The sequence below is a fragment of the Dermacentor andersoni genome, chromosome 5 (assembly GCF_023375885.2).
Source record: "Dermacentor andersoni chromosome 5, qqDerAnde1_hic_scaffold, whole genome shotgun sequence".
Taxonomy (NCBI): domain Eukaryota; kingdom Metazoa; phylum Arthropoda; class Arachnida; order Ixodida; family Ixodidae; genus Dermacentor; species Dermacentor andersoni.
In genome coordinates this window covers 79,562,247-79,706,425 of record NC_092818.1, presented here as the reverse complement: position 1 = coordinate 79,706,425, position 144,179 = coordinate 79,562,247, and the positions used below count along the sequence as shown (strand labels likewise).

The window sequence follows — 144,179 nt, the reverse complement described above, 5'->3', positions numbered from 1 at the left end:
GCGGAAATAAATTGAAATTCTTGACGTGATTGTTCAAACCTGCAGTCAGTACGCTGAGCATATTTGTTCGGCACGGGCATGTTACATTAACACCTGAAAAATGTGCACAGTCCAGCCGGGTATCTTTGTTTCAGCAATTATTACTATAGGAATCGTTTGGGATTCTCGCATTTCTTTTGTTTTTATAAGTACACTGTGTGTCACATGAACCTGTCTTGAAACGTATCGTTGCTGGCACCGGCGATTATTAAGCTTGTCTAACTGCTCATCATACTGTAACGTAAGAAAAAATCATAATGGTACAGATTCATATTGCCATGTAGTCTTTAGTCAGAGGTAAACAAAGTTAACCAAATGCATAAGTGATGAGAGCAAATTGTATAGAAAACTACTATTGAACCGTAAAAATAACTCATTGAATAGTTTTCCCTCACATTGTTGCATTTGCTTTACGTGTGTGTATTTGTGTGCTTGTCTTCCGTGCTGTACTTGTGTGGACATCAATTACGAACTTGCTCAATTCCTTGTCAGGTTTATTAAACAAGGGATTCAATTCAGTTGAATCGAATGCTGCATGTCAAGTGACTGACGTGTTCTTCGTTTTATCTAAATATTATGGACTGGCAGTACTTGGCAAGCATTAAACCACAATATTATTTTGTTGCACTTAAGGTGCGGATGTAATAGACTGCCAGAAAATTTTCATGAAAACAGCAAAAGATCGGGGAATTTTAAGATGACTACATAGGTATGCTGCCTTGTTATATGCCATACAACGTTTCCGGAGAATATCTATGTTAAATATATTTTGAAGACGTCTCACCTCATAAAAAGTTGAGGGAAATTGGTCCCATTTATTGAAACAAAGAATGAAAGTCAAGCGTACTGACATGGCGTTTCTTACTCAATTAGTTTTTTTTTTTTTTTTTTTTGCGGTAACTAAAAGTCCTGAACCTCGAAACCCTACAAAAATTTTTCATCTTTGAGAGCACCTTAAATAATTTACTGGGATAGAATTCTTTGAAACTATACTGTCAGTTCTGTTTCCTAGGAGGTGCATATCTGTCGTGCCATGACACAAAGTGCTCGCGTGGTATTTCGGGTGCTCATGTGGTATACCTAACCAGGAAACCTGTTAGCATGCGCAAGAGGCCTCATTACCTGTAAGAAACTAAGTGACCATATCAATACAATCAATATATCTGTCTTCTGTTGAAGTTATGGCCAATGACCCATTCATTTAAGAGTATGAGAAAGACATTTAAATGTGTATTAAGCAAAATAGATTACAATCTTTCGCATGATAGTGTGAATACTCCAGTCACGTCTTCTGAGCATATCCCTTTGCACGGACATATTTAACTACCAGCCCAATAAATGTACAGACAGTCCAACTGGGTAACGCTTCAGCAACAAATGTGGAGATAATAGGCGATAAGTACATTAATGCATCATATATGAATTTGTCATAAAAGGGAACACACTGTTGCTGTCACGAGCAGCAGTTGTGACTATTTAATTGTTCACCATACCATAAAATAAAACATTGTTTAATGGTACTGATTTGTGTTGACAAGCAGCCAGTAGTCATAGCTTAACCACACTAGTGTTGACTTAAATGGCTTGAGCAAATATATTAAGCTGCTTAATGAACATACACAGAATACACACTTGTTATTTTTGCCTCATATTGCTGCGTCTACTTATTTGCAGCTTACACCTTCAGCACCTTTGGGACTAATGACAAAAACGTCAAGGCCAGCCTGGCGACCATGCTTGCCAAGGAGAAGTAGTGTAAATACTTAGCCTTTCCATAATAGCATAAGACATGTATATTAAGAAATTCATCCAACATATCGTGCAATAAAAATAGTTAATTTGCCTCAGCCTCTTTGTAGACCTCAGTCTACAAAAGTAGAACTGTATATATAGTTCTACTTTTGTAGACTGAAGTCTATAAAATGTCTATAGACAAATGTCTATAGATAGTCTATAGACATTTGTCTATAGACATGCTGTAGACATTCGCCTACAAATATAGAACTGTATAACCTCTATACACTTTTGTCTATAAACATTCTGCGGACTTGTCTACAAACGTGAATTTTCATTATTCTATAGACAGTCTATAGACTCAGACTTTTTATAGGCTAGTCTATAAAAAGTGTATGGCCATTAGTCTATAGACTGTCTGTAGACTGGTCTATAGGAATAATCTATAGATAATCTATAGATATTCTATAGACTTCAGTCTACAAATCTAGAACTATAAGCCTTGTCTACAAATGTAGAACTACACTTGTCCATAGACATTCCGCAGGCAATTGTCTACAAACATAAATTTTCATTATTCTATAGACAGTCTATAGACAGTATATAGACAGTCTATAGAGTCAGACTATTTATATACTACTCTATAAAAAGTGTATGGCCATAAGTCTATAGACGGTCTATAGACTGGTCTAAAGAAATGTCTATAGCAGTCTGTAGACTTCATAGCCAAGTGTCTATAGACTGTCTATAGACTTCCTATAAAAAACATTGCAAGGGTACTGCGCGTCGTTGTCTCCGTTTACTCCAGTTCCCAGCATATGGTCAGTTGTCAGATCTTTTAGTGGTCCAGTTACCCAGAGCCATCCCTTCCGAGCCCTTGCGTTAGCTCGAAGCACTCCGGAAACATCTGTTGCTGACGAATTCTGTCAACTTATATCCACACCAGGAATTCCGTTTACTTGCCTACAAGTTACAAGTTCGACAGCACTAGCAGAACAGAAGGTTCGTGCGTGCTTTATGTCTCAACATCCTCAACTTGACTGTGAATTTAGATTAAATGAATTGAAATGTGCTCTTTCGTCATACTGTACAACGACAACCACAGGCCCAGATGGTGTTACGCATGTTATGTTAAAGAACCTAGGTCCAGTAGGAAGAATGGCTCTTTTGGAGATATTTAATGATATCTGAATTAAGAGAGAGACTTCCAGATTCATGAAAATTAGCTCGGGTAATTCCAGTACTAAACCAGGAAAGACTAGACTTTGTCTTGACTCCTACCGACCCGTCAGTCTCACAAGCTGTTTTTCCAAACTAATAGAGAAGATGATAGACAATCGACTGCAATGGTCGTGTGAACACAGAAATGTGTTTTCCGACTACATTACCGGTTTTCGACAAAATCGGTGTACAATGGATGCAATATTAGACATTGCAACATGCGTAGAACATAATGAATTTGTGGAAATATGACAGTAGCAGTATTCTTAGACATTCAAAGAGCATTCGACACTGTAAGCCACATGCACGTCCTTGCTGGTATGTTAGAGCTTGGCCTACACGGTCGAACACTGCGATGGGTATCAAATTTCTTGAAAGATAGAAAAATATTTATGGAAACAATCGAAGGAGAGGGTAATTATCACAGCATCACGCAGGGCATTCCGCAGGGCATTCCGCAGGGCAGTGTTCTTAGTCCATTTTTATTCAACTGTGTCATGACAGCCTTGCCACAAACACTACCGTCTGGTCTGCAATATTCGCTGTAAGCAGATGAAATCTGCATATGGGCCTCTGGATCTCATATACAAGACATTCAAACAATGCTTCAAGAGGGTTTGATAGTATCGACACGTTTTTTTAAAAGAAAGAGGCATGAGTATTTCATACGCAAAGACAGCCGTACTTCCTTTCACTAGACGACAGCTGAATAATTTCCAACTTACGCTTAATGGGCATACTTTGATGTTTGTGAAAGAGCATAAATTTCTTGAAGTTATTCTTGACCGCCAGCTAACATGGGCATCACACATTCGCGCAATTGAAAAGCAGTGATAAACGTACTTTGGCGACTCGCTGGCACAACGTGGGGGGATCAGTCTCTTCACTACTACAAGTTCATAACGCACTCATAAAACGATAAACTGCTTACTTGGTGCCTATTCGCCATGGTTTATCGCAAACTTCTGAGGGACGTCTTCAACGTTTACAAGCAAGGGGGCTATGAGTGTGTCTTGTAATTCCACAGGCTACCTCGAGTTCTTTAGTAATTGCTGAAGCTCGTCACCCATCATTTCCAGTCATACGAACGGTTGAAACATGCCGACATATTTATCGCATCTTAACCCAACACGAGAAGCATCCATTAAACCTCGCGCTTACCGAAAGAAACAAAAGCAAAATTCACGATGTTGTTCGAGAACATAAAGCATTATTACCAAGATTTGAATTATGCGAAGGGGATGTTAGTTACCCTCCCTGAATGTTAACGTGTCCTAAAATAGAATTAATGGTTGACCGGATTATATCTAAGAGAGACATGTTCTTAGTAGCCGCACAACAACTGGCACTCTTCCAAATTTACTCCTTATATCCCCAGTACATCCACGTTTATACAGATGGTTCGTGTCATAAAAATTCCTCGACTTCAGCATTCGTCATTCCACATTTAGCGCAAGAGCGAACATTTAAATTATCCCGAGAGACATCTTCCACCGTGGCAGAACTGTTTGCAATCCTGTGTGCTTTTCTTTCCATAGCATCAAGAGAACATTCGCAAAAATAGGGTTATCTTTAGCGATTCGCAAGCCGCTCTCACATTACTACAGAGCAATAAGAAAAATTCTTTGAACATTTCGCTGTTGCATGAGACACTCAAAGAACTTACAAAAGCAAGCGCAATGAACCACGTAATTGCATTTCAGTGGTTACCTGGGCACTGCAATATTCCTGGTAATACTGCAGCGGACGCAGCTGCGACTCGGGCGCACAATAACGCCGAGACAACCAATTTTTCCCTATTGCGTAGTGAAGTCCGTCTGATCCTGAGAGAGATTTCTTGTCTCCTCAGCAAAACTACCTGGTTTTACCAGCAAAGTAACAACTCGGAGTTATACTTTATATACCCATTTATAAACTTATCAATGCCGGAAAATCTAAGAGAGAACAGAAAATTTGAAGCACAAGGTACACCACCTGCGTCTAGGTACTTTCTTGGTACTTGGTCTGCATTTACGAAACACTTCTTGTATAGGATAAAACGTGTCTCTAGTCCGCAGTGTCCTTGCGGCCACCCAGACGAGGATGTGCATCATCTCCTCCTCGAGTGCACGAAATACGATCCACAAAGAAGGGTACTTCAAGCAAACTTGTTGATATTAGACAGAAGACCATTCACTCTAAAAAAGATACTTGGCCCATGGCCAACTGCGGCCCTTCAGAAAAGAGCACTTCTTACTCTGAAAAAGTTTTTAGAGGACACCAACATTTTGGCAAAATTTTAAGTTTCAGATGATCCGAATACGCTAAACGAGTAACATAAATGTTGTTCGTGGTTCATAACTGGTTGATGAGGTGATCTCATCTCTTACGCAATATGTATAATTCTGTTCTGTACTCGCAGTGTATTACATGTGTTGTGTGTTTTTGCTGTTCAATATATCTGACTCTATATATGCGTACGAGTTATGAACTCATGCACAAAACTTTGAGATTCATGTACTGTTGGACTGTATATTTTTTATTCATCCAGTGTTCTACTGAGTGTCATATTTTGTGTCGATGTTCTCCCTTTTTACGCAAATTTCTTTCCTTTGCCAAGTGACAAGGAATAGCCAGTGCCACCATAAAGGCGCCAACCTCTCCTAATATTCATTTTAATAAAAAATGGGGGGAGGGGTGTGAGGTACTTTTACTAGTGCAAATGTAATGCCCACCATTCGCAATATACACGGGTAAACCCACAAAAGAGAAATGAAATAAGGTGTACCTCAAAGGTACGCCTGTGAGGTACACCTCTCCTTTACTTGGCAAACAAGGAACCACATAAAATATACTCGCGCATGATAGAAGCGCAGGAAGAACACTGCGAAGAAGTAAACAAGCGAAAATCTAAAATACAGATTTCTAGTGTGTGTGTGTGTGTGTGCGTGCGTGCGTGCGTGTGTGTGTGTGTGTGTGTGTGTGTGTGTGTGTGTGTGTGTGTGTGTGTGTGTGTGTGTGTGTGTGTGGGCGTGTGTGTGTGTGTGTGTGTGTGTGTGTGTGTGTGTGTGTGTGTGTGTGTGTGTGTGTGTGCGCGCGCGTGTGTGTGTGTGTGTGTGTGTGTGTGTGTGTGTGTGTGTGTGTGTGTGTGTGTGTGTGTGTGTGTGTGTGTGTGTGTGTGTGTGTGTGTGTGTGTGTGTGTGGGCGTGTGTGTGTGTGATTGTTCCGCGCGCGCGCGGAACAATCACGGTTCTGCTGGATCTCGGCCTCGTTTACAGCTCTACCAATTTAAGTGCCAAAACCGACTCGTCTTGTTATTCTGGAAGCTGTGCAACGATGCGTGGTCACCAATCCCGCACACGCACGTAGAGCACAGCACGCTGTGGCTCTAGACATACTGCGCCCACCGCGGAAGATTAGAAAAACACCCACATTAGCACAGCAGAGAAGTGGCTACGTCAGGCGGCTCCACAACTGATCAATGCAGAAGCGTCGTTCAAAACACACGGCGTCTTTCTCCACTTCCGGCTGCGTTTCTTCTACTTCCTATATTTTAAAAAAGGGATGTTCATCCATAAATATTTTCACAAACACCGGTTAAGATAATTCTCGATGTTTCTTCCTATTTGACTGTTGCCCTGGCTCTCTCCCTTAGAAGATATCATAATTTCTCAACTCCTTGCGACTCTTGTTTCCAGTTTCCAATTCTTCACGAAAAGTGCTGTACAATTAGGGGAAAGCCAGACGAGGTAACGGGTGCCAGTCATATTGCTGATGGGTTTAACGGTTATTCCAGAGTCTGATTATGGACTCTGTTTCGCATTGTTTTATTTCCTACCTTATCTAACCCATATCAAATCAAATCAAATCAGCTTATTATTATTATTACATCGTATGTTAATTACAGTATATATGTATACAGACGAAGGCATATGGTTCCCAGGATCTGCCGGCGTCCCGGCGAACTGTCACTCAAGGAAATAATGAAGCAAAAGGAAAAGTTAACACAACTGGCGTTTTCTCCGGCCACAGCTCGTTCCACGAGCATACAGACCAGCTGAGTACGAACAGAATCCCTCTCTTGGTTCCTGCATCAGTCTAAACAAATAAGGTTGAACTAACGAAGCAATAGCTATGCGCGTGACCATTGAAATAGATGGTGACAATTCAACGCATCTCGAGTTAATCGCGCGGGCACCGAATCCATGGCAAAATTGGCCTTCACACCCCAGGAGATGCCGATAACTACCGACATTAAAAAAGAGTGAAAAAATTGACAACCATACCACTCCGTGAAGACGGAATGGCAGCGAGAGCTGACGACAGTCAAAGCTCCCAAATCAAAAGCAAAGTGCTTCACCTCCGCCGCGGGTCTGCAAGAAAGTAGTGCAATGCCGGGCCGACACGTGGCAAAGGTGAAGTAGGCATTAAGCACTCCCCACATGTGGGCCGATCCCGAAGGTAGTGCAATACCGGGCCCACCCGCAGCGGAGGTGAAGCAGGCGTTGAGCGCTCCGCTACGTGGGTCCATCCCGACGGTAGTGCAATGCCTGGTCGACCCCCGGCAGAGGTGAAGCAGGCGTTAAGCACTCCCCACACGTGGGCCGGTCTCGAAGGTAGTGCAATACCGGGCCCACCCGCGGCGGGGGTGAAGCAGGCGTTGAGCGCTCCGCTACGTGGTTCCATCCCGACGGTAGTGCAATGCCAGGCCGACCCGCGGCAAAGGTGAAGCAGGCGTTAAGCACCCCCCATACGTAGGCCGATCCCGAAGGTAGTGAAATGCCGAGCCAAAACTACGCCGAAAAAACCACAGAAGGTTAGTCATATATTCAGCTTTCGCTGTAAACGGCAGCAAAATGTTGACCTCCGAATAGATTTATTTGTCGGCGCTTTAGGAATGTGTGTGAGGATTGGTGGCGTGGGCGGGGAGGGGGATGGTGTGCTGCTTAATTTCGGGGGGGGGGGGGGGCGGAGCTGAGCCCCCCCCCCCCTTGGATACGTGCCTGTGCTGCACCAAGGTCGAGCTTCTTTTTTTCTTTTATTGTGCCCTGAATCACGGCTGCAGCTTAGCGCGTTAAGCAAGGCAACGCTGGAGATACCTGACATGATGCAAATGTCGCTCGTACGTGAGAATGATTTGTAACTCTTGGCGTGGGCCAAATATTATATAGAAAGAGATTCTAGAGCGGAGACCTTGATGCAACAGGCACTTTCTTTTGAGAAGATTCTCTTCTGGCTTCCTTAAATAACTGCTTTAATCAAGTTTTTTCACGCGAAGCATCCTCTGCCTACTTGAGACACTTTGAATCTGTCTGTCTGTCTGTCTGTCTGTCTGTCTGTCTGTCTGTCTGTCTGTCTGTCTGTCTGTCTGTCTGTCTGTCTGTCTGTCTGTCTGTCTGTCTGTCTGTCTGTCTGTCTGTCTGTCTGTCTGTCTGTCTGTCTGTCTGTGTCTGTCTGTCTGTCTGTCGGTCGGTCTGTACCTCTTATGCCGTTCAAGTGACGCAAGTTGTCTGCTAGCTTGGGCAAGTAGGTGTGCGGTCGCGGTCACAACACCGTCGTGGTTGATCGTTTCACTAATTTATATCAGGATATGCATGACATGACTGCATGCATAGAAGTATTGAAACTATTAGACTGGGAAAGCTTAAGAATGAGTATCAACGGCCAATATCTCAACAACATTCGGTTCGCAGATGACATTGTCCTGTTCAGCAACACTGGGGATGAATTGCAACAAATGATATAGGACCTCAGCAAGTGTAAGAGTATGGTTGAGGAGTAATATGCAGAAGAATGATTGAGGACCTTAGCAAGTGTAAGAGGATGGTAGAAGAGCAATACGCAGAAGACAAAGATAACGCTCTCAGCCTCTTTGTAGCCACTCGCCTCCATTCATTTGGACGAACTGTCGTGCTGAAGTATCAGCACCTGCAACACGGAGACCGATAGAGTTTCATGGGATTGTAAAATATGCAGAAGAATGATTGAGGACCTTAGCAAGTGTAAGAGTATGGTTGAAGAGCAATACGCAGAAGACAGAGATAACGCTCTCAGCCTCTTCGTAGCCATTTGCCTCCATTCATTTGGACGAACTGTCGTGCTGAAGTATCAGCACCTACAACACGGAGAACCATATGGATACATGAGAGACGGATAGAGTTTCATGGGATTGTAAAATATGCAAAAGAATGATTGAGGACCTTAGCAAGTAAGACAGACATAACGCTCTCAGCCTCTTCCTAGCCATTGGCCTCGATGCACTTGGACGAACTGTCGTGCTGAAGTACCAGCACCTACAACACAGAATTGTGTCAATACGCCGAACTGCTAAGGGAGCCGGCTCTTTAGCCAAGTGATTCAGATAAGCTTACTTGTAAAGCCTCCGTTCTTGCTCAAGGTAGTTTCTAAGTATTACATGTATATCTATTAAAGAGCTCTGAAAAACTTATTCTTGCTGATATATTTGTGAATTACTTTGAAATTGCCGCATATTCTTTAGTATAACATCTAAAATCAACGATCATAAGAGTTATTTGCCTCCATTCATCTGGACGAACTGATAATGGATCGTGCATAAGTATCAGCACCTACAACACAGAGACATAATCGCCAAAGTTCGATCACTAATGTGTTCTTTAGGCTAACATATATAAAATCAACGATGAGAATACTTCAGGTTTCTGATATGGTTCGATCGAACCCCTGACGCCACAGGCACAGCAGCGCGACAATTCAAACCGCGCAAGTGCTTCTCTCATGCCGACGCCAACTACAGTCCAGCATGTCTACGACGAAGGCCACCAGAACGGACCGACCTGTATAACGAACGAATAACTCTGTCCCTGTTCTTTTGTGAGCTGTGCGCTGCGCGACCTTTACAGTGAACTGACCTGTATAACGAAGGATTTCAGCGGCCCAATGCCTGAATACATCGAGACGTGAAAACTTATATAGAATTGTGCTCGAATTTCGCATTTGGTGACATGTTTTGGCGTCTTTGAGCCGTCGGCCATTCTCCTTATCACGGCGGATTTTCAGCCTCATGGGGCATATAATGCTTCCACATTAAAATTCGCTCCAACTGCCCGTATAGTTGTTATAGAAAATTCAGTGTACACGTAAATATTGCAATGCCTGAATACGTCGTCAGGTGAAAACACGTATAGAGCTGTGCTCAAATTTCGCATTTGGCGAAACATTTGACGTGTTTGAGCCGTATTTATTTATAAATAAATAAATAAATAAATAAATAAATAAATAAGTAAATAAATAAATAAATAAATAAATAATCTTTCAGTGGTGCTAGTAGAAAGAATGCGTCACTTGGCGGTAATCTCGATGGCCAATGCATGCCAAAACGTAAGTCGATGTTGGTAATATCGTTAGGTAAACGATATAACGGTGTTATGTACAGTGCAAGAAAGGTTGGATTTAAATGTTTTGTCTGCGTTAATTGTAAGAGAGTGGATAACACGCTTTTTTTTCAGCTGCCGTAACGCTATCACTGCGGCGGCAATTGGAAAAACGGAATCTGGATGCCGTACATTTGGCACCTCCGATAATCCGGAAAGGAACCTCTCCCGTCTAGGTATCCTTAACAGAGAGGCTGCGTATTCAAGCTTGAATTCGTGATCCCTTTAACGTCACGAGTGCCTCGCCATTTCTTTTTTCCTTGGGAATCCTGACATGCGATAACCATTGGCCTGTTAAGGCTCAATATGACGCTTTCAGGACCAGGACACCTTAAAATGTGTAAGCACGAACGCACATACCTTCCATGTATTTTTGTAGATGGCTTCCAGCGGAGTAATCATGATATTATAAATATGAAAGTGAACGTGTCGTCAAAGAAAGACATACTGAGCATAGTCGATGAATACGCTAAGGCCCTACAATACAACGGATCTCCTCGTATGGCCTATATGCTGGGTGACAAGCTGAGAACAAAGTACAAGCTTCACCCACGAAACTGCGCACTGCATTTACCCTTTGCGCTTCCACGCATCAATATATTTTCCTATAGACGCCGATATTGAAAGTAGTTCGTCTCGGCCATGACCACGGAATTGAACAAACGCGGTTGGATGGCGCATTTGTTCAAATTATTTTGGAGTTGGATGCCGGTGTATAGACGCTGCACTGACAAAGAATCTTTTCTTATATTGAAGTAAGGCATGTTGTTGGGCTAGTCGGTACATAGATTAAGCAAAATATTAAACTGCGCGAGGAAGACAGGATATGAACCGAAACATAGACGCACGCACAGCGCACAGACTTCCGATTGGCTTTATTTCGTGAAGGCAGGGAATTTAAAAGGTTCTACGAAATAGAAAAACAAGGAACAATCGCGATGAAAATGTGCACGAGGCAGTGACGAAAAATAGCAAGGCTACGTGTGCATTAAGAGTGAGGGAGAGTCCTAATGTACCTGTGGGTGAAGAAAAACCAGACAAACGTTGATTCCCGGTGTCCACAAATTATATTTTAGCCGAGCCCGCGCAATCAGGCGGGAGCCTGATTGCGCGGGCTCGTAGACGGTTGGCACTGCGTAGACGGTTGGCGTAGTCGGAAACGTCGGCACGTACGGTGGGCGATTCGTCGAAGAATTCGCCAGGGACTCATAGAGTGGTGCCAGACGTAAGCTCGGCAGTGCTGGTGGAAGACTCACTGCGAAGAGCGTTGAGGAGGCCAAGCATAACGAAAGAAAGGCGCTCGATCGATGATGAAGGAAAAGTCGTAGCCATGAGTGAAGCCTTCAGTTGGCGGTGAAAAGTTTGATGATCCCGTTGCATATCGGGTGATAAGAGGTAGTCTTGATGTGATTTACGCGGAGTAGCCGAGATAGATTGGCGAACAATGTTTAGTCGAATTGGTGACCATGGTCAGTCGTAATGGCGGAAGGGACACCGTAACGGCTAATTCTGAGTGCTATGAGTGCTCGAGCTATCAATTCCGCCGTTATTTCCAGGAGGGGCATCGCTTCAGGCCATCTGGTGAACCTGTCACTGCAAGTTAACAGGTAGCAATGGCTCTCGCGGGGAGGAAGGGGGCCAACAATGTCGGCGTACAGATGGCTGAAGCGGACATTCGGGGACGGTAATGTGTCAAGAAGAGTCGTCTTAAGGTCATAGAGGCGGTCGACGGGCGGGGAGCGTAGAAAATCGCGAACAATCGCAGCAGTGATAGGCGGAAGCGCTCCAACGACGTGGTTTAACGTGGTCAACTGCGAACTGAGGCGGTGGCAACGGAACAAGGATCCGATGGTAAGGAACCAAAGTTTCGAGTTCGCCGACCAGAACTCCGGGAGCTTGAGAGCGGAGATCGCGGGGTAGTGGCGCTGACGGCAGTACTTGATCGGGAGAATCCGAGGCCATGACTGACTGGATAGAAGGCCGACTGCGTAGACAGCGGGGCTCGAGCTCCTTGCAGCGATAGGCCCAGAGAAGCACCCAGCGGTAGGCACTCGGAGCGAAGTCCGGAGTCACCAATTTGTGGGTGAAGAAATACCAGACGGACGTTGGTGCCTGGTATGGTATGGTAAATCTCTATTGAGGTCCAGCAGATCGTGAGTCATCACGAAGCGGGCCGCTCACGCGTGGGAATGGGAAAGCCAAGCCTCTCAGCCGCATCGTCGGCCTGCTGGACAGCCCAGAGTTGGTCAGCCAGAAGAGGGCGTCGGAGAACCGCCTCCCATCTGGCCGAGCTGTTATCGATGATAGAGCATGACTGAGCACACTGCCAGAGTGTGTGTTCTAACGTGGCTATTTCTCCACAATCGCCGCAAGTCCGCTGCGATGCGGCAAGCCCGCTCAATCAGGCGGGAGCCCGATTCTGCCGATTCCAGTGCTGGCGCACAGTCAGTGTACTGGGCATGTCGCTGTTGTTTTTTGTGACCAGACTATTGTGACGCGCAGAAGTGCGCTACATGGCCATCTAAAAATTCTATTTCCTTCCTTGACAGCGATAAATAAAATGAGCTAACACAATAGTTGTCACCCCTTTTTGCGATGTGGAATGCCTCGATAACTTCTCTTTCTGTTTTGGATTTTCACTTTGAAAGGAATTTAGTCTGTTCCAGATACGGCAAACAGATTTGGCTGTCGCATCTCTCGCAGTGCAAAGGAAGATTACTGCCCTGCCGGTGCAGGGATTACTGCCCATGATCGCTCGTGTTCCCGTGCACCCTCAATGAAACAGCGGGCAGTTTGACCTATGTAGGACCTGCCGCACGACAGATGTATCTCGCAGGTAACATTAGAGATGCATTTAGTGAACTTGTTCTGATGGTTCTTCTTGCACGAGCTATACTTTTTTTGTGTGTGTGTAAATAGCCAGTAGTGAGCATACTTCCTCGAGTTTGCAAGGGGCTAAAAAACCGACCTGAATCCCATACGTCTCTGCAACCTTCTTAACGTTACCGGATAGAAAATGCAAATATGGCATGAAAAAAGGTGGTTTTTGGTCCAAGCGTTGCTCTTCTTCTTTTGCCTACCGCAAGGACGAATTATGGCAAGTGCACAACTCTCTACACCGGCACAGCAATATGGAATGCATTACCTTTCGAAACAAAATCATCACATAACGTTCATACATTTTCCACGCGCAGCAACAAATACACTTCGTTCAGGAATTAACCGAATCATGTGAATTTTCTATTTAACTCTTAATATTTTTTGTTTCATTTTCCTGAATACCTTTTCTTTTTGTATAAAGTATTGATTTTATTGATAACGAAACGACTTTCATCTCTCATGTCGGGTTGATTATTCTTATTATTTGTTGTTATTCTGATTGTTCAGACGCTTCTGATTCTTCTTCCTGTTTTTTTTTCAATATTTATCATTACCATTAAGTTATGTATGCACTTTCTTGTTATAGATAATGAATCAACTTACCTGATTATTCTAATTGTTCACATGTCCGTAGATTTTGCTGTTTTTGCTAATAACCCTATTTGTGTAATCACAGGAGGTCCCCCTGAAAGTTTTATCGGTACTCTGGGACCTTTTGCTGTAATACTCTTATCATGTAACTCCAACATGACTCTTGCAGTTGCAATAAGCTTGACTTGACATCATGCATGTTAGCAAGGCTTCGTTTTAAATGAAGCAGGTACAGGAAATCGCTATGTGTCGATGTTACGCGGGGTATGCCTAATAACAATGTCTAAGCACAAGAAAACGTGACGTAAGAGGGCAAGAAAACACTGCCACTAGACACGACAGCGGTTGCGGGGAAACGGGGTAAATGTATGTTCAAGCTACGGTACGGTTCGTTTATGCTATTTCTGAAAAATAAACACCATGCAATTATGTCAAGCAGACAACTTATGCAGGGCGTGCAGAAGCAGAGCCGCATTACTTAAAGCGCACCGCACGGCCTAGGCGACACAACGGAAGCGGTCGCACGTCAAATGAACGCTTCTGTGCCCGCCGCGATAGCTTTGCGGCTACGGCGTTGCTCGAGGTCGCGAACTTGAGCGCGACAGCCGCATTTCGACGGAGGCGAAATAAAACTTGCGCGCGCTATTTGATTTAGGGACACGTTAAAGAACACTACGATGCCAAAATTAATCCCAAGTGCACCACTTCGGCGTGCCTCATAATCCGATCGTGGTTTTGACACCTACAGCCCCATAATTCAAATAAAGTTTATTATTCTGCCACGATGCGACGTGCCATGTTAGGCTGTGACAATGCTCAACCCTCTCAGAGGTTATGAAATATGGCGCACAACAATGCCTCAAGCAAACACACCTCCCTAGGTGCACTACGCAGACAAACAGCAGTGTTGCAGTTGAGGTAACGTTTAATATCAACTTACCACTTTCGTGTTGGACTGACCGCTGAAGAAATTAAGCATTCGCCGTCAACATCACCGCTAATTATCGCAAATCAAACAGGACCGAAAGCTTCGCTTACATCGATTCCCCCAGTGCGTGGGATGCGCATAAATTTTTCAAGCATGAAATGCTTTTAGCTCCCGTTGTCAGCAACCACTCAAGCGAGAACGTTCGGGAACGTTCGGGTGAGTTGCGAGAACAAAACTAGGTCCGCCCACCCTTTGCACAGGACCGCATTACATGCTCTAGTTGCTCCCAAACAACTTACAAAAAATATTGCTTCCGAGTTCTTCCTAATGTTTGTTCACGGTATCACTCAAGCTGTAACTTCTAGTACGCTGAAGTTTTATGTGACATTTCCATGACATTTCCAATACCGGCGTTTTTCTTTTTCTTTTTTTGGCACTGAGACGGAGTCGCCTGTGCTCCTTTCAACGCCAGCGGTCCGTGAGGTAGCGCCGGTAGCGTCCGGCGCACCGCGGATGGCTATTCGACCGAGGCGAAACTTGCAATGAGGTTCTGTCTATTGCGCCCATATAGACCAGTGCACAGTATGGCGTGGTACGGCGTGGTGTGGTGGGGTATGCCGTTGCGATCATGCACTACACCCATTTTAAGATTGTGCTTACTATCATCTCCAGCCAATCTGATTTGCCGGTTGCCATTTCATTCTTACATCTACTCTCGATTTCGGGAGAGCCAGCAATTGTTTTTCCTACCCAGTGGCACTTTGTGATGACACACCGACCAATCGACCGACCGATTGACCAGAGGAGCGCACTACGTGAACAATCCGTTCGTGATCCGTGGAATACCTATCGCCATTAAAAAAAAACATAAAAGAAGAATAACTCAGAGTTTTCTACCTATTGTTCGGTAGTTCTGATGATTGTGCCGAGCTCTGGTAAGACCATTTATTGGGCGAGCATACCAATACTAAAATGTTGTACACGTGTATTTGCGCATGCACGCACACACGTAACTCACACGCAACACAAGCTGACTCGTGCTTTTTTAAGATGTTTAACGTTCATTTACCATGTCGGCTGGCGAGTTTTTTCTAGAGTCAAGTGCGTTGGTGCAATTAGACGATTAGCGTCCGCCAACCATGATAGCGAGCTAGCTAGGCGATATCGTCCGAGTTCTCCGTCAAACGAGAAACAAAAAAAAAAAAGCGGAGCTATCAGCTTTGCTGTAAATCCGTCGCCAGGTCGTGTAAAAGCACACTTCTCGGCCTTATTTTGTCGAATGGAAATGTGAGAGAAAGGGAGCGGAGGGGTGGCCGAAAAGAGGGCGTCCGTATAACAAGCAAAACCGGGAGGAGCGAGCCACGATAGTGAAAGCATAAGCGCGGGACTACCTGTGCCTTGCAAGGCAGTCGACCCGACGCCTTATCTCAATGTAATATGCGTCTTGCGCAATACTCAGTCCGCATCGACAAGAGGACACAGTCAAGTACGACTGTCCGCGAACCTCTCGCATCGCCTGTGGTGCGAGGCGATACGATATTATCGCAGCCGCAGGCATAACAGTGTTATACACAAGATTCCTTCAAACGTGAGTACTTCCTCTTTTGGCTGCTATCGCGCACCAGTCGCTTTCACGTGATGGACAAGCAGCGACACTGAAGTGGACTCAGACGGTGAGTGCAGTATGCTTATTATTATTTAATAATAGAGGGAAACTAAACGACAAACATTGTTAATCTTTGTTGCTAGTATATAAAGCTTTTGCGATAGCAAAATAGCCACTGATGCCATGTGAGGATGTCTTGTAAGCCAGAAAAGACGTGAAACAAGATAACTAGTGGCGGTACCGCTCTCTAGTTTGTGCAGTGGCTCGCCGTGAGGTCATGGATTTTGACAGCGCCTTTTCTCGGTTATAGCTAACCGTTTAAAAGGATTAAATTGCATTTCAAATGAACCCAAAGGTTCAGATTTGCAAGCTTTGAGAACATTTCCTTCGCCAAAACGGCCCAAATAAAAAAAAAATTGTTGCAGGACCTTATGAAATCCGTGACGGGACTTATGACGCATACAAGCGCTTAGCTATTGGTGCAAAATTCGAAACGAGAAAGTTCGGGCCTCCATTTTCTCCGGTAATACTCAAAATTTTCCTGTCAAATAACTAAGGAGAGGCATTTCAATGGATATTTAAATAACAATAACCAATCAATCAATCAAAAAATTTTATTCCATTCACAAATCTGTTCTTTTGTGGAAGACGAGGGCTCGAAAAAAGGTGGATCTATCCACTTGAAAAGCTTCGAGCCCCCAATTACACGGCATACAGGGAGAGCGTGGAAATACAAAAAAGTGTGTACACGTTGAACAATGATAATTCCCTAAGGCATTCATGTCAATAAATTCATCGATGTTTTATACAATTGTAACACTGCAAAAAAAATAACTTGGAAATCTGGAATAAAATTATACATAATGTGTAGCTTTCACACAAAAGAAATGTATCAATCTTTCGCAACAAAAAATGCCTCTATTGCACGGTTCCCACTTTCTAATTTCCTTTCGTATGGATGAAGTTCGTTTAACAGCTTTGGAAGCGTGCGACGAAGCATTTGTTTTTTTTAACATAAGGCGTGTAAAGGGTATTTTTCAGATATCATCAGTGCGAGAATTATAAGACCTTGTGAGGAGTCTCAACTCTGAAAGTGTACGTAGAAGTCCGTCTGAATCGTATTTATAATTTTCTGGCTAGATTTAAAGGGTACAATTTATGCGCAGTTACAAGATTGTATTTTATAAATAGAGGTTTTGTGTGCGCAGTTTTTTCAATGCATGCAACGTGACGAAGTGCTTTCTTTTGTCATATAAGCAGCTGCTTCAGGTTCGGTAACCGGGTTGTGCCCCATACTAGACAGCAACAATTTAAATGTGAAAAAAAATAGTGCGTTATAAATATGAAGCTGCTGGTAAGTGGAACTTCAATTTCGCCAGAATTCTTACTGCATCTGTCTGGCTCATCTGTCTAGCTCACCTGTCTGGCAAAAACTACCATTTAAATCACCATGGTTCCGTAAAACCACATGTATTCAGTAAAAGAAATGTAATTACTCTAATTGATGTAACCCACTGTTCTTTATTTTTTTCATTTCTGAAAGTGTTCTTTGCTACCGGTCTGCCAATATCTAAAGGGGGTCAGGGACCACTCAAGCTGCCAATAAGCAGCTTTTACCTTGGCCCACTCCATTTGCTTGTAAATGGGCCCAAATAAAATGAAATGAAATGAAATAAAATGCATTTGCAATCTGCGTAGCAACGTGGTTAACGTGGATGTCCCAAGACATATGCTTTTGGAAAACTACACTAAGTGACTTTACCGAGTCAAAAATTCCTATACGATAATTCCCTGAAATTAGATTCAAAGTGGGTGCTGCACGGGACTGCCGAGGTGTGAAGATAATAGCTTTTGTTTTATCTATGGTAATTTCAAGATAATTTATTATGCTCCACTTGTGTAGATCGCGTTGAGCTTCATTAATATTACATTGAAGAGTTTCATAACGATGACTGCGGAAAAATATTGTATCATCTGCATAAGTTACATACTCTTCACCATGGTTACCTTGTGTAATGTCATTTATATAGAAATTAAATAGAAGCGGTCCAACTATGCTCCCTTGGGGGACACCTGAGGTAACTGCTTTGCACGGAGATAAATTTCCCTGAACGCAAACACATTGCATTCTATGTTGCAGGTAGGATGTTATAAGCGCGAGCGGTGTGCCTCTAATTCCATATAATTCAAGTTTTTTAGTTAGTGTTGAGTGGTTTAGACAGTTGTACACCTTCTACAAGTCGATATATATACCAGCTATCAGGCGTTTTTCATGGAAGGCTTTTAGAAGCATTTCTTTTTGCATGACAAGGGCAAGTTCTCTAGACCTGCCTTTTCTGAATCCGAATTGGGTGGGGCTAATCAAGTTGTATTTGTTGGCAAACCCAATTATTCTAGCGTACATTATTTTTTCTAAACCTTTAGAGAACACGGGCAGTATGGATATCGGCCTGTAATTTGATAAGTTTTTTTTTTTTCTGCCCTTGAATATCGTAATAACTTTTGCTATTTGCATTTTCTTTGGAAAAACACCTGTCGAGAGAGCTAGATTATAAATATGCATGGTCTGTGTCAGTATGATATCAAGAACGTACTTTACTGGCCTGATTTAAATATTGTCAATATCACACGTTAAGCTGTTCTTAAGATATTTGTACACGTCATTTATTTCACTCTAAGTTCTGAGATTCATATATATGCTCCTAGAATTTCTCGGGACCCCATTTACTCCCTCCGGAGAATGAGAGCTATAGATCTATGAAGTAGTGATTAAATTCTTTCGCTAATTCAGCTCTTTGTTTAAGTTGATTGTTCAAGTTATTTCACAAACCTCTGCATTTTTTGGTACCAGATTTAGTAGCTCATTAATTTCCCTTCACATTAAGTCTAATTTCTGCTTTCTCCCGAAAACGAAGAAACTGTAGAGATAGTTTCGCTTTGTATTGCGTAATAAGGCATTAGTTTTGCTTCTGTGACTCCGAAATATGTCCCAGTCATCAGGGTTACACGTTTGGAGGAACCTGTTAAAAAGCTTATCTTTCTTTTTAATCATTTTAAGGCATTCCTTATTTATCCAAGGCTTGCACGCTTTTTTTTTACATTTTGTGTATGATATATGGAAATGACTTCCAGTATGCATCAAGAAATAGGCGCAAGGATTCGTCATATGCATCATCAGAGGTGTGAGACATGTATACGGCTTCCCATATTATTTTTATAAGGTGATTGCGAAAGTTCTGCAATGTATTTTTGCAAATATCTTGAATTTTCTTGGTTTGTGGAAGTGTCGCACGGTCTCGAGTAAGCACTTTTGCCAACAAAAAAATAGGTAAGTGATCACTAATGCTTGATGCCAATACACCACCAATAACTTCGTGCTCTGGTAGGTTTGTTATAAATAGGTCAATTGATGTATTCGCCGTCTTTGTCACTCGCGTAAAATCTCTAATCACATTAGTCGAGCAGTATGAAGATAGCATTGTCTGTAACTTGTGTTGAGCATTTGAGTAATTCAGCATGTCGATATTAAAATCACCCCAAGTATTAGTACCAGGTCGTTTTCACTTGCATAGTTCAATAAACCTTCAAAATACACAATGAATGTATCCACAATTCCATCTGAAGGGCGGTACATTACAGCTAAAATATATTTATGTGATTAACGCACTCTGCATCATGTGTTATAAATGAAAATTCAGGAAGTAGGTCGCAAGTAATGCGCTTTTTGATATTCAGGAACACTCCTCCACCACGTTTATCTTGGCGGTTTAGACGAAAAGTCTGGTAATTATCAAACACTATGGCATCGCAGTCCGAATTAGACCACGTTTCGGTCAGTATAATTATGTCGAATTTAAAGCAAAATTTAAGTTACTAATAGTGCGCTTTAGTGCCCCTTTATGTTGGTTGACATGTGAGGCTAACTTAACATTCACCCGCGTTCTCGGTGTCATGAGGAACCTACATTATAATGGCGTATTATCCGTGCAGACTGCTGCCGCTCATCCATCCATCCATCCGTACATCCATCCAGCCACACAGCCCCATACAGTAAAAAAAAAAAATGAAGATGCATAAGTGACCTATCACGTGACCCTCAGCCAGTGTAGGCGCATCTTGGTATTTTTATTACTATTGAAAAGCAGTACACATCTTTTCATTATAAGGTATTTCTAACTTACAATGCTCAGATAGGCCTTCGTTTGTAGTGTGTAGAAAAGGGACACTGCCCTCGCCTTCTTTTTCGATCAGTTGGCTTGGCTCGTCTATGGGCAGAGTAACGACGCCGGGATCCAGCCGGCCATAACGTAGGCGTGTACCTGGCAAAAATATAAGAATAGCCGGTGCCAAAACGCCAAATTATTCTACCAGCTTTTTATTTTCAAAAGTGGCTGAAAAGATTAAAATATAGGTGATTCACAACAGTTGCACTCACTCCTCTGAAAGCAGAACGATGGGTGGCTTTTACCATTTGCGGGGCGGGCTATCGGCATCGCCCTCGCTTCTCGGCGTTGCTTGGAACCGAGACTCTTTCTTTTTTTAGAGGCTGATCAGACGGAAAAACTCTGCTTATAAAATGTCCACGCGCTTTTGAAAGTAACCGATGCTTGTATGAACCCTACCGAGGTTGAACTTTTCATTGCACCATGAAAAAACTGGCGAGCACAGTCCGCGATCGTCGGAAATCTTATCTACGGGTAGATCAGATTTATGAATAGTGTCGGCTATCCGTACATGACCCAGCGCAGGTTACAGCGTAATCGCTGGTGCTGGCGTGCATTATAGGCTGTATAACATTATTTACGTCGCGCGTGCTAGCTAATTACACTAGGTTCGGCGGCGACATAGACAACAGATATAACCAGTGATGACGTTCCCGATAAAGGCGCGTCTTGCGTCAGGCGATAACATTGCAACATCGGTCAGCCAGTAAAAAACGGTCACTGGGAAAAACACGCAACGTACACGTGTCAATACGACACCTTCTGCGCATTTGGCATAGGAACTTCTATGATAATTATGGCAGGCACGTGGTACTATGCCTTCCTGGTCTTTTGTTTGGCATAAACCCACCGAATTTTAAATTATGGGGTTTTACGTGCCAAAACCGCTTTCTGATTATGAGGCACGCCGTAGTGGGGGACTCCGGAAATTTCGACCACCTGGGGTTCTTTAACGTGCACCTAAATCTAAGTACACGGGTGTTTTCGCATTTCGCCCCCATCGAAATGCGGCCGCCGTGGCCGGGATTCGATCCCGTGACCTCGTGCTCAGCACCACCGAATTTTAGGAGGACCTCCCAAATAGCCCACACATTTACCTTGCTAAGTTTTTTTTCTTGTTTCCTTTTCCATTATAAGCATACGCATATGCATGTGCCGAATGCATGTCACTTTGTTCTTTAGTGAAATACCACATTTTGATATGAGACAAGCGCACTTTTGGTTGGGCAGGTTAGGGGAGGAGACTGAGGCAGGAAAAGACGTGGGCGAGATCAACCAGCGAGTCGATACAGGGTCTCACCTAACGGCCGGCCCAGCGTCGTCGCACCCTGGTTGGCATTTCTGTGTGTCGAGAAGGAGCAAATAATGGCGGACGCTTGTTCCGTGAACTGAGGGACCTTGCTCTACATAGCGCTCTTTACGAGGACAGAAGCGTCTTACATGCCAGGTGTGTGCCTGCATGGACCCGCCCAGGTCTACAACAGCATGATAAAATTATTAGGCCAATAAGTTGGCGGTATACGGTGTAATCATGTTTAAGTTTTTCGCAATTTTTAAAACTCGGCTGTGGCAGATAGCGTAATTCACGCTCTTCAGCTGGATTATTGGAAGAGGCAAACTACTAGCTCGAGAAATTGAAATACATATTCAAATATAATTACCAAAAATTCAATAATGAACTTCTTAATTACTTCATGGCACAATTTGCAATTTACGAATTCTAGCCGGTGCTTCGTCTCATGCCGATTCCAGCAAGTACATTGGGTCTGCGTCATACTTTTGCCGATGCTGCTGCCTACCTTAGCCATTACTGGGTGGCCACATGTTGTACATTTCAACACAAAGTGGAATAAATGACTGTGGTGCAATATATAATATAAACGCTCATTGCTACAAGTACAACAATCAGAGCACGTTACAAACACATGCGCGTAATGAGATGCACATGGAGGCTAAATACATATAGAGACGGAGAGAGAGAGAGTCACCTTTTATTATTGCCAGCAATCACGGGGGCGGACGCAACCTCCCTTCGCCTAGCAGACGGCCGATATCCCTTGGGTCTCAGCGGCTGCTTCGGCTAGCTGGACGGCCCAGACCTGGTCTCGCTGGTCGGAGCTGAGCAGCAGGGTCTCCCACTGCTGCCGGTTTTGAATTTTGAGGCCCTCGAAAGGAGCTGCCTTGGAGCATGCCCATAGAATACGTGGCAGATTTGCCCTACTCATACATATTTTGCATTGCTCATTTTATTGCCATGGATAGAATCTGCTGCAGGACACCGGACTTCTGACGAATTGGCCGCCATCTATTGCAAAAAAAAAAAAAAGCACAAGCCAACATTGCATAGAGAACGCGCATGATCACGCCGCTTGCCGGGTCCATAGGCTATAGGGGAAGCATAAGTGGAGCCTAGCAGTTACCTAGGGGTGGCAGTTACGGACGTTGTTTCATTCCGCAGCCGGCCACTCAAGTGTAGGCGTCTGCTGAATTGGGTTGGTTGGTTCATGATGAAGGGGGTAAAAACAGCGGAAAGGACAGGACGAAAACATAGATGACGTACACAGCACTGGTACATCGTCTTTGCTTTCGTCCTGTCCTTCGTACAGTTTTTATCCCCTGCGTCACTCAAGTGTGTTCATTCTGCACTTGTGCTTAGGCACACTTTTTATTCACTTTATCTTAAAATTTTAATGTCATCTCAAAAATCGCGCAGTGCTTGTATACTGAAACTTGCAAAGGTAAACAGTTTTATTCAGTTGTTCATCAAGAAAGCTCATATAATAGCTTAGAGATACTGCTGCATTGGGCAGTTTTCCGAAGAGGGACGGCGAGGGTTTGGCGACGACGAGTGACGGGCAATCGGTGAGCGAGGACGCCGCTTCTGTGGTGACGGCGAGCGGCGGTCGTAGCGTGGAGTTAGATCAGCAACAAAAAAAAGTACAGCGGGTCATTGAGGGCATGAAATGGCGAGGACCGGCTCTCTTCCGGGCGGTATGTGCAGGCAGGACGAGGAGACGAAAGCCGATCATAGCGACAATGGCTGGAAATATGACCTATCCCATCGCAGTTAAAGCATATTGGCTTGTCATGCGTGAGCCACTGGTTTGGGTCGCGGTATCCGAGATAGGTCGACTGTGGACGGCGAGATCGAAAATAATTGCTGACGGTATGGCTACACACAGTCCGGATGGCACGGATGTCTGCCTTCGCCAACTCTTCGCGTGCGACAGCTTGGAACAAATATACTGCCGGGTGGGACTCGTCGTGATAACAAGCCGGAAGAACCGACGGAGACACAGCCTCAATCTTGCGCCGGACAAGACGCAGCAAGCTTTCGGCACCAGGTGGCTGGACGTTTTCGCACGATGAGGTAGCGGTGGTATTAGGGAGCCGAACGAATTGTTGTGAGACACGACTGCTCTCAGCTTCTTCAAAGCGTCGGCACTCTCTATATCGTCGTCGACGGTCGAGCGGTCCTTGTAGACGAGGGAATTAAAGGTGTCATCGTCGATGCCTTTAAGAATGTGGCTTACTTTTTCAGCTTGGGGAAGTTTGTCATCGACCCGCCGACAGAGTTCTGATACATCTTGAATGTACGCACCATACGGTTCCGTAGATGTTTGGGCCCGGCACGAAAGTTCCTTCTTGGCGGCTCGCTGGCGCCCAACTGCCTTACCAAAGAGTTCCTGTTGTTTTTTGCTTGCAGGTGTCCCAACTGGTCAATTCCTCCTCGTGTGTTTGGAAGTAAACACGGGCCCTTCCCTTGATGTAATAGATGGTGTTAGCCAGGATTCTAGTCGGGTGCCACCGGTTGTTCTTGCTGGTTCGTTCGTATTTGGTTAGCCGGTCTTCGACCTTCATGGTGTCAGTGCCGGAGAAGGACCCAGGGTCTCGAAGTTGGGTCAATACAATCGGTGTTGTGTTAGCCAAAGAAGCGGGCCTCTAAGTCGACATGGTCGAATGGCTCACAAGATGTCCGCTGCGAAGTTCCGTGATGGGCTCGTGAGGTACCCGCAACTTGTTACGGTTGGCATCTAGCACGCCGTGCAAAAAGGATTTTCGCCCACCATGCCTCGTCAAAACGATATGTGACTTCCTAATTCGCCATGGTCATCTCGAGTGTCTGCCGGTCTGGCGGAAACCCCGCAGTGTGCGACTTTAGAGGGACCCTTTCCTCGAACTGTCAAACTCTACAGAACTTCCACGAACCAGCAACGCGCAAAAGAGAAGGACAAGCGTCTACAGTTCCCGGAGGCTTGGTATAACCAGAGGCTTGGTATAACCGGAGGCTTGGTATAACCGGAGGCGGGGCCCTCTTTCAGCAAATCAGACTCTGTGCCTGTCACGTGACGCCGACGGAAGCAAGATCCCTCCCACGATTGTAGAGAGCCTATTTAAGGGGCTCCGAAATGTACCTTTTTTTAACACTTCATTCTCTTCTCATCATCTTTCACCAACCTTTGAATAAACCGTGCAAGTTTCGCACTAGAAATCGTCTTGTCGTTGCTTGGTCGCCATGGTCTACCGGATGCCTGCAGCCCGCCGACAACGCCACGCTACCCAATAGTAACGTCGGTTGAGCTTCGATAGGCAGGCGTCGCTACAACTCGGCAGCAGTACGATACGCTACCATGAAGTACGCAACAAACTCCACCAAGATGTCACGGAGAGTTGTACAGAAAAGCGGGTTTATTTACACTACGTGGATGGAGACTAAAAGCGGGGCAGCAACAACAAATATTGTTGTTGTTGTCGCTGTTCTTGCCTCAAAACATGGCTCGTACCCACAGGGGAGATTGGCCACACTGGGTTGATTGAAAAAAATGCATCTAATAAAATACCAAAAGGGGGTAACGGCATACATTCAAAACGAAGCATCAGGCAACTAAATGCCAATAAAAATTTCTTGATGGCCTATACATAAATTTAGTATAAAATGAAAATACAGCGACCCACAGTATGTACCCTAGCAGCGAAACCTTCTTGAGGCTGCAATGAACTTGTGTATATCAGTAATCATTGACCCATGGCTTGTGCCTGAGCGACACGTGCCAAAGGGCAATTTGTTTGGCGTAGGAAGCGATAAACCCAGTTTCCTAGTTGGAAATAAGAGGAACATTCTGCGGAGGGAGGAGAAGCGGCGGCAAGAAAGGAAAAGGTCCATAGTTTCTAGTTCACTGCAAAAAGAGCAGAGGTTAGTTATGGATAAACAAGATCTGTGAAAGTAAAAAAAATTAGGTGGGGAACTCTACAACGGAAGCTTTTTAAGGTCACCTCGCATTGTCGTGAAAGGCGATTGCTCGTGTTGCACAGGAAATTTAGATATTGGAAATCGTCTGCGGAAAGTAGGGAGGAATCATTACAATTTAAAAAATAGAAGACGTCTAAATCTAGCTGCTGTTATAAAAACGAAATCAGGAAGAATATTTAAGACTGGGCCATTTAGTGACGAGAATGCGAGCGAGTCAGCTGATTCCTTTAAAAAGATTCTACTATGACCGGGGACGCAGACAAAGCGGACTTCAGACAAATTGTTCGGGGCAAGCGTCAAAAATATACTTAGAAAGAGTGACCGATTATTAGGAGTTAAATGCGTGTAAACCGAAAGCGCATCGATAACAACTATTACATTAGAATTCTGTGGACCCAATTTTCTCATGGCTGGAATAATTGCCAGAAATTCTGCAAAAAATATCCGGGTATATTTAGCGAGACGTAGAGCAAGCAACTAGTTAAGCTGATTTGAAAAGATGCCAACGTCGGCCTTCTCTAAATCTTGTGTTGAATCCGTAGAAGTATCTATGTGAGATGGAAAGTGACTAAGATAATCTTGAAGGAGACTTTCAAGTGTGCGCACGGGAAGAGATCTTGCGTGTTTTGAAAAAATGTAATCAAAAATCAGTTTCACCTTTAGCGAATTGGTTTTTGGAGAAATCAGGCACGGTAGCTGAACATTAAGTTTTGATAACAGCGTCTGAACAAAAACAACTTGTGGTTGTCGATAACGCAGCCAATGTGTTCTGAAAAATGAATCGGGAGAATTGATGAAGATGTGTTGCGCACGAGAGAGGGGTGCATCGTATAACTTCAGAAAAGTGAGGACAGTAATCTGCTTACATCTGGACTCCGACGGAAGAATTCCAGACTCCAGATAAAGCACGTCGCTAGCCACAAAACGTGGCAGCCCAAGACGCAGACGCAGCGCTTGCCTTTCTATTAGTAATAAAGGTCTTAGCTTGTAAGCTGCTCATCCTCAATAAAGAACACAGCCGAATTCGAGAATGGGGCGGACGTAAAGCTTATAAATCATCAGCAGCGCAGCTTTACGTATACCCCCCCCCCTTTTTTTTTTTTACTGAAATGGTGCAACAATCCGATTGCACTTTCTTCTTTACTAGAATTTCTGTTGATTAGCTGTTGCTAGTTTAGCGTACCATCATATGTTGTTCCCCAGTACTTCAAAGCTGCAACTTGCGCTACCGGCTCATTTCGGTAATGAAGAGAATTGAAAGCGGGATTTGACAATGGAAATACAAGTAACAAGCATTTCTTGACATTAAGGAAAAATACAGTCCGTCCAGCCAGGACTCGAGTGCAAACAAATAAGATTGCAAAATTTGGTGCAACGTATTGATATCCCGTGATGTGGAGAAAAATGTAATAGCGTACAGATAAAAATTGCACATCCTCATGAACTGGGATAGACAATAACAAAATAATAAAATCGAAGAAAGAACAGATCCCTGTGGTATGCCTCTTGTTTATATGTACCCGCTGTAACTCCGTCCTTGAAACAAAAGAATTATCTATCGGAAATGAACGCTTTTATGCAGGCCACTAGATAGTCTGGGACAGCACGGCTCGCTAATCTATAAATAAAAAGTGAATGTTCGACAATCTCATATGCTTTCGCAATATCTAAAGTTACCAAAGCTGAAACATCTCCTGATAGTCCTGTGAGTCGAATGCGGCTTTCTAAATAAACGGGAGCTGACCATGTGGAACATTAAGGCCTAAATCCTATTTGACTCAAGCACAGAATACCCTGGGAAGAAGTGAATTCACTGACCCGGACAGCAATGAATTTTTCTATTATTTTGACTAGATTTGATGTAAGTGCAATTGGCCGAATGTTGTCCAAGACATATCCGAGTTTTTTTTATTTTTAAGTAAAAGCACAATTTTCGCAATTCTCCAAAGGTCCGGGATCTATGTACGTTGAAGTGAACAGTTGACTATATTTAAAAGCTCATTAGGGAAAGAGTTAAATAACAGTTTAATCATAGATGTTGTGATACGGTCTGGTACAGGAGCCGATTCATGTGCAGTTAAAATGACATCGGATAATTCCCTCATGGTTACTTCTACAGATTCCTATATCGAACTATTACACCTCCTAGGTCTAGGACACTGCGAAGGAAAGCGTGCTTCAAGCCATTTGCGATACCATCTAGTGAATCAACCGCCTCTTTGGGGTGTAGAACAGCGGAATGCGACCGTACGGACGGTTGGATAAATTTTTACCTCCGTAAAAACCTACGAAGTGCCGATCTTCTGTCTGGTTCTGACAAAAATGAATGCAACCCGTTTTTTTTTTTTCATCTTTAGCTATTGCCACAGCTCTTTTAAACAGAGCTGCATAGAACTTATAGTCAATGCAATTTTTTTCGTGAATGATTATGTTGAAGACTTTTCCATGCCGCTTTTCTTCGCCTGTAAGCCTGTGTCCATCCTTCATTCTGCCAAGGTAAGTTTGACGGCGAGCTGCCAGACATGACCGCCAACTCATCGGGCTGAATCGCAGAATTTCAAGGTAATACCAGCGAGTCAGCCTTCCGCTGATCATCACAAGTGGTCAACGATGATACCTCTGAATTTAACGCTGACTTATATATCTTATAATCAATGAGCTGTCTTTGCCGTACAGTAGGAGCCTGGCGTGAAAGCAATAATTTCAAATGTAATGGGTAAATGATCGTTACTTGTTTCATTGTCAAAGGTACCCCCAATGAAATAGACACCTTAGCAGACGAGCAAGTCAGGTCTAATGCAGATGAGAATCCCCCACGTAGAATAGTAATTTGACTTGAATTGTGACATTGAAAATTGTTATCATTCACCCACTTCCACAACCTTTTTCCGCAAACGTCCGTTTTCATTCCCCGAGAAGTGTGGTGAGAATTAAAACGCTCTGGTAAGAGCATTACATTTGAACAAGTTCGGTACAATGAATCCGAATTCAGTGCCCTTGACTCTGTTCGGCAAGTACGCATTAACCACTGTAAACCAGGCAGTCAAAAATCTAACCCTACAAGTTTGCAGTCTGAACATACATGTTCAAAAGAAACAGTTACCTTAGAATAATTTTTTGACGAAACTAATGCTAACAGCCCTCCGCTTCTACCAGGATGATCTAAACAATATCTTCGAAAATTATTAAGAATAAACCGCTATATTGATGAAAGCAATAATTCTTGAAGTAAAATAAGATCTGGAATTAGCTTATGAACCAGATAAAGTAGGTCAACGTAAGCGGAGGATATAGAGCAGCAATTTCATTTAAGAACTTTTACAGATGCAATGGTGATCCTAGTATGGATGATTCCACGGCAAAACGCAATGCATCCTGCTCATGGAGTTCACTGTTTTTCCCCTTTTTTTCGCTATAGATTTAGGAGAATCAGTGGGAGAGAGTGGGGAACTCTTACGCCTATTGTTAATGGTTAAAAGCCTCATGTGTCCAAATGAGTGGCTGGGTCCTGCAGCCGAAAATAACGGAGAACACGCGGAAGTATCATATTCAATGTCTGCCTGACTGTCAAAGTTCGTTTCTTTTGAATGTTCAGGAGAAATACTAGTTGAAGTGGGGGCAACAGCAGAAGAGTGCGATTGTAGGAGGCCGTTGAATTTGGCAGTTAGCATCTCGGTAATACCTTCAGCAAACGCGTTGAAGAGACGCTCCGTAACTATTGGCATTGCCTTGTCAATAGCTGCGACTAATGCTGCCGACGCTGTGGTTTCTAATAGAGATGTGCACTGACGGGATGCAGCGGCTGCGTAACCGACATCACGCTCTTTAATCTCTGCTATTGCATCCGCACGAGAACAATGGCGTTTCTCCGCAATCTCAACTACCTGAATCTCGCGGCTTCGTGCAAGGCAGTTATTATCCGTAGCACTATGTGTTGCTTTGCACAAGCAACACCTCGGGGCATCTACGTCGCAGGCTGATGCGGAGTGAAAGCCGCCACAGTTGCAGCATCTCACTGAAGATCTGCAGGCATTCGTACTGTGTCCATATCTCCAGCAGTTTCGGCACTGCAGTGATCTAGGTGTCAACGTCTCCGCACGGGATAAATACGGCCATGCCTTCACCTCAGACAAGGGCGTTAAACCGGCGAACGATACAATAACACTCTCAGTTGTAACTCGGTTATCGTGCACTGACCTATTGCATCTGTAGACAGAAACGACACCAGCCGGAGAGAGCATGTTCAAGAAAGCCTCAGGAGGGATATTGGTGTGTACCCCACGAACAATGCCCTTCACGAATGCGGGGTGAGGAGGCACGAAACACGAACCACGATGCTAGCGAATCTCGTGCAGTTAAGCAAATTATTGAGGCACTGAACATTAGACAACTAAATGCCAGTCTTGCCGAAACACCTCACCTCTGAGATGTCAACGAAATGTTCCATTACACCACGCCGCTCCTTCTGGAAACTTTCCGATTGAGTCAACCGAATGGATCCACCATCGGCGGGAACGAGCGCCACGGGCAAAGTACTCGCTCCGTTCCTAAGGAAACACTCCAGAGGCACCGAATCAGTCGGACGACTCGTCGACCAGGGCGAGCCCTGGCCGGGACCGGAGACCGGCATTCACGGCCGCTGGAAAGGAAAGAAAAAAAAACAACCTATGGAAGGAACAAAGTACAACAATAAGTTAAAATGTGACCAATCTCCTCTCGCACACGAGACGAGAGGAATCGAGGCAGACAAGCTTGCCCAAGCACGCGAACACGTCAGCAGGTCTTCTTGGTTCACGCTCCAGCAAAAATATTGCTGTTGTTGCCTCAAAACAAGGTTTGTACGCCCGAGGGGGATTTGCCACACTGAATAGATTGAAACGTACACCTAACAACATACCAAAGGGGTTAAAGGCGAACATTTAGACCGAATCATTTGGCAATTAACTGATAACACAGATTTTGAGACTACCTATACATCATCAAATAAATAAAAATAAAATTCAACTGAAATGCTAAAGAAAAATATTAATAATAAAATAAGATATCCCATGGTCGGTACCCTAGCAGCGTAACCTTCCGGATGCAAGCACAAATCATCGAACCACGGCTTGTGCCTAATTGACAGGCACCAACAGAAAATGTTTTTTGCTGTAAGTGCTAAACCTAGTTCACTAGTTGGAAATACCAGGAACATACTGCGGATGGAGGAGAACCGGTGGCAAGAAAGAAAGAAATAGTCAATAGTTTCTGGTCCATTACAAAAAGAGCTGAGGTTAGTTATGGATAAACCAGATCTATGAAGGTAAAAATTTAGGCGAGGAAATCTACAGCGGTAACTTGCTAACGTCACCTCGCATTGGCTGAAAGGCATTTGCTCATGTTCCACTGAAAAGTTAGATGTCGAAAATCATCTGCTGAAAGTAAGATGGTTCAATACAAGCCAACAATAAAAAGCGTTAGAATCTATTTCCTGTTATAAAAGAGAAATCAGGGAGGACATTGCCGGACGACAGAATTCACTTCGTCCTCCACTTGTCTGCTTTACTCTTAGGCATCTTCTTCTTTATCGGCAGAACAGCTGGCTGATAACAATATTCTCAAAGTTTAACACTTTCCCTTAGAACAATATGTAGTATGCTTTTGACATTCAAGCAGCTTTTCAACAGCAAGAAATGGAATCAGTGCCCCCTGTTTTGAGCATTGCATTAATGCAGGCAATTCACCCAGGCTTAAAATTTTGCTAATACAATCTCTTTGGGAATACCAGATGAGATTGTACTTTAAAGCTTTCCTTGCGCTTTCTCATCTTGGTCTAAAAATCTAGTTTGAAATGGCTGCTATTAGCATGCTCTAAGATTGGTCTAATGTAGGTTAAATACATAACTTACTTAAGAGATGCTTGCTTTAATTTCCAGTGAAGGAACCATAACATCTGCTCCAGTTGCATAAGTTTTTGGTAATCTGAGGTTTTCAGCCCCACTTTAAGATAATGTGCTGAAGAAAGTAGAACTACACGCCTGTCAACGAGATTGGCGAATAGTTACGACAGCTTCCTACATTACGCTTGCTACTACGAATACAAAATTCTAGAACTCTGTTTTGTTATAACACAAAACGACGCGGTCCTAACAACTCATCCGATGTTTACCGTGGGGTTACGCCGCCGCGCTACGTACTGCAACATATTGATTTAAGCTTCTTCATACATATTCACAGTATACCAACAGTGCTAGACACAGGACGAGGTAGCAGACGATACCCATGTCTGCTAGCATGCCGTGGTGCTGCGCCCACAAGTGACTGCAGCTGATAAAAAAATTGCGTTGCCGGCTGTTACGCCTTCCGCAATATTCAGAGAGAACTTCTATGCGCAATTACAGCACCTGCGCAGCGCCAGAAAAACCAGGCTAGCGCTAAGATTGAAGTTCTCAACACAAATTCCATTACACTTCCAGTAATCACAGATCATTTGCGGCTTCCTTCAGGCACAGACGTGAGCTTTCGGGTTGGTGCTTGCAGCTAAGTATGGTGAAAGAATATGACTAGGAGCAGGAACCGCTTATGAGCAGTTACGAGCAATATACACACACCATTTTTTACGAGTAACGCGAGGGTTGCTCTGAGCTGACATGACGGCTTCGTTACAGCCGAATTTCGAATACTACATGTGCGGTGAGGGTAGGTATATGGGCTTGTTGATAGGTCCTCTTGTAATTTTTTGTAGCGCGGGCAGAACGACACGGACACAGAAAGCACACGAGACAGCCCACAGCGCTGAACGACCAGCTGCGTATAGCTTTTTTACGTGCGTCATGTCTGCTCACACTGAATTTCAAGAATCGCTGTTGCGCACTGCAAAACAAATTTAAACGTCCAAGTGCTTTTAAATTAGAAAACACACGTGTTATTTGCTCCTTTTAAAGACTAGTCGATAATGTCGTAATGCGCAGGGTTTTTTTTTTATTACACTTTAAAAATTATGCGGCGTATGCCACAAAATTTGGCAGCAAGCAACCCTGGGCGCGTCGTACCAGCTTCATTGTTGAAATCTAAGTTGTGGGAAATGAGCCCATTGAAAATCGCATTGCGACGCGTGAGACGCTTGACGCGTTTCTCAGCGTTTGCACGCACGGGCGCGCGTCATGCAATTTCGGATGCCATGCGCAGCCTTCGCGGCCGCTCCGCTAGATGGCGCTGACTGTTCTTAGGGAAGGGACGCCTAGGTCAGGATGCCTTAGAACACGCGCCTATAAAGCGAGATATAAGAAGGAAGAAGAAGCATGTGCTTGGCTGCAGTAAAGCAGGGAAACGATGGAGCATGTTTTATTAGAATGTGAAGACGTCTGCCCAGCAGTCGATTTAGGCACCACTGACCTCCTTGAAGCTCTTGGGTTCAGCGAGAGCAGTGGAAAAGTAAACATGTCCACAATAGAGATTACTAAGAGGCGATTGGAAGATTGGTGGAAGAAAAATAGGGAAACGACAAAAAAACGGAGACGTACAAAATCGAAGTTCGCAATAGAGAATCGGAAAATTTGGTTGTGGGAGTTCATCGTGTTTTCTTTTTCTTTTTTTTAAATCTAGGTAGAACATTAGGCAGTATAATAGCAAGAGCTTGGTGGCGCAACCCACAGCCCCGTTCCAAAGGGGACGCTCATAACATCCATCCATCCATCGAAGCGCGAAAGAGTTCCGCCTGTGGCACACGCCTCATACATAACTCGTTTCAACGGTGGCAGTACGTTGTGCGGCTATATTGATTTAATGCTAGTGCATTACCGTTGACCGTCCTTCTGAGGTGAGTCTGCCGCAATTTTTTGTGATTGAATAGCGATACATGCAGTGACATACACAGTGGCACATATCCACTGACCCAAGGTGGCGTCAAAGGGGGTAATTGAAGAGTGCACATTCCCAGTGGAAGACACCCTGAGACCCAAGTTGGTGTGACAGAGGTTATATACAGGCAAAACAAATTACGGCAAAATTCATCTCTTGATAACTGTCGACTGTAATGTGAGTAGCGTTCGAGCGATGTGGCCACATACGGTATTCTTGAAGTTGCCTTTGTTGAGCACGTGCAGTGGTAATTCTGAGACTCATTCGGCTATGTGCCACGTACTCCGATAGCGTTCAACTTCGCAACGGCACTCTTTTGCCAAGGTCACCTATGAACATGACGGCATGATGACGACTGTACGACGCCGACGCTGTGACGGTGGAATGATAGAGGAATGATATGAAGGGACGCCAAAGTAAGGTATAACGACGACTTCATAACGAAAATGAGATGTCGATTCTTAATATATGACAATGGTGTGACGACAACAGCTATACAGTGGCGACATGAGTACAATGAGATGACGACGACTGTATGACGACGATGACGTGACGACAACGGTATGACGACCACCGGATGGAGGAGCTAGAATGAGGGCGATGTAACCACCACGGCGGCATGACGACAACGGTATGACGACAGCGATATGACGACGGATGTGTGATAGCGTCTGTCTGACGACGACGCAAGTATGACCATGGCATGATAACGGCGCCATAATCACGGTTAAATGAAGAGAGCATTATTATGACAGAATGACGAACAACGAATTACGCCGATGAATCGACGAAGCCGGTATGACGACAACGGTATGACGTTACTGAAGTGATGACCATCGTGACATCATCGTGACACGAAGATGGCATGATGGCAACGGCATCACGACGACTCTGGTTCACCACAACGGCATGAGGAGAGTCGGATGTCCAAGTTATAATAACGACGAAATAAAACCACGATGGCATCACAACGATGGTGTGACAACGAATGCATGGCGACGACCCAAGCTATCTGTCTATCCACCCATTTATGTATGCCCTTTTTCGTTTACTATATTTAATGCGTTTAGCATTCTTTGGGAAGGTTCATCCAATTAAACATGGTAAATTAGAAAGGGCATAGATAGATAGATAGATAGATAGATAGATAGATAGATAGATAGATAGATAGATAGATAGATAGATAGATAGATAGATAGATAGATAGATAGATAGATAGATAGATAGATAGATAGATAGATAGATAGATAGATAGATAGATAGATAGATAGATAGATAGATAGATAGATAGATAGATAGATAGATAGATAGATAGATAGATAGATAGATAGATATTATTCGGATTAATACCGCAGACTGGATGAACCTTCCCAAAGAACGTTAAACGCATTAAACATCTGAAATGAGAAAGTGCATTACTATCAGTGCCACACAACCTAGGAGGAAGCGTGTTAAGGGAAAAATGGGGAGAGTAAGCACTAAACTTTATATCGGCGCTGTTATTACGCCATCTTGTTAAAAACATTATTACTAGTTCATAATGTGAATTATTAGAACCTTTTCAAAACTTTCTTAGGGAATACATTTATCGAAAGGCACCATACGCTCTCTAATATCTTCTCTTGTTCGAAGGAAAGGAGTTGCAAGGCTAACGGCTGCGAGGACACCCACTTCCTCGCCCAGATCACGCCCGCGAACTTCGACATCGATGCCGCCGAATCTACTTCTCTAAAGAGAAATGGACTTGGCGTAGAGGTCGCCTTCCCAACTATAAAGAGTCGCTGGTTCACGTAGGGGCCTCCCCGAGCTCGGCACGATGGTCAAAGGCAACGAAATTGCACCCGCGCGATCTCCTTGCGCTGGGTATGACGCTGCAGTCCGCGCGCTGGTGGAATGCGGTACCTGGTGGTAGTGGGGGTGAAAACATTTATTGGTTATTGAGCCTTATGATTACAGCCTACTGATGGATCAGCTCGATATCGAGCCTCTCGCTGTCCGGTACCTGAGATCGCTGACTGGAGTTCTGCGACGGTCGAGGCAGCTCCTTGTCTCTTCCTATGCGATACTTTAGAATAATGTGCAGGATGCAGCTCATGTCTCCCTGCACAGTTCAAGGGGTGAATCATTCTCGGGGAGACCAGTATTTAGGAGCTGTGAAAATTGAAGAGGTGCCGATCTTGATATAGTCTATTTCTGGGCTTGGCTGACACGAAGTGTTTGGCAGGTTTGGCATTGCATCTGATTAGCATTATCAATAAATGGCTGCTCTAACGAATCACGAGCAGCTGTAGTTGTAGATGAACTATTAAAATGACTCGTACGTCAGACGCCTTCAAAACCCGCTACTAGTGACAGGATATTGGACCAGGTTGGCATCGCAGGGGTTCTGCCATGCGCCTGCAAGAAAACTACATAGGAATATCGGCCAACAGCCACGGACGCCTCCACGATTCAGGACTACATAGCGCAGGAGCACCTCACAGGTAACGACATTACCTCGAGGTGTCGGTGACTGGCGACACCGCGCACTCCGAGCCAACAGCCACGCACGCCACAGCGAGAGATTCGATTCGGGGCGGCAGAGCGCAGGAGCACCTCACGGGTAACGACATTACCCCGAGGTGTCGGTGACTGGCGACACCGCGCACTCCGAGCCAACAGCCACGCACGCCACAGCGAGAGATTCGATTCGGGGCGGCAGAGCGCAGGGGCACCTCACGGGTAACGACATTACCCCGAGGTGTCGGTGACTGGCGACACCGCGCACTCCGAGCCAACAGCCACGCACGCCACAGCGAGAGATTCGATTCGGGGCGGCAGAGCGCAGGGGCACCTCACGGGTAACGACATTACCCCGAGGTGTCGGTGACTGGCGACACCGCGCACTCCGAGCCAACAGCCACGCACGCCACAGCGAGAGATTCGATTCGGGGCGGCAGAGCGCAGGGGCACCTCACGGGTAACGACATTACCCCGAGGTGTCGGTGACTGGCGACACCGCGCACTCCGAGCCAACAGCCACGCACGCCACAGCGAGAGATTCTTTTTTTCTAACATACGGGATGGCAAAGGTGTATTAAATTATACTTTAGGTGTCGGTGAATCGCGGCATTCCGCACGCACGCCTTGTATGTCATGCATACAGGGTGGCACAGCGCAGGGGTACCTCAGGTGTAGCGGAACCGCTCCAGGTGCCGTTGGCTGGCGTCGCTGCGCACTCAGAGCCTGCACGCACGCCTCTACCATAGATTTGGGAGGACTGAAAGTAAGAGGACCTCAGGGTAGTGAAATTATCCTCAGATGTAGGTGACTGGGGACGTCGCGCACGGACGCCTGCTCGCAAAATCCGTGGTGGTTGAGGGCGGGAGAACTTTAACTGCAGCTAAGGAACCCGCAAGTCTCTGGTACTGACCATCCTCTATTTCATGCCTGCGACAACCTTGCATCCATGTAATTTGATCTTCGGGAAGTGTGCTTTGCTACCTTTATCTTTTTCTGTCGTTGCTATTCGTCCTCCGTAGTTTACACAGTCCTTTAGTTGTATTATTAAATATTCTTTTTTAAAGTGAGTAGCTTTCTTTGGGAGCCTGTTTCTTTGCGAGCCTGTTTGGGAGCCTGTGTGGGAGCCTGTGTGAATTCCTGTTCGTGAGTGGCGGGCTGATCGCGTAGCTTCATGAGGGGACGAGGAGCTGCGAGGAGGGCTTGCTTGCTTGCTACCCTATTGGCGCACGTGCGTCGGATGGCCCGTCGCCGGGTCGCTGTAGAAGCACACATGGTCGTACCTTATGCTAACCTGTGGATGCAGGCTAGAATGGAATGTCACATTAAATTACGCTTGCTATGCATAGAAGTGGCGCTGATACTACCAAGCGTGAGGACAAAATATTACCAATTGCAGGCAAATGTAACAAACGCCAAAGTACAATCGCAATCCCTGTGGTGATCGGAGGCGTACATAGAGCACGTCCGTGTGTGTGCAGTTGGGGCGCTCAGTAAGTCCGTTTGTCTGTGGATGGTAAGTTGTGGTGAATTTGTGAGACATAGAGCAAGAGCGGAGAAGGTCGTCGGCCATTTTTGAAAGAAAGCAAGAGCTCCGATCAGTGAGTAGCTGACGAGAAGCGCCATGGTGCAGGATCACTTTGTGAAGAAGGAAATCGGCGACATCAGTTGCACAGTTGGTAGCGCTCGTGTGACGGCGACTGACTTGTTACCCAAGGATGGCGTTGGAAAAGGGCCAAGGAGGTCCAAGCTGACGCGGAAAGAAGGTTCACTTGGGATGTCTATCGGCTGAAGGTACCAAGGTAACGGTGGGTGCGAGAACAGTAGAGCGCAGATGCTGAAGAACAACAAGCAGCAGTTCAGCACCATCGGGTTGCATGTTATGCCGGTCTAAGGTGTCATTTTGCAGCCGGAACAGGCAGAGGAAACGGTCGTGCTTTTCCGAGGTCAGGAGCTCGATAAGGGCTCGTAAGGACGGGTCGCGACGCTGTTCAATGGTGTCGTTGAGGACGTTGAGTAATCGACAAAACGCAAGCATCGGATTAAAGTTCTATGGCGCCGGGTGGATCCACCGGATAGCGGGAGAGGCAGTCGGCATCCTCATGCAGCCGCCCAGATTTATAGAATACAGAGAAGTTACAGTGCTGTAAACGTAAAGCCCAGCGTCCAAGACGGCCTGTGGGGTATTTGAGTGAGAACAGCCAACATAAGGCGTGGTGATCTGTGATGCCAGAAAAAGGTATACCGAACAGGTAAGCGAGGCAGTTAGCAATGGCCCAAATGAAAGCAAGGCACTCACGTTTGATTATTGAATAATTCCGCTCTGAGGCTCAGAGAAGGCGGCTAGCGTAAACGATTACGCGATTTGCATCCCGTTGATGTTGCGACAAGGTAGCGCCAATGCCGTGGCCACTTGCAACAGTGCGAACTTCAGTGTAGGCAGATGGATCAAAATGGCCCAAAATGAGTGGATTTATGAGACGAGTAGTAAGCGCTAAAAATGCCTCAGCTTGCTCACGTCCCAACAGAAACTGATGTCCTTTTTGAGGAGATCGGTGAGAGGACGGGCGATGTCGGCAAAGTTCTGAATGAAGAGCCGTAAGTATGAACACAGCCCAAGGAAACTTCGGACATCAGCAGACGAACAAGGAGATGAAAATTTGCTGACAGCACGTATTTTTTCAGGGTCAGGCTGTATATACCGGTAGCGCCGGACAAGTTTCCGAGTACTTGTATTTGACGACAGCCGAAATAGCATTTGGCAGAATTGACCTGTCGGAAGACGTCAATAATGGCCTCTCTCTTTTCCGTCGGGGGAAAAAACAATTACGTCGTCATGGTAACAGAGGCATGTGGCTTTTAACTTCGATGCTGTTTCATGACGTTACCTTTTCACCTCCCGAAGGTCATGACTCGTCACCGGAGGAATAATTTAAAGCTCTAGTTTGAAAATAATAAGGAAGCTTTGTCTAGGAAAAATAAAGACAAGTAAAACATATAAAATATAAAACTCCGAGCAGGTCATCATCTTAATCATAATCATCGTCGCTAAGTGACTTGGGCCCTCTATTCTGTACAGGCATTAATGGAGTATATTGAGCCGCGACCTGGTTAATTTGTTCAAGAAAAAGTTACCGACACTGCCTGGCGAGAACCATATAACCATGCTAATTTAGCATAATCGGCTGTCAGATGTATTGGTAGAAATGATGGATTACCACAGTCATCTTTGCACATATTTTGAATTAACACTCGCATTGTTATGCTAACTTTTCCTGCATGCGAGGCTGACCGACAGCTTTTACTGCTGCTAGAAAATGTATCCTGTATACATACGATGTATGACAGTATGAGGCGTTTTTGCAAAATCAAGTTGAAACTCTCAGTGGTACTGCGTTACCAAAATAAAACACCCTGGTTTCGCAAATCATTGCGAGTCATAACATGATAAAATATGCCCTTCATGCATCCTCTAAATATATAAAGGTGTGTCATGGTTGTTTTTCTCATACACTCTTAAAACAGTTGCACCCTTCGGGGTGTATAATTGTCCCACAACGATGATCGTCATCTGCCTCGCTTACGTTTCTTTTTCTTTTTTTTTTAACGTTGCGCTCGCTACTTTCCTGTCGAGGATGCTGCGTCACGCTGATAACACGCAAGCCGTTCGTGACTTGGAAGTAGCGAGCTCGCCGCGTTAAAGAAAGGAAGTGCGAGCAAGACAGATGACGATTATTGCTGTGGGACAAGATGCGCCCCAAAGGGTGCAAAATTTTTTACTAATGTAGTTGCACTCTGCATTGAGGGCGTTTTGTGTCTCGGTATACACTCTTCTCCATGCAGTGTATTACAGGCACCCTTTAATTGGAAGGCGCCAGCTTTCTCGATTGCGGAAGGAAAAACTTGCTAACGGGCGACGAGGAAAGGCTCGTGCGTAATATGGCGCATTTGCTTCGACTTCAAGGTTAATGTTAAAAGCATCCTCTCCCCCTTTTTTTTCCTTGTCATAAGAGACGCGCTTGAGCTGCTGTGACGTCGGAAGACAACAGCAGTTAACCTTTAGCTGAAGCAGCCGCACAAATATCCTTCCACTGAGGCCAACTGCACCTATGTCGCAATGGCGTAGCCAAAGGGTGGCACACCAGGCACGCGCCCCCTGAAAAAAAAATTCTGGCTGAACCAATGGTAATTCGGCATCGACGTTTTTTAAGCTCTTGCGTGATGTTTAAAAACTTGAGCCACGACGCGGTTATGGGAGTCTAGTCGACAAATCGTTGTCTGAAATAACCAAGCCATTCGAAAAAGCTTTAAATTACGTGGGTAAGCAACAAAATCATGTTACAGCTTAGTAGCATAACCTGTATTTTCGAGAATGCGCCTGCTCTCCCACTCTATATACGTGCTTATTCTGACTTTAAAGGGGCCCTAAAACACTTTTTCAACAGTAAGAAAACGTTACCGATCTGTCGTAGAAGCTGATAGGACGGTGCGTGTGAACCAAATGTTACTGCACGGCGTGCAGCAGGGCATTTACAATCTACTGTCAAACGCAGCAAAACAACTCGCCTGCTCTCGGGTCTGTAATTTCGTAATGCAGCGTCATCGAAAGTATCTGGCCCACCAACGCTATTAGCCGATTTCGTGATCGCAAGAGCATTCTGAATAATACATCATTGGTGATCTTGAGTCAAAGAAATGAAAAGTAAATATGTTTGTGATCTCAAAAAAGACAGGGAAATCATTTCATCCTTGCAGTGCGCGTAGCTGCGTCTGCTGCTTCGCGTCGCCTTCGAAATGGCAACTGAAATTTTAGAGGGACCTTAGGCAACTGCACGCTGCGTAGCGTAGTCTACCGTGGCCGCCACGGGGTGTCGCGACGAGCCCTTTCGCCGTATGGCGAAATAAAGTGTCTTAATGTTTTGAAAGAATCGCCACTATTCGAACTTTGCCGCCGCCGCACGACCTCCTCGCCCATTGCACGTCCCCTCGGCGGGAACCGGCCTTGCGCCCGTTTTTCTGCACGACGATTGGTCTCTCTGCCGTTGCCCTTGGAAATACGCTGATCTGGTGTTTTGATAGCGTTTTTCTTTTTCGTTGGCGCCATTTTTCTCCTTACCTTCTGGCTCGGCGCAGCGGACGTTTCACGCTGTGTTCCATTCGGTGTTGTGCTGGCGCTATGACATGTTTTACCACGTATAAGTGCAGAAAGAAGCCTGAAGATGACTATGCCCTTTTTATACCACAAGGAAAGCGTAACAGCTTGCGGAAGAAGCACTGGGTGCACAACATTGGCCGAAATAACTTTGTTCCGACAAAGAACAATTTTGTTTGCGAGGTAAGGCACCTCTCTTATAGCTCGTATCAAAGCATCCCCTAATGCTGCATTTTTTTTTTATTCTTCCGACCTGCTCCTCAGCGTTCTTGCTGCGACAATTTGTACGTTGCATAAAAACGGGGTTGTCCTCAGTATGCTGAATATTCTGCTGGGACTCCATCACCTCACACGTCGTCAACTGTTATTCAGTCCGAAATGCAGCACTATAGGTTCTGCTTTCCGTTGTAAACAATCCTGTGCGAAGATATGGCCTCGCGATCGCACTTTTGGTGATTGTTAAGATCCGCTTACAACTTCGACGTGTGCGTCAGTAACTTGGATACTATGAGTGCAAACCCTGAAAAAAAATTAATGGCTAGTATGCCCACGGTAATGCGGGTGATGAGCACTAGCAAGTCCACATTGCGTTTTTCTTTAAGTTTTTGGATTGCTTTGAATTGGGCTGCCACGCACGCATGAGTGGTTGACGATTATTCAATGATTTTTCTCACAGATACAGGCGACGTGCAGGGATACAGACGACGCGCACGCTTACTCGTACTGAGATTGCGCAACCATCCTATTCAATTTAGAGACCGCATTGCAATATCTACTTTCACATTGAGAAGACATACATGGACGGACGGTGTACTCGCGGCTATTTCATTATAAGAAGACACGCTCAATATAATCCCTGCGGTTCACGTGCGCGCACAGGCAAGAAAAAAAAATTCGGCAGCGTGTTACACTCGTGTAACACGTGAAGGCGAAAGCCTGCTGCACGCTTGGTAATGCGCTGTCTCGCATCGTCGCGCTGCTGCTTTCACAGTTCGACCCATTCGGTTTCTTCGCTCGCAACTTCGGCTTCGCACGCTCTTATAGCGTGGTCCGATTCGCGCCAACGACGTTTCTCTTCGACATTACGTTGTATCCTCTCAGCAGGGGGTTGCAACGTATGCTGTTCTGTGTGTTGTATGGGTGATTTCAATGAATGTATGCACCGTTCGCTTCACTTTGCTGAGCGTTTGCAGCCTCAGCCTTACGGGGTATGAGCCGTTGCAGTTTTTGCTCGCTTGCGGGGGTAAGAGCCGTCGATTAGGGGGGTATGAGCCATTGAGAATGTCACGCCTTTTTTTGTACAACTTGACTAAACGCTGCGTTTCTGTACGTTGTATGCGGGATTCCAGCGAATCTATGCACTGTGCGCTACACTTTGCTGAGTGCTTGTAACCTCTGAATTACGAGAGAGCTGAACCATTGCATTTTTTGCTTGCTTAGGGGGGTATCAGCCATTGCTGATGGTGATAGCTTTTACGACGTGTTTTTTTTTTCAAGGCCATCCGGGTTATGAGCCCCTTAAAACTTTCGCCTTAAAGGCCATGGACAGAAGGATGTGCCACAAGCAATATTAGCTCAGAAGCACAAAGTAAAGCATATTATCATGTGTCAGAAAAAATGTCTGGAGTATAGAACTCGCCTCAAAGCTCCTTTTACATCCATTATGCCCCATTCCTACGGCTTTAAGCAGAAACCAACGTCCTCATAAATTTTACCTTCAGCATTCTCGACGCTGTTATCACCATTTTTTTTAATTTTCTACACCACTAGGGCGCGCAACTGGCCCAAAATCGTGCGCCTCCGTCAAATTATGTGGCCCGTCCGCGGAAGCCAAGGAGAAAAAGCGTGCCGTGTGCAACACGCGCAGCCGGCGCGCGAGGAGAATCGAGGAGGAAAGCGCTGCGGGGAGGAGAGGGTGGCTACTTTCCAATTATCAATGGGGTTTTATTTCGCCGAAGGGAGCCTCCCTATTTCATTTCCGCAGCCCTCAACTTTTGGCCAAGGCTTTGTCTCCTTGGCTTCTCCACTGTGTATCTGCCACGCCAGCGGCGACGAAAGGAGAGAGAAAGCCGGGTATCGGTGCGAAAACTCCAGGTATAGTTGAAGGATTCGAAAAACATTTGCGGCATGAGATTTGTGAGACGACGTCCTTTAAGAGTGCGGCCGTTCTGCATATGATTAGTTATAGAAGCGTTTCGAAACCCCTCTAAGAAGATATGGAACAGAGAAAAATGTTAATGCGTTAATGTAAGCATTGCCGTTCTTTTTCAATATAAGCTGTTTGCGTTCCAGCTGATGTGGCTTAGTGTAATCCTGCGATAGAGCAGTATAGTTTTAATAATGGTGGTGCGAATAAATCCATATCTAGTGAAACGCATGGGAACTTGTGAAAGAGCATTGGTTATATTTTTTTTTCTTGCATTCGACATTATCCAAAGTTTTGTTAATGTTACGTTGAGACAAGATGGTGGCTTTTAAACGTAGTTTTGTTCGCCTAATTTTTCCCCCTTTTATCTATCGGGCACCCAAAGGGAAAGATAATAAAAAAAGTAGGAGAGGGTGGAGCTATTGAGTGGGCGCATATGTTCAAATAGTTAATAAACATATGAACTTTTGAAACACCTAGCTGTTGCAGCATATTGGATAAGACAGCCTAGTCAAGTACAAATGATCGGGCGCACACAAAAACACAAACAAGGAGTCGATTAATTCAGCTGGCTTGCCTGGCTCGCCTTCCCCTAAGATTGTATACTAGTTTGGCACGAGTCTCCAACTCCACCCCTTCTCTCCATCTCGGAATAAAGTAACTAACTTAATCTTACTTACAGCGCGAACAGAAAATAATTCACCAGAGTAAACGTTCCGCGTATAATTACCTGGAACTGCAACGCTTAATTACCCTAAAGTCGGTTTATAAGTATGGTGCAGTCCGAAACAAATATCAGCAGCAGTAGCAGCCTGGCTACACCCACTGCAGGGCAAAGGCCTCTCCCATACTTATTCAACTACCCCGGTCATGTAATAATTGTGGCCATGTTGTCCCTGCAAACTTCTTAATCTCATTCGCCCGCCTAACGTTCTGCCGCCCCCTGCTACGCTTCCCTTCCCTTGGAATCCAGTCCGTAGCCCTTAATGACCATCGGTTATGCGCCCTCCTCATTACATGTCCTGCCCATGCCAGTTTATTTTTCTTGATTTCAACTAAGATGTCATTAACTCGCGTTTGTTCCCTCACCCAATCTGCTCTTTTCTTATCCCTTAACGTTACACCCATCATTCTTCTTTCCATAGCTCGTTGCGTCGTCCTCAATTTAAGCAGGACCCTTTTCGTAAGCCTTCTGGTTCTTGCCCCGTACGTGAGTACTGTTAAGACACAGCTGTTATACACTTTTCTCTTGAGGGATAATGGCAACCTGCTGTTCATGATCTGAGAATGCCTGCCAAGCACACCCCCGCCCATTCTTATTCTTCTGATTATTTCAGCCTCATGATCCTGATCTGCAGTGACTACCTGTCCTAAGTATATGTATTCCCTTACCACTTCCAGTGCCTCGCTACCTATCGTAAACCGCTGTTCTCTTCCGAGACTGTTAAACATTATTTTAGTTCTCTGCAGATTAATTTTTAGACCACCTTTCTGCTTTGCCTCTCCAGGTCAGTGAGCATGCATTGCAATTGGTCCCCTGAGTTACTAAGCAAGGCAATATCATCATATAATCGCAAGTTACTAAGGTATTCTCCATCAACTCTTATCCCGAATTCTTCCCAATCCAGGTCTCTGAATACCTCCCGTAAACACGCTATGAATAGCATTGGAGAGATCGTATCTCCCTGCCTGACACCTTTCTTTATTGGGATTTTGTTGCTTTCTTTATGGAGGACTACGGTGGCTGTGGAGCCGCTATAGATATCTTTCAGTATTTTTACGTATCGCTAGTCTACACTCTGATTCCGTGATGCCTCCATGACTGCTGAGGTTTCGACTGAATCAAACGCTTTCTCGTAATCAATGAAAGCTATATAGAAGGGTTGGTCATATTCCGCACATTTCTCTATCACCTGATTGATAATGTGAATATGGTCTATTGTTGAGTAGTCCTTACGGAATCCTGCCTGGTCCTTTGGTGGACAGAAGTCTAAGGTGTTCCTGATTCTGTTTGCGATTAACTTAGTAAATATTTTGTAGGCAACGGAGAGTAAGCTGATCAGTCTATAATTTTTCAAGTCTTTGGCGTCCCCTTTCTTATGGATTAAGATTATGTTAGCGTTCTTCCAAGGATCCGGTACGCTCGAAGTCATAAAGCATTGCGTGTACAGGGTGGCCAGTTTTTCTAGAACAATCTACCCACCATCCTTCAACAAATCTGTTGTTACCTGATCCTCCCCAGCGGCCTTCCTCCTTTGCATAGCTCCCAAGGCTTTCTTTACTTCTTCCGGCGTTACTTGTGGTATTTAAAATTCCTGTAGATTATTCTCTCTTCCATTATCGTCGTGGGTGCCACTGGTACTGTATCTTACAAATATAGTGCTTGCTAAAGATATGTGAAGGATCTCAAGTGTGACGAAATTTAAAAAACAAATAATAGTGTGACCTGCTTCGAACTGAAATCAACAGCAGCGCAAGTGAAATGAAAGCTTCCGCTACGGTTACTCTGCAAGCAAAGCTTTCATTGAAGTTGTCTGTGGCGCCGCCTCTTGGATGGAGCGGCTGAGTAAGCCCACTTCTATAGTGTACTAGAATACACTATACCCACTGCAGTGCAATGTACCGGGGCACCAATGTACTGGTGCTCCGTTTAATTCAGTCATCATTGACCCAGCAGGGCGTCGCGGTGTGATTTATCGAAGATGCCATAAAATACTATTCTAATAAAATGTTTGCAATTGATAAGTATGAATAAATACTTATCTAATGGAATATTTGTAATTTTGTATGATTAAATATTACAAAATTGTTAAGTTTTGTCGTTGAAATGAAGAGGTGGTATACAAATCCACACTCGAGCGACAGCTCTCTCTGGATTACGGAAATAAAACTCGAAATCTTGTTGGCTGTATGCGCTGTAAGTGATTAAAGAGCCAGAAATAAACCTTAGACTTCATATTTTAAGCACCACCTTATGACGCGTTTCTGGTTCTACGCTTGCTACTGCCATGTGCAAATAAAAGGAGCAAAGCCTGCGACATCGCTTTTTATTGTTGGGTGGGAGCCGTCACTAGGGCGTGGATTTCGACCCGTGGCTGACACATGCCGTTTATAACGTGTTTTCGGTTCCCAAATTGCTTTCCGTGCATACAGCCAGCAAAAGCATTACTGTAGAGATTTGTTTTTGTTATTGAAACGCGACGGTCGCTTGTGCCGAGATATGTACTTGTCTTCATCATTGTGTATCCTTCTTCTACGTCGTCGACAACGTCAGCCACCAACTGCGACGAGCGAGCGTGCAAGTACGTTCAGAGCTTCCTGAGCCACCGCACGGCGGAGCTGCAGATGGAGAGGTCCAGACTCCAGTGTACCACCCTCCCAACAAGGGCACACCACAAGGAGCTGTCATGTCACCCAAGCTCTTCAACGTCGCCATGATCAGCCTCGCAAGAAAACTGCAGGATGGAGAAGGTTTTCGCCACGCCATCTACGGCAAACGACATAACACTTTGTACCACAACAGGGTCCCTCGTGGAAAAAGAAGAACGACTGCAAACTGCAGCTCACCTCATCCAAGAATACGTCAGCTAACGGGGACTACAATTCTCCCCCGAGAAATCTGAACTCTACGAGTCTGGCGAGGCCGGGGTAACTGCACGGTCCCCACAGACCCAACACAGACTCGAGGTACACCTCAACGGGGGCCTCATAACAGAGAAGCCATTGCTCAGGGTGCTGGGCATGTATCTGCAGTCTAACTAAATATAGTGGGCCACCTACACCTTAACCCTCCTGAAAACCAGTACCAACGCGATATCGCGCATGATCTCTGACGTAACATCCAAGAACAGAGGCATTAAGGAAGGGTACACCCTCCGACTTCGTGGTCAGAAGCCTGGCGGTGAGCAGAATCACATATAACCTGCCCCACTACCATCTCACTCGTACAGTCTGAGGCGAAACAGGCCGACATGCTCTTGAGGATGGCTTTCAAGACCGCCCTCCACCTGCCGATGAGTACATCGCGACTGCCAAATTATTGGCGCTAGGGTTACACAACACCCTCAGCGAACTGACAGAAGCCCTTTACGTCTCGCAACAACAGAGAATTGCGCAGACTCGCACAGGCCGGCAGGTCCTACAAACCTTGGGCTTCCAAGCTACAACACGAACCGAAGAAACTTGCTCAATACCTCGTCACATCCAGGACAGGTATCACATTGACCCGATACCACGCAACGTGGACCCTAATATACATACACTCCGACAGGAGGAGAGCGAGCGCCCAGTACAGAGAGAAAACGTTTTGCGGACGCCACCATGTATGGGACGAAGAACAAGGGTGCCCTGGCAGTGGTCTGCGACCGCCGAGGCCACGTTACCTCCTTTGCATCGACCCGCCCCTGCATGATCACGGAAGCCGAATAGTTGTACATTGCGTTAGCCATCCGCGAAGGTGTACAGGCAAACAAACCACTGACGATCATCACGGATTCCCAGTAGGCCTGCCGCAACTTCCTACAGGGAAGAATCGGAAGGCCCGTTGCACAAGTCCTAGCCCAAATACTCAAGGAGAACACTGAGGGCATCACCAACCAAACCATCATCTAGATATCGGGCCACACTGGCATCACGGGTAACCTGCACGCCGACAGAGTAGCTCGAGGATTCGTGCATAACCAAGCACTCATCACACGCAGGCTGCAGAAGGCCCGGATCCTGTCAACCTCGAGTATTCAGCCACCGTGAACTACCACAGAGGCAGTCGCTTTCGATATTCACCCCCGCTCCCCTATCGAAATCAAAAGACAGAGGGTGCCGCTGGCTGGCGTAGGCTCCAGACAGGCACTTACACGAACCTACGCATATTACATCGCATACGCCCCACAGCCTACAGGGATGAATGCCCGTGGTACGAGGCCACGCCAACCCTATACCACATTACGTGGTAGTGCATGCTGCACAACAAAGAAAACCACGACACGAACACCACGAGGGAGCAATGGGAGGCACTTCTCTTCAGGTCGTCCCTCGACGACCAGCTAAAGCTGATCCAGAGAGCTGAGAAGATGGCAAGAGCCAGCGCAACCCTGGACTAGGGGCTCCGACCATTAGCGATTATTCTGATTATTATTTCAATAAAGTTTATCTATCTTATCCTATTCTATGTCATCATCACACTTCATCCAGCCTTTACTTACCCGTTGCTCCATCCCCGTGTGCACAGTAGCAGGCGAGAACACGATAGCTCAGGCCGGCCTGTCTGGCAGTGGACACTCTTAAACAAAATTGCGCCCTTTGAGTCGTATATCTTGCCACACAACGATAATCGTCATCTGTCTTGTCCGCAGCCCGGCACTTCCAAGTCACGGACGGCATGCGCGTTATCAGCGTGACAGAGCATTCTCGACAGGAAAGTAGCGGGCGTGGCGTTCGCAAGAAAGGAAACGCAAGCAAAAGTAGATGACGGTTATTGTATTGTGAAAAATATACTCCTCAAAAGGTGTAAATTTTTCTAAGAGTGCACTCTACATTCTTACACTCTTAAAACGGTTGCACCCTTTGGGGTGTACATTTGTCCCACAACGATAATCGTCATCTGCCTTGCTTGCGTTTCCTTTCTTTAAAACTCGGCCCTCGCTACTTTCCTGTCGCGAATGCTGCGTCACAGTGATAACGCGCATGCCGTTCGTGACTGGGAAGTACCGAGCTCGCAGCGTTAAAGAAAGTAAACGCGGGCAAGACAGATGACGATTATTGTTGTGGGACAAGATAAGCCCCAAAGGGTGTAAATTTTTCTAAAAGTGTAGGAAAAGTTACACCCTTTGGGGTGTATCTCTGCCACACAACGATAATCGTCATCTGCCTTGCTTGCGTTTTCTTTCTTGAAACCGCCGCGCCCGCTACTTTCCTGTCTGGAATGCTATGTCATGCTGATAACGCACATGCCGTTCGTTACTGGAAAGTACCGGGCTCGCCACGTTAAGAAAGGTAATGCGGATAAGACAGATGACGATTATCGTTGTGTTGCAAAAGGGTGTAATTTTGCTTAAGAGTGTAAAGACAGTTGCAACCTTTGAGGTGCATATTTGCCACACAACAATAATCATCTGTCTTGTCCGCATTTCCTTTCTTTAACGCGGCGAGCCCGGTACTTTTCAGTAACGAACGGCATGCGCGTTATCAGCATGACATAGCATTCCCGACAGGAAAGTAACGAGCGCAGCGTTTTAAAGGAAGGAAATGCGGGCAAGACAGATGACGATTATCGATGTGTGGCAAATATACAACCCAAAGGGTGTAAACGTTTCCTAGAGTGTGTGTCTGCCTTCCTTTGAATGAATTCCCACTCTGTACACCTCAAAAGCCTGATGTAAACGACGTGTTTCGGTTCTCGCAATCGCTTCCGTCGTATACCACGAGCAAAAGTATAGCCTCCGAGATTGGTACTTGCTCATCAGAAGCGGTTGTCGTTGCAAGGTAGATGAGCGTGGATTTGAACGCCACCTATTTCAAATAATGTATATGTATATTATATATAAAATATATTAAGAAATAAATACCTTTTTTATTAATATATTATTGAATTGCAAATGCTTGCAGTAGTTTCGATTTCGATTTTATTTCTACAGATGGCAGCAGCAGTTTTCCGTTTACGTCATATGGTGTTTCCGCAAAATCTTTAGCTGAAATGTATTCGAAACGACAAACGTCGAGGAGACTCTAGTGATTCTAGGGTCTTTAAAACAAAATCCTGTGGTGGTCACCGATGTCACTCCTAAGTTGAAGCATCTCAGAAGGGTCCACAACACAGAGAAACAAAATGGGGATCCTCTGGTCAAGATTCAAGGTGAAGTATGGCCGGTCGCTTCGAGTGACCACTGACGAGTCTCTTGTAAACGGCTCCTGAAAGCATTTACACGCGTTTCTGCCTGTGGGGACCATGTATTGATTGCTTCATTTAACCATTCTCTCGATGCGATTTGACAGGAAGTATTGTCACATCCGAGTACATGAAGGCTCGCGACTTGAATGTCACCGCTGCGATGCTTTCCTTGTAGAGCAACGTCCTCGGCCAGCTTTTGTTGGCTTTTGTGGCCGTACCAAGAAGAAGCGGATCTGCTACGGCGGTTTCTGTAGATAAGCCAAGCAAGCATCCTCTCTGTTGACACTCGTTTGCACGCGAACAGAGTTTAGCGTCACTGTTTGCCGTCTGCGCTGTTTGTGGGCTGTGCCTCGGCGATTAACGAAATGCCTGCAGTGAAATGCCCTACAAACCGGCACATTGATCACCGGCGAAAGAAAAAAAAAATAAAGAAAGCGGGTCGTGTCAAGTGCTGAGTTCAAACCAGTCGAACCGCTGCTACAAGTCGTAATCGGACCTCGCAAAGGAATGTAATTTAAGCTGAACTTTTCAGTGACACGTTGCCGCGGCGACTTGCCCGACAGGTATGCGTGGTCAGCGGGCGCCGGAGTGGTCAGTGTCCTCCGTCGCTTATTTTTGGCTTGCTCGTCTATTTTGTTTCCTAGTACAGCACTGACATGCGTAGAATGAAAAATGCCAATGTTTCGCTTGCTTGTTATTTTTATCTGCGGATGTGTCGAACCAGTGCGTCCTTTTGCAAGTTCTTATTTATATTTTGCATTTAGTAATAGTTTCATTCCAGATGATCTAACGGCAGCGCTTATATGCCAGACTTCCCACATGACCTATATTACTGCCCTTTGCATGTTTTGCTTTCAAGATATTGAACTATGCAACGAAATTGGCCAGTTTCTCTTCCAGCTGGCACCATAATGTCTTGCGAGTTTAGAACTATGAATTGTGCTTTCTTGTCTTTGAATTCGTACCTTCTAATTTCTATGCCTTGTGGTTTCATTTGTTTTAAAAAACTGTCGTGTTGTAGAAATGTCATGGGAACCTGCTGTAAGTAGTTGAGTGATGTGTAAACATCAGGCAGATGAGTGGTGTACAGTTAGCACCAGCAGCAAAAAATACACATATACTGTAATTACAGTATCATCAAAAAACGATAAAGAAAAGTACTGTCACAAGATTAACCAAAAAGGGACAGGACAAACACTGTTTACACAACACATTAACATCACGGGTACACATTAAAGATCTGCAGGTAATCAAGATTAATTCTGAGTCCTCCACTACGTTGTGCCTTCTAGTTGTGTTGTGGTTTTGGCACATAAAAGCCCAGAATTAAAATAATAATAAACATCGCAACACAAGGGAAATGAAAACACTTTGTAGTAGAAAGAACAATAATATGTATGGCAGTAAATGGACTGAGTGAATCTGTACGGTATTTCAGCCAGCAGTACGCCATTGGGCAGTGAAATCGCTGTAGCAAATGGGAGCTTCTACTTAAATGCCCTCTACTGAGGCTTTTAGATGCAGAATCTGGTTAGACGATTTTCATGATCATATAAAGGCAAGGCCATGCAATGTATTTCTTTCATAAAGGTAAAGTTTACCAAGAAAAAAAAAATGTTTACATTGTAGCAAAGGTGGGTTTCACTACACACAAGTGAGTCTATGCTCCCAACTTCACTCTTTAACAGCTCCTTGCACTGTCTGATGTTATTTACAACAAGCGCAAAATAAATGCACACCATCTAAAAGAAGCGCGGAGCAACACAGGAGCACAAATCATCTTCCGGTCTGCATGAAAAACAAAAATGCACTGGATGAGCTCGTCTCGTTGTTTGTCGTGCTTGACGAGCTCAGATGGCCTTCTGTCCTTAAAGGGTTAACATAGATCATGAACGTACATGCAAATGTCACGTGAACTACGAATAATAGAACAGGGAAAATGAATTTCTCAATACGTGCACTGGGGGTGCCTATGACCTTGAAAAAATTTTGAAGGAGTTGCTGACATTAACAGTGCATACTGGTTGGTTGCCTAATTCTGTTGTTGTTGACTGAGCAGAATGATGGGGCATGAACTATTTCATTGGCAGCATGGTTGGGTTGAGGAAACGTTAAAGGGCACCAGAATAAAAAAAATACTGGAAATGTGTAATGGTTACAGAGAGATATATGGCTGGAACAAAAAATGCATTTGCTTTCTTTAATCAGTAAAAATAGTCGTCATTTTTATTTGTCCTAGGGATTTAGTTTCAGCACTGTACTTCCAATGGGCAGCTAATCACTGTTCACAATGTGGGCACAAAAATCTATGTGTAGAGAAAACAGGCAATGAATGTACATGACCACAGTACAGTCAAAACTTGTTATATATTTGAGACGCATATAACATGAAATACCTTCATTATACCTAATATTAACTATAAGCATATATTTGTTAAATGTTGATATCACCAAGGAACATTTCAGGTTTGCTTCATTATATGCAGTTATTGTTGTATCCATGTTTGTTATACAAGGCTCAATTGTATGCTTGCAGTGTGTACAAGGCTTGCAGAAAATGCAAGTCGGCAGCCATAAATAACTGTAGCTCTATCAAATGTGGCTTTGAAAGCATCTGCCCAAGGTAATGCACCATTTAGGAAGCATTCACACCAGTGATTCGCGAAGATCGCGTTACTGACAACCGAGGAGCAGATCACAGCGACCAATGTTCACGCCGGCAAGCACAACCTGCCCGTTGCCACATCAAAATGTCATGTGATTGGTGCCGTTCGTGTCTGCTTGCACGGCCATCATTACTTAAAATAACCATCGGCGTATACAGGCGTTTTGCTCCTGCGCCACTGATTGGTTCAGTAGGTTCGAGACCGCATTCGTGTGGCTGAAAAATCTAGGAGTCGCTTTTTGACCAATGTAACCATTTGTGACTGATCACTTTGTGACCAGCTTGGCCGGGCACCCACTGCAAGTCACCAGTGGGAATGAGCCCTTATAGTACGCGACTTTGACTTCCTTGCCTGTGTCACTCAAGCCAGTGTCAGGAGCAGGCAAACCTGGCCTGATTTAGGTGCTTCGATGGGCAAGAGCCTTTTGTGGAGACCACTGGTTTTGCGAAGTTTTATCAACCAACTGTATACCTTGCATATTGCCTAATATAATCTTGGCTAAAATATAATTTGTTTAGGTTTGGTCGTAGTCTTATATTCAAGATAGGTTTTCGTGAGAAGAGATATCTATGATAGAAAACAGTGACAAGTTTTATACTAAACATGCAAAACCGGAGTGCTTGATCACATTGCACAATACAGTCGTCCAGAAGAATTGTTGCACTAGTTAGACTTGAGTAGCTGAACATGTAAATTAGCGCAATAATAGACAGACACAAGAAAGGAGACAAAGACGTTGTCTCCCTTTCTTGTGTCTGTGTCTATTATTGCGCTAATTCACTTGCTCAGTCAAGTCCAGCTACAGCAAACTTGATCAGAACTTGATTAAAGTTACACATGCCCTCAAAGTCATTTATGATAAGTTTAACAAAGTGTACAAGTGATGCTTTATTCTCAGAAATCACATGCATGGCACTTTATTGGCAGAAATCTTGTATGTATTGCTAAACCAATGATTGTGGGCGTCAAAAGTCTCTCGGGCTTTCAACATCGCAGGTTAAACCTTTCGCCTGCATGAGCTGCTTGAACAAGGCTATGCAGCTTAAGAGGAAACTTTAACTCGGTGCCTCTTATCTAAATACATGGGAAAGGAGAAATTTTTCTCAGCAACCACTGCACCAAATTTGATCGAGGTTTGCTGCATGAAGAAGTTAAAATTCAGTGACTGTTGGTAGCGAATTCTTTATTTATGCCATGAATGTTTTAATAAATATTGTTAAAAAATCACGAATTTTCAGAAAACTACAAAGTTTACAACTCTAACTCTGCAATGAAAAATAATAAAAATGTTCTGTAAATTGCATTAATAGTACATCTAAAGCGGACAAAAATTGATGTATTACTCATGGCTGTTAAATTTATCACTAATATGTGAGTAGGACTTTTGCAAATCCCTTGTAGACAACGTAACAAATTCACAGAATACATAAATGGGCAGAACAAATTTGTCCTTTTTGATTGCTCTAATGTATGCAGTTTATGGTGTGATATCTGTTCCAGGTGCAGAGCTACGAATTTGTAAACTTCATGCTTCTATGTTTTTGAAGCTTACTAGTTTTTAAATATTCCTTTTAGAATATTCAGGCTCGAAATCGAAATTCGGCTTCTAACATTCACTAGAATTTAATTTTGTCTCTCGAATGCAGGAAGGTTAATTAAAATTGGTCCAGTGGTTATCTCAGAAAAATGTTTCTGGATTTTACATGTGTTTGAATAGGCGGCATCGGAGTTGAGCCCAACCTAAAGCTTTCTCTTAAACCTGTCAACACTCTAGGTATGATCGAAGGGTTGTCGGGTTTCTTCGTCATTGTATTCGTCATTGTCGTCCTCACAAATGACTGGCAGCTTCACCAGAAGTCCGAAGCATTGACGGCAACAGCAACTTGGACCCCTCAGACAGTTTTCGAAGTACACATGGGTGTGACACCTTGGTGCGACATAGTATGCAAGGCAACTCCTGCTGGGTAGAAGAAACGGTTCCCTAAAAGCTACAAAACGTCTCGCAATGCTGGCGTGATGAAGAGAACTGCCAGTGGTGTTGCAGGAGTTGCACATCAATGGCGCACGAGATGAGGCTGATGGGAAACGGTCAGTGTTTGGGAAATGGGCCAAGCGCGTCAACGAGCTGGCTTGCACGCAAGAAATCTTTAAGCTTGTTGTATTCCCCCTCTTGAAACATGCATCTGTGGCCTATTGGTTAGAGTGCCGAGCTTCTGTGCTGGAGATACCATATTGAAATCCAGCCGGCTGATGTATTAATTGATTTATTTCTATATATTCATATATCCAGAACATTGTGGTCACAACGATGGCAAACATTCACTTGAAGTGTCCATACAATTGCTAGCTTAATAATAAAAGGCAATCACTGCACTTCTGCTTGTAATGACAGCTCGACACTGACTTTGAGGCTCTTTGCAGAAATGGAGTGCTGTTCAAACAACAAGTACAAGGAAAACAAAAAAAACAAAGAAATAGTCGTACCACAGAGCTCTGCTTGGCTATGTGGAGTTGCATGGCACGCAAGCATATGCGAGCTAGCAAAGCACAAAAAAATATGTGCAGACTTCAGCAATTCCTGCAGCTATGAACTCAATTACTATGGCAGCAGCAGCCTCTAGCAGTAGACGCCATCATCTGAAGAACAACTGTCTTTGCAATGCACGCATTGTCGTCTTCGTCTTCTGTGACCTCCATAGTAAATAAACTGGTGCCACCACTCAGAGTCTGTATGAGGCACAAAAACACAGACAGATTACCGAGCACCAGTGCTGCATGATGGTGCAGTGGTTAGCACATCCTGTTCACAACTGCACAATGTGGCAGGTGCACATTTCCCTCATGCGCAGTGTATCTATTTAGTCCCGTGTTTGACAGGAACTCATCAGGTGAGGGTAATACATGGTCGAAACAAAGCAAGCGCTCGCCTAAAGTTTGAAACTGTAGCAGCATCGTCATCGAGGAAGATGAGAATGGTGGCTGGCTAGGGACAGGCAGGCCATGGTGGCAAAGCATGAAACCACAGAAATTGACCTTCAGGTGAACTGAATCTCCCGCGTACTCGGTGTGTTTCCATAGGACTTCAATGTGCCGCGTATTGCTATAGGTGACTGCTTTGCCGAAGAGATTGCCATGTCTGAGGCCTCATTTGATGGGCCACGTTCGGCAGCTATGTCGAAAGAGTAATTTTTCCTTTCTTGTAACGCTTTCAGGTACTAATTAACTAGTACCTGTATTTCAGGCCGGTGACTCAGTTTATTTTATCCATAAACTAACTGCATAATCAATAGCGTTTGGTTATGGTGTAATAATGAGGATTTGTGGGAAAATGCACGAACACCCTCTCATCTTGTTTTATTGCATTGGAGTGTCCAGCACCTTGAAATAAAGCTGTGCAAGTTTGGCAGATCTGTTGACGTCGATCATAATGTGTGCCTGAAAGGTGAAGGGGATGTGTTTAAACAACAGTCATGGTAGCTCTTGATATTGCTTCTCACCAAGGAAATTGCATATCTTGCACGTAGGTTATGGCAGCCATTTAGTTGTGTTGTCGCTTTATATTCATCATCGTGGCTATCTTCCTGACGATGTAGTCCTACTTTGGTATGTCTCCTGTCCTTCCTGCCTATTCGAGCTCCTGTATGTACTGCTGTGTGTGCAGTAAAATATCGGTTGATCGTCACACTTCTTGTGTCTCAGTCTTAACATCCTGTTATTTGCGCTGTTACTCGGTTTTTCAGATTTGTCGTGTTGTGCTCTTCTACAGCAGCACTTCCCTTTGCTGCACTCTCGCCCACAGCTGTGAGATGATGCGGCTGTCCTGCCTTGCAGAAACACCACTTGTGCCTGCTCTTGCTGTTTTTAATTTTTTTCCTTTCACTTGGCTTCTTTGTCCCCACTGCTGTGTTATGCTTGCCTTTGAACGCCACAATGGGCATTGCAGTGACTCAAGGCACTATTTCTCTTAGCATTCGCCTTTAGAGACTAAGTTTTCTCTGTTCTATTTGGGACCAGTTTGTGATATAGTTACGATAAAATATTTTGTTGCATTTTTGTTTTACCATCAGCCCCCAATTTATTGGTCCTTTATTTTTTTCTTTATTGTATACACGGCAAGGGAGGCTGCAATAAATTTCCTGTAGATAGCTATTCGTTTGAAAGTGCATCTACGTTGCTGTGAGAAAGGGACAGTTAACTATCCAAGCGAAGTTTTTAAGTTATCAAAAAGTAAATATGCAGAAACCTCTTGCTTTCTTTTTTCCCCCCATTATGGAGAAAAGGAACTCCGCAAGCCTCAACACATCTGGACTTTAGTCTTTATTTAATCAATTTTTCACCTTTCTTATAAATTTTTTTTATGGCGTAATAAGTGTTGTTTCTTATGTTTTTTATTGAGAGACACTTGGGAGAAAGCTTTAGCTTGGGCCCAACTCTGATGTCACTTATTCAGGTGCTTGTAAAATGCAGGAATGCTTATTTTTTTAGGTAATCCTTGTGCCATACTTAAAGAAATTTGCATCCTTTAAGAGAGAAAGTTAAATTGTGGTTGCTGTTCAAAGCGGAATATTTATTTAATGCCTGAATATTTTTAGAAAGATTGCCAGGAATCGCTAAGTTTAGAAAAAAAAATGGAAACACTTAAAGGGCCCCTTACCTGGCCCCATAGCAAATTTTGGTTATATGCTGGAAGTTGTTACTTGTCCTCTAGGGAGTGTTCTGCCGAAAAAATTCTTGAGATCGGCTCATTGATAGCCGAGATATAAATATTTCAGTGCCGCGAACCCATGATTTCAGAAGGCAGGCTCCACTGCGTAGTGAGGCACTCTCTCCACTCGCCCCGTCTAGCCTCCGCAAGTGAAATTGCCTCCCTGCGTTCTCCCATACCGGACCTTGAGGATCGCACAATGCATATGTCACGGGCCCCGTCTTCTTTCTTTTTTTTTTTTCTCCTCGCTTTCTTACAGCACGGCGCACTCCTGCTGGCAGCCTTGCCTGCGAGCTGTTGCGATGGTCTCGTTTCACGCAGCACACGATTTTGCACGCTGTGCACGAGGACACATGACTAGCGGTATAATTCAGTACTACACGAATACTGAGGCAGAACAAGTGGATCGCAGAGCATGATGATGCACTGGAACATAGTAGAAAATGGCATAGTTTCGGTACCTGCACACGTGACTGCACAACCATGGGAACAAGCAGACAAAGCGGAAGTACATCTCTCTTGCTTCAGTATAAAGTAAAACAAAAAACACGCAGACATTCCGTTTGTGTATTTTATTATTTCCCTAAACTTCAATTCGTCAATTCAAGCAACAGATCACGCAAATAACCGATGTTGCCTTGAGTAAATCTCGAAGTCACGTGTTACCAGGAGCGACGTCACACTGCGGACACGAGTACATAGGCGCAGGGACACGACTATGTCACCGTTCGGGCTGAAATTTCATACTTTTCTGCGGCGCATAAAAATGTAATTCTTTGCAAACAGGATCATTAGCACGCATTGCATGCTCTGTGCTTGTCAGCTCAATTTGGCCAGACCGGGTGAGGGGCCCTCTAAGTTTAAAAATCCATAACCCTGCACCAAAAGAGATATCACAGTTCTGTAATCTGCATCCGTTAAACCTCCAGAGTGGACAAATTTGATGTTTGAATTTTTATGTTGCTTAATTTTGTTACAATGTTTACAAGGGTTTTGCAAAAGCCCTTGTACATATTAGTGGCGTATCTCAGAGTCATGTATACTACATGATTTTTGTCTGCTTTAGATGTACTATTAGGTGCAGTCTACGGAATTGGGATATTGTTTTTAATTGCTAAGTTAGAGTTGTAAGCTTCATAGTTCTGTCTTCTGAAAATTTATCATTATCAACAATCTTTCATTGAAAAATTGCCACCCTAGAATCATGAATTTGCTTCCAGCAGCAGCAGTAAATCAGTGTAAATTGAATAAATATTCTTTCAGAACTGAATCTTCGTTAGTTTAACCGTAATAGGTTGAATATTATAAAAGAAAATAAAGGTTAAAGTTCCATTTTATTTATTTTCGTCAACACACCAGTGCCAATAAATCATTGTCATAACAAATTTTAAAGTTCTTTTTTTCTTCGTGCTTGCACTCGCTTGCATTACAGTTTTTAAATATTCCAAATTTCAGAGTGGAATGCACTCACTCTTTACCGATAAAAAATTAGCTTGGTCTTAGCAGCCACAGTCAAAATCCACGACCACACTGTGAGCTGTTGTCCAAACTTCAAAGTTGTGGCGTCATCGGTGTTTTGTTTTTGCATCTTTTCTAGGTTATGAACCCTCTTATTCTAAAAGCAGTTTTTTTTGTTTTGTTGCAGAAGGGTAACTTACAGCTTACAGAAGGGCAACTTGCAGAAGGGTAACTTACAGTTACCATTTAAGGTAACCTTGACTAGTAAATTATGCTTCTGAAATGCCAGAAGAACAGTCTTGCAGAGAGTAAAGGTTTGGCACGCGAGGAAATACTAAAAAACAAAAGATGCCACATTGAAGTTCTTGCACCAGCTCATCGTGTTATCACGGATTTCAACGCTGTCTGCATGGAACTAAACAGCTTAACTAGGAGGACAAAATTTTATTGCATTTTGTAGGGCCTGTTTAGTAACAAGGACGTGACACAAGCAAAGGGCAGGTTTGTGCTGGCACTGTGAAACTATTACCAGCTTTCGATCATGTCGGATGTCATGTTTGTAGTGTTTAAATACTGGTCAATGGGTGGTAGTAAAACATTACAGTGCACTTGGAGAGTGCACTGAAAAAGTCTATTTCTATGACAAAGGGACTCTGAAATGCCTTTTCCTTGAAACCTGAGCAACACGCAGGGATGAGGGCAATGGCTTTCAATGACCATATTTCCATACAAATTTTCTAAATTTCAAAATGTTTAGGTAAGGGAGGGGGTTGAGAGGAAGAGATCTATTGTGTAAGATTGTAGTTCCACACTGCGCACAGTGAATCGATATTGTTCCCTTCGTTCCCTTCACCGTAACAATACTTGAACTGCATGTTCCTGGCAGTTATACAGATCAGGAACATTTTCTTGCCATGTTCAAAAAGTTTTGCAATGCATCTTTAGCCTCATAAAGCCCAAGTGTCATTTTTTCTATGCTCAAATTGATGAATAGAAAATTTTTTTTAAGCACAGGAAACTTAACACGAAACCCACATTACTGTTTTTCATTTGCGGATAGCTAAGCAAACAACAGTGTTTGGGATTTGTGGGGTTAAGACAAGAAGGAGTACTGAAATCTGTTCTAGAGTGTTGCTCATTTAGGGAACCTGCAAAGAAGTCGCATGGGGTGTCTGTTATTTGCATCGTATCCGTGGAAATTCTCTTGTAAAATTTTGATATTGTTGCAGTTGCTTTCATTTGGGAGATAAACAATGGAACCATGTTTAAATGATGTTTTACATCTTCCTTGCAGAATAAGCCTGGAACAAAGGAGTTACTAGATGACATTGAAAAGGTATGGCTGCCAAATCATTAAAAAAAAAAGTTTTTTGTTTTCCTTTGTTTAAAGAAACTCTGATACAATTTTGACAGCCGTGCAGGAACACATTGATTTGGCAGGGGAAGGCAGTGTGAAAATTATGGAACAATCAAGCACTTTACATTATAACTGGGTAATGTATAATCGGTCAGTCGATTGATCAGAGGCACCCCTAGAAACGTTTTCAGACCCCTCTACCAATTTGTGGATGATGTCACTTGGCTGAGTGACCTCAATGGTTTCCCGTGTGGTGAAGTCTGCAATACAATCAGCACAGCAGTGTTCCAGTATTTCTTCAGTAGTATATTTATGCACAATTTGCTGCCTATAAAAAGTAAAAAGCCTGAAAATAATAGATGCAGACAAATCTTGAAAACAATGGTGCAATTCTGGCCCAGTTGTAGACCGTCTCTGCAGAGAAGCTGGGCTCTAAAAATCCTGTTGGACAGCACCGAGGAAGTTAGCAAATGGGGAAACTACAAAAAAAAAACATAAGAACAATATAATGACAAACGTACGTGGGAAGAAAAGGTGTCTATCTCCTGTTTCTGATGTTCTAGTGGAGATTGGTGGAGCAGTCCCTCCATTTAGTGTGAGAAAAACGCCCTGCTGTAACCTGCCGGAACTGTACTCTTATCACTGCCTCAAGGATGCTGGCAAACCTGTGCTTATCTCCTTGTGCTACATATGTGCAAGAAATGTACTGTGTGTCCTGTAGAAAATGTCACTGCAGCTAAATTTCACTTTTGAGGCCATTATTGCCAGTGTAGTGTGAAAGGATGCATTGCATTGAAATAGTATACTCTCCACAAATCGCATAGGAACACCTGGTGGTGGTAACAACTTTATTGATATTCTGCTCAGTTATCTGGCAGGCCCGAGTCCTAGGATGGCCCCTCACGAGGAGCGACCCTTTCGGCTCAGGCAACGAGGGCTTTTTGTAGTTTTTCATCCGGCATTCTGAGCAGCTGTGTTCCAACTGACAGGAAGATGACACCACTCTTGTATTTCAAGCCCCAAGTAGGCAAGGTGTAGCCATAATCACATTGAATATGAGTCAACCTCTTGTTTACCAATGACAATGCGTGTATGTTAACAATAAGATGTGTTGTAAATATAATACAAGTGTTATAAGGCTGTGTTGAAAGTTAATTTCAGGGGAGACATATGTACAGCAGTTTCATGTTTTAACCCTGTCAGGGTCTATTTTTTTCGCCATGTGCGACCGCCCAGGGTCGATTTTTTTTTATTGCAGATTTAAATTCTTCAGAAGGACCTATTTCGAAAAAAATTTACCGTAATTTTCCTAAGGTGACCATGAAGTGAGAATGAAATATTTTCCATTGGTATACGTGTACTGCTTATTCGTGAATAACAACAATAAAAAAGGAAACTTATGAGAATTAAAAATTTGATGCATTGTTATACACATAGTTCAAGGCTTAGAAAATGTGTACATGAGAATATTTCGGAAGTCTCAAATGTTCCTGCTCTTACGCTAATATTTACGTGCATAGCGTAGTCGAACTGCGTAGGTAAGTGCACTCAAGAAAACTGTGTTGTTGTGTGCCCATAAAAAAAGCAAAATGTGTGACAAACTTCCGCTAATTTGCATCTTATCGCCAACCAGGGGCAATTAGTTTTCACGAGTCGCCAAAAAAAGGAAAGGAAAGGAAACGCATGCATGGTGGCATCCTTCGTATGCGCTGCCCTGTGAGCAATAAATGAGCGAGTAACAGGCGGTCACCCTTTGAACGATTAGTAGCGAGATAGCCATTCGTTTTGTGAGCGCAAGAAGCTAAAACCGCCCACGGAACAAAACCCAAACTAACCGCTGCCCACCTGCATGCACGCCAATGCACGAGCGGTATTATATAGACGCACCGGAGCAAACAAACCATGCAACGAAAACCGTGAGAGGGAGGTGCGAGAAAAAAAATTGCCTGTATTCTCGCATAGTGGCAGCACATGCCAGTAAACAAAAAGGTAGGAAATTGGTGCACTTTTTAAATGTACAGGCTGCGCCGTAAATATACGGCATCAACCATTTTGGACTTGTTCACGGCGCCGTATATTTGCGCCATTGACCCTGAAAGGGTTAAGAAGTATCAAACTTTCTCCCCTTCATGTACCTAAAGAAAACTAGAGCCAGAAGAACCTGTGTATTTGTGCTATCATCGTGGGTGACGTTTCAACACAAAGAGGCTTCTTTACTGTAGTGTGCAGCAATAGCATTTGTGTGACTAGGCTTTGCTGATGAAGCACTCTCCCAGGTCTAAAGGATTATCTCAGTTATGACAACAGTTGTTTCATGGACCGCAAATGACATGCGACTCTAGCAGTGGTGCCATTTGATCATGTTGATGCCACAAGTAAATGGGATATGTTCAAAATGTCTGATACAACAACCTGCCATTATTATCATTGCTTCTGGCTCTTTGTCATGCATTTTTACTTAGTTGTATTCATTTCTGTCCTCCTCTTGCAGAAAGTAAGAAATATAAATGAGTACAAACTGAACACAGAGCGACAGCAGAAGAGACTTGTGGGAGCTCTGATATTCTACTCGTGTTTATTCTACATCTTGTGTATGGTCATAACCTATGTGTGGTACTTCCCGAGGACACTTCAGGGCCAAATCTTGTGCATTGTGCCATTGGTGTTGTTTCCTGCCGTGTAAGTATGCTGTTACACTTTTACAAAACAGTGGAGCTGGCTTGTCACTTGAGTTTTGTTAAGAGTTAACATTTATTTAAGAACTTCATCTTAACCGGTGTCTGCGGGATGTAGTTCCAAGAAATGCCTTCCTATAGGAACACTGATTTAGGTTTAAGTTCACACTGGATGTTTCAGATCCAGTGTGAGCCCTTCTGCATTGCTTGCTCTGAACCTAGTACTAGACACACGTTAGTGGCTATGGCATTGTTCTGCATATCGTAAGGTTACGGGTTCTATACCAGGCCACCATGGCTACATTCCGATGGGGGCGAAATGCAAAAATACTCGCATACTACACTTTGAGAGCATATGAAAAAGCCCCAGGGATTCAAAATTAACTCGGAGCCTTTCCCTTCACCTTGAACATGAGAAGAAAAAAATTTGTGGTCTTCTGGGTACGGGAAGTGTGCGCTGTGGCACCTGGCGTAAAGAAAGTATCTGCCATGAACATTGTTGTAGCCAACACATAGTGAAGCACTGCGCGGGCTTATGTCGCACCTTCGTGACGTCGCCGACGAGCTGTTACATTGTTGGTTGCTCGAATATGTATTTTAAATGTGTAATAATACGTCCATGCCTCCAAGGCATGGTCAAGCTCGTCACGTAGCCACACCTCTGTGACACGCTAGAGGGGTGGATACTTGGTGTGCGCCACGTGAAGTGTGCACATTTGTTGACATTGTAGCGCTCACATGCGCATGCTTCTAACGTGATCACAGCTTTTCTTGTTGCACTTAGTTTAATTTGCATCCCAGCAGTTAAATTTCTTTAGACTGCACTTCCACCTTCTAGCGCTCATCTTAACCAAACATTCACTTGACCTTTGCCTTGCTTACCTCTGCGTGTGCCATTTATGTTTATGGTGTCTGCTATTTCTGTCGTGTTTCTAACAACTCAGTGTTATCATGAGATGCTTGCAGGGTGCACTTCATGAAGAAGGAAGAAGAAAGCCACCCTAAAAAAACCAACTAAAGGGTTAATATCGTGGCCAAATGCACACTACTTCTCAGTGAAATGTGTGCCCGCACACACTTTTTTTTTTTTTATTGCGAAAGCAACACTGCTCGCACTTTCGGCCCATCGGTGGTCGTGGCGCCTCCTTACACAGCTGCGCGTCACGGGACCGTGTGACGTCACGCCAGACCGAGAGATGGGGCCCCAGCTCGCGGCATCGATGGTGGAGGCGAAGCCTTGCGCGCCGCTGCTACGGCGCTACCGAGAGAGGGCGCTCGCTGGTGTGACGTCACGCTAGGAGGATAAATGGGGCTACAGCTCGGCTCCTCGCAGTGGTTTGCGCTATGTCGGATGATGTATAGCCATAAGTTTAACAAAGGGCAACCATGTCCATACCATCAGCCGAACCAAGGCGCAGCCAAGGGTATTGCTTTCGCAATCTTCCAGGCTTAACCAAGCTAAGCCTTCAGCCAATCTTTTTGGACATTCATAAGTTTTTCTTTGCAACCAGCCAGTGTGATTCACATACTGATGTGAAATGGTATTTCTGATGCATGCTCACAAGTTTATTCATGCGGTATAAACGTTCATTGGACTGACAGAAGTGCATGTGAGGTGTCACAACCGTGCTCTAGTTCGTTCACGCGTGTAGTACATATTGAAATTGGCTGTTTATGGGACCGCGTATCTCAACAGCAACAATAAACCAACAGTATTCTCAATTCACATTCCTGCAACAGCGCACTTGGGAACCGGATTCTGTCAGCATACACGTCTGTTGACATTCGTATGTTGCTGGCACCTTCCCTTCAGGATGCTGAACGGCTGGCTCTAGGATCCCTCGTGCACATTGAAAACATGCCAGCTTCGTCGCACTTTCGCTCCTTTGTCAGCATTTGAACTTTTGAAGAACTATTCGACGCACACATTTCAAAGCTCGGCTTTCCTTACGACTGCTGACGGCATCGAACACGAGCTGAAGCAGGTGAACACGTGGAAATGTGTGTGGCAGGTTGGGGAGTGCCCCACAACGGGTAACGCCACGGCATTCACTTGTGGCGTTTATTGACCCCGCAACACCACGCATCACCCTATGCATCGCCAGCCTCATGGGCTCTCCCTCCCCTTCGCCTCTGATACACGATTCAACTGTACCAATGTCAGAGGGTCGGAAGGGAGATGGGAGAGAGACGCATGAGGCTGGTGATGTGTAGGCCAATGCGATGAAGGTGTGCCATGCGCGGCACGAAGACGGGAGTGGTGAAAGTGTGTGGCCATGCAAGCAAGTTCTGTGGTGCAATATATATACATTTTTCTTTTAAGGATTTTGCATTTTGTTTTTGTTTTTCTTTCGACGTACACTCGGTAGCTAGATTCAATGGTTATGACCCATAACGGGGCATGGGAGCATTGTAGTATGCGGTTCATTTCGCCATATAACACATACCACGGTGCATCAGCGGCTTATTGTTATATCCAATATAGCATCGTTAAAATCAGTATCGTTATGAGTGGGTTTGACTTTGCATGCCAAGTGGCCCTTCAGTTCTTTCCATACCATGCGGAAAATAGGCGTTTTGTGTATGTTGCACCAGATCTTTATTTTGGAAAGAACTACTGCACTCAATATTTGGTGTAATACATAAATAAATAGCAGCCTGAATGCACTTTTTATGCATAAAAGCTTTATTAATGCAATATATGTTACAAAAAAAGATATAAATTACCAGAATGACGATTGTGGGATAAAGTTGAACAAAGTTTGTAAAGACACGCGTCTATCTAAAAGAAGAATGCAACAAAAATGATGAGATATACGAAATGTGTTGCCATCTAATAGGCACTATTTCTGAATGAAGCAAAATTTTTCATGGAACAGGTATACTCCACTACAAAAGCTTAACTGCAAGCACTACAGTTGGGCGTGTCAGGCTGCAGCTGCCGATGTTCCGGGCTGGTTTGCATCGTCGTCGCCCTCAGAGTCCAAGTCAGACGATCCATCGATAAAATCAGATTTTGCTAAGCGCACGTGCCGCTCTCAGAGGCGGCCATTTTTGCTTCATGCTCTGAAAAATTTCGAAATATCGGAGCACGTTAAAAGATTAACGCCTGGTGGTAAAAAAGCTAACTGCTTAGAAAACAAAAATATTGTTCTCCTCCTTCGCGTCTGATAGCACAGTGTGTCCGTGAGTGACGCAGAAGGTCTCGAAAGGGGCATTTCAAACCATCGATAGTGGGCTAACGATGCCCAATGGGTGCAGTAGGGAAAGAGTTTGGGACTGTGGAAAGAGCGATGGAACGAAAAATGTTAGGGTTAATGTTAAGAGACTGGAAGAAAGCGGTGTAGATCGGAGAGCGAACAGGGATAGCTCACATGTAGAAGAAAAAAAAGGAGCTGAGCAGGCCATTTAATGCATAGGGTAGTAACCGGTAGACCATTAAAGTTACAGAATGGGTGCCAAGGGAAGGGAAGTGCAGTCGGGAACGGCAGAAAATTAGGTGGGATCATGAAATTGAGAAATTGGCAGGTGCAAGTTGGAATCAGCTAGTGCTAGGCAGGGGTAATTGGAAATAGCTGGGAAAGGCCTTCGTCCTGCAGTGGACACAAAAATAAGATGATGATGATGATGATGATGATGATGATGATTTATGAATGTGCAGCAAAGATGCCACTGCTTCTTAGAATACACATTTCACTTTCATGTTACTCTAAAGCGTGTGTGTGTGTGTGTGTGTGTGTGTGTGTGTGTGTGTGTGCGCGCACACGCGCATGTAATGATTTGTTGAAAGCCACTACTGTGGGTCACTTCATAAGAAGCCAACAAGCACTGACACCAAGAACAACATAGGGGAAACTACTTGTGCTTAATAAATGAAATAAACGACAAATTAATGGAAATGAAAGTGGATGAAAAAACAACTTGCCCCAGATGGGGAATGATCCCACAACTTTTGCATTACACGTGCGAGGCTCTACCAATTGAGCTACCGTGGTGCCGTTTCCCCATCCACTTTCTTGGGTATTTATGTGTCCTAGTAGAACCCTGGGAGTGTTAGCCAGCGCCACCACTCACAAACCTTGGCGGCGAACGTAGAACATCCTTTGTGCTGCAGGCGTCACGAGAACGTGATCTTTTTGGGTGAAGGCAACCAGTCAATAAACCCGCACATGCTACCTGAAGGCATCAATGTTGCCGGATTCGAGACCCTCGTTATGCAGTAAACGAAAGAAAAAGGGGGTTAACCGAGGGGCTCGATTTTTATTAGTTATATCATAAGAAGCCAACAAACAGACACCAAGGACAACATAGGAAAAATGTGTGTGCTTCATTAAGCGTTCTCAGTGGATAACAAATGCCAGCTTGCTGAAATCTGCACCGTCCCATGCAGTGATGCTGTTTGTTCTGTTCCTCACACCTGGCGTCCTCCACGTTTCATTGTTTTCTTTCACAGAATAGTGTTTACCAAAAAGCTACTACAGTGGTACTTCAGGAGAAAAATTGAGAGGAAAAATGAGGAGCTTACAGATCTGATAAAGCAGAAGCGCTCAGTGCTTGACAATGTCATGGAAACTGAGACCTACAAGGTTGCCAAGGAAATTCTGGAGAAGTATGATCCAGAAACACTCAGGAAAAGTGTCGTAAGTACAAAAATTTCTGTCGGTAATAGGGGAAGGCCTGTTGCAATGTACAGTTTCATTCCTAAACAATTATGTGATGCATGTTCCTGGAAAAACTAACTTTTAATTTATAGGCCAACGTCATTGTAATTTCACTTTGACTAAATTAGTTATAAATGTTTAGTACAGTTGACTTTCGTTAATTCAACTCTTGCAGGGCTACAACATTTAGTCGATTCATCTGAAAGGTTTAATTAAGAAACGTCAGCAATATGAACTTTGTTTTATTGCTTGATGTAGTCTGTAATGCATTTTTGTTTGTTGCTCTTGAAGAGCAACGTAACCAACATGAGGCGAAGAGAGCCGACATATTTAAAAGCTGCCTCAGCATGACACATAGCTTCCTGGGCAGGAGCCACTAAAACATAGCAAAATTAAATGCAACATTTTCACACCTAGGGAAGCAGCAGGACTGTCTGCTGAATTTATTGCTTTCAAGCTTTTAACAAAAGCTGCGTGCATGAGGGGACACCATTGGGTGTTGAATTGCTTTTGAGTTCAAATAAACAAGTTTTTCTTCAATAACAATGTATGGCTTTTTGCTGCAGTTTTCTAGTGCCTTCGAATGAAGTAAAAAGGTCTAATTAACTGAGGTCGAGTTAACAGTGGTCTACTTTAACAATAGTATTGGCAAAGCTGCTGTGCTGGTAGTTGTCTAATTTTCTTGTTAACAGCCTTTAGTAGCACCTCAGCAGACAACACAGCATCTTGTTCTTAGCGGATGTGATGCAAATTTTAGACCACAACTTTGCCAAAATTGTTGTTATGCCGTAGGTGCCGCCTAATCTTGGAGGTCATGCTGAGCAGCCATGCTGTTCCTTAATGTTCTGGGTTTTGTGTCACTTCTGGCGAGCAGTAATGGCAGCATTTTAATGTGAATAGCATTGTTTACCTACTTCAGCTGTTCCGAGCCTATCTATGTATCTGTCTGTCTGTCTGTCTGTCTGTCTGTCCGTCCGTCCGTCCGTCCGTCCGTTCGTTCGTCCCTCCTTTTACGCCAAACCAAGTTTTATGCCCAAGTTGTCTACCCACTTGGGCAACTTGGTTTTGATGCCGTCAGGGCCGTTCATCATCATTTTCTTCTCGTCATGCGTCGTCATCGCACCTTCTACCTTGACGTAGTGGCCCATGTTGTCTAATAGCTTGGGCGACTAGATATGGGGTCGTGGTCACAATGCCTTCGTTGTCACATCGCCATAGTGATGCCATCATAGTCGTTCAGTCATCATTCCAGCTTCGCGACCTGACTCCCGTCATGCTGTCGTCATACCTTCTACTCCAACCTAGTGGTCCAAGTTGTCTAATAGCCTGGGCCACGAGATATGTGCTTGGCGTCATTAGGCTGTCGTGGCCATTGCATCATCATCATTCCAGCTGTATCACGCAACTCTCGTCATGTCGTCATCGTCACACTGTCTGTCTTTTTATCACTATCACTTCAGTGATGTCGTCTTGTCGTCGTGCTGTCATCGCCATGCTGTCATTATCGTTCAGTCAACGTTAGCATTTCTTCGTCATTGTATTCTAATCATATTGTCATTACTTAATTGGGATTATGCCACTCTTGTCATGCCATCATCGCCAAGCAGTCGCTATCATTCCTACATTGTCAGACCGTCGTCGTAATGCTGTCGTGGCCTAGCCATCATCATCACTCCAGCCTCATCACCAAACTCATCATGCCATCATTGTCGTACAGCTTTCATAATACAATCATGGTCGTACCATTATCATCATACTCATTGGAATTCCATTGTCCTCATGCCGTTGTCATGCACTCATTGTCGTACCGTTGCTGGGATGCTGTCGCGGTTATTCTGTGGTCATTATTTTAACTTCAACATCCGTATCTCTTCATGCCATCGTCATCGTACCGTTGTCGTCATGCCAATGTTGTCACACTGTCGTTTCACGACTTCAGTTTTGTTATGCCATCGTCGTCATGCCATCATCGTTATACCACCTTCGTCGATCCATTAACGTCATTTCTTGTGGGATGACATCGGAGTATGTGGCATATAGCTGAAGCAACAAAAGTCTCAGAACAGCCACTACACATATTAAAAATGTGCATTCTTGAATATGGTTGTCGCTACATTGCTCGATTGCTATTCACATTACCATCGACAGTCTCGTGAGATGCCATAATTTTTATCTAATTTTGCTATCAAAAATGTATATTTTGTAAGCTTTTCACAATGCATCCACTCGTACTTCACAATCGGAAAATTTTGCATTTTGGCGATTTTATGTCTGCAGTGTTTGAAATTAGGCTTATAACACTGACCGAAATTGCATTGCAGTTGGCCTCTAAGAACACAATAAGGAGATAACTAACTCAAAGACTTATAGATTTGACTTCAGTAACCAAATTGAAGTTTCTTTTAATTCTGTGGAGATAGAGATTGAAGGACTGTTGAAAAAAAAAAGCTGTTTTAAGATAGCTTGACTGGTTCACAGCCCCTATCAAATAGATCAGTCTCATCATGGTTTGAGGCTTCAGAAGCCAGACTGGATGCGGTAACGAATTATTCATAGCAACATCTTTTTGAAGTTGCACATGCTCGTCACTAAGTTTTGGTGGTGTCTTCTAGGGTATAAATAACTTCTTACTAATTTATTAAAGACTACATTGCATACAAAAGTAATCAAACCGCCGTAAACTTCGGAATATTTCTCACAGAACATGTTCTAAATGTCCACACGTATATAGCAAATGAGTTCTCCAGAAATATGCAAGATAGTGAAATTTCATGAAAGTAAAAGTTGTTATCCACCCAAGAATAACGTCAAGCTACAAAGGAAGTCCATGTGGCTTTCTCGGAAAGAAAGCCTTGCAGTTGAACAAAAATTAGTTTATTTCAAGGAAGAATTTGTCTGTTTACAATCAAGCCCACTTAAAACAATCCCAGATATAACAATCCATTGGTTATTATGCAAAAAAGAGGTGAGGACAGGACACAAGAGTAGAGAAGTTGACAACTAGGGTCCACTTCTCTACCCTTGTGTCCTGTCTGCACGCCTCGCCTCTTTTTTGCATAATGAATCCTTACCAACTAGCTGAGCTTTCTGTCATTCTAACCATCGGTTATAATGACCACATTTCAGTACATTCACGATTTTCCGACTGCGACTATTGAAACGGCTTTCAGATATAACGAATGCATTTTAAATTGCTGCACTGTTACTACGAATGCTTCTAACTCAGTCATAGCAAAAAGAGGGCTTTCGTGAAGTACCAAAACAGGGAAGCATGACCAAACTGGGTGCACGGCAGTGCAAGCATTGCTCCAGTCCAACTGTGGCGATGATAGGGCCTTCGAGATGAACAAGTGGCCACACCGCGTAGATTTCTGAAGCTGCAAAAGTAACAAGCTCTACTTGCTTTCATTGCATAGGGAGGAGGTGCACAGCATAAACAGCATGGCGCTGGGCGTGCACTGGTGTGTCTGCTGGTGGGATATCAGATGCCACGATGGCAGCACTCTTGTTCTTGAGCAATCGTCAGCGCGGCACCATGTGCATTGCGCTTACTTCAACGATTTGGGACGGCCATCTATGTTCTTCCATCGTGGGAACAACGGCCACTCAAGTGTTCCTGTCATTATTAGCACGGCCTAAGTCGGCGAGAATGCTGCACCATGTGCTGATGCCACACAACGTTGCAAAGAATCGGCAGTTACTGTTCCATTATCAGGAGATCACACTTCAGCGACGCTTTGTTTACGTATGCGAATAGCTGATAATGGTTCGAGGTGACTCTTTACCTTTCGAACAGTTTTTTTTTTTTTTTCGCCCGAAGAACGTAATTTTTTTCAGCTCTTTAATAAACACTGCAGTCATCATGACTGAAATGAGCACCCTGCGCAAATCATTGATAACCATGTGGAACATCTCACCAGAAGGGACGATATGTGAAATTCTGTAAGCTGGCTTTCCCACACATTTAACCTGCCATAACCAAGGTGGCCGTGTTCTCGCTAGTAGCACCGTTAAAGCTGTTACATGTGTTTTGAAAGCTTGGACAAGGCGGGAAACAGAGGGTGGTCGAAATACAGTCACCAGCTCGCATGTTGACATGAATTACGACTCTAGTCTGACTTCTCCTATCTTGGGTTAGGTCATATTAGGTTTGCGTAGAAATGCACGGGCAGGTTTTGCATATCACCTATTGCAGTCTAGTCATCACACATTATAAAATGAATGCCTTTTAACGTAAGGATTAAATCAAAAAGAGAAAAGCCCCTTTGTGGTTCTTGAACTTGCGGTCTGATTTTTTTTTTCTTTTTCAGAAATTGGAAGAGAAGACTGTCAAGCCATTGCTTGGCACGGATCCAGGTGAGCCCTGCTTGTGGCTTGATTACGTCTTTCAAGAAGAGCCTAGTAACCTGCTTTTTCAAGAGCAACAGTGCTGCATTTTGCATGTGTATCAAGTTGCAGTGCAGATGTTATAGCGACGCTAACCATATTCCCTGAAGAGTATTTGTGCATAGTTTTGGACGAAAGCATGCTTACGAGATAATCAGGCTTCAAAGAATGCATACTTTGAATAACCAAATCTCTAGCAAAGGAGGCAAATGGGAATTTTCTAGGCACCTTGTTGTTGAATGTGTTAATAACATTTCTAGAACTAATATTTGATGCTTAGAAGAAGCAAGGTGTAATGTTACGCACTGGAATTCTGTTGTCTGTGGCTTATTGGACAGAAGGAAGCACCAATGTCTGCATGTCTTTTTTTGAGGCTATGGCCTGTGCTATTGCTTCTGTCTTCTGTATGGGAAAGTTAAGAAAAAGATTGTTTGTTAGACCAATGAACATTAAGGGATGCAGTGAGGTGAATCAATTTCTACCTTATAACTGTGATCAAAGCGATTTGAAGCATATACAGCCACAGAATGAGGTTTTGTGACAGATGACACATTATTGTAGGTGTGATAGTAGTCAAGAAAGAAATCCTTTAAGAAGATATTTGAGTTCTGCCTATGTAGGAGTTTGAAAATCTTGTCTGATTCTCCCTTTTAGTGTAAACCCTAACGCATGCACTCTCAAGTATATTGTAAAACAGAGGGGACACTATCAGTCACATTGGGATTTTAAATGTTGTCGTAAATGTCTTTAAACCGTCCTCATCATTCCTTTGTCATTCCGACGTCGTCACTGTGCCATCGTTACACAGTCATTGTCATGCCGTCATGGTCATTGGTGACCCTGGCAAGCGAGAGTGTCATAGCAAAGCGGGCAGGTCCCAGAGACAGTGTATATCGCATATAGCCAAAACAATATAAATCGCGGGCTGACCACTGCAGATTGTAAATAAAGGTGTCTTCAGCAATACGACTACATGGCTTGAACGCTAATCGAATGAACGTCGACAGTCATTGTGAGATGGATTCTGCTGTCATTAAGGCGAAAGCATTAAGTGGCTCATTGCAATGGCTCATACACCCTTAATGCAGCATGTAGTCAAATGGTACAAAAATTGTCATCAGCAGCAATGGCTCATACATTCATTGACTTCACCCACACAACACACAGAACAGCATATGTATCAATAAAGAAGCTCAAAACGAGCATCCACAATAAACAGTAAAGCATTGCATACCCCCCTCGGAAGTACACTACGGCTGAGAATGCTTGCCAAGCGAGAAACGAGGTGCGAAGTGTGAAGCAGCGGGAGCTAGGCGTTCGACCGTGAGTGCTGCTTTCCCCTTCTGAGAGGATGCAACGTAAAGTCGAAGAGAAACATCATTGACACGAGTCTGACCCCGCTATACGAGCACATGAAGCTGCAGCTAAGCGTCAGAAACAAGCTGAAAAAGCTGAACTGCGAAAGCAGCCGTGCAATAATGCAAGATGGCAACGTAGAGAGGAAGCCAAGGCTCATAGACAACGACGCCACATGTGTGCTTCACACTGCAGTTTGTTATGTCTTGAAAGAAGTCTCACCTCTTCGATCACATAACTTAATGCAATACCAAGTGTGGAGCAGGCTTTCGCTTTCACATGTTACATACAGGAGTGTAGCATGCTGCCCAACTTTTTTTTTAATAGTGATATTTTTTACGCATAAAGACAATAAGACTGCGCACCTGCATAACCAATTCGAATTGTTGCACTTATATTGCAATACAACGTTGAATGGGATCAGTTTCCAAGGCCATTTTAAGCCAGAAAGATGAAGCTGAGGCAGATCCATCTACTTTCCACAATTCCCGTGCTTGGCTGAACTCCCATGCAGCTGCCATAGACACTGGCACCAGAAGGATGACTGAAGAAGTGTGAACTTGACATGGAAATAAAAAAGCACACACACAGGTGCTTTTTATCTGCGTTTTATGGGCGTTTTTATGTAAGTGTCTTGCTCACACTTCTTTAGTCATGCTCTTGAAATCCCAGTGTTTACAAAGTTCTACTCTCATAAACTGGCACCAGATTTCCCATCTAGCAATATTGCAGTGTAAGCTGTTATGGGCTCATTCCAATGGCCGTTTCGGTTGGCGATGGTGTTTGCCACCGCCGCCGCTGGGGGTGTCCGGTGTCTGTAGCAGCTGTCACTAGGAATAAAGAAGAAATGCCCATTTCCTGGATAGATTGAACCCGGGCCTGTTGCGCTGCAGTCCGCAACTTTACCAGTGAACCACGCCAATGCTTGCTAGCTTACAGCGGGAAAATGCCCTATAAACACGCCCTAGTACGTGAGGAGACGTGCAATGTGTGATGCGCGCCGTGTAGCTTCGATACATGCACGCTTAGCATTTGCATATTATTGCACCAGGTGGCACACCATGAAGCATATGCACAGGTAGCGGTAGAAAGTAGTTAGATAAGGTTTGAGGAAGAAAAGGAAATTTAAGGAGATGTGTACAAAAATGCTAGAAAAAATGTATATTGTGCACCTGATTGAATCAAGCTGGCCAGGCAGCTATGTCACGGCCGCATTTTAAAGGGGATGCCAATAAATAACAATTATCATCCTCGTCATTGGCAGGCTCGGTGACTGTTTGTCACCGTGTTGTTTCAAGGGGGATGCCAATAAGTCATCATCATCATTATGGTTTTCATTAGCATTGCTCGCCATTGACCCTGGGCGGACAGTGCAGACTGTTTTGTGAAAACGATGTGAAGAGACTTCGCCACAAAGGCCTGTAGTATTGGTGCCACTTCTCCAGTTTATGTGCCGCGCAGGCCTGTGACTTTTTTCCGTGAAACTCTACGCATTGCGGTCTTGCAGCCTCGTTATGCACTGGGTGCTTCCCACAACCTTACGCTTTTATCAAACTTTCTCTAATGATGCATAACACCCAAAGGGATACTAATGCATATGTACATAATAGAATGTATAATAGATATAAGGATTTTCTGCCTGTGTGTGTGTCTAAAAAGAGGTGTGTTTGGCATGCGTAGATTTGCGCCGGCGCATGATCCCCCAATCCATCAAGGGCACCCCCATGCGCCCAGGAGCCCGGCTACCTCACTCGAACCTCAAGATGCCTTCCTCCTCACTGCCGAACGCTCCCTTTGAGGAGCGCCGCATGATGGTGGTTGCTCCAGGCATGTCGAGGAACGGGCAGCAAGCACACGGTGAGGAGACTGCATCACCTACAGAGAGGGGGCACCATGACCTTGATGAGTTGCGAGAGCGTTAGCATGCCCGTAAGTGTAGTGCTGTTTGCGGAATGCCGGGTTTACCGGAGAGGTAGTACAGCAGGAACAGTGCTGGCAGTAACATCTGATGATGCAGAGTCTAACGAGAAAGCACGCAACGCCTGCAAACCTAATCCTGCAGTTACTTACATATAGACCCTTTTCGTAGAGTAGTTTGCTCTAGAGGGATGATATGGCGCTTCCGGCGGCACGCCGCATGTTGCCTCAAGGGAACGCAAAACCGTTGCCACTTCTACATTTCTACTGTGCGACTGGCTGTAGGAAATGCTACTTGGTGATAGCTAACGCACTGAGCTCAAAAATTCAAAATGTGAGATGGTAGAGGGAAGACATTTGCAGTATTTTGCTGCAAGTATCGTGACTGCCATAGTAAGGAATGAAACGAATCTGTTTGGCCAAGTTCACGGACAGCTTCTAAACAAGGTCTGCCTCTTTTGCCGGCCCTTCACAATGCATGCATTTTCTCAAGGATAAAGATATTCACTCATCCACCAATGTTGTGTCACTAACCTCCAAACAAAGGACTTCAACCCCGAAATGTCGGCAGGTGTGAGTACCGCTCATTACACAATGACCAAGAGGGTAGCACCGCTTCCTGGCATAGGTAAGCTTTCTGCATGTTATCTGCACACATCCACCCCCAACTAGCACAGAAACTTGCGTGCATTCTGTCGTTCACGTATCAAGAATAAGCGAATGGGTTCATTTTTGAATCCTGGCATCAAAGTATGGGAGATGGCCATTACACCGACAGCAGATGAATGTGAAACTGCACATTTTATGACGATCCACAGAGTAAAGAAGTGACTGGCGATAATACGCCCGTGCTACTAGCTATGTATTACAGTAAAATCCGGATAATTTGAAATCTCTTAATTCGAATTGACTGGTAATTCAAACTGCTTTGTTGGTCCCAGCAAAGTCATGTATTTGAATAAAGAAAAACTCCCCCAAATTCGAACTCCAACAACCACGCAAGAGCTTTTTCAAACAATATCTCTCACTCCCATGCACTGCTTTTCGGACAAATCTGAGCCAAATGTGAAGGTTCGATGCATCAACAGCTACTGTAATGTCGCGTGCCTTAAGAGTGACGAGGAAAAAGACGTGGGAAGCCGAGACTGAACTGAAGCAAGCAGACCAGCCGGCGTTCTCCTTTACCATCGGTCTTAAATGAAGTAGGAGGAGCCCCCAAAGTCAGCCTGATCATGTTACCGTGCCTGCGTAGCTGCCATTGTAACCAAGCAGTCCCACTGGCAAGTGGCCAATGTGGCACTACTAAATGTTAGAAAAAAAAAATGAATAGAATGAATGTGCAAAGGTGCCCTGATAGTTCATGCCATTCTTGGCCACTTTTGCCTCTCTTATTAATGAAATCATTAGGACGATGCATGCTTAGTCACGTGTATTCATTTGAGGCTGGCACCACTCGTACGTTGTGAATTGACGGCATTTTGCACTCTTCGCACTGGTTCCAGTGCCATAGCACAATGTGTATGTTTGCCAGGACCAGAGAGGGAATCAAAACGCCAAGCTGGCCAAGTTGGTAGGTTATGATCTTTGAAATCAATGGGTGAAGGGCAGGGAGCGAGTCTGAATGAACTGATTTTGCCGTTACACCTTTCAGCGTCGCAGTCATACCGGTACGTTTCTGCATTTCCTTCCGGCCATGTTTCTTTTGACATTTCTTTTCTCAGATACAAATGTGGAAACCACACCAACAAAGCATTTGCCAGTATCCGTGTAGTATTTTTTCTCTGCACAATCAAAAATAAATGTTCATATTATTCAAAAAATTTGAAGGATGCTTAAGCTTGGAACACCATAGCGTTCAAAGACCCCTTACTGCTTTTCATGCTTCTTGGCAACTGCAGCTTATGTAACCATAACGTTTACCAGGAAACGCTGACTGCGAACGGTGTGCACGAAGGCAAGCTTTGTGGTAGAAAAGCGGCCTCTTGCATGGGTCGGTCTCCTGTCATTGTTTCGCACTTTTAATATTTTAGTATGAGAAGAGCTAACATAAAAAACAAGCGCGGTCGGTGCTTTTTTTTTTCCATTACATTTGTTTTTGGGCTGCCGTTCTCAAAATTCCGAGGAATAACTTTGTAAAGAATGAAAGACAAGGTATAAGCAACTTTGGTGGTAGAGAAGTGGATGGCTATGCGTGGTTCGGAATTTGGTTCAAATTCTTTTTGCCGAGGCGACGTCCAACGCTGGACGCTGGCGCGGGACGCCAACACCGGATTTTCTGCGACACGGGCTCCTTAACGCTATCGCACCCGCCGTGGTTGCTCAGTGGCTATGGTGTTAGGCTGCTGAGCACGAAGTCGCGGAATCGAATCCCGGCCACGGCGGCCGCATTTCGGTGGGGGCGAAATGCGAAAACACCCGTGTGCTTAGATTTAGGTGCACGTTAAAGAACCCCAGGTGGTCGAAATTTCCGGAGTCCCCCACTACGGCGTGCCTCATAATCAGAAAGTGGTTTTGGCACGTAAAACCCCATAATTTAATTTCTTTTAATTTTTAACGCTATCGCGTTAACTGAAAAGACATGCCTGCCGCAGGGGATGCGTTAGCTCTGATAAACCCGACACTGAAAGGGTTAACGAGGGTTAAACCGTTCTTGCTCTAGTTTGCTAACTACTATTCCGAATGTTGTAATTCCACTGGCCCTGTCGCCTGTATATCTTGAGCATCCTGTCTGCTTTTGTTGCGAGTTAAAGCTGGCGCAACTGCGCACAAATCCAGGTCCGTTGCCGGTGCCCGCCCTGCCCCGGCCAATCCTGCCTCGAGAGAGGACGGCTTTTGACAGAGTCATCGACTTTCTCGTGGGAGAGGGCCCCAGCAACCGGTACGCGCTCATCTGTACCCGCTGCTGCTCACATAACGGAATGGCGCTCAAGGAAGAATACGAGTACCTGTGTGAGTACTGACAGCCATTGTTGCTTCTCTGTTCCCGATCTTTGGCACACTAGACCAATGGCTCCTTCCTTCTCTGTGTTTCGCAGCAGCTTTTTTCTTGCTATAAAGGCAGAGCTGCAGGACTCAAACACATGCTAAACATTTCTGCTACACATAAGCCTTTCATTTTGTGTGTCTCTTCTAACATGAGAAATAAAAAAAACATATTTGTGAAGAGGGCGAACTGAGGAGACCGATTTTTGTTAGTCACGACCATATGAAGCCAAAAGACGCACAGGGGAAATTACTTGTCATTTTATTTTAAATATAGAAATGATAAAAGGGAAATAAAAGTCGGCGAAAAAATGCCTTGCCCCCAGTGGGAGCCAAACCCTCATCCTCCACATGATCGTATTACTGCATATACTCGCATAATGGACGCACTTTTCTTCCTGAAAAATTGAAGCAAAGTTAGGGAACGTGTTTGCTGGGTAAATTTCAGTGGAACTTTTTCAAAACAGCAAACAATTAAATCAACAATCATCCCATCTTTTTCTTGGGTGCTCACCTGTATACCTCTTGGGAAGCTGGCCTCTTACCTATATAGTCTTCCTCTTGAAGACAACTTACGACAGCAGCAGCTGGCAGTCTGCCATTATCACAAGCATCACAGTGAAGCGTATCTTTTTGCTACCCATTGTTGTTTTTGACAAGCCTGCCCTGTGCACCTCTGTTCTCGACCATCCTTCTCATCAGTATGTTTAAGTTATCAGCTTCTGATCAATGTTTCAGATTTGTGAGAGGATAAAATCTCGGTCCCGTTCAGGCATATCACAAAATCGTAGGGGTGTTCGAATAGCAAAATTTTCCAATTGAATCGAATTTGAATACAGAGCCTTGATATAATGAAGTTGGTAAAACTGGCAATTTGCTTCATAATATCGAAATTTCATTGCATTAAAATTCAAGCTTTTATGCAAACAAGTGCAGTCGCCGATGCATTTTTCTTACAGGGAAAGGGTCGCAAAATTATCTGGCAATCAGAAAAAGCAAATTTGAATTAGAATAATTTTATTTTGTTGAATTTGAGAGTCGGCGACGAAAGATATGGTTTCGTGCTGTGTCGACGATATCTTCACATTGGGGATACGGAGCGAAACCCAGCTACGCTTTCACGTCCACTCTGCCCCCCCCCCCCCCCCCCGCCCCGGCTGATGGTGCCACCTGTAGTGGGGCGACGCTATTATGAAAAGCTCTGGCAATGCTTTGTGTGCCTCTCGCTTCAACTTGTCTCCAAAACATAAGACTGTGTAACTTCCAGTACTAAACGCGCAGGAAAACAAGGCACGGGAACAGGGCACGGCCACTGTTTGCACACGTATGCGGCAGGTTACCTCTAAAACAGGGCATGCGGACTGCATATGCACTAGAAAGGGAGAAGCATGCTAACCTGCCCCCCCCCCCCCCCTCCCGTTTTTCCTTGCATGCACGGGGTGATGCGTTGGAAGATGGCGCTCATCAAACCCCCATCCGTTTCAGCTCACCCTCACACGCTTTCCTTTCATTCGCAGCCAAAGCATAAAGCACATGGGGCATGATGGAATCATCGCATTTGGTGTTCATATGGAAGATGACACCGCTCTGCTTTGGTGGTTGCTCTCTTCGGTGGTTGATCCCTCCTGCTTTCCTGCCTTGCACGCGTGAGATTGAGCTGCCGCCGTCAGCTCTCCCTCACCTGCTTTCACTCGCACATACAGAGTACAGCGTGAGGCGACAATGTTATCGCCCCTGGACTTTAAACGGAACATGACGGAGACGGCAGAAATGCGCCTGGAGTGTCCGTATAATTGCCATCACAATAAAAACAGATTGGAATAGTTCTGCGTTATACCAGCCCAGGGTTCATTGCGGCTCTCTGGGTCTGCGGTGACACATGGTCACGCAGAAATTATGTTACCACATCGATTGGACCACATAATTTCAGAACACTTTCCACTATCGTCATGAGCGTCAGTGCAGGAATATATACCGTATTTATTCGAATCTAGGCTGATAGTTCTTTTCAAATAATCATATTCCAAACTCTAGGGTCGGCTTAGATTCGAGGATATTTAAAAACGCGCCAGTTTTTCATTGAAACTGCTAAATATGGTGCATAGCTAGCGCCATCTAGAAAAGTCAGTATCGCAGCCGCTACTTGCTGTGCCAGTAGCCAACCATACACAAGCGAGGTCACCATTTTGACCTGTGTCGTGTTGGCCGTATCGGTGTGCGGCGTGGTGTTGTCACGATGGCACCAAGCAGGAGATGCCACTACAGTGCCACTTTCAAGTGAAAAGTTGTGATAGCCACAGAGGCAACATAGAATCTTCAAGCCGGGTGGGACTTCGGCGCCGACGAGAAAAACGTCCGTCGTTGGAGGGGACAACGACAGCAGCTTTTTGCGTGCGCCGCAACGAGGGTGGCATTTAGCGGACCAAAGAAAGGCCGTCACCACGAAGTGGAGACAGTTTTGGCCGACTTTGTTCAGACGCAGAGAGCAGCTGCCCTTGCAGTGACAAGAGAAGTGCTCCACGCAAAAGCTAGGGAACTTTCGAGGGAGTGAGGCCTAACGCCAAAAGATTTCAAAGCGAGCCGGGGCTGGCTTCAGAAATTCATGAAGCGCTTCGGCTTCAGCCTCCGATCTCGCACTTCAATCACCCAGAAACTGCCAAGCGATTTCGAAGAAAAGCTGATAGCTTTTCAGCGTTACGTGCTGCGAAAGAGAGAACCGGCAGGCTACAACCTTGGCAGGGTGTCTACCAATCGGGAAAACTGGGAATTCTCAGGGATTTTGACTAGTCTGAGAAAACTCAAGGAAAACTCAGGGAATTTGTGCCTCTATCAGGGAAAATTAGCTGTAATTTTATTGAAAGGGTTGAAAGTCGCGGTAAGGCTGGCTTGAGTAACAGACAGGAATCGTGATGAATCGTCTTTGACGCCCTGTCGTTGACTGGAAGAGTCGCCAGTGTACAGTCAACGACCGACTTTCCGGATCGCCGATAATTTGAATGGCTTCGCGGCACCACCACGTACCCCATAAAGTTAATGCATTAGAATGTCTGAAATTTCGGACGCAAGAACCCTTTGCCGTCCAATTTTCCGGACTTCTTGCCGTCACCGCAGGTCCGAAACGGCATTAATCAAAGCCACCACCGCTGCCGTTTTGATTACCTCGCCGGCTCGAACCTGCGCTCTTGCACGCATATCTGCTGGCAGCCGTAGCCACTACTGCGGCAATGCTACACCTAGCTGCTTCGACGTTCGCTATTAAGCTTCTTGCCGTTGGGTGCCGTGTTTTTCAGTGAAATAATTCGCTGCTGTCAGCAATGGCACCAACTGTGCCTCTGTGGTCCTCGCAATTGGCTTAGAAGCTTGGAAAGCACGGTGCGTTGCTAATGCCGATTTCTGAAAGTCAGCTTCGCCTCTTTACAGAAATATTACTTGGTGAATCATACGAAAAAGTATTGCAGTGAAGCATAACAAGTGTGGGAACGGGCTATTGCCACGGGACACAGTATGTATTCCTTAATTATACACTTGTGCACCCGGTATCTCCTGTCACAGAACGAGCACCGATATGCCTAATGTATTGACAGGCCTTCAGAGCATTTTCAAATGGGCCTGTGGTGGTTTGAGCCTTTAAGGGCAGTAAATGACTGCATTTATTTTTTCCAACTGGGCAATATTTCGGACATTTTCACGGCCCTTAGGGAGTTCGAAAAATCGGGCGCGGACTGTGCAACTGACCAAGAAGATGCTTCAAATGGTCCGTGGGGCGAACGAGTGGCGGAAGGAGGACAATAACAGAAAGGACCTATGCATTGAGGAATTAATGGGAAAGGAAGCGTGCTGCCGCCGTTTTGAAGGAGCTTGAGCTCAAAAAACGAAGTGTTGGCTCACGCCGAGATGCAGGTGTCCCTCATTCAAACCAAAATCAACTCTTTAAAGCAGTGAAACGCAACACTGAGGCGTCATGCGCGGGCTGAGAGTATTCAAGACAGTTGAGGTTCACTTACGAGCTGTTGAGAGAGAATCTCAATTGTGACAAAGTTCGGGCCCCATACCACTGAGCTTGCTATCGTTGATAAAAATAGCTCATGTTCGAAAATATTTGCTTCTGTATGCATCTCCCTTTTATTCGTATTTGAGAATGTCCGACTCGATTTGCAATTTTATTTGGAGATGTTTTACCTGCTGTGCATTTTACTAACCCTTCACTTCTATTCTCTTTGTGAATAACATAAACACAACTCCTTAGTATTAAAACTGGATTAAGTCGTTTTTTTAACTTTTTCATATGCTTACTAGAGAGTGACAGCATCGGGCGACATGGTTCCAGCCTGTCTTGACATAAAACATAGTTCTGCATCACTCAGGGAATTTTGCAAAGGTACTCAGGGAAAACCTGGAAAACTCGGGGAATTTGGCAATGTCAACTTGGTAGACACCCTGCTTGGGCAAATCGGCAACGCCGACCAGATGGCTGTGTATTTCGATATGCCAGTGGCGCACACCATGAATGAAAAGGGTGCCAAGGTGGGGAAGGTGCGCTCTGCGGGCTACGAGAAGCAGCGTGCAACTGTGATGCTGTGCTGCACAGCCGATGGACATAAACTCCCTCCTTATATGATATTTAAAAGGAAGATGCTGCCTGCTCAAGAAACTTTCCCAATAAATGTCATTGTGCGGGCAAATGAGAACGGGTGGGTGATGGGTGCGATGGTGGAAGAGTGGGTTAAGATTGTGTGGCGACGGCGTCCAGGAGCCCTTTTGACAAATAACTCGCTCCTTGTCGTCGACTCTTACCGTGGGCACTTGACAGACAACGTGAAGGCTGCGCTCGCCCAAGTGAACACGGACCTCGCTGTCATACCGGGCGGCATGACAGGCCAATTGCAGCCACTTGATGTCTGTATCAACAAACCTTTCAAGTATCATCTGCGGAAATGTTACACGGACTGGTTGACCGACGAAGACCACATGCTAACGGCAACGGGCCGCATCAAACGTGCATCGCTATCGCAGCTGGCGGGCTGGGTAGCTGCAGCGTGGGATGACATCTCAGGTACTTTGATTGTGCGTGCCTTTAAAAAGTGCAGCATACGGTATCTAATGTGCTTGACGGTACCAAAGATAGTGCACTGTTTGAAGGTGACAGTGACAAGGAACACAGCGACGAGTCTAGCAGTGACGACGACGTTGAATGAGCTCTGCACGTTCAGATTCAATAAATGCTGTTTGCGTTTTGTGAACGCTGTCCTCGCTTTTCTTGTTCGGCCTACATTCGAGGTAATATATATTTTTTGTTAGCTTCGGACTTTAGGTGGTCGGCTTAGAATCGGGGTCGGCCTAGATTCGAGTAAATACGGTAGTTTATATACAGATGTTTATGGCTTTACAGGAAACCCTGCACCGTGCCGCTGCTCGACCCACTTTTCCATATTCTAGTATGCTGCAAGCTACAAAGCAAGCTTCTGCTGCATGCTTCTTGTTGGTTCATTCTGTGTTTCGTAGTGATTTCGAAGTGCGCTGCCATATTCCATTATTCCTCCAAAATTCAAATTGGCCTGCTTCAAACTGCTTGAAAACAAAAGTTTATCTGCTGCAAACTGCTCGAAAATGCACTTTTACTTGCTCCAAAATGACTTTGGGCAATCCCATTCCTGAATATCGAATATTCCCAATTTCTAAAATGTGAAATGAAAGTTTCAGAGAGTCTGTTCCACAACAAAAGGCTTATGTTTTAATATTTTGAATTCCTTCAACAGCCGCATGTCATGTCAACTGAGGAGATTGTATATGAGAAACAAAGGAAAGTACAGTCATATCTGGTGCATAGTGACATTGACAGTCACACCTGGTGCACGGTCACGTTGGTAGTAATATAAAGATTTTTTTTTTTTTTAAATACAGCGGTTTAGTGGTCGTTGAAGGACCTAAGTCCAATACTACAGCACTGCACACCGTTTTCAAGGAATACTAACATGGTGAGATTTTCCAAATGATAACTTGCTTTGTTGAAAAGAGGCAGTGAAATCGCAGGCTGCCCAAGGTGAGACCTGCCTACTGAAAGTCTGGTAACTAGTACTGTGCATAAGTGATGTCGATGTGTTTCTTTTGGAACTACTGTATGCACAACAACCACATATCTCCTGAACCAGAATCATTCATAGAAGTCTCCATTTGCATCAGTCTTTTTCACGGTACACTCCAAGAACTGTTGTTTTTTGTTTCTGTATCCGAATAGAAAGAATATTTGACAACTTCAAATAGTCAATTGTTTAATTGAATATGAATCAAACAGCATGGTCTATTTGATTCATATTCAAAATGTCGGATATTCACACACCTCTGCAAATTCGTGAAAAGCAAGAATCCTTTCCTCAGAACAAGGAGGCAGTCGATAACAAAGCAACGTGCGTCTTCTCAAACACAGTCCTTTACATCACATCAGCCATATGGTCCACCCTTTGCTCCATTTAAAACCCGTGGAGGTGATTTCTTGCAAGACAACACGGCCTTCCTTTCGCAGACTCCTGACATATTCAAGGACTTCTTCCATACGAGGAAAGTTGCCAGTCTTCTGCCCTCAAAAGGCACAAGAAGTCTGATTTGGGGCAAGCAACTTGTCGTGCTGCTTCTGCCAGTAGAGCACACAGACTTAGTCAACATCGAAATGCCTTCCAGCAGCATGATTCCCATACTCCAGCACATACTCCACGGCCTTTTACTTAAAGCAGATGGTTTAACTGCAATGATGGCCCATCGCACGCTGCAAAATACAAGAAAGGCAGAACAGCAAGCAACAAACACGCAAATTTAGCACTGTAGCGGTAACTTATGCCATGCCAACCGAGCGCTGGCCGATGCTGCTCTTGGCCGTGCGTAGCACACTATTCTATTGCCATGGAATCTCGATAAACAGAAATTGCTTAAACTGAACTGCCTCTTAGATGGAATGCCATCGTCATGATTGGTTGGTTTTGTATTCATCCAATTGTATTCAGCTTTGTCTCCCAGTAAAAGGAACTCTCGATAAATGGAACCGATTTCCCTGGTCTCTTGAGGTTCCTCTTAAAGAGTCCACTGTACACTGCTCACGGAATGAAATGGGACACGGAGCATTTAGTAGAACCCTACATATGTGCAAAGTACGCGAGAGCAGCATGTCATGTCGCTAGGAATTTGGTCACCAAAGGTGACCAGGACTCCGATGTAAGTGTATGCGCCAGAATTACGTTGATGTGACACGAACTGCAGCCGGTTGAAACGAAAGTGTGCACATTACTTAGCCCTAAATTGACGCGTTTCATTCCGTGAGCACTGTACATAAAGTATCTGTTGCGGAGAGTAGTTAAGCATCTTGCACTCTCCCGAGTCTGCGAGGTGCCTTCGCACAGGCACTCTAGCCCTGCGACATGTGCGACTGGTTTATCGTGGCATATTCAGGACCGCTAGGTGTCACCGCCATCTTATCGAGTTTTTTTTTCTTTGTGTGTGTATGTGTGTGTTAGCAGCCAACCTGGTCATTTTGTTATGTAACTAGAATAGTTTGCCCTGAAGCACGCATTTAAATTACGCGCATTTAATCTCTATGCCCGTCGGCTTGGAGGAAGAAAATCCTTCGTGCCTGTCAGGCACTGGTCAGGCCTGACGTTATGTGTTGGCACTGCTTACACACCCAGGGACTATGGGGTAGAGCAGCTGAAGAGAAAACCATGGCGATTGAGCGCTGGGGGATAACGCGCAGCCTGTTCTTACCTCATTCTTGCCGCCAGTGTTCCTTCCTCATGGCTTTGCCATCAGCTGCTCCATCATCAAACATCAAACCCATAGCCTCTACTTGGGATGTGCTGACACAGCAATGGGCATCAAGATTACAGTATTCACTCTAATCGAACGCGCACTTTTTTCCAGATAAAATGAATCCAAAAATTGTGTGCACGTTTGAATCGAGTACGACCCTAAGTCTGCGTTACCATATCGCCATCGGCATTTAAAAATGGCCGCCTTGTACATGCTTCGGCCTAGCTGCGGTAGCTTCTTCCAGATGCTGCAGTACGTGTGCTTAGGCAGTGCTTCCTTTGGTTTAGGTTAGTGCACCGTCCATCTTCCTGTTTCCTGCGTTTGTTCTATCAGCATGGAAGCGCCAACTGCAAAGACATGCCAAGTTCATCACGATGGCGCAATTAAAAGGAAAGCGATCACGTGTGTGGAGATGGACGGAAATCAGGCGGCATCATGGGCGTTCGGAGTTCCCAATACTTGCGTGTGGAACTGGCGCAAACAGGAGAGGCGTTCTACACCGTCGGCTACTACGTACGGCGCGGCTGCCCAGCCCTTATCCTGAAAGCGATCTGCGACAGAGACAAGAGTCTGCGCAACTAGGCATACCTCGTTGTGTTCTCGTCGCTTACTTCGCGTTGAAGCGAGAGGCCGCACAAAGGCCAATTCCCTTGCTCTTGCTACTGTGCTTCCTTGCTCCAGCGTTTTGATAAGGAGTTTCCACGGTCATTGATTGAGACGTGTTCGTGCTTGCTTGTGCGTGCTTGACACCATGCTTGTTAATTTAGCTAGTAAGCGAATGTTTAAAAGCTTATATAGCCGATAAAACAACCGTAAGAACGGGACTATAGGTCGGACCGGAATATAGGTTGATCCCCCAACTAACGAATTCTAAAAATGAAAAAAGAATCTTTTTCAATGGCAAAAATACCAAAAGACACCTTTACCTTGAAACAATTGCGACTCAGCCGGTTGCACAATGGTGGCAGTATTTATTTAAACGCTGCTCGCATGTGCACCTGGCCAAGTCTTTAACAGTATCGCGCGACCGTCGACCTGCGTGATTGTCAGCACCTTATTAACGGCGCTGAGCCACGAAACAAACGAGATATGCGCATGTGTACACATGTGCTTACTTTCGCTATTTCACCACTCTGTGCCGTGATGATAAGGTGCTGACAAACGCACGATACTGTTAAAAATTGGCTGGGTGTACAGTACACAGAAGGGCACGAAGTGTGCAAGCACTACTCCGAATCAGAGCAACACCTTTGATCAGAGTCGTCCGAACTAGAGTTGAATGACGAGTGCTTCTCACTGCCAAGTCCATAGGCGTGCGCGATCTCTACCGCTTTCAAACGGATGCATTCAGCAGTCACAGGCAGCGACCTTACACGCAGCTCCCAGACAAACTCCGCAACCTTGTCTTCCAGTTCTGCTGTCCGCTGCGATCCGCCCACGAAATGACGTATTCTTTTGGTTGCTGCAAGTTGCTTTTGCCTCCGCCACTACCGAATGCTCTTTTCGGATACTACAAATTGGTGCTGTGCCGCCAGGTTGTCATGGGCTTTGCTGATGGCAATGGCGAAGGCGGCTGTTTACTTCATCCGCCCATTGTTGCAAGACTTCCGTAGTTTTTCCGCCAATGTCTGGTATATAAGACGAGGGTCGACTTTTCACAATGGCTTTTTGAAAAAAAAGTTCGACCTATATTCCGGTTTTTATGGTACTATCCTTACTTTTCATATAGCTGTCTACTAATCTGCTATCGTAATCGATGCTTCGCCTTTTGGGTGAAACTGTGACATTTTTTTATTTATTGCAACTTTAGTGCATTGGGAGTAAATCATTGTTCTTTCCAAATGAGAGAAAGTTGTATCTCTGTATGAAAGAATGAGGTGCGTGGTACTGTAAAGGACTTTTTGTTTTTTAGGTCATGGCAAATGGGTGTGCTTTACAATCAAGAGCGTTTTTTCTTAATTTTTCTGGTTGCGGAAGACTGCCCATTACAATTGAGGGCGCGTTAGAATCGAGTAAATATGGCAAGTGCATTTGCTCTAAACACGTGTGCGAAAGTAAGATTCTAGTCTCCTCGAAAAACTACAGCAGGGCCATTAGGTTGCTGGGCTGCACGCGACCAATGTTAGGGGTGCGTTTATTATGTGATTGCATTCATTACGGGAGTACATCTAGTAAATGCATTATTTACTGTTACCTGCCATAGTGGCTAAGTGGCTATGGCGTTCTGCTGTCAAGCAAGAGGCTGCAGTTTCCATTCCCAGCTGCCATGGCCATTATTCAAAGGGGGCAAAGGCAAAAAACACTCATTTACTTTAGGTGCATGTTAAGGAACCCCAGGGAGTTCAAATGAATCCGGAGTCCACTTGCAGTATTCATGCCCTGTATGTCGCTCTGGGCCATTAATCGTAGTTTGATCCAATTACAGTTAAACCTTGCTATAACAAAGAGTTGAAGAGTCGTCTCCTCGAAACCAAAGTTCATGTGTGCGATCGCATTCAGCCTTACTAATTCCAAGCTTATGTGATGAGTGAGAAAACATCCATGGAATAGTCGAGCAATGCTGACTGTTTAGAGCATGGTCGGTCTGTTTATGTCGGCGTCTTGTAGCTAGCCAAAGAGGGCAAGCATGTTCTTCGTGTGCCCGTACCACCCATGCCATCAGGTGGCACTGGTAGCTTAGCACTCTCGCCATCTCTCCTCATGGCCGCATCACTGCAACAATCATGATTCCCGCCTGGATTCAAAAATGATCCTGGGAAGGGGAAAGTCGGGAGATGCAAGGGCTGCACAAGAGAGAGAGAGACGCATAACTTTATTCTGCTCATAGGTTTAGAAGGTAGATCTTATTTTGTAGCGCAAGCTGAACAAGGACAACAGAAAGGCACATCTGATACACACAGCGCCAATTTTCAACAACAGATTTATTTCCCGTTCTCGTCGCTATATATAAACCCTCGAAACGTCATACAACGTGTGTAGAATTTCGGTAAAAATGAACACGAAAATAAACGGAACTACATGTAAGCAGTTTTTTTTTTACTCGCATATTCACAGACATGTACACGTTCAGCGTGAACAAAGATAATTGAGCTCTTTTGAGGATAATGAAATGGAAGATTTACTGATGCATGCGTCACCGAATGTTGATATGTCTAGCTTCTATTGTCAAGTGTGTCATCTCACACCTGCTTCTACTCATGATGACTATTTCTTTAAATCTAGGTTTGCATTTGCATCTCTGGCATTGGATGGCAAGAAAGCCGTCAGCGGCCAAGTTGTTTACTTTGTTGTTTTGTTCTCGTAGCCGGTCATTTATGCATCTTGCTGTTTGACCAATGTAGGGCTGTCCACACCCAAGAGGAATGTGGTATACCACACCCGCGATGCAATCAGTGAATTTATTTTTATGCTCCTTTTCGCATGCGGTATGTGCGATTCTTTCTGGCCTTGTGTTTCTACACAGGCTGACCAATTTATTAGGTGCTGAAAATACAACGTTGATGCCGCTCCTTCCAGCAATCTTCTTTAATCTATGGGAGAACCCGTGTATGTAGGGGATGACAACAACCTTTCTTTTGTTTATGTCAGTGCTTGTACCGTGCACCTACTCTGAGTCCTTCTGCAACCGACTGGTCAGTCGCAGAAGGACAACTTAACAAAATAAGACCAGCCGTACCAACAAGCCCCTAGCCAAAAAGAAATGCCACGGAGTGCATGAAGGTCGAGTGTTCTCCCAGTACCAGAATGAGTCCATGAGGCACACCATGTTTTTAATGAGCAATTGAATAGTGTTTTGTACCGCCTTCACAGTGTCTACATGTGGGCTTACCCCCTTCCAGCACTTCATTCTCACTTCTCACTTAATTCCAGCATTCCGGTGTTGCTACTGTTTCCACTGGAACCAAGCTAAAAAGCAACGCCCCGAATTGCCAAGGGTGCTCGAGATGCCGCCAGCGGGCTTGCTCGCTCTTCCATCCCCACCTCCAGCTGCAACTGTCCCTGCTGAAGAGTCGTCCATCACCGTGAACAACCCCAGCAGTGAGAGTAAGTGTTTCCGAACACTACCACTACAGTCGTGGGAGCCAGGGTTGCAAATGTACCTGTCGATCCCTTGCCAAGGTGTCTCGTTGTGTGGCTCTGTTTAGGCAGATAAGCGAGGAGCTCAGTGCTTCAACGTTTGATTGAAAAAGCTTTGAGATAGACTTAGAGCAAGATTAACAAACTTTTGCACTTTTTAGTGCTTTGTGTTATCACAAACATGCAAGTATATATCCCTGAACAGCTATGCGTGGCAAGAGCTTAGCCTCTGTTATATTGCTTGCATGCCCTTTCTTCTAGCCTGCATCTAACTTGCCTCTCACTACCTCGCATATCGTGCGATTATTTCTTTGCCGATGAACTAGTCGGCAACTGATAGACATATTATGATGTAGTAGTCACGTCATTTAGTAGAAGTATAATGCTAGCATGTTGCTGTCAAATTGCGTCAACGACTTTACCATTGCCTTCAACAGTGATTGTCTGCGATTTCCTCCATTTCGGCTGTTTGCTGGCACCACTTTTGCATCTTCAGTGTGCGGCACTCCACCCTCACCACACCTCACGGCTTGTCCAAATGAACTGAAGTACTACCACTGAATACCTCTGAATTAGTGAACCTTTGGTGCCAAGAGTAATGCTTGTGTTGTGTGCCGAAACCAGACAGAGAATTCAAATTATCTGGTTTTTCACATTAGGGAGCATCCAATTCAGGGTTTTTGCTTTATTCTGATGTGCGCCATGCATTGTCATGAAATACACTTGTCATTTGCGCATCACAGGCCAATAGCTTGCCTTGTTGCGAAAATTCAGTATGGTTCTTTATGCTTGCGCAAGGACTTTACCCGTTTCACCTATAGTTTCATACCCTGTGATTTTGGTCATTCAGCTTAACTTACTCCTCATTTTTCTGCAGTAAACATTGACTTATACTACAAAATAAAATATTAAAACGAGAGAAGCACATAATATTGCTGCACAAAGCACCAATGACGATTATCAAAGTGAGCTGAGATGATAGCTCCTGAAGACCGCAGAAGTCAAATGGTCACACTAGCAATGCTTCCAAAGTATACTGCTTATGTCAGGGAAGGTGTTAGATGATGGTGAAATGAATTACAGTTGCCGACTAATAATTGGGACTCGATGGGGGCCATGAAAAAAAAAGTAATTAAAAAGTAATTTAGTACTGAATGCTGGGTGAGTTGGTGTTCCATACTACCAATAGCAAGATAAACAAGGGATGAGAGGGGGAGTGTCATGTCTCTATCTTGTCCTTTGTTTGTTGTGCTTTTCTTCATCAGTACCAAAAAGTTGGTACAATCGGGTGTTCGAAATGCCGGATTCGCTCGGGAAAAAAAAGTGACTTTATACCACATGTGGTTAAGGAGGTTGGGCTGCATTCTGGGATCGTCACTTTCAGGGATACCTTCAGTTTCGCGTGACTAGCACAAGATGCGTCAGTGTCTACGAGCGTTGGCATTCTTGGCGCGATGCCAAGCATGCTATCTTGTGAGAGTGTGGAAACGCTGCCGCCCGACGACACGTACGGTACTAGTCCTGAGAAATAATGTGAACATGAAAGTATCCTCCAAAGTTATCATCCAAGAATATGACCCAAGTTTGTCAGCGCTTTGCTGTGTGCACATACTGTAATGGTTGGGGTCGGGCATGAAATAGATGGTAGCTGGCCCATGCTGTCGTCCAACTCATTCACACTGAGGACGTTGTTGAAGGGAGAGACTTGTTCTCATCGAGAACGAGGAATATGGGATTTATTTACAGTATCTACATGAGAACGTTACAGTTTATCCATCTAGCATGACTGAAAGAGAATGCACACTCAGCAGCCGTGCCACGGTTGCTTATAAACACTCTGTCCTCCCTAGATCCCTAGGTGAGGGAAAACGGCCATTCAACCGTCAACCAATTCAGAGCGTCCAAAGTCATTGTAGCCGACCGACCCATCTTTGAGGAGGAGGAGGGTTTACACTCACTTCCGCACAGGTTTCACTGACCACAACAAAGTGAGAGGGTTTTCGCAGACACCGGTCTTGCCCTGAGCAGGCACCTCTTGGTCTCGGAGCTTACCCCGCAGATGACAGTGTCCGCCGCGTCTCTCCATTGACTGATGACTTCTAAGACCCGTGAGACGGCGCTGCAAAACACCTCCTTCCAGGAGTTCCCCCGCTCCAAACAAACGGTGACGGTGAATCCACTAACAATACTTCGTCCGCCGACTGCGTCTAGACATCCCGGCGCCGCTCGCTTGGAGACGCGGCGTATTGTCGTCCTTACAAAGCGAGTCGCCGCAGCAGACATGCCGGCGCGAACGGGTTGTTGACGAGGCGCATTCTTGTTTTCACAAAGCGAGTGATCCCAGCGGGTCGGGCAGAGTTCGACAGTCGCTTTCCCGAAAGTTGCCAGCCCCCGCAGGTCGAACGTAACAATACATTTGCCTTTGGCCCAGACAGTCCGTGACCGTGATTTTCTAACAATGTTTTTCATGCAATTCTTTTTCTCACTTTTCACACTTTCTCAGTGGTCGGAGCAATGCTCCAGACATGTTATCAATGGGGGCAGCAGGCCATGTACGGTGGATAAGAGCAGCATATAATCCTGCAGAAGGCATTGCTACGTAATTGCCCCGCGTATCTTCACCATTGTTGTAGTCAAGGTAGATATACATTTTGACAAAAGTACAGCCAATGCATGCACCGAATTCTCATCGTCAACTACCAGATCGACTAGGCGAATAGCAGCCGCATATGGGAATCTGCTATATTACGAAATAAGGCATCCAGAAGAGAGTGAGGAGCAGGCTTCTGTTGAAAAGAGAGCATTTGAGAGAAAGGTGACTACGTCGCTCCACTTGTGAGATCCACGCACCGTGCATGAATCCAAAATTTGGCTGAGATGTTCACAGCAGCACATGCTATCCGCGGACTGTGTTTTTTCACCAAGCCTGAGGGGCGGTTCAAGGCCCCTTTAACTCCTTCGTTACCACGCCTATTCAGATCGATCACCGGTGATCAATGCTCTAGATCGCCGATTTCGACATAGAGCCATTTCTTATCCACTTAAGGCCATAGAGTAGGTAGTACAGGCGCTGCACTTTCCGAATCAGTTAATATTTTCGCGCTCCGGCGATGTTGTGATTTTTCAGACCTTTTTGTGAACTAATGTGCATATGTTGTAGCGAAAAGAGGCGTGGCTGTCACCTTCTGCTGCGCTCGAGAAAGAAAGCGTGCCTCTCACAATTATGCCGCACTAGCATCAAAATTTTGTAATCAAATGACTCCCAGCAAGTCCAGAATTGAATTATATTGTCAGCTTTGCCGTATGACAGTTCTGAGCGGTGATAATTAACCGAAAATGATGCCAGCTGTTCACTAGTGAGCTTTGGTTTGGAGCTCGATTCATTTAACTCCGCCAAAGTGTATTTCTGAAGGTCTGCCGCATGTCCAGCATGTGGACCTGGCATTTTAAACCAGTTTTCAAGAGTTGCGGTTTCACTTCTCCTGTAAAATCCCACAAGGGACGCTGCTGGTGTCATTGCAGTTATCGAAAGTCGCTCCCATGGCGTCGTCCCACACTGCTGCGTCACAAGAATAGCATCATGCTCAAAACTATGCTGCATCCGCACTTCAATTTAGTGATGGGAACTCGAGTTATGGTTGCGAACATGACAGCAAAGCAGAATCAAGCTCTGATGGTGACACTGTTTTGAGTTGGCATGGGATATCTGTCACGAGGATCCCATCCTCGTCGCCAGTGTCACGAGGATCCCATTCTCGCCGCCAGTGTCACGATCCACCCGGGTTCGTGAACAAGGGAGGGCTCGAGGCACCCTCCGTTAGATGGACGCTCCACAGCGTGGTGGTGCTGAACGATGACTGACCGCCGAGCAGCCGTGCTCGTCGGCGTTTATTGCGGTGCGATGACCAATGTTGCCTGCCGAGCTTAGCAGGCCACCGAGCCTGGCGGCGAACGAACATTATGCCTGAGGGGGCGTCACATGCTTGAGCTTAGCAGGCCACCGACTGGCCACCGAGCTTAGCAGGCTCGGTGGCCTGCTAAGCTCGGCAGGCAGCATTGGTCATCGCACCACAATAAACGCCGATGAGCACGGCTGCTTGGCGGTCAGTCATCGTTCAGCACCACCACGCTGCGGAGCGTCCGCCTAACGGAGGGTGGATCGTGACAATATCCACAGCTGTTCACTGGCAAGTTTACAGCCTTGAGCGGTCTCCTTTCTTGTGCTCACTTATCTGTCGATCGTTTTGCATCCTGAGAGCTCTGCTGATTACCTTCAGGGTGCATACTTCGCTTGGTTATGATGTGCTGCCATCGGCAGGAAGGAAACTTCTGTTCACGCCAAGAAGGCCGCCCGTAGCACCTCTCGGCCCAGCACTACGGATCAGCGCAAGTCAATTTACAATGGCATGGGATTTCTTTATACTCTTTTTCTCTGCAGAGGCGATAAAAACAATCTGCAAAAATGAAAACAGGTATGCTTGGATGCATAATCTTGTAGCTGCCCCAGCTACGCTGAGAGTGATCGGTCTTGGAAGAGGTGCATGACTCAAGACGAACTGGTGAAGTACGTGCCTTGGACTTACCATCGGACCATCCTCAGAAGATGCCAAAAAGGTGGAACTGCAAGATATGCTTTGAGGACTGCAAAGTTGAACAAAAACCAGGTGCTTTGTAGGAAAAGTGCGGAGTGCACCTATAGTTCACAAAAGCCAGGAACTGCTTCACCGCATAGCATGAGCGATGAACTGGTCTTAGTTTCTTTTTTGTATCCGAAGAACGGCGATGTACTGAGCATTTATTTTTTCAGACACTATTTGTAGGTTATATATCTTTGAAATGTATATCTTGAATTTCCTTTGATATTAATGATTTTGTTGATGTCACATTTATTTGTTGTTCTTTTTATCAACTGGCAACAAAAATGGCGCTTTCTAGAATTTGCATGTATTACCTAATAGATTTTTTTGTTTGGCAACATATGTTTTTGGAAAGAGCATTTCATTATGTATAGTATGCTCTGCTGCAGTGTGTCTTGGAATATAATTTGTAGTGGTAAATAATTTTATTACAAGACCTATAAAAAAAAACAACCATTTTCTCGCGGTAACGGAATATTTAAGAAACTGGAGACCTTTCCTGACTAAAAACAGCATCACTTGCTTTTGGTTATGGAATCTAGGACCATATTTCACAAGTCCATTTTCTTCTTTATTGTTTTTCTTCTTTTTGGCTGTGACAGTGATGTGTTACCAACTAGGGCGCCGTCTCATGAATGCCTCACACTCTCGGCTCACCACTGTCATTGTTATAGTGGTACGTACCAGTACATAGGCACCGCTATAAGCATGTACCATATTTGACCGATTCTAATGCGCCCCCTAATCTAGCGTGCACCCTCTTTTTTTATGGGCTTAAAGTAAGAAAGTAAAAGTGCACCTGAATGCAGCATGCTGCCAATTCATAAATAAAAAATATACTGTCCCACCAACATTCAAGATCACAAAAAAACAAGATGTGCACATTTTGCCTTAGTGGATGGGAATCTTTCTCATTATTATTATTATTATTATTATTATTATTATTACCGTATTTACTCAAATCTAGGCCAACTCCAATTCTAAGCCGACCCCCTAAAGTCCGAAGCCAACAAAAAAATTATATATTACCTCGAATATAGGCCGAACAAAAAAAAGCGACGACAGCGTTCACAAAATGCAAACAGCATTTATTGAATCTGAACGTGCAGAGCTCATTCAACGTCATCGTCACTGTGTTTCTTGTCACTGTCACCTTCAAACAGTGCACTATCTTCGGCACCATCAAGCGCATTAGATATGCTGCACTTTTTAAAGGCACGCATGATCAAAGTACCTGGAATGTCGTCCCACGCTGCAGCTACCCAGCCGCCAGCTGCGATAGCGAAGGTTGACGATGCCTCTGCAGCTAGCACAACTTTTCGCATGAAAGCGGCACTGTAGTGGCATCTCCTGCTTGGTGCCATCGCGATAACACCACGCTGCACACCGATATGGCCGACACGACACAGGTCAAAATGGCGACCTCGCTTGTGTACGGTTGGCTACTGGCACGGCTAGTAGCGGCTGCAATACTGACTTTTCTAGATGGCACTAGCTATGCACCATATTTAGCAGTTTCAATGAAAAACTGCCACGTTTTTTAAAATCCTCGAATCTAAGCCGACCCTAGAGTTTGGAATATGATTATTTGAAAAAAGCTATCTGTCTAGATTCAAATAAATATGGTACTATTATTATTATTATTATTATTATTATTATTATTATTATTATTATTATTATTATTATTGAGCTTTCATAAGGAAAGTGGTTCATCATTGCCATTTGCACTTCACTATGCATGGATGCAAGCACACAGGAATGGCATTCTCAAGCGATCACATCTTGAGATACTACCATCACTTTCACGCGACTCGGCAATATCGAAGTATGCATCCGACAGCATTCCTGGCACTGTGCATAGATGCGGTAGACTTCCATTAATTTGACCTTACAGGACCGACGAAATAGGTAAATTATCTGGCGGGTGGAACTAAATAAGGTGCAGGAAAAACGGCAAAACGAACAGCTGATTGATTTGCCACCATTTACCCAATTCTAACATGCCCCCACCCACTTTCTGTGTGTTCAAAGTAATAAAGCATACAAGCGTTGTGAAGGTGACATTGATATAGGTGTTGTGTCCGTGTGCATTGCGCAGACAGTTGTTGGCCCAATTTTCTTTTTAAGAAGAAAGAAAAGGTGCATTAAAGTAATGGCTAAATAACATAATAAAATATTGTGAGCCATGTTTATTGCTTAAAAATCTGACTAGGATGGGTCGAAAACGGGTGTCTTCAACAAGAGGTGACATGTCCTCAATGCATGCTCCGTCCCCTAAGCTCTGCCTAGGCAGACGCTACCACTAGAGGGGTCGCTGTTGAGGTCACCATAGGGGTCAGGCATGTGTGTGCTGACTGGTCAGGTTTGAATTATCGGGCGAAGGCAATTTCAGGATCAAAATAACGATGGTTTGGACCCATAGAAATGCACTGGTGCCAGCGGGGCCGTTCGGCCGGTATCGAATTAACGGAAGTCTATGTATAGCTATGGCAGAGCACCAGAAACGCTAGCGACCGGTTGCACCAACGCATCCTGTGCCGACTCGCACGAAATCTCACGACTGTATCGCCAAAAGTATCTCCGAAAGTTATCAGCTGTGAATACAGCTCTAGATCATAGTCGAGTGCAGTATGAACCAACAGCAACCTTCACAAAAACGCGCTCTGTCGCCATGTCTGACAGCTGTGATGGTAGGCTGTTGCCAATGCTGTAAATGCACTTTTGGTTTTGTGTGCCATTGTAGTGCGCAGGCAATTTTCAGGCCTATCTTCTCAGAAAGAAGGTGCACGTTAGATTCAGGTAAATACGATAAGGAGGACTGCGTACCTCAAGGAGTTTGCTGTTGTGTGGATGATTGTGTGGACGATTGTGTGGCACTCGGTGGTTCTGAGTAAAATGTGTGACGTCACTTGTGCGGGGTATCTGTCCTGATTCACGCTACAGACAGGAAATAGCAAGCTATACCCATAGCCATTATCGCAAAGATTGCCCACTCGGCACAACAGAGGCTGGGGGGTGGGGGGGATTATAAAATAAATTACTACAAAATATGGCCTACAATCGGTGCACATGGCAAAGCCAGTGTCCTGCCAGAAGTAGTAGGGAATTTTTATTTGTGTATGTAATGCCCCTTGGGCCATTTTAAGGCATAGGGGCCCCGGACCACCCCTCTGGCTTGGTGAAAAAACACATTCTGTGGGTAGTAGACACTGCTGTGAACATTTCGGCCAAATTTGGAGTCGTGCGCAAGCATGTGGAGCTCACAAGTGTAGCGCAAGATTGACCTCTCTCCAAACGCCTTCGTTTCAAATGGAGGCCTGCTCCTCACCCACTTCAAGCCTGTTGGCAGGGCCGGTGGCTGTCATGTGTTATCATAGAGCAGATTCCCGTAGAAGGGTACCATTGGCCGATAGTTGACGTGATGCACGCAAGGTTTTTGGATCAGTGCGCTTCTTGCTTCAGTTATTGTGTATGCAGTCGAACCCACTTATAACACTATCCAAGTGCCATGAAAGTTCCATTGTTATAACTGATAATTCTTATAACCGGTTTGCATGAAAAAGTCAAACTAGGGGGATGGCAGAGCTGATGTGAGAAAACTATGATGGCAGGGAGGCCAGTGCTCTTCCCCACCACCTTGATCCATCCGGCTGCTGATTGATTGTGTTCACTCGTTTAACTGCTTCCTGGGTGCTCCGATCGTGTATAACAAGCCGTGGCTGTTGGGGGGTTAAAGAATGACACTGCTGTAACAACTGCAAAGAGGGGTCATGGGTGGCAAGCGATATGCAAGCACCACCAAAGCATCGCTTTGGTGGCCCAAAAGGGACCTTTTAAAAATTGCGAGAAGGCTGCCGCAGCAGCCTCTCAGCTTGAGAAATCCAGAAGAAATGCTGAGGCGAGATCGCCACAAGCATTTCGCCACATACTTCTCACTGGCTTGCACGAGAAAACCTTATGTCTGTCAGCCTTGCATGCTTCATGCAAAACTTGCTGACATCCTTCTCCAAAGCATCAAGGTGCTCCACGTAGTGCAGCTCAAGGTTCCTCGCGAAAACAAAGCCCCGGAGGGAGTCAATGATCTGCTGGGCCTCCTGTGAGGGAAACGCCCCATTAACAACGGCTGCATCGCAGCCATAGTCACCATCACTATCTGATGCAAGCATGTTCGTGACGATCGCCTCATTGGTTAGAAGCACCTAGTTTCCAAATCTGTAGCCGTGTGCTTTCCTCTCACTGGCAACGTCGTACATCGCCGATGACCAGCGGGCGGATCAGCCATCTTCCGTTTTGGTGGCGAATCAAATGAGGCTGAGAAACCACATGGCCAGGAATGAATTCGACGCAACCAACAAAGACAAACACAAGCGATTAAGCTGTTTGCAGACCTGCACTGAATGAGTAGCCAGTGAGCAACGTGCGAGCAATCTGCGAGCAGTGCAGTTGGCACAGTCCATTCGTGTTTCAGAGGGTGGGGCGGCGTAGAGGTATGGGCACAGCCCATTCGTGTTCCGAGGGGTGAAAGGACGACGGGAGAGAAGCATGCGGAGATGGCTGGAAAATGAGCGTGCGGTGGCTGTTGAAGCAGTGGCCCATTGTGCAGTGGCTCAAGTTTCCCGCTTTTTTTGTTTTTTTTCTTTTCAAGGATTTCGCATTTCCCTACCTTTCATCTCGCACACCCAACAGCCAGACTTCATCGTTATAACCGATAATATGGTATCGGGGCATTCTAGTAAGCGGGTTATTTCACTATGGAAAACATACAAAAGTTGACGGTGCAGCAGCTTTTCATTGTTATAACCAATATATTGTTAAAACCGGTAGTGTTATAAGTGTGTTCAACTGTATTAATTGATGCATTTACATAAATAGGCTGCAGTAATCGAAAATCTGCATTTTGAATTCTGTTAAGTTTTGCGCACATCTGGGAGAAAGTGACTATTGTCATTTCAGGCTCGGCCACGGACACCCGTGTGGAATTTAAACATAACCCTTCAGGCGGGGTGCCGCTATTGACGCCACACTGCTCCTTCAAAATAGGAAATGTTGAGGGGGAATGGGAAAAGTAAACATTGTGCTCATAATCTACTCATACTAGGTGTTTAAAAAAAAAAAAATTATTTCTGCAACATATTTCTTGGAAGCACTTCACTCATTCCAAGGCATCTTTTAGGCTTCAAAGAAAGGTGGTTCAGGGCCCCTTAACCCATTTGGGTGCGTGTTAATTCTGTTGATTTAAAATGCCTCATTTCTTACATCTTCAGAATCATAAAAACCATAGAGAATAGAATAAGAATTTTTAGTTCTCTAGTGAATTTTGTCAATTTTACAGAGTGTGGAGCCCAAGTGAAATCTCATTACAGGAACGTCAACTATTTCTCATGTCTAGCAAGCTTGAAACGCACCTATGCAGCCACTTGAAAATCGTGCCTGGTGCAACAAATCGTAAAGAACAATGAAACAAGTGAACTCGCTACATACGACATACTCACACCGAGCAAAAATACGCAACAGTCTACCTTCCTACTCATTTTACTAAAGCATTTTATGCATTTTATTTAAGCTTGCAGAACACTTTTAATCAGAAGTGTTTGAAGTTAATCAGAAGTGTTTGAATATGTGTGCGGCACATTTTAAATATTATTATTTTCATCAGCGCTTTGGCTGTTGATGCATAATGTTATCGCACACAATCGCATATGCAGTAACTCAAAGGGTTAAGGAGAGTGGTAGGTTAAAGTGCATATCATGGAGGTACAAGAAAATAAAAAAAAATTCAAGAATGTAGGTGCAGGTACAACAGCACTGTAGTAAGTAGTATCGGCTAAAGCATGGTGAGATTATGAATTATCCCCGATTTAAACAATGTTCAGTAGAAAGTAGTTCCATTGCAGTGATGTTTGAAAAAGGGATTCTGCATACCACATAGTGAGGCGTGCAGATAAATGCATTATGTTAGTGTTGCACATGAAACAATTTGTAGAGCACTGTTATTCTGAGTGTGAGCAATGATGGTGCAATATACTGTGGTTGAACGCATAGAATCGGCCCGAGTGAGTAGCAGGCTGACAGTGCTTGCAGTGTCAACCGGCACTGTAGCCGCTGGCTCCGTGGTGGGGAAGTTGGTGAAACATTTACTGTTGGTGTTTGTGTATAGCTTTTTGTGCCGAAATATTACTGTGCTCGACAAAGTGGTCTTCAGTATAACGAATGCCATGCCATAGCCCCGAAAGTCAGAGTTGTCGATTGTGTTGAAACACCTGTGTCACATTTTTATGCTAGGAAGCGTAGAAATGAATGCAGTGTAATAGTCTATAGTAAATGGATTGGGCCAGTATGCATGGATTGCAAATTACATGCAAAAGCTTGCCTCACGTGTCCATTACTTAAGTTTAAGCACCAGTCATTGTTCATTAGCCATAAAAGTTGATCAGACAGACAATACTCATATCACATTCTGTTTGCCCCTTCTGCTGGTAAACTATACTTGCACATCCTGTGCAAGACCCTTGCACTTGTGTGTATCAGAAAAGGTACCGTATCTTTACAAGTCATACTCAGTAAAAAGGCACAAGCATGAACAGCCTGAGCATGCCTCATAAAAATGAATTCTGGGGTTTTACATGCCATAGCCACCATTTGATTATGAGGCACACCATAGTGAGGTATTCGGGATAATTTGGGACCACCAGGGGATCGTTAATGTCCCCCTAATGAACAGGACACTGGCGTTTTTGCATTTCGCCCCCAATGAAATGCAGCAGTGGCAGCTGGGATTTGATCCCGCAACCTTGTGCTTAGCAGCGCAACACCATGGCCGCTAAGCCGCCGCGGGGGGTGCATGTCTCGCGAGACATGAAAGCATTGAACGATTTAAGGATCTTATGCACTCATTCTTGTTCATAAGTTTAGCACGGAGGTTACCGAGGCGCTGCAAGTACATCAAACGCTGATGCTAGTCATGCCTGCACCTGTCTTGTAGGAAAACCAGCCATGCCTCAAGCTGGGCTTTCCTGCGTAATCGGGCTTACATCATGGACGCAGAAGTCCTGCGCCACAATGGGTTCTGTGGGCATGAAACTGGAAAGCACGGCAATTGCTGCTGCTGCTGCCGCCGCCGCCGCTGCTAGGACTAACACAGCAGGCCCCTGCTAAGGAACTCTTCGAAGTGAGCCTCTGGACTGTGAAATGCTAAGGTTGAGCGTTGCCATTTCGTGCTTCTATAGGAATAGGTGTGGTCCCATCAAATAACGATGCGGGCAGCAAGTGTTCAAGAGCCTACTCGAGGCAGCTTGATACCACTGTTACGGTAAAGTGCGGTTGGTGACAGCTGGGAACACTTTTTAGATTAGTTGGCTCACTGAAAACGATATGGCGCTCCCAGCGCACGTAGCCATTTCTTAGCTTGAGACACGTCGCCTTGTCTGTGTGGCGATTCGCGGCAATTGCGTTCCGATAGGGGTGGAATGCAAAACGTTTCTGTACAAAGATTTAGGTGCATGTCAAAGAACACCATGTGGTCAAAATGAATTCAGAGGCCCCCACACTACGGTGTTCTTTCATAGCCGGTGTGTTGCTTTGGAACGTTAAATCCCATAATTTGGTTGGTGTGAGTACCTGCCTCAAAACAGTGTGCGCTGTGAAATCATCCGTACACTGACACAGAGTGTCACTCCTACATGACTGCTGTTCAAGATTGGTTGCTTCGATCTCTATAATTGAGATCTTATTAGAATGTTCTCTATCATATAATATGTTGTGTCCCTGTTAGTTACATCAAGCCAAGTCTCTAAAGCCAGTTTACAACTGTGTAAGGTGAATGTAGTTCCACACCCACTCCATCTAACCGAATCTGCACGCGCATTCGACAGTGATGTAAGCAGAACAATGGCGGATTAAAGTAGCAGTGTCTGTTCTAATCGTGTCCATCTAATCCAGTCAGTCTTTGCCTTTCAAGACAAGACGTAATAGACTACTGAAACACATATGTAGAATTATGACATTAGTTCAGCACAGGGAACTCTTCTAGGTAGCAGCCCTCGTTCAAATCCTTAATACTGACCTAAATGCAGTGATCATACATAAATGTGCTAAATGTAACGTATTAAATAGGCCTTACATACTTGCTTGAGTAATACCCCTGTCAAGTGGGCAAGTTAAGTGTACTTATGGGGAGTGCAGTCAGGACCTTGAGCGACACTTCAGGCTGTGCAGTGCTAAACAAGCAAACGGAGTGCACTGACGGTAAAAAAAGTTAATTGGTGACAGACTAAGAGCACATTTTTTGAAGGTGTCGATTAAAATGAAAAATACTTCTAAAAAGTGATTGTTTTACATTGTATTATAAATAAAAACAAACTTAATTGAGCTTTTCTCAGCAAAAAACAGAAAATTTTTTATTATAGGAGTGTTGCAAGTCAGTGCCAGCCGAGAGGAATGCCTAGCCAATCGAGAACAACATGGCGGCATGCGACGAGGCGGCATTTGATTCTGCTAGAACAGAGTATGAGCGACTTCTGTTAACGATTATTTTGTTAAAAGCTGTTCAGCAACTAAAATGCACTTCTGCGTCCTTTTTTTATATTTTGCATTTTGTACTATTGAAACCGCTGGCGGGGCGAGGCTACGCACTCGGCCAGCAAAGTGCGTTCTGTGAATGCACTCCGACCGGAGTGGTCTCTTCTGCAAGTGACACTCTAGTTGCGACATTTAGATTTGGCAAAGTGCACTTAAATCGAGTGACGCTCTCCATAAGTGCAGTTAACTTGCCTGCTTGACAGGGGTATAAGGCTTCTTCCTGGTTAGCAGTCTCACAGTTGTGAAAGACCCACAGGGATCTTTCAATTAAAAGCTGATCACTTTGCAGTGTTTCATGAGGACAAAGGAGAATCGTTTAATAAAGATGTGCCACTCCAGAATGGCATTGCCTCTGCTTAACGGTAGCTTCTGTACTGTTACGTGTTCTTTGCCCTTGTTTCCTTGCACTAAAACGTCAGAATGAGATATCGAACAACCACCTATAAAAATATAGCTTTGCTGTAGCAGAACATTTCTTGCGAATGATTTCATTTTTCATCAAAGCCAAAGCTCCAGATTGCACGGCAAAATTAGTGGGCATTCACTTAAGCTAGTAAATTTCTTTTTCTGGTATTCACTAAGGTCCAACCACCCTCTCAATTGAACTCATCCACCCGCTTAATTGCTCACTTACTATAATGAGGCACTCATTAATGAGTATGCTGACCAAGGTGCGGTTTAGATCGATTAAAAAAGTACTGACAGAAAATTTTGAAGTGCACATAACGCGTGAGATCAATATATGTGGGCACACGCATTGTCTGCAATATATCAATGGTGAATATAGCTTAGAACATATTAAAATCAATTTTAAAGTATGTGCACACAGCCAACTGCAAAACGTAGCGCATGGTGACATCGACATCAAAGAAGGATTGTAAACAGCCGAGAAAACACTACGTCACTAATACGGTGACGACTCCCGCCTGCAGGAAATCGTCGCCGCTGGACAACGAAAATGACGACAATGGTGGCGAGGATCGCAAAGCATGTGGAGGCATAGCAGACTAACTATCAATACGAAGTTCATGTGTGGGCATGTGCGCTGGCATGAGCGTTAGAGCATTCTCGAGACGTTATTGCGATCACGTGCCCAGCTGTGTTTACAGTCCTTCTCTGGCTCATCCAGTTGCTTTCTGAAACCGAAACTTGAACTGGTCACTACAAACAAGACTCCAAATAATTACCTGTTGTGCTCTGAAGTAAATGAGGTTTCATGCCATGATTACTGGGTCATTAGCTACTTACTAAAGCAGAAAAAGCCAGATTGAAATATTTTGTCAGTGTTCAAAGCTGGACGTCTCGTCATGAACCACAATTTAAATAAGTTGCATGTTCTCTACGAGCTACTACAAAACTTCAAAACATCTAGCAGGAAAACATCTACGTTCTAAGTCTGGAGCTCAGCAAAAAGACATCTACTGCAACTAGGCACACTCTCAAGCAATTAGGTAAGAAATAAGTCATCTGGTGACATTGTGCCAAAAAATTTTACTTAACCCAAAACATTTGAAACTGTGGTTCAAGGTAGTGGGCAAGTAAAGAAAAAAATTAGTGACGTTTCACTTAGTGAATGCAGGTTATGCACGAGCGTATGGATGCCGTGAACATGAACAGTGAGCACCGCGGTGTCAAAGCACAAACTGAAAGGGTGCAAACACAGTCGTGGATGCTACATTGATCTCGACAGTGCGACGCCTGTTGTGCCACAGGGAAAGCGCAAGTGCTAGACGTGCAAAGAAATGCTGCAAACATGCACAGCGAGCACCACGGCTTTGAAGCACAAACTGATATGGTGCAAACGCGGTCACGGACGCTACATTGATCTCGACAGTGCGACGCCTGTTGTGCCACAGGGAAGGAAGAAATGCTAGACATGCAAAGAATCGGCATGAACATTCACAGCAAGCACCACGGCATCAAAAGCACAAACTGAAATGGCGCAAACACAGTTGCAGACACTAAATTGATCTCGACGGTGCAACACCTGTTGTGCCACAGGGAAAGTGCAAGTGCTAGACGTGCAAAGAAATGCCGCAAACATGCACAGCGAGCACCACGGCTTTGAAGCACAAACTGATATGGTGCAAACGCGGTCACGGACGCTACATTGATCTCGACGGTGCGACACCTGTTGTGCCACAGGGAAAGCGCTAGTGCCATACGTGCAAAGAAACGCTGCAAATGTGCACAGCGAGCACCACGGCGTCGAAGCACAAACTGATATGGTGCAAACGCGGTCACGGACGCTACATTGATCTCGATGGTGCAATGCCTGGTTTGCCACAGGGAACACACCATTGCTTTACATGCAAAGAAGAGACACCGCGAACATGCACAACAAGCACCGCAGCGTCTAAGGAAAACACTATGCATGAAGGCGTGCTTTCTTGTAAAAACGTGGCCTGTTTCGTGGGCCAACCTTTTTTTATTGTTCTGCACTTTTAATATTTCAGTCTGAGAAGATTTGTTTCATGACATTTGTTTGCAGGCTGTCATTCTCAAGATTCCAAGAATAACTTTGTAAAGAATGCAAGACAAAGTATGAGCAACTTTGCCGCATAGAATGCTTCGCGGCCTCAGACAAACACCGCCAATCTGAAGAGCTGGCCAGTTACGCTTGAATGTAAAAGAAGGCTACTCAGCGCCAAAAGTGTGCATTACTTTGTCTTGGAATACAGTTTATACACTCTTAGGCAAAGCTACACCCTTTGGGGTGTATCTCTGCCACACAACAATAATCGTCATCTGCCTTGCTTGCGTTTCTTTTCTTGAAAACGCTGCACCCGCTACTTTCCTGTCGGGAATGCTATGTCATGCTAATAACGCACATGCTCCTAATTACTGGGAAGTACCGAGCTCACCGTGTTAAAGAAAGGAAATGCAGATGACAATTATTGTTCGACAAAAGTGTGTGATTTTGCTTAAGAGTGTAGCCTTGCCTTCTAGTACACACACCGCACAGCAATGCTCGCACCATTTAGACAAGGTGTAAGTGTAATGAGCTTGGAAGAATGGATATGCAATGCTTAAGTGTTCTCTAAAGCTTTGACCAAAGCTTTGTGTGGATCACCCAGTCATTTTTGACAGCCACCAAGATAGCAGCTTGATACACTGCACTACGTGCTGTCATTGTACATTGTATAAAAAACACAGTGGAGGCAACCTGTGGCAAGTGATGGGAGTGTTGCCATGTGATTAACAAAGCATCTATGAACGGCAAATTGGTTTTGTGGGTGGAGCTTGTGCTGAATTCTTAGGTTGTCGTCGACTGTATCATCATTTCATTCCATAGTTTTTCAGCTACTCATCATCATCAGCCTGTTTTATGTCCACTGCAGGATGAAGGCCTCTCACTGCGATCTCCAATTACCCCTGTCCTGCGCCAACCGATTCCAACTAGCACCCGCGAATTTCCTAATTTCATCGCTCCACCTGGTCTTCTGTCGTCCTCGATTGTGTTTCCCTTCTTTTGGTAGCCATTGTGAAACCCTAATGGTCCAACGGTTATCTAACCATCACATTACATGACCTGCCCAGGTCCATATTTTTTCTCTTGATGTCAATTAGAATATCGTCTATACCCGTTTGCTCTCTAATCCAAACCGCTCTCTTTCTGTCTCTTAACGTTATGCCTAGCAATCTTCATTCCATCGCTCTTTGCGCAGTCCTTAACTTGTTCTCAAGCTTCTTTGTCTTAAGATGACCACAATTCGTGCTTCATTACCACCGGCCATTTTTTATTCCGTCTACGTAGACAATGTACAAATAGGTTTCAAATCCTGCAACCTTACAGTGCGTGAGAGAAAAGTACAGCAGGGCTTAAACAAGGTGTCCAAGTGGGCTGACCAAAGTGGATTTAAAATCAACCCCCAAAAAAGTTAGAGTTCTCTTTATAAGAAAGAGAGGCCTGGTTCCAGATCCTTGTGTGGAACTGGGCGGACAACAAATTCTTGTCAACAGGGAGCACAAATTTCTAGGTGTTATACTTCACTCCAGGCTTACTTTCATTTTGCACATAAAATGTCTTAAAGCAACATGTCTAAAAACAATGAACTTACTCAATATCCTATCCCACACAATATATGGTAGCGACAGGAACTGTTTACTGAATCTTTACTGGAGCCTAGTTCGATCACGAATAGACTATGGTGCCATAGCATATCACTCTGCCACACCGAGTGCGCTAAAGACGTTAGACCCCGTTCATCATCTCGGTATCTGCCTGGCCACTGGCGCATTTTGAACAAGCCCTGTCGAAAGTCTGTATGTAGAGTCAGATGAGTGGTCACTCCATTTTCAGAGAACATACGTGAGCTTCACCTATTTTCTCAAAGTGCGCTCTAATAAGGAACATCCCTGCTTCACAACCGTTAACGACTTGACATGTGAAACACTTTTTTGTAATAGACCCTCTATGAGACTTCCTTTGTCATGGCGTGCAAGAAAACTTAGTGAGCAAATGGATGTCCCAGTTATCAAACATCACCTAATGCCTCCAGCTAAGCTATTACCGCCCTGGGAGTGGCAGGTGATAGACTGTGATGTATCCTTTGTAGAGGTCACAAAGCACGCACCTGACCTCGAAATCGCTATGCATTTCCGTGAACTTCAATCGAAGTACTCCTGTTCCAAATTCTACACAGACGCGTCAAAATCATATACTGGTGTATCTTTTACTGGCGTTGGTCCCTCTTTTTCTAAATTTGATGTATTGAATTCGCAAACAAGTATTTTCACTGCAGAAGCCTATGCAGTACTGTCTGCAGTAAAACATATAAAGAAATTAAAACTCGACAGAGCAATAGTATTCATAGACTCGCTAAGTCTTGTAAAAGCGTTAATTTCTTTACAAATGCATACAAATCCTGTTTTCATTGAACTTTACTCACTCTTATGCAATATTTATCTATCACATAGACATGTAGTAATATGCTGGGTACCTAGCCATAGTGGTATCGAGGGTAATGTACTAGCTGATAAAATGGCCACATCACTCACATCACTAGCTATTATTCCTATGGCTGCTGTCCCTGTCACAGACTTGAAGCCTTTCTTACGAAAGAAACTGCGAAAACACTGGCAACGCATGTGGAACGCAGAAATAAATAATAAACTGCATGTTATAAAGCCACAGTTAGGTTTTTGGCCCTCCCCAACAAAATCACGGCGAACAGATGTCCTATTCTGTCGTCTCAGAATAGGGTACACATTTGGTACCCACAATTTTCTGCTTACTAGAAATTAACCTCCAACCTGTGGTCGATGTGGTGAGAGGCTTACCGTCCTCCACGTCCTCTTGGAGTGTCGCAAAACCGAATCTGAGAGAAAGAAACATTTTCCTCTTGCATATCTATATTGCGTCCCTCTTCACCCGGCTGTGTTTCTTGGTAAAGAGTCGTTTTTTAACACCTAAGCAGTCCTCAATTTCTTAAATGATGCTGTCCTACATGTTCTGCGCCCATTAAATTCGTAGCGCATCCTCTTTCCAGAGGATGCCACGGTGATAGTTGTTTTGTAAAGCACATGGCTCCAGGCCCTTGTGTCGTAAGGGCTCTAATGAAGCAGTGGTGCTCTAGTCAATTTTAGCATTTTACATATTTTGTATATTGTGTCATTATTTTGCAATGCACCTTAGTGCTCATAGTACACATCATTTGTCATCGCCATAATCTTATTACACATAGACTTTATGCACTTTAGAGCGACCATTTTTAAGGCCCCTTTACCACCACGTCACATCAACTTCATAGAAGTCATAACTCCACTGCAATATCAACACTGGCTTGGTGCTCTTTGGTCATACCTGGCCCTTGCGCTACTAAACACTACACATTCATTCAAGTTTCTTTGTCAGTCTCCAAGTCTCTGCCTCATATGTCAGCACTGGTAAAATGCAGGTTGTACACCTTCCTTTTCAATGATAATGGTAAGCTTCCAGTCACGAGCTGGTAATGTCTGCCGTATGCGATCCAACCCATTTTTATTCTGTGAATTTCCTTCTCATGATCAGGGTTCCCTGTGATTAGTTTATCTAGGTAAACGTACTCCTTCACACACTGTAGAGGCCGACTGGCGATCCTGAACTCTTGTTCCTTTGCCCGGTTACTTATCATTATCGCTGCTTACTATATCATTATATTTATCATTATATTACCGCTGCTTTTACTATATCTTCGAGATTGCTGATGATATTACCCTGCCTATCTTTCAGTGCATACATCTTGGTTTGTCCTATGCCAAGTTTCCTTCTCACTGATTTCAGGCTGCGTCCCTTTTTTACGGCTTCAGTCTTTCTCACGTTACAGTTTCGAATATCACTTATTTTCGCCTTGTTGATCAGTTTTGACAGTTTCACAAATTCTACCTTATTTCTTGAGTTGGACACTTTCATTTTTTGTCGTTTCTTTATTAGGTCCTTTGTTACTTGGGAGAGTTTGCCTACTGGTTGCCTTGGTGCCTTGCCTCCCACTTCCATTGCTGCCTCTGAAACCAACCTAGTAACGGTTTCATTCATTAGCTCTTTGTCATCATCATGTCTCTGTTCTAAGGCTCATATTTGTTTGCAAGTACCAGCCTGAATTTGTGTGCTTTTACCCTTACTGACTCTAGGTTGACCTGTTTCTTCTTGACCAATTTTGCTCGTTCTCTCTTCAAATTGAGGTGAATCCTTGCCCTCACTAAGCTATGATCACTGCACTTCACCCTACCTAACACTTCTACATCCTGCACTATGCTGGGATCAGCAGAAAGTATGAAGTCAATTTCATTTCTTGTTTCACCTTTAAGGCTTTTCCAGGTCCACTTTCTGTTGCTACCCTTCCTGAGAAAGGTGCTCATTATTCAAAGCTTATTCCTTTCTGCGAATTCTACCAGCATCTCTCCTCTAGCATTCCTAGAATCGACCCCATAGTGGCCAATTGCTTGTTCACCAGCCTGCTTTTTCCCCACTTCTGAATTTAAATAGCCCATTACTACAGTATACTTAGTTTACACTTTTCTCATTGCTAATTCAACATCTTCATAAAACTGATCTACTTCCTCATCATCGTTACTGGATGTTGGTGCGTAGGTTCGTACTACCTTTATTTTATACCTCTTATTAAGTTTGATTACGACTACAGCTACCGTCTCATTAATGCTGTAGAATTCATCAATGTTGCCCGCTATGTCCTTATGGATTAGGAATCCTACCCCGTATTGCTTCTTATCTAGGAGACCTCTATAGCAAAGGACATGTCCATTATTCAGCAATGTATAAGCCTCACCAGTTCTTCTAATCTCACTAAGGCCGGTGATATCCCAAACAATGTCTGATAGTTCTTCAAAGAGTCCAGCTAAGCTAGCCTCACTTGAGAGGGTTCGGGTGTTAAACGTTGCAAGGATCAGTTTCCATTGGTGGCCTGTCCGGACCCAGAGATTCTTAGCACCTTCTACTGCGTTACAGGTCTGATCTTCGCCTTGGTCAGGTGCTCTGAGCTGCTGGGGACTGAGGGCCATTGGGTAATTGAGTGAGCCATTTGGGAGGGGGTGGCCGAATACTGCACCAGGGAGGCCAATTCCTGTTCTTGTGCGGGAGTGTCTTGTTGAAGCTTAGTGGACCTTCCTAATTTGGTTGTACCTGGACTTTGCATTTAGTATGACATTAAGTAATTTCTTGCTCTCTCTTTAATGCAGAAGATGCAGATGAAACAGACATGGAAACATGCGACGAAGGCTTCGAGAGCAAGGTGGTGAAGGATGAAGGCGCGCCGGACGACAGCCTTCCTGCCGCGAAAATCTTGCCAGTTGATGCCTCGGGCGACATTTTGGGCCTCCACGAGATTGCCCGCCAGCCAAAGCAGGCTGTCGTGGCTCCGCTGCCCAAGAACCCGCAATGCAAAAAGGATGACTAGACCACCGGTCACCTTAGATGTGCCTTAAAATTTTTTCTTATAGCTCCTACTACTAACCAAGACAGAGACATGTTGCTGTGTAGTATGTATGGAGCGCCGAGATAAAATCGTGCTGCCATGAATCTTGGTAAGAGATTAATGAAGTATGCCGAACATTTGTAGCCCTTGTGTTGGATGAGTGTTGCTCTTGGGGAGGGGGGTAATATGTTTGTGCACGTGTTGTTGCTAGCAATCTCCCAATTTTTTTGTGGCTCTGTACAGTTAGCATTAAAACTGAATGTCCAATAATCATGAGTAGAATAGTAAATTATATGTCCCATTTTATGTCAGGCTTCTCCTTCTTTTATTGCTTTTCTGTGGCCTGTACAGTTAAGGGGTCTCATTGAATGTCTTCCCTTTTTTTAAATTAATCTACATTTTATGCTCAAAACGAACGTTTGCATGTTTGTTGCTGTAAAGTCCCACAACATAGCCTTCTGCACTTAACGAATATTCAATGTGCAGCGGTCATTGATCGCTGTGCCAGCTGTTGCACAGGTCATTAGGATGCATTTCTTTTTTTCTTGCAAGTGAAAAATTTTTCTGGTAATGTTGCACTGTCCATAAGGTGCTGCACAATTTGCATTCAGTACTGGCATTTTAGGAGGCCTTCGTTAACTGCAGCCCGGGTCACGACCTGTGCCATGGTTAGTTTATAACTCTGTCGGGTGCTGCAATACATGGCTACACGTGCAACTAGTGTAGATTTGCTACAATTCAAACTCTAATACTTAATGGAAAATTACTACTATTTCGAACAAGCCTAAATTTTGCAGTAAATATTGACCTTCTGGCTTCCCAAAGCCGAGGAATATATGTGAGAATTGTCTGACAAGAGGACACACCTATACAGCATGAGCAGCCTAATGTGTTCTTGTTTGATATTCAGGATGCCTTGCATCTTGACCTGTGTCACAACAATACGGTGTCATTGACCAGTTTATACAAATTTCAACTGGATCATGCGAATATCAATCAGTGCTCCTGTTTCACTCGTACATCTGTTCAAACAAGACTTGTGTGTGCTGTACATGCAATGGCCTCATGGTTATGTTTCGGGCCATATTTTATCGAACTTCAAATAAATTGAACTTTTGCGCATTTGAACGAAACTCTTCTTGTCTCTAGGAGTTTGAATTGATGCAAAGTCATCTGTTTCATGCATGCATGGCAAAACGAATTGCAATGAATTGAATTTTATGGACATTATCTTATTGGTTGCAGAAAAACATGATAAACATTAAATATCATGCACTGTAAAATAAACGTGGGCTATTGTTGCTCTGTAACTGCTGGTTTAGATCATGGCTCTCACTTCTTTAGTCCATTATTTAAAGAAAGAAAAAACCTCCTCATTCTAGATTTTTCTTTTTTTTTTCACTTAAACTGTTCTGTGTGCCTTATTTGAGAGTCTTTTTTTTATTATTGTTTGGACTGTTTTATGTGCCTTGTTTTAAGATCGAATAAATCTGTGCAGAAAACATTTTGCTTGCTGAACACGCATGACAGAATTATGTTTGACATGTTTACCGGCAATGGCATGTTTTGCAGGCAGCGAAAAAGATGCCACGTTTTTTGGGTGTGTCATCTGCTTCAGGAATTCGCGAAGCACGTAAAAGGTGTGGATGCGAGTTACAGGCTTTTTCGAACCTGCAAGGTCATTTCGCTGCATCACACGCTGCATTACCGTGAAGCTGCACCACACGTTGATGAAGAGCCGTAACAACAAAAAGTCGCAGCTTCACCCAAAAGGCAAAGCATCAATTGTGATAACAAATTAGTAGACAGCCATAATAAGTAAGGATAGTAGTTTCATCGGCCGTATAAACTTGTAAATGCTCGCTTACTGACTAAACAAGCATGGTTTCAGTGCGCACAGGCAAACATGCACACATCGCACCCAAATGACCGCGGACACTCGCTGTTAAAATGCTGTCCTGAGGAAGCACGGCAGCAGCAGCGAGTCAAGTGACCTTTGTGCTTTCTATCCCTGCAACGCAAAGTGAGCGGCAAGAACACAGTACACGTAAGCTCCGAGCCATCAGCCCACCTAGTCTCTGTCCACAAAGCAGATCACTTTGAGGACAGCATGTATACGAGGCGTGGCAAAAGTGTGGTTAGTGCATATCTCTTCTCTCTGGTCCACTCTTTGCAGGTGCACGAAGGAGCGGCACAGGCCGCTGAAACTTCTTAAGCTAATGACTAAGTAAAGTGCACGTGAATGTCGCCATGTGACTCATTGCAAGCTATGTCGCAATTGGTAGTCGTTCTACTTGTCGATTACAGCTTCGTTGTCCAATCACCTCCACAGCGTGGACAGCAGTTTTCTTACACGTTTCATATATATATTGTCACGATCACCAATACAGTTGACTGCTTCATCCCATGAAGACGAAATGCCACTCCTAGGTGTTCTTGATACGGCTGCCATTGCACACCAACAATGTGATGTCCCTGAATAGCTTGCCCTTATTAATTTTTTAGACGTACGAACACCCAAGGCACCTGGAATTTTTTCAAGAGGACTGTCATTGTTTTGTTTACACAACAATGTTCTCCACAAAAGGAACTTTTCACCCATCAGATGCAGCTATTTACTGGTCGTTCCTACACCTCTTCGAAGTAAAGTACTCCAAGCATGTCACAACAAGGTCATTTATGACCACTTAGGCTACACGGTGATATTGAACAGAGTATGACAAAGGTACTACTGGCAAAGACTCGCCATGGCCATCAAATATCGCGTATAGACTTGCCTCATTTGCCAGAGGCCCAAGTCATCCCCAGCAAGACCAGCTGGCCTGCTACAACCCATTCAGGTCCCACGGACATCATTTGACCAGATTAGAACGAATGTTTTGGGCCAATTTGCTGCGTCTAGTGCAGGAAAGCGCCGGGTTCTTCACCCAATATACATCGGCACAGGTGTAATGCACGTAACACGTCTACGCATCGAACTACAAAAATGTATGTAGGAACGATTCAATCTTTAATGCTGACATCCTTTGATTACCGTTCTGCGCGCATTCAAACCTACCTCATTTAAGACATATTACTGACACGCTGCTGCGTGCAAAGGTTACAACCAGAACCGTAGCCTCCTAGGCTATGCCAGAACACGTTCTACTCTAGCGACTAAGACGCCGAATCTAAAACAGTTCTCGATGCGGCGCTGCCAAAATGCTAGGGCGGCAGTCTTGCGCCGCCAGAAGAGGAAATTACACTCAGGAATAACGTACGAAAAAAAAAAATGTAAGTCACTTCCGTGCGTACTAACAACGCGAGAGAACTAGCAAGGTGCCACTCTGAAGCGCATGCGCAGTTTGTTGCTTTCGATGAAGCCGCCAGCTTCCAGATCTCGAACACTACCCAACGCGCTGCTGGACCACATGTACTCCACTTGTTCACCCACAATACTCCAAGGTGTACCCAATTTAAGCCAAGAAACGTCGTGGCACGCTCTCGCGTCCAATTTGGCATATTTCGGATGAAGGAACCGCAACAAGAACCTCTTAACCAAAGGTAAGCCGGTTGTGGTCCCAAGAGAGCTTTTGAACGCAAACACCTTCATGTATAGGGAACCGGCCGTCGGTGACGAACGTAGCTCTGCACTGAGTATGTATCCGAAGCCGGATTGGCGAGCTGTGCAGTCACATCGACCAATACAGATGCTCGCTTGCTCTTGCCCGCTACTGAAAATTGACCAGTTTTCTATAATGCACTCACAGCACTCAGCTATGTCGTTCACAGTGGTCTCGAGCTTTGGATGAGAGACCAACACCTGCCTGAAGCGATTCCCTGGTACTGTCGGTTGGACAGTGGCTGTCGTTTGTTCCTCGCTCGTCGCCGACGATCCGCCGGGTGCCTCCAGCGATGCTTGTAGCCGCCCGTGACCGACAGTAGCACGTGGCCATTTACGTTCTTCAGGTGAAGTTTGTGCCACATTACCTTTTAATGCGCGCATCATGCGCTCGTATTCCTGTTTTAGAATGCATTTGTTCCTATCGAGGACACCTCGGATCTTGCCCACCGAAAAATGTACGTTAGCACTGCTTGCCCAACTCGACTGCCGCGCGGCATCGTCTATGGCGCGAGCAACAACTGTCGACACGCCCATCAACAGAGCTTCTCTCTCGGCGATAGCTTGCTGTTCGAACGACTCGAGCGCTGCCTGCAGGCGCTCGTTCTCTTCGGTGATCGTTCTCAGTGCTTCCCTCACTTCTCGCATATCAATGCCGCCGTTAGAGTGCTGTATGGTTGTATGCGGTATGGAGTACCCAACGCAGCCCGAGTACAGATGATCCACGATGTTCCGTTGCAGCACTTTTTCAGCGCACCTTAAGCAGCTGACGCCGAAACGAAGGCTCTCCCACGAGGCACAGGTGGCACGATTTTTAATAAGAGAATGTTGTGCTGAGGCATGGTGCACCAACCATAGTAATCACAGACAGAAACCACATTTACGGCAGTGCTTTTAGACAATGTCCTGAAGCTCAGTGGAACAACTTGCCGCAAGATGACAGCCTACCATCCGCAAACCAACTGACTCACAGAGCATCTAAACAAAATGTTTGATGACATGCTTTTGATGTATGTGGATGTCAGACACAAAAATTGGGATGAGATCCCGCCCTATATAACTTGCCTACAACATCGCTAAGCAAGAAATAACACTGATGACTCCATTTAGCCTTGTTCACGGATGAGAAGTACGGACGATGTTGGATGCAATACTCGCATACGCATGCAATGGCGCTGACACGAATGCAGATGTGTTTATGCAATGTGCCAAGGAATCTAGACAGCTCGCACGCATATGGAAATGCCAACAGCAAGAATATGATGCAGGCCACTACAATGCTCGCCAGAGACCAGTAACCTACGAAACTGGCGACAGAGTGGGTTCGGACACCCACCTGAACACTAGGACTATCCGTGAAGCTATGGGAGCGCAACTTAGTCTATTTGCTCCCCCACTTCTGTAGGAGGACGCTATTGGCTGCACACTGGTAAATCCAACAAAACAGCAGCTGAGGCCAGGTTTTCTTTCATAATAGCGCCTGCATAAGTATGCTTTTCTCGTTACATATATCTTGCTTTGGCAGGTAGGATTGCCTTTTGGTCCTCACTGCCATGCACTGTAGCAGATGATGCTCGGCTGGCTTCACAAAGCAGTTAAGTGTATATGGTTCTTCGCGGTGCGGGCCATCTGTGGGATGCGCCTTGCACTCACCTTGACACTATTACCGAGAAGTCCTAAACGAGTTTCACCCTACGCTGCTTCGGGGCCGTCTAACCTAACCATCTCGAAAACACAAAATCGACTTTGCTTTTGAAAATTTATTGGTTTGTAATCAATGTAGTCTTTTTAGTGTTTTTTCGCTACGTTATAGTGACTTTCTTACGCTTAGCAACAAAGTTTTCTATTTAGCGTCTTCAATGAACAACTAGTGAAATTCCAGCCACATTGAAGTTGGGAAATTTGCGCCAAGAATGACCTTTTAACCTTTTAGAATGCAGTTTATTATTCAAAAGTTACATGTAAGTGCCAGAAACTCATGACGCATAGGCGACATGACCATGATGAAGAAACAGTTGGCATCACATTGATAGTCTTCACACTGTGATTGTGCTTCACAGCACAGTGGTCATCACTGGGCTCGCAAAATTGACTCTTCTTGTCTATTAAGAAAAGCGATTTGATTGTGCTTGTAAGCTGAGGGTTCTGTGGTATCACTAAATGGTTCGATTTGTGGACGTTTGCAAGCATAGCAGTAAATTATTCCACCAAAACCAATAGAAATAAATTCTATGTTCAGATCTTGAACACAGCAGGTGAATAAGACTGACCGACTGTATAGAAAGGCATATATATTGAAGAAGCTACGGTCGTTGACGCGAATATGAACTCATTATTTCCGTTTCTCACGGCTTTTGGACCAATCAATATTTCACGGCGGGTTTCAGGTAGACCGAGGGCAGAAACAGAGTATTCGACCTGGAATCGTCGTTGCCGTATTAACAACATGCTGCCAAGCACATTCCACAGAATCTAGTCTCTTATTACGAACGTCGACAACCAGCAAAATTGGGGAATAATGTAGACTAAGCGCCTTTTTGTGCTAAGTATATTATTTGTGTTCTTTTGAATTGTGTTTGTAACCTTAAAATCTGAAAGTAAACGCAGAATTTAAGCTGTATTATCAGTTATGTAAATATATCAATAAGACAAAAGCCCTCTACATCCTGCTGACAAATTCACTATCCGTACCTGCACGGACATTAGACAAACACAGAACATCTAGATAAATGATTTACTTCACGTTAACTTATACTCTAGTGTTCCAAAACGCCTACACTATGTGAAATCCAGTTGACAGTTCTAGTGACAATTTTTGTGAATTTTTTCTGTCACTTCAGCGACACACTCAAGCTTATAGCAACACTGGACTGTAATGGTTCAATTCATTAGGTGTGATTGATAACCATATCTCTCAATGACGCATTTTTGAGCCTCGTTCAATACAGTGGTAATCTGAAAATTTTCTGTGTGTGTGTGTGTATGTGTGTGCGTATAGTTTGCAGGAGTATGTTTACATAGGTCAATTAATTACTCATAGGAGACCCTGATCATGACAAGGAAATTTACAGATTAAATAAATATGGGTTGGAGTGCATACGGCAGGCATTAACAAATCCTGACTGGCAGCTTACCACTGTCACTGAAAAGAAAAGTGTACAATCATTGCATTCTACCGGTGCTAACATATGACGCAGGAACTTGGAGGCTAACAGTGAAGCTCCAAGACAAGTTAAGGACCGTGCAAAGAGCTATTGAACGAAAAATGTTATGTGTAATGTTAAGAGAGAGGAAGAGAGTGGTGTGAATCGGAGAGCAAAGAGGGATAGCCAATATTTTTGCTGACATTAACACAAAAAATGGAGCTGGGCAGGCCATATTTAATGCGTAGGGTATATGACGAGTGGACCATTAGTTACATAATGGATGCCAAGGGAAGGAAAGCACAGTCGAGGACGGCAGAAAATTAGGTGGGGTGTTGAAACTAGGAAGTTTGTAGGCTTAAGTTGGAATCGGCTGAGATTGCAAGGAGACGCTGTCGTCCTGCAGTGGGCATAGATAGGCTAATGTATATACAAGGTGTCCCAGCTAACTTTAGTCAGAGTTTAAAAATATGCAAATGCTACGTAGCTGGACAGAACAAGCTGTTTGCCATCACTTGGAGTTGTTCAAACTATTTTTTAATTCTGCCTCATTCAATAATTAGTGTTAATCAGCTTCTCAAATATTATAATTAGATGAAAAGTTTGAATAATAAAATTGTAGAGCGACATGAGAAACTCCCGATACAGCTTTCTGTTTCTCAATACGTGCTACATAATTTTTCCGAGCATGAAGGATGCCTGCGAATACACGCAAAGAGCCTCAAGCAGCCAGTCGTGCAGCAATTTCAACCAACCAGGTCATAACTTTGATGAACTTAAAGCTCAACATCCTGCAGTCAAATTTCTGTTCTGCTTGCAACAGAAAATACAGAGAAGCATACCTCGTCCATAAGTTCAAGAACAAATAGGCATGAACGTTTCAAAGGGAGCTTTAGAATCTATTTGCTATGCTAAATTTCAAGCTATAGGCAACAGCACTCGACTATTTTTCATTGGGTTGATTAGTGTCTTTCTTTTTTCTCCTGTTCATTTTTTAAAATTTATATTTGTTACATTTTAATCATTTCTTTTCCACGACCGCTATTTTCTGCCACTTCTTTTATTCTCGCTTTCAGAGAGATGATAGCTCACTGACGTCCAGCGGAGCAGATAATCCCCCCTATCGTTAAGGCTCGTTCCACGAAAAACACGGCCAGCTGAAACACGGCAGTGTCACTAGCCTTGTGCACAGCAGTCCTTTTTTCTCAATTCTACGCCGTCGCCGCTAGCACACATTCGCTCGTTGCCGCACCCACCCGCCTTACCCCCTCTTCCCTTTAGAAGAACCCTACATATATATACTGTGCCGAGGAAAGCATATGTCGCCTTGAAAAAGACAAGCCCACTTGTTGAAATGTTGGCTTATGCTTTTACCTTGTTCTCGTTTTGCCCATAGTAACAATAATGTTCCACAACTTTCAATATAGTTGTTCTCTTTGTTTACTTTTAGGGTCTTTTCACTGCTTCTGCTCTAAAATTCTTGCTCTCAGCCACCTTTTGCATGCATGAGAATGTGTATAATGCCAATATCTAGGCCTTGCTATAATTTACAGGAATTTTAGTCATGTCAATTTTAAAATGACGCTTGTCAATGTTCAAATTACGATAGTTGAGATTAAAGATTTATGCTTTAATTGATAAATCCATAAGAAATTAAATCTGTGCACTAATTTTCAGTCAGTTGTCTATGAAGAGCAATATATAGCCTGTTTTATAACACACTCCTAGGCCTGGTATGAAGCACCTAACCTTACCGGATAAGGCATTGAGAAACAAAGCATACTTGAAAATTGGAGATTAAACTGTATATTTTCTATAAATTTCATCATTAGCTTTACTAATGGATTAAAAATGGATCTCGGGGCCGCATGTTTCCCTAACTTACCAAACCAAGTAAGTCACTATTATGGATGCTCTACTTCTTTTTTCTTTTTTTTGAGCCTGCCTGTAAATCAAAGTGTGTATTACACAAACGTTTTTTGCATTCTGCCTCCATCAGAATGCAGCCACCATGGTTGGGAATCAAACCCATGACCTCAAGCAGAGCAGAACAGCATGGTCGCATATTGGTGTTGGTATATGTCTTGTGCCCGTGCAGCCCCAGTGATAGACATGTAGATAGATCATAGCAGAAGGAGACGCCTTGCAAGGCTTCTCTTGTGTACGTTTTAGTTGACAGAAGTACTTGAGGAAGTATCAAGGAAAGTAAATCACATAACTGTGATTCTTTGGAACTGCAATTCTTTGGACAATGTGTATTGGCACTTTTCACTTGACGGTCTTGCAAACTTGCACTGAGTACACTAGAGAGCCTGGCCTTGGTTTTTAGCTACTGCTGCCCAAGATCTTAAACAGTGCGCAGGACTTCGCTCTTTTTGTTCGCACAGATTCCCTCTACTACCACACACATTTTTCAACAAAGTTAACACAGTAAGGCTGGCATAGGTAACAAAACATTTTATTTTAATGCCATGCAGCCACTGCGGTGCTCATGCCATTTGTAGCAGGCAATTGCTGCACTGGAATGCTCATCGTTTTCAAGACAGCCATGCTCTGGCTCTTCAGTCTGTGCACACAATTACTTTGACTTAGTCACTTTTCCTTCTAGAAGCTGGTAAATTATTGAAAAGTCTTTATGTCCAAGGCCGTGGTTGAGTAGTAGTCTGTAGATTTGATGGGCCAGTGATCCCAAAGGAGTTGTGGAACCGGTCTGTGTTGCAGCGTTTTGTGCCAAACCAAGGTCCTGAAGAGGGAAAAAAAAAACTTTCGTAAAATTATAGCAGGCAAAACCCACTTCACTGCAAATCATGACTGTATTCATTTGAAGCGACACTAAAGAGAAAAAATTAAACCAGTTTAGGCTAACAAAGCCTTTCGAAATTTCATTTCCATTTTGTGGTAGCAGGCTTATTGTCAGAAAACAAAATGAAGGTGAAAGTTTGATCTTTAAAATTGTGTACTGAAACCTCAGTGCCCGTACACCTGTACCCAATGCCCTTCTTTGTCGGTTTGTCCAGTTAGCCTCTCACTACCTTCTTGCTTTGTTTATCGCTTCTTTTAATCAATGCTCATTACCTTCAGACTGGTTAACTGCTAAGGCAGTACCAATCCATAAATTTGGCGATAAATTAACTGCCACAAATTATAAAATCATGTCATCAATAAGCATGTGCAGGGTGTAAGGTATTTTAACACAATAAAAACCACACATATAACTTCCCCTAAACAACTTCTTTGTTAATTAGCAACATGGCTTCCACAGAAGTGTCTACTGTGACAATTAGTAACTGTGATTGACAATTTCGAATCGGCAATTGATAAGCAGCTACAAATATCTGCAATTCTTTTTATTTGTTCAAAGTGTTTAAACGTGTTCCATGCAACATATTGATAAGACAGCCTAGAAAAAGCTGGGCTTCCTGACAAACTCACTAATTGGCTACAGGCTTACCTACACAACCGTAAATAGTACGATGAAATAGAAAGGGTAAGGTCTAGCAAATTATACTAGTTTTGCCTGATGTTTGACAAGACTCAGAATTAGTGCTGTTACTGTTCCTGATTTACATGAGTGACATTGCAAAGGATACTAAATCCTCAGCTCTTTGCTTATACTGCTAGGGACTGGCCTCTCCTGTTAAGTACACCTGGGTCTAACAATCAATAATAAACTAAATTGTAACTCGCACCATAATGACATATGCACAAAAGCATATAAGAAAATTTGCTTCTTGCAAAGTAAACAGAACTGTTCTTCACACGTTAAGCTTGAAAAGTATTGCAGCGTAGTTCATGCTGTCCTTGAGTATGCAGTCATTGTTCGGGAGCCTCACTATATAAAATATGTTGCAAGGGTGGAATGATTGAGACTTGCAGCTAGATTTATTCGCTCCGATTACTGCAACGTCATCTGTGTCTGGCATGCTACAATGGCTCCATGCTCGCCTACTGATGGCAAACATATTTTTTTTATCTGCTCTACAATGGTAAAATTGATCTGTCACATAAAAGGATGTGCTTCTTCCATCAAAAAGGATGTCGTGCATAAAGCACACCGGAGTGTACCCATATCTCGTTAAGACAAAGCTAGTTCAGAATTTTTTTTTTCCCTAATAGATCTAAGCAATAAAATTGCCTACCTGATGTTGTTTTGAATGTCCTAACGTATCTGTAATTGAAGATGCTTTGTTGTTGCACTTTACGTAATCTGCTTGGACAGCACAGCTTTCTGCCATGTTGTTAGATAAATAAAATAAGTAATCACACTTATTTCAAGCCAGGACATCATTTATCTGTGTTCGTCATAATCTGTCTTGTTTTATGAACAATCGTAGTTTCAAGTGTACAGTCGAACCCGGCTATATCGAACTCGCAAAAAAACGCCTATCAGTTCGATATAGAGCATAATTCGATATAAGCCTGCTAAATAATTGGATGCCATAAAAGCACATAGCATTTATGAAATCACTTTATTGATGAAACTAGCTTCGTTTCACACGAAATAGACCTGCATTTTCTTCTGCTTGGGCAATTTCGCTGCATGCGAGGCACGCACTTCCCCACGTTGTCTAAGGAGTCGGAGCAGCTGAGGCCGCAACATTCCGCATTCGCGCAGAAGCACCGGACTAGTGCGAGCGCACCAATCACTTCGGAGGATGTGGGCCAAAGACAGTCGTTGCTTTCCTCGTTGTGCCCATTTTCACTTGTGCTCGGCACGATGTCGGCAATGTAGTCTTCGTTTCCGGGCTCTCCCGTACTCGCGACACCATCATTTGCGCTCACAAACTCGTCCACCGTTGATTCGCAACAGCTTTCGGAAATTCTGACAGCTCGCTCCAAACTTCGGCAACAACGACAACGGCTTCGTCGCATTAATCGGAATTTACAGTCATCACCGAGCACGCGGAAGTCGGTACGGCTGAAGCTATTTTGGATGAACCACTCGTACACGGCCGTGCGTACGCTTCGGGCGCCACGGGCACTACGGGCACCGGGTCGCGAGTTAGGCCGCTTAGCCCTAATTTCCCCCTTCAAGATCGTGCCGAGAGTGCACCTCGGAATCTTGTACGTTGCGGGGACATCCGACTTGTCACCGCGTTCGACCCGGTTTATGATTCCGAGCTTCACGACGAAAGGCGAATTCTGCCGCTTCATCACGGCAACACTGCGGGAGAAGGCGCACACGATGAATCAGATAAGCAGCGAGACAACTCGTACTTTCGCCATCTTGCACGACGAGGGCACAAGAGCCTCTGATTGGCTGTCTGAGCAAGCGCTGCGGGCGGGCGGGCCAGGATCATTTTTTGTGGGGGGGTGTCGGCGGCTCCGAGGTAGCGCGGTCACGTAGGGAGAGCAGTTGGATGGAACCGCGCCGCCGGGTTTTCCCTTCACCGCGAGGGAAAGCCAACTTCCGGGGGCACTTTCCACCGCTTGACGTTCGATATATCAAGAGTCGCTACTAGTTTTGTTCGATGTATGCGTAATTTTTGCTATATATACTCATTGTAACTATATCGTGTCCAGAAATTGTTCGATATATGGAATAATTCGATGTAAACGGGTTCGATATAGTCGGGTTCGACTGTATTGTGTTGGAAGCGTGATATGACTAACATAAACAAAAACTGCAACGTACGAGGAGGGCATCCTCAGCTTCAATGTTTTCCAGGAACAGTAGAATAACTTAAAACGTTTCATAAGGTGAGTAATTAGGTCACCTCAAAAACAAGCTTTCAGAACAACATGAGCACGTGTTGAGCATTTATTAAGACACTTGCCTTTGTCATGAGCGCAGCCCCAAATCCACCTTCATAATTGTTGCTAGAAGGAGCGTTGGGCATTAATCCTGGAACAGGGCTGTAGACTTCGCTGGGCCATGTTTTCCCAGAGCTTACATTAAGAATCTGATTGAGCACCTTGGGGTCCAGCCCGAGCCTGGAATGAGAATGTTGTAGCCATTTGGTTAAAAACAGAGTGAGCAAGGAAGCATGTACATGGCATGTCTTGTTAACACTCGTTTATCTATTGTTCACTCCGCCCCATCATCGCTTGCAGCTATCATCAGGTCCTTCATGACACTTGGCACCGTCTTTTGGCCTTCTTGCCAACTAGTCTGAACCCTGTACTTGCAATCCTCGTTGGTAACACACAGTCATTGCAACAGGAATGCTTCAAACGTGTTAATCTTCAGACTCCTTGGCTGTATTTAGAAGATGAGCAGTTTATGAAATTGTGCAGTAGAGGCATTTGCAAGCAATGTCTATGTTAATGCAGCGGTGCAGGTTATAAGTGCAAGATTGACGCCTTAACTGCCAATGACGAGATAACTTGCCATCACAACGAGCGTCCTCTGGTGCCGACAATGAGTTAACTCATAAATTTCTGCACATGTGTACGTGTTCAGTCTCTTGTAATTTTGACAAGAATATAATACACACTGGCTTTCACCAATTTCTTTTTGCATTCCTAAACTTTTTCCTGGATTTGTCGCGGCAATTAAGGGGTTAAGAAAAAGCCTAAGATGAAGGTTTAATTTGAGCCTGACACTGATTTCTTTATTCAAGTACATGTGAAACACAGAAATGCTCTTGATGAACAACTTCTGAACCAATTTCAATGAAATTTGTTCAATTCTAAAGAAGAGGTCAGATTTTAGCGACTAGTAATAGTAATGCCAGAATTTCAGTTTCAATGCCGAAATAGTTCATAAAAGCTTTAAAATATTGCACTATCTTAGTTTTTACACTGAGGGTTCAATAATATGAACGAACAGTGCAAGAAACACGGACAAGTGCTGTTTGTTCACATTATGGAATAACACCAACTAGCCCAGCTCTGAGTCACGATGTGGAAGCCCCAAAACCTTTCAAAGAGAATAGCTATCGTAATTGTACAAACTGTACCTGCTGGACCACTTTGAAGCACACAGTTATGATGTGTGAGGCTTCACTGGTTTAGGTAGGGGTTAAAAAAAAAAAAAGATGTGATGCGAATGATGCACTTTTTTAAAGCTTCACTATCACAAGTGACTGAATAGGGAGAATAGATAGCAAACAGGTCGCTGTGCAAAATTAAGAGGTACAGTGCCGCCGTTATCAAGCACACTGCAGCAGACGACAAACCGTTGACATCCTCACAGAGGTCATGTGCTGCAGTGTCATTTTGCGGGTAGAGCTTGTAGTGAATTAGATTAAAATTAAATTCTAGGATTTCACGTGCCAAAACCACAATCTGATTAGAAGGCAAGCCCACACTGGGGGACTCCAGCTTAATTTCGACCACGCGGGGTTCTTTAGTGCGCACCCAATGCATGGTACACAGGCATTCTTGCATATCGCCCCCATTGAAAAGCTGCCGCGGCAGCCGGGATTCAATCCTGTGAACAGATGCACAGCAGTGCAATGATAAAGCCACTAAGCAGCCACGGCAGGTCTGAATTAAGTTGCTGCTAAGCATTCCTACTACAAAAGTGAGACAAACGCCTCATAGGAACAAGAGGAGGGCACCCTCACTTCTTTCCGAGGATCATCGTTTCAGCTGTTCCGATCATTGATATGGCCAGCATCATGTTGTTGCAGATTTTCGCAGCCTCACCGCAACCAATTCCACCACAGTAGATGACATTCTTGCCCATGCAGAGCAGGATCTCTTGTACGGCACTCACTTCGGACTCGTTTCCTCCAACCATAAATGTTAGTGTTCCTGCCTTCGCTGCAGATACCCCTATAACGAAATGAAAATAATTAAGCATATCCCATGCACTGTGGGAATCAATGTTATGCAAAGAATCTTGCAGGTACCTGGCTATCCAGTGTCCTACAAGGTTCTTTGGTGGACTAAGGTGATTGTGTAAAGCAAGCGATTGTGTGCATGACATAAGTCTGTACATAATAAAAGAAGCACAGCGGCAGTGACAACAATAGTATGACAGCAATGGCATGATGACAGTTTTGTTTTTACTTTGCCAAAGAAACGTTACAGCCTGTTATGTTGTGACCTAGGCCAATTCCGAAGGTGGTACAATGGTGCACAGCTTCTTCATAGTGGTATCTGCTACAAGGAAAGGACAGGGGAATATGGGCTGATCACAAATACGATGCAGTATAACATAGCGTCTTAACACATTAGCTACCATGAGGCAAGATTGGGAGAAACTGGCATGCTCCCGCTTGTTACGCATAAGGAAGACAACGGTAAGTCTGTGACCAAAAAAGAAACTGGTGCGCGTGCATGCGCCCTTGCTTGTGATATGCGGGGTGATGCAGGCGCCACTTGTCTTGGAGCTTAGTGGACGTTGGCATGAAAGAAATGGTGCGATTGTAGTATAACAGTTAAAACACCTGCATTGTCATTTTATTGAGGCAAGACAGAAACCTGTCTAGCTGCCGCAAAGTACCTGGGATGGGCCAAAGAATGTTTTTTATTAATAAACTCAACATATCGTTCGACACCTTCTTAGGCTTGCTGGTGCATGTTTGGTAAAGGTGTTCACTGTTCATAACACACACAGCAGACAGACGAGCATAGCATCTATGTTGTGTTGTGGTGCACTTTGAATTCTTTTACCATCCCACGCAACACTGCCCAGCTAAGCAGAGCTAAGTGCTAATTCCAATCAGCATGCCTTCCTTCTCCAGGCACCACCCTCTTCCCCTTCTCATCGCCCGCACTTTAATTTCCACAATCCCACCACCACCACAGCATCAAAACCCATCTAACTCCACAATGAAAGCTTCACTGCAAAATATGTGAAATGACAGTGAAGTATTTCCGCACAATGATGACATTAAGCACAGACCATGCGTACACATGCCGACACATACAAGCTTGCGACTGTGCGCCCGCGCCTGTGCAGACAGTACAAGTAAGCCACAAGTAAGGCACAGGTAAGCCAAGTGGCCATGCAACTGGTGCGCATGTTTTGAGAGGGCAAACCGCCATTCCTTGTGAGGCACGGCAGGTGCAAGGTGAATGAACACGAGATTGTACATGTCTGCAAGCATATGTGTGGTCTGGCCTTTAGTACTGGAGTTTGAGTGCAAAAGGAAGTGTGAGGAGGCAATCGATCTACAAGACAACCCTTTCAGAAATGATAAGTTAGCATTGAAGTTATTACTTTGCTGCAATTAACAAAAAGGCCAGAGTGATTTGTTTTATTTATTTTTTCACCTGGGCTGCCGTGCGGCATAATATCGGAATGAAATAACATGCAAGCACAGAAGCCCATTTCATGTAGATTCTGCAACAGTGACCGAGGAAACATGTTGTCTACAGTGTAGAAATTTTAGTGATTTTTTTGGTAGACTTAGCAACTTTCTTGTCTGCTTAGTGACAAACATTTCTATTTAGCGACCAGCAACTTTTTTTTAGTCGCATGACAACATTTGGTGGCATTTTAGCAACTTCGAAGTTGGAAAAGTTGCTTTGAAGATACTTCACCATTGAACAAACACTGGCTCAGAGTCCTAAAAAGCAAGGCCAATTTCATACAATAAACGCTCCTTGACACATTTTTGTTTGTTGCGTTGTCCCAGCTCTTATGCATCGAAGCACCGGACCCATTTAGTTTCCACAGTCATGGGTACTAACTAGCTTTCCATTTGTTACATTTTTTTCTCTGATTGTTAGGCACAAAAGCTACTACAGCATACTACTGGCACAACATTGTTTGTTGATGGAAACGGTCACTTCACAGAAACTACCATTCAGTGCAAGAGAATCACCCTCGTTGTGTTCAGGTTGTCACCAATCTGAACACAGCTCACAAAGTTGAAAGTCAAGTGGAGGTGGATGAAGGCACAAGGGGTAGCCCACACCCACATTTGTGGATGCAGTCTCATGAGTTTCCAACACCTTGTGCGTTTGCGTCGACATACAAGGCAGCACAGAAACTTAACAAAGGCTGCAAGTGTTCTGAAAGAGGCTGTTATTACCAAAGATTCAACCCAAGCATTATGTGGAAATTACAAGCTCCATTTACTGTGATTCATGAATATGACCACTCCAAAAATGATATGTAATGTTCAACATAACCACCAGGCAGCGATAATAAGCTTTACTGAGTGGGCTTTGGTTTACTGGCTTCCCATTCAACTTAAAATTGATTTTTTTTGTGTGAGAGTAGTTTGTCTCATCAGTAAAGGTGCTGCAATTGTTTTCCTGGATTATACACTGTGTTTTCAAGGCCTCCTATAATACCTATCAATGCATTCTACTGTATTTCGCATTAGTGATTTTCTTTTATTTTGACCAGAAACAAATTTCAGCTGCCAAGTTTATTAGTATGCTCACCTCCAGACACTGGGGCATCGATAAACAAAGCTCCTTTTGCTTCAGCCAATTTTGCCATCTCTTGGGAGACAGATGGATCGATGGTGCTGCTATCTATTAGAAGAGAACCAGTCTTCACTGTCCTGAAAACACACAAAAGATAAAAGATGAACTGATCAGAAGCCCTCACATGAGACAAGTGCTGGCTTAAGCCTGCGTCAATGAAGCGAGTCAGTGGTGTCCTGTGAACACACAGTACACTATTGCAGGAATACTTACTACTGCTGGCAAATTAAACACAAGCTAGCTAGGACAAGCTAAAATGCTTTCTTTTACTTGTTTTGCCACTCTATATTGTAGGCATGATCTGGCCTTTATGCCTGGTTTACTGCCAGCACCATTCTTGGCAATCGATGCATAATGCAAAATATTTCTAGAAAAAAAGCAGGACACTGGCCATAGCCAAACAAAATGACATTTTGAGATCTCTTGAAAAGTCAATGTTTTGAAAATTGTCAGTGACCTGCTTCCTTCTTAATGATGATTTTACCTGATCAGATGATAATCTGTCAAACTCTCGAATACACAGTTCGAAATAGCACTCTTCAGCTCGTACTCGTAAGAGGCGTTATACTTTATGCGTTTTCACTTGGGTTTCATTTGTCCACAATAATATAGTGAGCCTCCTTTTCTTATCACGACATAAAAAGGGGTCCTGCAACACAGATTAAGCTTGTTTTACTCGCTGTTCACATAAGATAGGACTTGAATATAGTTTCAACTCTTAAGACAGAGCTAAGATCAGTGTTTCCAGATTTTATCATGCTTCACAAATCCATATCTCACACTGACCGCCATAGCACACAGATATGATTGGCAGAGGACCAATGTGGAGTGCAAAATTGGCAGTCAACATCATAACACTGCCACAAGAGCTCTTCATATTTTAGCCACAACAGAGAGCTTAGAAAGGCAACTATTAAGTCAAGCCAGGGTGATAGATTGCTGCTTTGAGGTGTTCAAATCATCAGTTTTATCAATAACTGAGCTTTTGCAAGCGAGAAAATGATGCAAACGAAGCAGGGAATTGGCACCATCACAGTGCAACTGCATTACCAAATTCCTTGAAATAACGGGTCCTGTTTATAACAGTAAATTGTAGTCAACCACTGATAAAAAAAGAATTATTACATTGCATTTCAGTATGAGAGCAAATGCCACTTAGGTCAATTTCATTTGGTTTTCTCACAGAACTCAGCTATGCTAACTCTTCACACTGGTCTGTTCTTGCTACATATGAGAGAGCAGCACCCTCTCTGTACGGCCTTGCGACTTAAAGCAGGCGGCAGCACCAAACAGGGTGTGGTGCCCAAGACAGCCAGTGCAGTGCAGGATTTTACGTAAACAATATAGCTCTGCAAAGCAGGCAAACAATGTGAATTTCTGAATAGTTAGTCTCAATTCTCGCTGCGATTCAGCTATTTTTTGGCATTATACAAATATTGCAAGCGCTTTTAGGAGGATAGGAATAGCTATTTCGACGAAGTGGTTCTTAATCTATCGAAAATTCTTGCCATGTAATGAATTTTTATGAACTTTTAGTGCTCGTTTCGACCCAACAATGTGAGTAGTGTCTCTGATACAGTGTTTGATAACTTTTCACCTTTTGTATATATTTGTGTGTTCTTGACCAATGAATCCAGTTGATAGTCGTCACTCGTGTTCATCTTTCTTTTGCTAACCCTTTGTTCTTTTTCTTTTCTTTCTGCACTTCAGTGCTAGATGCTGCAAAAATCATGCCATGTGCTTTTCGAAGTGGTAAATGAACTGTCGTAACAGTAAGGTGACTGTTTGGGCATGTTGGTAAGACATGAATGCAGCTTTTTGAGCACAAGACGAGGATAAAAGAAAAGGCTGAGACACACGAGTGTAGACTCCTTACAGAAGCTATTTTTATTAGAAAGATGTGTAAGCTACTGCAGCAGTGATAGAAGGTGATCTTGAAAAATTCAGACGAAATGGTACACTCACGATAGAATCCCCTTTTTGCCGGCATACACTTCTCTCACATGAGGGCTCGATGGAAGCATAGTGATGATGCGGTCACACTGTTCACCCAGTTCAGCTGGACTCTGAGCAGTAATGGCACCTTGACTTGCCATTGCTTCCATGGCTTCTGGGTACACGTCATACACGACTAGCCGGTGCCCCTTAGAGAGAAGGTTACTAGCCATGTTCTTCCCCATGTTGCCCAGACCGACAAAACCTAGTGGCACTTGTGATACTGCCCGTTCTGAAATGAGAGTGCATGGTTACCAGAAGCAAATTAAATTGCAGGGTTTTAATGTCCCAAAACTACACACTGGGTCATGAGGGATGCCATTGTGTGGATGGCTCTGGATTAACTTTGAGCAACTGGGTTTTTTTAATGCACGCCAAATGCATGGTACATCAACGTCTTTGCATTTCGCCCCCATTGTAATGCAGCTACTGCGGCCGGGATCCAAGCCGCGACCTCGTGCACAGCAACAGACCGTAGCCACCGAGCTACCGCGGTTGGTGGTTACAAGCACCATTTACAGCTCGCCTTAAAAGCACGGCATCACTGTTACAGGCATGCAAGCTTTGTAAATTCATAATTAATATAGAGAGGACTTCAAAGAAAGACACTACAACATTTTCCTGCTGGTTTATCAGGGCTCACAGAACCAGCATCCATGGCGACTTGCTCTGTGATGGAACTCACTACTAGAGGCGTTTTGGCTTGTGCAAATCAAAGCACATAACACCACACTTCACAATAAATCCGACACCCTGCCACATTATGGCTGGTTGCTCCTTCTGAGGTTCGCGAAATGTTAATTATGCACAACAGACTCAGGAAATTGTCACTGAAGAGCGCTCGCGAAACGGTGCTGTTTTCGGCCAGTAAACATTGCAACGGGTTTACCAAACCAAGGCTCGCTGCACAGCTTTCTGCATCTTGGCTAGACATCTTTCATTTCATTGGAGTGGATGTTTTATGTGTGCACCATGTGTGTGAGAAATATGAAGGGGGTGGCTCAGCGTCTACGGCGTTCTGCTGCTGAGCACAACGTCGCGGGTTCGATCACCAGCCGCATCATTCCGTTGTGTACAGAGGTGCACATTAAAAATAATCATTGAACATCTCCCTCACCACAGCGTCTTTAATGGGAATAACCAAGGTGTAGCTTCGACACGTAAAGATCCATAAACCAACGCTAAGAAAGACTTCACCCGACGCAATTCGCAGCTCCATATAGGAGGAATGCATAATATTTGAGCCCCTTCTGCCACGTTCATTATTTTATTCAGTTATAGTGCGCAAGACAATAACCAAATTGTAACATAACCAAAGCATGACGGACGAATTACCGTCCAGAAAAAACTTGTCACGTAAGCGCGCGCACTTGGGCAAGCATGAAAACAAGGAAAACTGCGCAAGTTACTAAATATGCTAGACAACAATTCTAGCTATGATGAAAACTTAATTTAAGAATAATAACCCAGCAGTTATGTTAATACTAATTTTGCTCGAACGCACGCTTCGCCGGTCTAACCTCGTTATTTTATGGGAGGCGAAAAGCTGTCAAGAGTGATAGATGTGTAGAAGCGCAGAGAGATACCGGCACAGCGAAACATGCCAATGAAGCGCTGACCACAAGATTGTCGTACAGAAGCACGCAGCTTATACGGGTGTCACACGGCGCTCTTTTAATCGCGATAAAGCCTGATCCGGATTGAATTTCTCGGTCGCAATTGGCTTCTTTGCTCAATCCGCGGAAGGGAGCCAATCGCGGTCGAGAATTTCGATCCGGATCGCGCTCAATCGCGATCGAAAGTGGCCGTGTGACAACTGTATTATGCAAATATAATAAAATGCTCACTTGACATTGAAGCTGCCAGGTTAAGGTGGCCATGGTTTAAAACTTTTGAGAATGTACGAGCACACGCAAACAACATGGAAGGCGCCATCTTCAGCGTCGACGAAAGAGGACGAAATCCAATGGCCAGGTCATAGCCAAGTTCATGAAATACGAAAACGAAACCAACAGGTAAGAAAGTCAGTTTCGTTTTTTTATTAATACGTTAAAGGCAAAGCCTTTTGAAACACGCCATAAACATAATAGTGTTTCGAAGTTAACAAGATAAAAGCATGCCGGACATTTGTTTAAAATGTTTCGAACATCGGGAGTTCAAAAATTTCAAACGCATTAAAGGGCCCCTGAAACGGTTCGGACAAATTTTGTAGACGCGTAGGGTACAGCTTAAGTAGAACATTCGCACCACAATTTAAGTGAAGCGTTACGTATTAATGGAGCTACAAGCGATTAGAAGTTACCCTCCTCCCCAGCCATGCTTTTCCTCCTCAACTCGTTCGCCGAGCGAGCGGGGCTAAGCTCCGCCTTCACTGATCCTGCGTCACGATGCGACGTCACATCGTCCACTTCCGGTTGTTTTGAAGCCCGCCCCCGCCCGCGCGAAACCTCTCCGCTAGCCGCTTGGCTGTCGACCCCAATCGAGAGCTATCGAAGCAGCGTGCGTTGCGAGCATTCTGTCGTAGCGCCGAACGTGTCTGGTATTCCGTTAGCCACAGGCAAGCTGGTCATATCTGCAAATGACTGGAGGCATAAACTCAAGCTGATGAAGGAACTTTGGCGCAGACGTACGTGAGCGGCCTGATCGGTCTGCACGGTCCAGACACTTGTTGGCGCAGCGCTTAACCAGCCAAACACAGCGCTAATATTGCTCTAACCAAGTGTAAAACATTTTAAACATTTATAAAAACAATGTGTTGATGATTACACTCCTGCGAAAAATACGCACCAGCAGCAAAAAAGAATACGCTTCGTTGCTGCTACTGTGTATGGTTGAGCTCTATGCCACCAGGTGGGTGCACCGTGCAGACCATTCACATTTGCCCTTCTGCTCATCTCGGCTCATCCCGTTACGGCACAGTCAAGCGGCCAGACCCTGTCCCCTTGCGCTTACGTTTGCCCTAATACGGGACTCGCGAAACGCTAGTGCGTTAGTAATCTTCCGGTGTAAAGTGACGGCCACAAACGCGCAAATCCTGGCGCCGATCGGATAGCGGCAGTCCGATGCGCAGCAGCCAGTTCGCTCGTACGCTGCCCCGCAGAGGGACACGATGTCGCAGCTTGACATATTGCCAGTCACTACGTTTGCAGTCCACAAGGCAACAAAGTCGAATCATAGTGCTCTGACCGCGGAGCTCTCGTCAAAATGGAGTACGTTGTAACACAAGCAGACGACACTTGCTGTGTGCCGGAAGTGTTTAAGTGTACTGAAAAATTGTTCTTGTGCATTCTCTTTCTGCTACTTTCTCTTTATAAAACAAATTAACTAACATTCCAACTATTACGAAGATCATTTGTTTACCATAAAGTTGGAAAAATTATCGATCACGCGCCCTGGTCAGCCAATCAGATAGCTCGCCCACGTGACGTCATATGGGTTATTTGCATCATATGGGTAGGGGCGGCTTAAAATTCCGCCGAGCAGTGCGCTGCGATCGACAGCGATGTGCATTTTTAAAACCTTATAATAAATTACACGCTTTACGCAGAGCACTTAGATGTGTCAATTAATGATCAGAAGGACCTACTCTAACGACTCAGTACGTTTGTAGAAAATCGCCAAAATCGTTTCAGGGTCCCTTTAAGAGGCCTCCGGCTCTCGCATTGTGAGCTCATGACACATAATTATGACTAAAACAATTAGAAATATATGTAACAGAAGCTGCGAGCTGTCTAAACACCTGTAGATGAGATCAGAGGTGGTGTCTGCACGGTCTGTGTGATACATACGTAAAGCCGCGCGATTTCGACAGTAATATATTGCAGTAAAACTTTGATTTGTGCGAGTTGGTTCATAGCTATTCAAAGGACGTAGCGCGACTGGGACGGAGACAAACACGCCAAACCACATCATAACATTTGCGCACAGCCTGCGAGTTTATTTCTGTGCTGAGTAGTGCGTCGCGGCAATTTCTCTTTGTCAGTGAACAAATTTTTGACAACTTACACGGCGCAGAAAACACAATCGGAACCTGATGTCATTTATAAAATTCCTTTGGGTTGCGGTTGCCGGTATATAGGCCAAACGGGGAGTTGTTTCAACGAGCGGGCCAGGTAGCACAATCTTAGTGTAATTAATAAGACAGGTGGCTGTCTGGCTGAACATTGCAAGCTGTGCGGCTGCGAGCCAATATTTCACGACACTAAGGTCCTGAGGAAAGCAAGAGACAAGACCGAGCGAGAAAGCGTAGAAGATTTTTTTTTTATTAAAAGATAGGTGGAGCACTGCGCGAGCAAGCCATCCATATTTTTGAATGACGCTGAGATCGAGTTTCTTAAAGGTTTTCTTCGGGTGTTAAATGTTTCACCCCCTTTTAAAGGCGTTTCTTTCCCCTGTTTTCGTCACAGAAGCCTGCTCAAGCCAAGTGTGTGGGTACCTTGTTCTGTGCGCATGTTCCTTGCTTTCATTATTATTTTTTCCGCGTAGTGACTTCGCCTTAGCCCTAAGCATTGAGACACGTGGCGATAGTAAACTATGTTCGATGAACATATCTTGTTCTTGCTGTTTCTGTGGATCTAAAAATATGTTGTTAATCGTTTGCGGTATCTTGTTTTTGGTTGATCATGCGTGACCATATCTATGTTAACTGTGGTGTTACATGGCAAGCCTTTTGCTGATAAATAGGCCGGCAACTTGAATAAAAACAGTTGTTAGTCAGCGCTTGCGATGTGATTTGTGTTTCTTTGCCTCCGTCCCAGTCACGCCGCGCTTTTTAAATAGTAATTTATTGCCGCGCTTTTGCAACAGTAGATGCTGGAATTTTGGAGGCTGTAGTTGTCAATGCTGCTTTGTCATTCTGTTTTATTACCACGAAGACGCCATGGCACAACGCACCGCCATTCCTGCATGCATTTTTCCCTCCTATTTTTGTCCACAGATAGCGTTTACATCGCAGCCCACCACCCCCGACTGCTATCGATGCGACTTCATATGCTCGAGTTCAATCGCTGCCATGGTTACAAATTATATTGACAATTAAATCATAATTTCACTTGAATGACAATCGGACAGACCCAGTTTCCTTCCATGTTACATAGGTGAAATCAGGCCGGAAAAGAGCATTTGTAGATGCCAAGCAAAGAACTCTTCATTGCTTGCTCACAGAAAAAAGTGTTAAGTGTGTTGGAATACCATCATTTTCTAGTCGAATACAAATATTTGGAGGAAAAAGAACATTTTTGACGGAGCCTTATTTGAATAACGTATTTTTTCTATGTAGGGAAATGATACGGCAAAGAAGGCATGAAATAAAAACGAAATGAGTGCGTAATATATTTTGCAAAGCACGTACTATACATTAGAAGTGAGCGCAAATTCGTGTACGCCCTACAGCTTGGCTCGTAAATTAGCAGCAGTTAAAGTTTATGGCAGTCGTAATGCAATTTCATTCAAATGCGAACTTTCAATAAGCGTTATATGCATAGTTGCTCGTTTCAGGAGCGCTCTGGTATCGGTATTGCGCCGAATATTCGATCATACTAGGCCATGAAAATTATTGAATGTCATATTGCTCAGAACTTACGTCAGCCGAATAGCTATACTGATGAAAGATGCCGCAATAATTCATCATCATCATCATCATCATCATCATCATCATCAGCCTGGTTATGCCCACTGCAGGGCGAAGGCCTCTCCCATACTTCTCCAACTACCCCGGTCATGTACTAATTGTGGCCATGTTGTCCCTGCAAACTTCTTAATCTCGTCCGCCCACCTAACTTTCTGCCGCCCTCTGCTACGCTTCCCTTCCATTGGAATCCATTCCGTAACTCTTAATGACCATCGGTTATCTTCCCTCCTCATTACGTGTCCTGCCCATGCCCATTTCTTTTTCTTGATTTCAACTAAGATATCATTAACTCGCGTTTGTTCCCTCACCCAATCTGCTCTTTTCTTATCCCTTAACGTTACACCTATCATTCTTCTTTCCATAGCTCGTTGCGTCGTCCTCAATTTAAGTAGAACCCTTTTCGTAAGCCTCCAGGTTTCTGCCCCGTACGTGAGTACTGGTAAGACACAGCTGTTATACACTTTTATCTTGAGGGATAATGGCAACCTGCTGTTCATGATCTGAAAATGCCTGCCAAACGCATCCCAGACCATCCTTATTCTTCTGATTATTTCAGTCTCATGATCCGGATCCGCAGTCACTACCTGTCCTAAGTAGATGTATTCCCTTACTACTTCCAGTGGCTCGCTACCCATCGTAAACTGCTGTTTTCTTCCGAGACCGTTAAACATTACTTTAGTTTTCTGAATATTAATTTTTAGACCCACCCTACTGATTTGCCTCTCCAGGTCAGTGAGCATGCATTGCAGTTGGTCCCCTGAGTTACTAAGCAAGGCAATATCATCAGCGAATCGCAAGTTAGTAAGGTATTCTCCATTAACTCTTATCCCCAATAATTCACAGAACACAAAATAACAGGTACACACTCAAACACATGCAAAGAGAGTTTACTTTCAACTAACGTTATGTATAAGCGAGTATATGCTATGCCAATTCATCGAGCCTTCAACATTTACGAATAGCTATATAGAACGGTTCGTATCGAAATGTCGAATATGCGTGACATCAGGAAGAATAGAAGTTGAACTGGTCATATGTAATACGTAGGGCAGTTAACCGGTGGTTTGTTAGGGTTGCAGAATGGGTGCCAAGGGAAGGGAAGTGCAGTCGAGGACAGCAGGGAATTGGTTGGCGTGACGAAAATTAAATTTGCACGCGAAGGACGGTGTCGGCTCTTGCATTGATACAGGGGTAACTGTAAACTGCTGGAGTAAACCTTCGTCTTGATGTGGACATAAATAGGCCGATTATGATGATGACGATGACTTTAATTAAAATATATTTTCCTTTAATTTCAGGTTTATCCCACCTTACTCTACCTTATTTAACCAGCATGTTGTTCGTGCGAGTACCCAGCTCGCCAGCTGCTGAATGCTCTCCTCGACTTCCTCACCAGCTTCGCGACACTTCAAGATGTGCACAGTGCTGTCGTTCATCTGGGGGCTCGCGTACACCGCCTTTTCTCTTTAGCTTTCTATTCCAGCTAGTGTAACGAAGCAGACGCGCCTCGTGGTTTCGGTGGCAGATCGAAGACGACAAAGACTATCCGTGCGCTTCGGACCGTGGCTCGGATCGCAACAGTGAGCTCTCGGAGTTTTGGCTAACTGAGTGTCGGGCGGATTTAACCCAGTTTTGTAGGTGCCAAGTAGTGTTTTTAGAGAAAGTTAATTGTTTGGCACGGAGATAGTGCCACAAATGTCGAACGATTCTCCAGGGGACGGTCGGGGCCATCTCCGCCTTGGTCGGCCTCCCTACCCTGCACCTGATCAAATGCCTTTTGAAGCTTTCATTAGTAGTGGGATGTGCAGCATTCCTGTGGCGCTGGTGCCTCTGCATGGAGGAGCCATCCGGCTCAACAACCCGAAGGCAGCGCAGGCGGAACTTCAGGCGGCCATGCATCACTGTTTGCACATCACTGATGTACGACAGTTTGGCAGAGCTGGGATTGTTTGCCGTTCGCCAGGCCAGGCGTGCGTCTGTGACCTACTTAAGTGCTCATCATTTGGAGCGATGCAAGTGAGTGCCTTCATCCCCCCACATCTTGTCTGCATTAAGGGAATAGTTCGTGGTGTGGACTCCATTTTAAGTCTGGCAGACACTCTAGAAAAGCTCTCTGCGGCTGACGTCATTGCTGTTTACCGGTGCAGCATAATGGTGGACAATACACGTGTCCCTACCGAGTCATTAATTGCCACGTTCGCAGGTACATGTTGCCCTACTGCAATAAACGTTCTGCCTCTAATCTTCAGAGTGGACCCGCTTGCATCGTGTCCATTACAATGTCGCAATTGCTGGCGCTGTGGTCATAGCATGGGTGGTTGTAAATTAAGCCTTTGTTGTTGCGCCTGCGGCGGGAGACATTCCGCTAGTGACTGCTCGGCTCAATCGCACTCGTGCTGCCTCTGCGATGGAGCACACAAGGCTGATTGCTCAAACTGCCTTGCTAGAACTCAAGTAATCAAAATACTGGAAGTTATGGACAAACGGCGTTGCTCACGCCGAGGGGCCATCGCGGCGGTAAAGAAAAGAGCCCATGGTTATGCGAGTTTGACAGCATGGCACCAGGCTGTCGTTGACGGAAGCCTGTCAGAGGTAATCGCACAAGCTATAGAAACGTATTTGGCTAAAATTATGGAGCGTATTTTAGAAAGCGTCACGGAATGTTTTAATAGACTGGTATCCTCACAGTTAGCACAATTATTACCGTCTGCTACTGCTCAGTCAATAAACCCTGACATAAATGCCAGTTCACCCCACTCTCAGAAAGAATGGGGAAGTCCACAACTCACATAAAGCAAATAAGGCCTGCTCCAGGTTCCTCAAGCACAGTCACTACTAGCCCAGACAACTCTGATTATCAAGATACTTCAAACAATGGAAACTGACGTGAGGGCACAGAAAAGGAGGTGTTCTGCCCTGGAGGCTACCACTTCACACTTAGTTAGTAAATCTAAGAAAATCCTCTCTGAAGTCAACCCGAAATGTAACATTTTGGAGGAGGCTGTTGCAATGCCTCTTCGGTGCTAAGATAAGGGTGCTGCAGTAGAAATACAGATCAATATTCGCTGCTCCTACTGATTTAAATGTTATATCTTCTCAAATTTCTTCAGATGTAATTTTACTGCAAGAAACTTCGTTATACCCTGAAAAACTAATTTGTTGGCGCAATTTTAGGTCTTTTCACCTAGACCGCCCGTCTAGAAGTGGGGGCTTGGTAATTATGGTCTCAAGCAAGTTTTGTCACAAGGCAAATATATAATTCCGACTGATGTCTTCAGAATGTGAAATTGTAGCATTAGAAATTATTCTCCCTGGCAGTAGGCCTTTCTCGTTGGTCAGTATATACTTTCCTTCGGGTGTGCAGAATACACGCCCACTAGACTCAGTTTTGGCAAAATGCGTTAAAGAGATAGTATTGGCTGGTGACTTCAACTCATATCATGTATCATGGGGATCCAGATCAGACCAGTGTGGAAAGCGTCTATGGGACTGGGCAACGACCAATAACTTTTCGTGTCAAAATTCGGGTTTAGTTACATTTCTTCACGGACAGTCTAGATGTGTGCTGGATTTTACTTTTTCGGGTCCAGGTCTGTCCACATCCGCGCGGAAAACGGTGAATGTTGGGATAAGCAGCGATCGTTTTCCAGTTATGTTTCAAGTGGTAGGTCTGCAGTCCACCGTGGAGGCTCGAATCCACTCTTTTGTGGATTACCGTACATTTAAAAAATGCTTGCAGGCCATTTTAAAATCAATTGAAAATTCTCCATTGAACGCTGAGGATATTTGCTCAATCATAGATACTTAGCGCAAAAGGTCAGAGTTCCAGTTAAAGGCACGCAAAGACACTACTTCTATAAATTGGTGGAATGACGATTGCTCGCGGGACTACAAGCGACGTAAAGCTGCAAGGAAACAACTCATGCATAAGGAATGAATTATGGGGTTTTGCGTGCCAAAACCACTTTCTGATTATGAGGCACGCCGTAGTGGAGGACTCCGGAAATTTCGACCACCTGGGGTTCTTTAACGTGCACCTAAATCTAAGTACACGGCTGTTTTCGCATTTCGCCCCCATCGAAACGCGGCCGCCGTGGCCGGGATTCGATCCCGCGACCTCGTGCTCAGCAGCCCAACACCATAGCCACTGAGCAACCACGGCGGGTCATGCATAAGGAGTCTCCAAAAAACTGGAGCCACTATAAATTTATTGCTTCAACATTTAAAAGAACGGTATCAAAGGCAAAAGATGATTATGATGTCCGCCATTTGAAATTTCTTTCAAAATTAAATAATAAGCGTGCATAATTTCGGCTTTACAGTTAAAAACAATGATTCCGCGCCCCTTGATCTTAGACTCAATAGTTTTAATCACCAGTAAAAAAAGCTGACTCTCTAGATATAATTGCGAGAGGGTTCGAGAACCGATTCGCTGCCTCTCTTCCCTCCTCTCCTCAGAGACAGGGCACATCAGAAGCTTTCGAAGAGATTTCTGTCAGAATTGTCTCACGCTGTTTTATGTTTACCAGTTGCAGCCCCAGATGTCCCGGTGGACTCACTACAAAGATGATTAAACTTCTCTTTGACGTCACTCCTAACGGCTTGTTAGATGCCGTAAACTAGTCTATACAATATGCATGGATCGCTCCTGCGTGGAGAATCGCGAAGGTGATTCCACTGCTGAAAGACCAAACCAAAGGGTATGTTCTAGACATTTCTCGGCCTGTTTCTCTAACTATAAACGTTGTAAAATTAATAGAAAGATTATTACGCGCACTTATGGTTAAGTTTGTGACCACAAGGGAATCATTGATCCCCTGCCAAATTGGATTTAGACCAGGGATGTCAATTCGGTGCGCACACGTCAACCTGGAGAGCCGAATTCAATTGGCTCGTTACCAAAAACAATGTGGAGTTCTAATTACACTAGAAATTTTTAAAGCATACGATAGTGTGGAATACCCTATATTAATAAAGAAGGTGCGGGATATAAGATTACCTGAATACTTCGCAACGTGGACTGCTGAGTTCTTGCAGGGCAGGGAGTGAAAGAGAAATTTCATCGGGAAAATTCGGACGAACGTGCGGGGTTCCCCAAGGCGCAGTTTTATCCCTGCTGTTGATTAACATCTTACTCAGACCCATTCCTTATCATCAGAATGTAAGCACGTAGGTTTACGCTGATGATATAGCGTTGTTTGCTTCGGCAAGTGATATGCAGTAATTGTATGAGTGTTTAGAGGAACACTTATGCGAGCTAGAAGCGTGGCTGGACAGTATCCGCTTTTCCCTAAATGTAAATAAGAGTGCCGTTCTTGTATTTCCTTTACAGGACTCAGTTATTATGTCTCTTTCATACCGCTATTCTACTATTCCACAAGTGGAAAAAGTCAAGTACCTTGGAATTATTCGTGATGGAAATCTTAACTGGCGTCATCATATTGAACATATAGCTGAAAAAAGCTTCCCGTGCAATGGGGATATCAAGAAGGATAAGCAATAATCGATGAGGCATGCGCAGACACACACTCATAATGATTCACCGCATGTATATCAGACCTATACTAGAGTTCGGTTGTGTGTTATTCTCCGGCGCCTCTCGCTACGTCCACTAGTTTTGCTGGAACGGAAAGCGCCTCACTTATGTCTGGGGCTAACAAAGTTCGTAGAAAACACTGTGTTCTACGAGGAATCATAAATACCTTCCCTTGAAATAAGATTTAAAATATTCACTGTTCAAACATTCATAAGGCTCTATGAATCCCAACTAAGAAGGTCCCAGCAAATCTTTATCAATCAACCAGTCTAATTTTATGGAGTCTCATGGCCTCGGTTTCATACGCCAAAAGTGATTATAACACAATCGCTATTGAGTCCGTTAGATATACATATAAATGATGTAGTCACGGTAAACAGTATCTCAAGTTCATTGGTTATTACTTATGATGACATATGCCCAAACAATGCAAAGCAGCTTCCTTCGCATATTTTTAACGGTTTACTCCAGGATCACTTGAATCAGCTCCATGCAAACGTAATTATAGCAACAGATGCTTCACAGAGTGTGGAAAAGGCCGGAGTTGGAATCGTTTCATCATCATTAGATTGGTCCTTTCCTGTTTGGCTTCACGACTTCACTCTACTATTCTTAGCGGAATTCCTAGCTTTTGTCCTAGCTTTGCGTAAGCTACAAGCTTCCAGGACAACCGCGGTAGTAATCACAGACTCTTTGTCGCTGTGCACTTCACTTACTGCTCCCGGCGAGTCCCATATATTAAAAACTTTGTACTCACTGGCTCCAAGTCATTTGCGGAGTTTACGATTAATATAGGTACCTGGGCACAAAGGCATATTTATGAAGGAAGCGGCAGACAGCTTGGCTAAGGCTTCTATCAGCGATCCTGTGCTTACCCTTAATTCTTCCAACGACGGGTTTTATCACGTCTGTCAGGTTTAGGAGATACACTCTTTTAACATCAACATCAAATCTAACATCATCGTCGGAACTACACCACTTACAATTGCCTTGAAGCAGGAAATTTTGCAAACCAGGCAGACGGAAGTGCCATTAATGAGACTGCGTTGTCGAGTCCCACCGCTAAATTTATACATGCACCGATCTGGTCTGGCAATTTCCCCTTTATGCCATTTTTGCAACTCATTAGAAACGATTGAACAATATTTACTGGAATGCCGGCGTTTCTCCTCCCTGAGAAAAAGGACATCGGAAATTACAGCGCGACAGCTCGGCCTGCCATTGAACACTCCGGTACTGCTGTCTATCAGAGCGTCTATGCTTTGGCACTCACACAGGAATGTATGCATCGCCATAGAGAAATTCAATATTGAATCAAAACGATTTCATTGTTGATCGTATTATTGATTTCGTTCCTCCTTTATTGCCTCATTTATATTATGTATACTTTCTTTTAGTGACTGTCTACTGAATCGTTTTTGAACTTTGCTCACTTTAATTTATTCATCAAAATTATAGACTTTTAAATTAATTACCTTAAGCCATATGTAAAATCTGCCCGATTCTTGGCCAATCCACGTGAGTGGATATGCGCCAAACACATCAATGTCATCATCATCATCATTAACACTTGCTGTTCGCTATTGCTAGGTGGCTGCGCCATGTCGTGTGGAGCGGTTGTACTTGAGAAAATGGTTCAATTTCAATGCATTATTTTGCTATTGTTGCGGGCTGATGTTCAGAGTTAGGAATTTATTTACACTGTATACATGGAGATACCAAAGCGAGGCCACAACAACAAAGATGGCGCACCAACAAACATCTACTTTCCCATCTTCTTGCACCTAAAATAAAAATGTGAAAACAACACATCGTGATTGGGCGTGTCCATTACACTTAAACAACTTTTTATATATTGCACTGACTCATTATAATATTATGCTCCAAATACTGCAAAAGAAATGTAGCGTTTGATCTTAGGGATTAAGTCTCTTTTGCTTTGAGGATCTCAGGCAGTTCGTCACTCGGACCCTTGGTCTCTCCGAAAGACACGTAAATTGCGTTGTAGCGTACATCTTCCTAGAATCGCATGTATACGTACTTCCCTGGTTCATTACTATTCCACCTTTCTGTGAAAGACAACAACAACAAAAAAAAAGTGATGCTTCTCGCCTGCGAAATGGCTTCTGAAAATCTGAACAAGTAATCGCATTCACATACAGTGTTGCAGTAGTTAGCACTCACCCTCATTTGGAGAATTGCTCTGCGAAAATGCGCAGTACTGGAACCTGGAGCGATTTGAATGAAACATCGCGCTTATATACGATCCGTGACAGCTGACACCTTCGGTTCGGTGAGAAACAGCGCCAGCGCTATGTGCTTGCATTCACACGTGGCTGGCGATAACAGGCACGCGTACGCAAGAGCTCGCCCGTTGGTGGCTGAAACAGCGG

General features: G+C 44.4%; 2 protein-coding genes across 3 annotated transcripts; one reads left to right on the top strand and one right to left on the bottom strand.

Moving 5' to 3' along the window:
- The first annotated feature begins 50,161 nt into the window (after positions 1-50,161).
- Lnpk (zinc-ribbon metal-binding protein lunapark) lies at positions 50,162-113,051 on the top strand. 2 transcript variants are annotated; one of them, XM_050178094.3, is made up of 9 exons: positions 50,162-50,350; positions 60,510-60,551; positions 63,064-63,251; positions 67,701-67,887; positions 72,219-72,264; positions 75,331-75,507; positions 78,343-78,516; positions 90,214-90,387; positions 102,040-102,244. In XM_050178094.3, the coding sequence occupies exons 1-9, from the start codon at positions 50,324-50,326 to the stop codon at positions 102,210-102,212; spliced, it is 1,188 nt and encodes a 395-aa protein (XP_050034051.1). In that variant the 5' UTR covers positions 50,162-50,323; the 3' UTR covers positions 102,213-102,244. The 2 variants fall into 2 exon arrangements, with proteins under 2 accessions (XP_050034051.1, XP_050034050.1); XM_050178093.3 differs by lacking the exon at positions 102,040-102,244 and adding an exon at positions 111,312-113,051 and having other exon boundaries at positions 50,164-50,350.
- Positions 113,052-120,733: 7,682 nt separating this feature from the next.
- On the bottom strand, positions 120,734-132,582 carry LOC126530807 (3-hydroxyisobutyrate dehydrogenase, mitochondrial). The gene is made up of 6 exons (XM_050178092.3): positions 132,469-132,582; positions 130,592-130,853; positions 128,582-128,703; positions 125,803-126,013; positions 124,069-124,225; positions 120,734-121,034 (listed from the first exon to the last, which is right to left on the bottom strand). The coding sequence occupies exons 1-6, from the start codon at positions 132,554-132,556 to the stop codon at positions 120,870-120,872; spliced, it is 1,005 nt and encodes a 334-aa protein (XP_050034049.1). The 5' UTR covers positions 132,557-132,582; the 3' UTR covers positions 120,734-120,869.
- Positions 132,583-144,179: the final 11,597 nt, after the last annotated feature.

Excerpts from the sequence above, each read along its gene's own strand:
- Lnpk (XM_050178093.3), top strand. The coding sequence starts at position 50,324 with ATGGGGATCCTCTGGTCAAGATTCAAG. Across the intron at positions 63,252-67,700 it reads TTGGTGTTGTTTCCTGCCGT|AATAGTGTTTACCAAAAAGC; the intron begins GTAAGTATGCTG and ends TTTCTTTCACAG. Across the intron at positions 75,508-78,342 it reads GAACGGGCAGCAAGCACACG|GTCCGTTGCCGGTGCCCGCC; the intron begins GTGAGGAGACTG and ends GCACAAATCCAG.
- LOC126530807 (XM_050178092.3), bottom strand. The coding sequence starts at position 132,556 with ATGGCGCCTTCCATGTTGTTTGCGTGTGCTCGTACATTCTCAAAAGTT. Across the intron at positions 128,704-130,591 it reads GGCAAAAAGGGGATTCTATC|GACAGTGAAGACTGGTTCTC; the intron begins GTGAGTGTACCA and ends GTGTGTTTTCAG. Across the intron at positions 124,226-125,802 it reads ACGATGATCCTCGGAAAGAA|GCTCGGGCTGGACCCCAAGG; the intron begins GTGAGGGTGCCC and ends TTCTCATTCCAG.